The 144179-nt window shown below is 43.8% G+C and overlaps 1 protein-coding gene across 1 annotated transcript; it reads right to left on the reverse strand.

Annotated features, from left to right (window-relative positions):
* Nucleotides 1-29378: 29378 nt before the first annotated feature.
* On the reverse strand, nucleotides 29379-110811 carry LOC119030380 (ephrin-A5b-like). The gene is made up of 5 exons (XM_037117909.1): nucleotides 109894-110811; nucleotides 40234-40526; nucleotides 32079-32144; nucleotides 31863-31943; nucleotides 29379-30955 (listed from the first exon to the last, which is right to left on the reverse strand). Exons 1-5 carry the CDS (start codon nucleotides 110016-110018, stop codon nucleotides 30831-30833), a joined length of 690 nt encoding a protein of 229 aa, XP_036973804.1. The 5' UTR covers nucleotides 110019-110811; the 3' UTR covers nucleotides 29379-30830.
* Nucleotides 110812-144179: the final 33368 nt, after the last annotated feature.

The raw sequence follows: 144179 nt of genomic DNA on the forward strand, positions 1-144179 counted from the left end.
TGACTGGCTAACAGGGAGCAGAGCACAATAAAGACATTTAAACAGCATAATTTTCATTTCAGCTAAATGAAAGATCTCACATGCATTCTGCAATTTAATCATTTCTTTCATTCATTGTGCTGAAGAACAGTACACTACCTGCCATTTTGATGGTTGCGCACTATAAAAGATTCATATTAAATTTTTACGATGGAAGATGGAAACGGTGCACTGTAAAGAGATCCCTGAACAAATAATGCAGCTTGTTTGCAAAGCATTAAAAAGGCAAAACTGCCACAATGTGGCTCTGAGTCCAAGTCTTCATTACAGGATCTGAAATTATTCTCCAGCGTACTGCAGAAGTGGGTGGTGCTGCTCAGTATCAGGTTTCCCATCAGGCAGTAAACATTAATTGAAATTCTTTGTGCAGTGAATTTAAACACATCGTCATGTTCTCCTCTGCTGTGGTATTTAGATTGAGTTCTTGATCTTTATTTCGTAACATTAATATTTCATTCCTGCTGCCGGGGATTTGGTTTGAAATGAGGACATTATTGTACTGAATAATTACTGAATGAGATTGATTTTTAATAAATAATGTTTATGTGCAAAGAGATGACAAACGAGTGAGATTGAAACAAATATTGCAAATTATCTGTGACAGCCAAAAACATGGTTATCAGTGTATAATGTATGAGAGTTATTAGAGTGAAAGGTGAGTCTGGCACCAGCGCTTGTTTGTTTTGATTGAAGGAAACACAAATATTTTTTTTGTTTCCATTCCTCTGGAGATCATATGATAAATGAATAAAACTGTACAAACTGTCAAATTAGTCCTATAGTCCTGAGTACTACATTTAATCCATGAATAGTCAAAACAATATTATATAATATTATTATAATGAAAGATAGCACATTCATGGATATGAAGGTAACATAATTATAGTTAAAATAATAATAATGAATTATTTAATGTAACTTTTGTTTCCACTATAGGAATTTGTATTGTTTTAGAAATATAATACTAAAAATCAATACTATAACCTCTATATAATACCTTTAGTACTGAGTGATTATATGAAATATATTCCTCTAATCAAATTGACTGTGTAAATAAGATTTGGTCCTGATATTAAAAGGTATGCTGCTGCTCATTATGGAAATACTGTCCAGGAAACTGCTCCTATCATCTGAGGATTTCACGACTGAGTGGACTGACTTCATTTGTGATGGCGATGTTTCTGAAATAATTGAAAAAAAAAAAAAAGAACAATTAAATAAATAAATTCCTCTGAACTGCTTTTACAGTCAGTAAAAAGCCATGAGCTAAGCTCCGAAGCCCCTTTGTTGACTGGAGAAACCAACACAAATTACTTCATCAACTGCAATCTGAGGATGTCAGACTGAGTGGATTAACTTTGTATTTTATGGAAATGTGACAGAAAGTCCTCACAATGACTGGCAAACTGTGTGTGCCAATAATTGATGATAATTGTTGGTGGTGTATTCAGCAGCTCAGCTAGCATTAGCTTGTTGTCAAACAAAGCCTGTTTTGATCCAGGATCCTCGCCCGTATGTGTATGAGTTGTTGCGTATAAATTAACATGATAGACATGCCTTGGAGATAACAACAGCTACTTGCAGCTACATTTGAAAAAAAAGGTAAAATTGCAATAGTTACTTTGTTTGGCTATTTTTGTGTAACTCTGATCAGCACCCAGCAGTTAGCTTGCTAACACCATAAAAACAGTCACAAAGCTGTAATGTTGGTGGCCTGCTGGCCAGTGAGGCTGATGCAGATCATATTCTGGAACCACTTTACAAAAGGGTACACAAAAACAGGAGTAGTGAGGAGCAAGTAAGGAATGAATCAGGAACAACTTTATAGTTAACTAATCTATTAGGGGTGGGAATCTCTTAGCCTGTCATGATTCAATTCAATTCCGATTCAGAGGTCGACGATTCCATTCTACATCGATGCATCTCGATGCATTAATTTTTTTGTGTACATTTCCATGCATGATTTTATTATTATTAATAAATAAATAAATAAATAAATAAATAAATAAATAAATAAATAAAAACAATAATAATACAATCTGAGTTTGCTACAAAGAGTTTGCTAATCACTTTTGTGATGATCATTAAAAAAAAAAAAATCAGCAGATTAATTACCTTCTCTAATATTTTATTAAAGAAAAGGCTCGTCTTTGGCACAAATACATATGACTTTCTATGAACACAGAATCCTCCTGTTATGGACAATGAGCATATCCCTGAGAGAAAAACAGTATACTGTAGCCTGTATAAACATAACAAAAGCTTTCAATGCAATAATCAATGCAGCTTGCATGTCAACACATTATGGACCCATGCATCATCTCTCATGCTAAAAAATGGCTCCTTTTGGTCATTGATAATAAAAAAACAAAACAGATACATTTTTCTTCACTATGTGTCATTAAGGAAAAAACTGTGATGCAAGGACTATATAGTAGAAAATAGCTGGCCCCTTTCTTCATAAGTTGTTCTTAATTAACCATCAACCAGTCGCTGAGAAGCATTAGCTAGTGGCGACTCATTAATTCCAAATACTGAATCATTAGTTACTGTTACTGCCTTCATATTAAATAGATACATAATACTGAGCAGTTACTGACTAGTCTGTCATTACTTAATGATTAGGCACTAACTATTTCCTGGGAGTTCACAATTACTACTTTCAATTCAGATCGATGCCAACAAGATAAAAAAAAAAAAATCAAATTCAATATTTAACAACAAATATGAATGTTTTTGTTTTATTATAGTCACAGAACATATGCACTAATACTGTACCAGCTACCCTCTTTTTCCAGTGTTTGATTCTAGGTACTTGTTGAATGTATTTTGTATTATCAATCTGAAGAAATAAAGTTATAAAGGTTAGTTGGGTGATGAGTATGATATTTGCCTTTTATTGTAGTGGCAGAAAATTGAATAACTCACAATGTCACATTAAGTACCCTAAAAAAGTACAGTACTTCAGTAAATGCACTTTTATGTCTTTGTATGTCTTTGTTCCCAGCAGACTGTGACTTGGTTTTTTAGTTAGCATATTAGCCAAGCTGGTGAATTTAGATAATGAGACCAACAGCAGTCAAAACACCACTTTCACACTTGTTTCCCTTTCTGTTGCCATTTTATGATTCCGACTGACACATGACACCTGTAATATATCTCCAACTCTTTTTTAGTCACCGTCGTTGACACCTTCAGGCAGTGAGCAGGTACAGAAAAAGGCGATTTACTAGCCCACTAAAAAACCTCAAAGGTCACAGCAGGATGCAGGCGGAAAAAGGCTGAGCCGATGCTCTGCGATGACGAGGTGAGAGCTGTTCTCGTGAGGCAGCGTAACGAGCCGCGGCCGCAGCGGGCGAAGCTGCAATTTCCGCCCATTAAAACCGAAATCCCGGGCTCGCCCTGGCCACCGTTAAGAGGCAGCTGTGTCTGCGTGGGTCAGTGCTGACACGGAGCTGCACTCTGATAGCGTGTCTCCAGCTAATTGTGAGAACACTCATTATGTCTGATAAAGAAGAACATAAATCACAAGGCGAGGCTTGACCCGCGGCTGGCCCCGGACGTTTGGCGGGGGGAAACTCTCAGGGGCTGACTGACTGAGAACAGCTAAGATCTCATTACGTCTTTGTCTTGACAAAGAGCCAGCAGCATCTTTGATAGTGCCGGGGAGACCTGCTTTCATACACACTGCCTCTGTTCTGTAGGGCCGGATAAAAGTAACCTGAGACTGACACCAAAGCTGGCAGTGAGTGATGCTGGTGGCTGGGAGTCCTGCCTACATCACTGAAGATATCAATGATCTGTCTAAAGGGGCCTGTAATCCAGACCAACAACCAGGGGTGAAAAATTCAGCAGTGACTCATGTACAAACTACATTCACTCTGTTTTACATTAGCAGTAATGTCGTTGGAAGAAATATGATGGTGCGCTGATTCAGGACTTTTGGAAAGAAAAATGTTTAGTCATGATCTTTCATCTCTTTCAGCAGGATTGGCTCTCCTGCCACAGACGGTTAATAAAACGAATGTATAGGGTGCTTCCACTCCTAACCTATTGGGTTCTGTTCAATTACCTCTCGTGCTTTGGCCATTTGGTTCAGTGAGATTGGGCTGGTGTAAAGCTGTCCATCAATCCTTGGTGCACCAGACCGCTTGCTGTGGTTCTTTTGTGGTGTGAAAGCAAAGCGGACGAACCATCAGACTGGTGGATCTTTGAGTCGCGCATCAGTTCAAAAGCTAAACCTCTATATAAAAGCAATTATATCCAGCTTCTGATAATAGAAACTCAACAGTTACATATTAAAAGATGGCTATTAAAGCAGCTCATAACCATGGAAACATGTGTGCATGTCAACAAGCAGTGGCAGAAGGACTTTCAATCCTTTAGCAGGGTAAAGGTAAAAATGCCACAGAAATTCAGAAATATGCCATTATAAATAAAAGCCATGCATTAAAAATATTTACCAAAGTAAACATAGTCACAATATTAGCATAAAAAATGCACTTTAAATACCAAGTAGAGGAGACCGGGATTGGATGTTACAAAGAGATAGTTGTAACAGCATCACTTTCACGAATAAGGGATATCAGTTTCATGTATAACCACTCCCTCCCTGATCTTGCATGTGAATTTGCATGGTTGTGAGAAGAAGTGTGCAGGTAACAAAGTCATTTTTTGGACCAAGGCTATATTTTGATTAGTACTGATGCTGTTGAAGCTTGAATGAAGTAACTTGTATTAGTTTAAATAGCAGGTTCTTACGTAAACTCTGAGTCCTTTCATCTGTGCTAATTTCATACAACCATGCTGATACAGCTAGCTAAACAACATCTGACAGGGGTGGGGATGGTTGTAACACCTTATAAGAAAGTGTTGCACCCATCCCTAAATCAAAATTCACATATTTTCTCTATCATACTCCAGAACTACTGGACCACAGAGACAATGATAAAGTGTATACATTATATTGCAAATTGCAGAGGACGGTCTGCATCCTCACACTCCGCGCTGCGTTGTGCATATGAGTGTAAAGGCTGGATTGCAAAATAGACAAGCCAACACTGAAGGGCTGCTGAGAAAACAGTTTTCCGTGAAACATGACTGCAAGTGATTTTTGATAACTCCCTTCGACTGAGCACCACTTCCTCCAACGCAGATCAAGTCTTTTCCAACAATTCACCTTTCAACAACTGCACAGATCATTGACTTCTCTCTGTGTGCCTGGGAATACAGACTGAGGATAAAATGTGAAAATTGATGAATACACTATTTCACTCACTATAAACCGTGACCTTCAACATGCTCTTGTTTTTCTAAGTTCTGGTCTTGAACTGCGCCAGCTGGGTCTGAGTGAGACATCAGTGGGATCTCTTACAGCAGCCCATGTTGGACTCAGGAAATCCAAAGGGCTTTTCTTCGGTAATGCTGATTCTGGAGCTGATACAAGAAGTTAAGTCTCGGGGGCTGTTGTTTCAGACTGTAAATATGTCACTCCTACACTGCCCAGTTGCCAGAATTTTTTTTTTTTTTTTTTGTAGCAGGTATCATATTAACATTCAGATTACATGTAGACAAACTGCCTATCCTATCACGACAGAAAAGGTAGTGGTGGTGCTGGTGGTGGCATGCCATGTTCAGGTCCAGTTCAGCTGGGTATTTTTTGACACTGGTGGGACTTTTTGCAATCCTCTGAGTCAACAGAACCAGGTATTGTGAACAAAACCAAACCAATAGGCTTACGTGCGTAAACCTAACCAGACCTTACCAAATTCATCATGTGCTCACCCCCAACGTGTCAAATATAGCAGCTTGGTCATCGGCCTTAGGCAATGAAGCTCTACCTATATGGATGCACTTAAGATTAGATTAGTTGGGTTACTTACATTACATAATTAACGGAAGTTACAACTTACACATGCAACATATCTTAAAAGCAATTCAATGTTGACAGTTACACTCAAGTCACAAACCCTGAGTGCCCCCACCAACCCAGCCTCCCCCACAAGTCAGCATAGTCCAGCTCTTTATACCACTCCAATAAGGTGCGCCTCCAGAGATGACCAGTGTTGCCCCTGCATAGAATTGAAAATATAAAGAAACTTTATGGTTTAATATATCTGTATGATCTGAAATGTACAAACTATCCATGGTTTGCAGAAATGCACAATGCCTTCTGGAGATGTTCTGTGCTTCTGTTTTATTGATAGCACTTTTGTAAATGTTACATTAACCATGAGATACAGTCCAGGGAAAAACCTTGTATCGCAGCCTTTCAGCTTAGTTATACAAAGTGTTTTTGACATTTTATGAAAAGATTTCAGCCTTCATTGAACTTGTACAAGACTGATTTTCTTCTATCCTCACCTAAGCCTCATCTTTTTACCTTACCTTTTATCCTTCCCTTCTTTTTCCTGTATTGCATTCCCCTTTCTTTACTTCTGTCCTTCCATTTGTGCTTCCTTTTATCCATCATTTGTCCCTCCTTTTCTTCTCTCCATATTTAATTTCCCTCTTTTCTTCCTCCCACTTCCCTTCAATACTCTCTGATTTGCTTCGTCCTTCATTCCCTCCCTCCTTCTGTCCTTCCTTATTGGACCAGAATTGTAAAAAGGTAAAAGAAATCATTTTTTAAAAAGCTTGAAAATCGTGTATTTCCCTTTTTTGTTTCATTTATGTAGCAGGCTTGCTTGTGCTAGTTACTGTATGTGTGACTGTATCAATAATACCACTGAAATAAACTATTCAGCACGCTCTTACTCTTGGAATGCAGATTTTTTTTTTTTTGTGCAGGGATCAGACTACTTTTTTGTTGGATGTTTTTTCCATGTAAATCTGAGGTTGTTATGGTTGGAGAGGAAGAGGTCTCTGTTCAGCAGGGGGAAGTATTGGTTTGAGGATATGGTTGACCTTTGACCCTGGCTGGTGGGTTGACAGCACACGACGCGTTTCCAGCTTCCCTTCAAACACACCTCGGCTCTGTCCTCCAGAGGAGCACGCCTGTACATTACTGCAGCACTTTGACGTGTGTTGTTATTCTAACACGTGGCTAAATTTTCTCCCACACATTAGAAGCCAACATAAACATTCACTTTCTCTCTACTGTGTGCGTTTGGAATTGAGACCGGAGGTTTGACAGCACAGTTCGGAAACAGCAGACTGGAACATTTGGCCACTGCTGTGGACTGTCGATACTCATCTGAGAAAAAAACACTATTGTTTTGGATACTTAGAACACTTTCACTTGACATCAGAGACGTGGATGTGTCCATATCTTTAGAGAGTATGATTCAGAGTAAACATCTGAGCATTCCAACATTGTGAGAAAGAAAACGTACTAACATCTGTACACCACAAACACCTCCTAATTCAACGTTTGACTGCAGAACAGGGCAAAATGTGGCTGCTTCAGTAAAAAAAAAAAAAGCAAGATCATTTATATGGAGGCAGTCAGAGATGTGTGACCCTGTAAAATTTCAAGTAAATAATTTTTCTCCTTCAATTATCTTAAAAATGTTCATGACAACTTAATCTTCCCTCAAACGCGTGAGATAATTCAGTCCGTGGTCCAGCCATCTCATTTAATCACATTTTGACGAACACCCTGACAGCAGAGCAGAGAGCATTTCATTGAGACAGCGCTCTGACTCGCTCTTGACAGCCATTTAACATCTGATCTCTACATTTACTGACAGCTCCTGTCAGTCACTTAAACTAAGACAGCTAAGGTGAGCTAACATGTTTGCTTTGCGTAGAATTGTGCCATGTTCTCTTTTTTGGATATGACACTAGATGATGCAAAAGTTTAGAGGAGCAATCAAAGACTACACAGGAAAAGGGTTTTGTTTACAATGCTACTGTGGATCCAACCAGTAAAGTGTAAATCTGAAGGGACATCTGGCCTCATTTCAAGGTAAAACAACATATCTGATAACCCATTGGCTAACACTAAACAACTAACCTTGATATTCAACCACTTCCTAGTTAACATTACCATTTGATCACATCCAGTGTGTTTAGCTTCTAGGCTTAAATATGTCAAAGATGTGTGCTGATGTATAGAATTAATATAAACCTTTCGTTAGCCGTTCATGGAAGCTAAAGAGTTGGCCTGATGTGTATTTTATTTTAGTTGCCTATCAATCAGGAAGCAGATGGAGGAGATTCTGGAGGAATTGTGGGACTTGCAGCCTGGATATAAGCAGTACCACATTTGAGCTTCCCACCCTCGGAGTGAGGTTGGAGGAAAATGGCCGCCATGTGAATGTGGTCTAATGAGCAGACATGAATTCTCTACAGGAAGAGCCTCACTTTCTCGGTTTGTTCTGACACCAAGGCTGTCATGGAACTGCCTTTATGACCGCAATCTCACTGAGCGAGGATTAGTGAAGAAAGGGAAGCAAGAGCACATGCAAAACCGAAGCGGTGGTGCCAGAATGCATTTCCTACCACAAGAAGCACATGAGAGACGTGGGTGTTCTGGATCAGACGGTTGTTATATGGTCAGTTCCAGCATCGCTTGCAGAGAAGTTGGAGGAGGCTCATCTTCTTCTTCTTGGCTGTCAAATCCAACAATGCATTGCTCCAAGGTGTTCCGGAGGAAAAAACACTCACAGCCAAGTACAAGTGTGACTGCAGAGGGCGACTGGAGGACCTGGCGCGGGAACTCGTTGCCCCAGTGACAGCACGGAGTTCCTGAGGGGGGCAACACTGTAGCATTAGTGTGAGAAAAGTCTCTCCGACGCAAAGGGCCTGCAGGGAGTGTGTGCTGTCAATTAGTGGTAATGGTAAATCCTGCCGGTGTCACCGTCTGTGGCTGCAGACAGTGTTAAGACTCTGGACACCTCCAGTTACAGTAGGATGATGACATAAACTAACTGTGAACAAACGGTGGTGTAGTTATTGCAGTGACACAGTTCACATCAGTATGGTGGAGGGAGGGAGGATTAACCTCACCACATGTAGACACATCACTGTAAAATGCATGTATGTTTTATTGTATATTGATTTTTTTGTGTGTAAAATCAGTAATTTCAGGGTTTTATCAGACACAGAAGCTGTAAAAATAAAGTTTTTTCGTGAACATGGACATATCTTATTCTGAGGAGGCTTCAAATCAATGCCATGGGTGTTTGAATATTCATCTAAAAAACCTTCACAGCTAATGTAGTGGACTTCCCCTCAAAACATAAGTGGGGTGATATTCTATATTTTATATTTGCAAATCCAGTTAATAGACCAGAGTGAACAATCAATTGATCTGACTAATGTTGTCTGATATATCTCCTTCCTTCCACCTCAGTTATTGGGATTAGAAATGATTACAAACACATCACTGAGCCAGACCTTTGCACTGGGTGACATGTTCTTTCATCAGCATGGACACACACACACTGTAGTTACTTTTTAACTCAATCAGCCACACACACACTTCCTGCTGCTGGAAGTACTTTGTGCACCAGTTATATATCATTCCACGCTAAAGCAGAACACGACACATGCACTATCTCCTCCTGTTTGGGTAACATTTGCAGAAAGCAGCAGTGACCATGAGTTTAAGGATTACTGAGCATTTGTATATATATATATATATATATATATATATATATATATATATATATAGCTATATATTTCAGAGATAGTTTTTAAGATTTACATCTTGTGTTGTGCTTTGTATGCATGCAGCCCGACCATCTCCCCACAACCCGAGCAGTGTGCAGTAAAGTGCATGAACGTAGCACTTCATAAAGAACATTATCTAGACACCTGTGATCTTCCCCTCAAGATAACTGCAACTGGCATAGCGAATGTGTATATAAGCATTCTGGTTACAGTGCATGTTTTACTTTTTAAAAAAATAAATAAATACAAATTTCAAAACTTTACCAATTTTAGTTTTCATATGTGTGTTTTTCTATTTCTATAAGCACAGTGGCTAAAAATACTGACGTGAGTTGATGACAGACAGATGCCCACATTAAAACAGTATAAGCATAACAAAATGTTGTGAATATGATACAGTCAGAGACACATTAGAGATCAGACACACAGGGGAAGGAAAATGAGAACAAGGCCCTGCCAGAGGCCCTGGACTTCAAGTTCACAAAAAATACAAGTGCAGCTTCATTTTTCACGGGTGATAATCGGCCGTCTCTACCTGACCTGTTCAGCCCTTCGAGAGGTGCCTTTTTAGTGGTGCTGCATGACTAATGGACCCCAGTTACTCATCCATCAAACTATGAGAGCAGACGTCTGCGGGCCACCGTACGACTACGCACCGCCGATCCCCAGGCTGGTTAATGGCACCGCACTGTAAGCATGGGAGACCGAGCTATGTGTCACCTCAGCGTAAAGCTATGCTAATTAGCCAGGCAATAAAAACATTCAGGCTAATTAACAAAGAAAAGGCATATAAAGGGAAGGAATGTCAAACAGAAGAGGGGGGAGGAGGGGGGAGACTCAAACTGCGGCTCACAAAGGGAAGGAATGTGGGAGACCAAACACCAGCTGAGGGTGCGCTGAGCATGCTCCTGTGTGTCCACGGGGTTTTGTGGGCTTTGAATTGTGTGTGCATGAGTATGTGTTGTGTGTGTGTGTGTGTGTGTGTGTGTTAAAATGTTTGTGTATGAGGCAGAGGTCATAATGTCTGAGAATATCCAGCTTCCACATGTCTCTGGGGCCTGTTTTCTTAATTACAGCCTCGGCCATGTCAGGCAGACTGTTAATTTTCTTCTCAACATTGTTTTTTTGTTTTTTTTTCCCCTTTTTTTCAAAATGTTTTATTCATTAATCTGCGAGACACAATGTATAAAGGGAGAACATAATAAAAATTTGAAAACATAGAAACATAGTCATAAGATGTTCAGCAAATTCTCATAAAAGTAAATAAGAAGTCTGAAAAATAACCAAAACATAAACTGAGGTCACTGTAAAAATGCTGATTCAAAAAATTTAACAAAGATTTAACTGATGCAGATATGTTACAGCTATGTCACTGCTGAAGTGACATGTTGACCTAATGATAGTGCTAGAGGAAAAGCCAGGGGATCATTTGAGTTAGTAGGATTCATCATCTGGGAGCCATGAATGTCTGCACTAAATATTATTGCAATCCATTTGGAATTTACATGATTGGTGAACCTGCTGGAAGTGTTTAAAAAGTCAGGGGGTCTTTTCAGTCATTAAGGTTCATCCTGTGGGGAAGATCAAGGTCTGTATGGAAAAAAAATCATGGCAATTCCCTACATGCTGGGAAGACCCAGCTAGTCTTGCTGACTGGTTAACTTTTTCCAGTGAGGTAAAAAAAAAAAAAAATCAAAAAATCAACAATACAAAAGAAAAAAAAAAACAGACATCCCAAAATGGCCTCAATAAGATCAACAATATGTACAAAGCTAACTGGTAAAGCTCACTCATGCTCAATGTCAGATACACGGAGGAACAGTTGAGGTCCAACATGTTTAACATTTGTGCCAACGTGATGGAAGCATTGAAGTAAGTGGGCAGTGACAGTTATATTGTCTGAAAATGGATGTACCTTCATGTGTAAAGGGAGCATAAATGAGCATATACAGGTGAAGTCATTAACGATGAAGAAAACACCTTGAAGGCTGGAGACAAAGGTAACGTCAGGCTATTGTTGTGTAAAACAGATTAGTTACACTGAATTTGTAAGTATAGAATGCATCAAAATGTGCAAGAGACGTACTGCTAGCACTGCTAGACCCTCAACATAGCACTAACTCTCTTGGCCTATAATAATATTTGTGTTTCCTTTCATCAACTTAGATGACCCGATGAAGTACCGAAATGTTATTATACTTAAATGCAAGTGAAGTGGACAGTGTGCGGGAGTCGTTCCTGCTAACAAAGTGTTCAGGCTATAAGCACAATTTTACTTCCACAGGAGGTGCACAATGAGATAATTAAGAAAGGATAGCATTGACCTCCTCTGAGAAGATTTGGAGCTTCCAATGCTTCAACATACAAAGAAAATACATATAACAATATCTTTCATATCATGATCAAAAATCCACCTATTGTAAACTTGCTCCAATGCATCTCTTGTAAGTTTAATCCAAAGCACCAATGGTCAAAGATTTCTGCAGATTGTTGATTTCTGCAGATCACAACACAGTGCATCTCCACTTTTATGTTGCTCAACAAGAACTCTCGTCTCACGGATTATCACACCACAAACAGGCCTGGCTGATATGGTTGGCGGTGCTATGATTCTGTTCTAAAAGCTGCAGGACCTGAAACAGAGCAAAACCCAGCTGCAACAGGAAACAGGAAGAACCTCTGGATTCCTCTACATCTGTGTGCTCAACATGTAGGTATTTACGAGAGCAGAGTAAAGGACTGAAAACCACCGGCGTGTTCTGGCGGAACGTCTTTGTCGGAGCGTTACAGAGCATGAAACAAACAGGATCTTATAAAGGCCGCACCCACAGAGGTAAACAACTGATCACAGCTGTGTCTCATATATTTACAGTTTGGCTTAAACAGTCTAGTATTTCAAAACAAAAGAGAGACAACCTGGATTAAGTCAGAATACACACATGGATGTATTTTTAAACATATTTTCTGTTTGTAATTGCAACCTATCAGATTTATCTTAAGAACAGTTGACCAAAAGCATTATTATACAACTCTGAACATCGAGAGAACAATGACATCAAATCAGAGGAAGCTATCATAGCCTTTAGCTTTGCCGCACCACCCAATGATATATAACCCTAACTAGTCAGCAAGAGGAATGTTAACAGACAGTAATGAGACAGCAGTCAAAGCCACTGACGTTCCTCTTGCCTGTAAAAGCCCCATTAGCATCTCAGCTAGCAAAGCTCACCTGACAACTGACAGCTAGCCAGCTAGCTTGGCAATTATTGTGACTTATCAGTGCTGAAGTGTTAGCTCACCAGATACAGAAGGGAACTAACCTTGTGAGGATCACTTGGACGCGTGGTTAAGTATAATTTTGCCACTTTCTGTTGAGAGCAGGGAGAGTACAATAAAAAATAAAATAAATTAGAAAAATAGATAAACAGTATGATATATTGTACATTATATCTATATATATAGAGAGATTATTAGGCAAGGAAATTTTAAAATGACATGGGGAATAAAATACATTTCCCTTAAGGTTAAGAAACATTTGTGTCAGAGCGTGCCTTAAATTTAGTCTTTTATTCCCTCCCGACTCTTTTCATTCTTTTGGGTTTTTTTTAAAAATTTGCTGTACAAAGTTTTTACTTATTCACGTTCTGACTCAAATTAACAAAAAAAAAACATTTTTTCTTTTTAATAACTCTATATATTTGAATAGTGATTCCAGCAGAGGGAGCATTTCTACATATATAATTGTGTTTTCCTGGTCTAAAAGCAAGAATTTACATTTCCTAACCCTCAAACTTGGCACTAACTTCTTTATATTGGAGAAGGGATGTAACCTGATTGTTTGTCCTGGCGGGGTGCTGTTTGTGATGAGCTGCTGTGTGAACAGTTCAGACACACCTGTGATCAGTGCTTGTTAGCCTGCAGGTGTGGCTGTGAGGACCTGTGTGGTCTCTGCTCTGTGAGCCAGCCAGCCAGCCGGCGCATTAGTGGTTTAAGGACTTCCTTGAGCTCTCATAAACTCACACATGTGCCTGGTATAGATTTATATACTCTAAAATCCGGGGTTATGTTAAGCCTGATGTGGGAAATAATTTATTCCGAAACTGTGGCACGCTGAAAGTGACGTTTGAATGTGGTTCTTGATGTATTGTTGGGAGGGGACGTTTGGTTTAACTGGGAAAAAGGCAGCAAACAGAGCAGAGCCGCCCCCTCCTCTCATGTTGACTTTTTTCCCAGTGTTTCCTCCAGCCCAGGAGGAACTGCCGAGTCGTTTGAGTCCTGAAGCGCTCTTAGTGTTTTGTCTTTTTTTTATGATAGTGTAAATAAATGAACTCAAAATCCAAACAAACCCTAATGAGGCTCAAACAGTTAGAGAGAGAGAGAGCAAACAGGACTGTTGAGAACAGGGCCGTGGCTGCGGTGATGTAATTGCAGCTGCGCGATGAGCCGCCGGAGCATTTTCAACACGTACAGGTCGGCTGATGGGACTTTATTCTCTTCTGCTACGTATTTAAATGTCTCCTTAAGTGCAGTCTCTTAATTAGCAGCTCATTCATTCATACCGAACACACAGCTGCAGTGTCTCTTATTCTGTCAGAATTACACCAGCTTCTGCACAAACAATCTCCCTTACCAAGTTTGTGTATTCAGTGTCGCGAAGACAGGATCATGCAGATCAGCACATTAGAATAAAGAAAGGGACGCTTAATGCCGGCTAATTTTGGAAACATTGTCAAACTATGTTGTCGCAGTGGCAGTTGTTCTCTTAAGAACACAATTTCTGTGACTTGTACAGGAGACGGCAAAATGATTTTCACAGTGCACCAGCCTCAATTCTGTTAATTAGACTGACTGAGGTTTGGTGCATTTGAGACAACCAGAAGCACGTATGATCATCCTGACCTCAGATACCTACAGGTGATAGCTACAGCGGGGACTGTCCGTTATTAACAACGACCCATCATTCCCAATCCCCAACAGTCCAAAAATGACAAGTGTCCCTCCGATTGGCTGACAGTGTGTCGTGCTTGGGTGGGGTTAGATGGCTGGTGTGATAGTTAGAAAAAGCTGTCAGGGTCAGAGCCAATCAGAGGCAGAGCAGGGGGCAGGCCGTCGCGGAATGGAAAACAAATAATGCAGGGAACCAGAATCCTGTCGACAGCAACATTTTTCAAAATGCATTGCAGAAGGAATGTGTGTATGTTCCCACAGACGAGTGACCATGTGACCTGATGTTCATGAATGATAAGTCAACAGCTCCATCATGACTTTCTAAATAAAGCTGCTTGCATGTATAGACGCCATTCAGAACGCAGACAGAGACAGAATGCCACAGTCAAGATCATCACGGAAACAACGGATGACGAATGGCTTCACTGAAAATGTCCTCATCGACTGTGCACGTGACCAGCACAAAGACGTTAATAGTGTTTGTGCACATATCTGCCTGTTTAATCCAAATTCAGCCTGCATTTTCTCAAGATAGTTTTCAGAGGCTTTTTTTTTTTTGCCCACATTAATTGTTCACATTGCAACATTGCCTTTAACTTTAACCTGCAAATCTAAGCCCTTGACCAGTGGGAAGATTTCTTGGTGTTATTCTATAAAGATACCAAGCACAGTTTTGGGGGAAGAAATTTTTATCACAAGCTAAAAAAAAGAAACTAATTCAATTTTCATAACGGAATAAACAAAGTGATCTCGAAGAGCAACACTCATTATACTGTTTTATTCAGTTTATATGTGGCGGACCCTGCCACCTTTCTAGCTTCAAACAGTGTTCTGCGGATCTTATGTATGTTTATTCAGTTAAGTTAGGAAAAAAAAGTTTGTATTTGTGTTTTGAGTTTGTATTTTTGTCTCGTTAATATTGCAAGTATCAAAATTATGAGCCACAGACTCCAGAGTGAGGGAAGCTGCTGCAGACCAACATGCTGCTGTCACAGTATCAACTGCTCCACAAAACAGACATAGACAGTTATTAGAAAAGATGGTGCAAAAAAAAAAAAAAAGTCTCTAGAATAAACTGTGTGAACTTGTTGACCTGTTTACAACCAAGCTAACACGCCTGCTAACAGCAACAGACCCAGACAGCTACAGACAGCTGGTGGACAGGTTCTGCCCACCATCACGACATGCACGTTATCTCCAGTCAGTGCCCTCGACCAGAAGGCACCGGCTCAGATCTGGACTGGGTGTGTACACGCTGCCCTCTGCTCCCTCAGAGTGGGTTAAATGAAGAGGACCAGTTTTACTATCTTTAAATAAAGAGTCTTCCATTCTTCCTTCTTCTATCCCTTGCTGTGTGCCTCTTTCTCATGTGAACATGCCTTTAAACAGACTACAAGCAAACCATGAAATAAGAGCCAAATCAGGTGTCCTCATAGAGGAAACAACAGGTGAAAGACTCTATTTTGCATTGTTGGACCAGCATGTTTCCTGTGCATCCATTTGTCAGTTTTCTTTCGTAAATCTCGGCATGTATTCCTGGTGCCGTCGCACGGTTGTGTTCTCTACGCGTCCATTTTAACACCCCAGCACTGTGGTATCATGTGTTTGTACATGGAGAGCCTCAGAGTAGTTCCAAGTTCATGGTTTGTGACACTAATGTTTACATGATAACTTTTTTTTTTGTTTTGTCGTTGACCTTTTGATTGGTTGTCACGCAGCCAGAGTAAAAAAAAAAAAGCTCCTCGTTCTCTCCGTTTCAAAAGCACCGTCTCATTAGTTGGCTCCGATGGCAGCGCAGCACACCTAATAAGAAATATGGCGTGTTTGTCGAAGTTATCAGCGTATCAACAATTTGCAGCCAGCTGCTCCAGATTTGTTTCCCAGAACTCCTTGTGCGTGTTCCAGTTACTTTGTACCACTTTGTACTAATTCTACTCGGGCGGAGGTCATCTCCTTAGCGACCGGTTGTGTATGTGTATGCGCGTGTGCATGTTAAAGTGTGTGTTGTTGAGCTGCCCTGTCTGAGAGCCGACTCCTGGGATCTCGTGCTGTTGCATAGTCGGGAAGTGTGTAGTCTCCGTACTGTAATTGTCTGCGTGTGTGTACCTGAGCGCCAGGTGGCCACCTGAGGCCCCCCGGGCTGGGAGAAACACCTGCCTCTGACTGCCTGCAGCTCCGTGCTGTCCCATGTGTTTGGGCTTTATGTTGTTGTTGTGTAAGAGTTACTGTAACACACTGCTGAAGGCTCCACGGAGGCATCAGATGTACTCGAACCAGTCAACACTCCACCTACACAGCACACCTCATCGTCAACTCTACCACTCCATTACAACTTCAACCAGCAATTTAGATTATTGTTGTTGTGAATGTCACTGATGTTGAGAATCCACAAGGCTTTGTGGTGAAAAGCTGACCTGATGCCTTTTCAATTCATGTAAATTAAAGCAGGTCACTACATTTTTTAAGCGCCACTTGGAATCCAGGCCCTCGTTACACACTAGGATGAGCTCGGGGGACAAAACAATTGGACAAAATAAATACCGAATGTAAAGAAGTTACATTGTAATCCTCTTTCCTTGGTAGCCTGACCTCTCATAAACCTTATTACTGCCAAAACAATCATAACTATTTGTGTGGTTGTAATCTGTGAGGGATGTGAAGTTAGTAGTGTCAGATTTCAGTAATTGCCTATTTTGTTGTTTAGTTTTGTACCCACATGTAACCCTCAGCAACACAGCCTCGCAGTCACATTGTTACGTAATGTATAATCTACAGGATTAGTGGACTTGGCCACACATTTGGACTCGTTTCTGTGCTCTCGGTGCGGCTCTCTCTTCTGTGCCTGCACCAAATGTCTTTGATTGAAACGCTACATTTACGAGTCGCGCTGGAGTTGCAGGGTGGCGGTCACTGTGGACGGAGGGCGCGCAAAGTCGAGGAGCATCGCGCCAATACCCAGGGTTCACATCCACCCTGTGGTTGTGATGGATTCGGTGATGCAAGCTCTTTGGTTGATATTAAGAAGTTTGTAGTTTGTGAAACATCTGCAACATTTCGTCGATAGGATTCGCGTTAATTGGGGCTGCAATTCTGGATAATGTTAAAGTGGCTCAATGTTACAATTTGTAGCAATTCACGTGTATTAATCACCTTTTATTGTGTGAGGTGAAAAATGAGACCTTCAACGTCTGTCCAGGTGCCTATGCGAGCCTGTGGACGATGAATTTGTTTAATGCTGCTGGACTGTGGATTCCTGACTGTGCGCGTTTTTGACTGCCTCTTGGCTAAGTTTGTAATTTATTTGTAATATACCGAATCATACATTTAAATGTAGTTTAATGGACATGCTAACTTTATAAACACATTCCCTCAGAGGTGTTAACATTCGGCTGAGTAATGTGGCCTTCCATCTTTCTCAGCCATTTCTTTTTCACAAACTATCAAGACTCTCCATTGCCGACGAAACACAGGCGCCACGTGACTCCAGCGGCGTTATTCTGCTGGCCGACTGACCTTGTCAGAAGCTGGAACAAACCATCAGAGCTCTCTCACAGAGACAAACAAAGTCATCACTTTGGACCTGACGGCAATTCTAAAATGATTAATTCACAATTAGTTTTATTCAGCGCCTAGCAACAGGCTCTGTAGATGTACTACTCTGACTAAATGTGTTGTCCACAAGAGTGGACTGTTTATGTCTTATGTAAGGTCTGTCAACTATTTTTAGGGGGTAAAAAAAAAAGAATTGCCTTAAAATGCATGAAGTTATTTATCTGTTTCTATCTATTCATGCGGCGGTGTGGCTGACCAACCTCAAAACTTCAGAACCACTCTCCTCAACTTTTCTCGCCGGCCCCAGACGTGTCGGGTCGGCCCTGCTAAAGTCGATATCTCACAAATTACAGCGGGCCCTGCAGCGACGAGTCCTGCTCAGGCCAAACTGCACAGAACCCGCTCTGTGATTTTAATCTAAAAATAAATTATGCTAACGTGACATAATGTGTGATAATGAGATCGATGCCACACGGAATGACATTACTTTGTGGCTCTTTTGTGGAGGGACAACTCACGTTAATGCTTTTTCATGGGAGGCACGTCTTTTTCTTTGTTGTAAAGCACTTTTGAGTCTCAGCTCTTGTATGAAACGTGCAGGACAAACAAAGATTATTACTGGTGATGATCAATCCTGCTGCTCTGTGCTGAGCTGCACCGGTGCAAGAGGCCATTTTGCACATATTGATTCTTTTTTTTTCCAAGGTATGGCCTTTTCCTCCCGGTCCCGTACGTGTCTGAATAATAGATTTAGCCCTTTTCACCAGCCTTGAGTCAATCACAGTGCCGTGGCTCTGTGTTTTCTCTGGCTCGGCGCTCTCCTTTCACAGATCCCATTCAGCTCTGAGCCATCTACAGCGAGAGCGCAGAGCGATGAATATGTTCTGTTCCACTCAGTCTTTATTTTTAGGTTTGAGTAGACTTACAGATGGCCTACATAAAACTGAATAGGGCTTCATTTTAACAGCGGGGCAGAGAATTGGCCGGGGTGCCATTGTGTGGTCTCTATTATGGGAATACGGGGGAGTTTAGTAATACAGCCTGTCCCTCGCTTGTCCGTGCACACGGCCAACGAGATTTTTCCATGATGATTTCTGAAATGGGTTTGTCCTCGGGGGGTTTTGCGGCTGCGCTGCCATGCGGTCGAAGGTCGCCGCCTCTGAAGAGGTGTCGCGATTCTTTGGCCGCCGATATTACGTCTCGCTCTGCCCCCCCCCCCAGCCACAACCCCCGAACGATTCATCTACTGGGGCCCGCCGCCCAGTTCCATCTGCTCGAGCCGTCACGCTGAATTGACGAGGACAGGAGTGAAAGTTTGAAGAGGAAGCGTGGGGAATTAAAGTGGAGATATTACGGGGGCCCTCCCCTTGAGATCAAATTAACGCGAGCCACATGAGACGGTCTTACGACCAAGGCGACAGGAAAATTAATCAGGGAAATGAAGGATTATGAGTTAGAAGGTGTCAAACGGGTAACATACTAGTCTGTTCAGTGTGCTGGATATTCGGAGATTCCAGCTCAGTCTTGCATCTCAATTTAACCTCAGTAGCTGTCAATGTATCCCCTAAGCTCTGATTAATTTTAGAGTAAGTGCGTGCTGAAAATCCACTGCCATCAGCTATCCATGATTTTTTTTTTTTTTTTTTTAAAATACATAACAGACCACACAGATTTTTTTTTCTGCCTTTCATGATGATCACTGTGTCAGTTTAGGCAGTTGTAGTGCCATAGGTCTCGTGCCATGACCGGGCTGGAGAGCAGCGGCACACTGATGGCCCCCCCGACCAATCACAGGTTACCGTTTTCACAGCTTGAGTGGTGTATGATGGGTGATCGAGAAACTGCGTGGGTGCAGCGCACATGTGTGCAGAGGGCGACGACAGCACTTACAGAAGGGATTTAATACATTATGGTACAGTACAAGGCTCCTATAAGGATGAGTGAAATGGACGCAGGATCAGGAGCTGAAATCACTGCGTCGCTCTTCACACTGTCACGTTGACAGTTGTCAAACTATGCAGAAAGTCTCCCGACATCCTCGTCTCGGTGTCGGTGCTGTGTCCTTCGTCTTTCCCAGTGACACACTTCTCGCAATAAAACGATTGGTGCCCGCCGCTCACTGTCACTCTCAAGGCCCACCGTTGGCCTTAGTCTGTCTTTTGCATGAGAAAAAAAAACAAAAAAAAAACAAAAAATCCCTTTTTTGTAATTGAAGGTAGCACTTCATTTAACAGGTCTGTACATTTCACAGTAAGTAGGTGATAATTACCAAGCAACACTTTTGATTGTAATTTTGGGGTAATTTCAAAGCAATTAGCCCTCATGTTGCCTCTAGATTTATTGTAAATGAGCCCAGTATTATTTGATAACAGGTTAGCAACGTCCTGCTATTCTTAGCAAGCAGTTAATACATAACTGGTTATTTCTTTAGTGCACGTCCAGGAAACTTCCAGCTGTTTACTGCTTAACTTGAACTGATTGCTGGTTGCTGTTTTATGTTTTAAACAAGCCTCCATCTGCTTCAGTCGTTGAGGAGAATGCTGCAACACTGTTTTACGGTGCAGCTCCAGCGATGTTTTGTGGACTGCAAAACTGTAAGTGGCTTTCCGCTGACATGGTGATGGGTAGAAACTTTTAATATTCAATATTTGCATCATGGAATATTATTTATTTTAGTTTCATTTAATGGTTGCATTTGGCAGGATAATCATTTCATGGTTAAGCGAGGAGAGACTGTTGATGGCATTAAGTGTTTTGGAAGAGCACTCCCTGGTATTACATAACATGCTCCCACTCGAGCCAGGTCGTGCATTGCAGTGCCATCCAGTGCCCTTAGCTTGCTCCAAGCACAGCGGTCGAATATATGTGGATATTCAGACATCACCACCACACTGTCTGCTGGAAGTTTCCAACATTTTGGCATTGTGACCTCTTGAAATAAAGCAATGAAGTTATCTAGAATTTTGGAGGAAAAAAGCTGAGTCAGAGAGAGTAAAACACACAACGGCAATAATATTGTGCAGCACAGTTATTCCAAAACTGAAGCCATTAATCTGCTGCTCCACCGGCCTGGCTGCAGGAATTCTGTTCCATTTCAACCACAAGAGCATCACAACACTGATGCTTGGCTCCTAGTCAGTTCTGTTCCACTCCATCCCAAATGCTGCTGGACGGGGTCGAGGTCAGTCAAGTTGTCTGCAATCGAAAACATTTCCTTAACGGAGCTTTATGCAAAGGGACATTGTTGTGTTGAAACAGGAAAGGGTCAAACACAAACTGTTGAAACAAAGTTGGAAACACGCTATTGTTTGAAATATCACTATATGCTCTATGATTTCCCTTCATTGGAACCAAGGGACCCAGAAGAAACCTTAAAAAAAAAACAGATGAAAAACTGCATTGGACAACAGCCTCAGAAATTTGGACGTATAGTGTATCATCTGGGAGGACAAACCCAGTGCAGCTGCTGTCGGGCTCCGCTTTATCTCCCGCTCTGTCTCAGACCAAACAACGGCAACCACCAGACTCCACACTCCTGCGGCTGACGTTTTCTCAAGGTGGCAGGTTTCTCCAGCGCGGAGTTAATGAAGGTGACGTGGCTCGCACCTCCAAAATGACAGAAAACAGCTTCTAGGCCTTTTTCAAGAAAACGACAGTCACTCTCCTTTACTCTCTCAGGTGGTCTAATGCGGGATTACACAGATAAACATGCACAGCACTCCCATGATGTCACATCGCCGTCCAGAGAATATCATGTCTATAGATTTGAAGTTGTAAATATTGTCTTAGTCCAATAAAACCCCTCAAAATCAGCTACAGGGATGAGTTGTACAGGATACATCTCTCATGGTAATCAGCAGCTTTTCCAGTCTTAAGTTGATCTACCCAGCAGCAGAGCAGATACAGTGAGTCTGTCTGTGGCTAATCCTGCCACTGTGAACGGGTTCCTGGATTTATCCTCCCTAATCTGACAATCAGAGTTTAAACATACCAGAATCTCTCGGCCTTAAACAGGTAGAGAACATCGATTACATGTTTACTGCTCGACACTGTATTTATACAGCTGACAAGAGCTCGCGTGACCACAGATGAGGCCAGAAAATCAGCGAGTCGAGCAGAGGGGGCAGGAAAAGCATCTGACATGTACGTTTCCCTCAGAACCACAATGCAGATAACAGGACTGGTTATCAGTGGGAAGTCCAGTTTGAGACGTTCCCACAAAACAACATCTGTCATCATGAGACGCGGACAGGAGGCAGCCAGAGTAATGGAAACAGCTCACAGTGGAAGGACTTCAGCTGTGTGATTCTGTAGCAGACTGTGATTTGTGGTTTGATACGTCAGTTTCCACAACAGGAGGCACGAGGTAAACATTTACAGTGCATCAGTAAACTGCATCAGTCACAAACACTGAATTAGTCAAAACGTCAGAGGTAATGTCATGTTTTGTGTTATTTCTATGGTAACGTATTTGTGTTCTGCATTTTTATACTTATGATATGATACAATCATGTATATATGTATTATGTGTGTATTACTGTACATGTGCATTGCAAATAATCTGTTTGCATCTCTCTAATTTATTGTGTTTGGGTGAAAACATCTGTGTTCATTTTAGCTTGAATGCTACAGACATGCTAATTTGTTGCAGATTTTAACCAACTGAACACTCCCCACCCTCCACCTACAATGGCCATTAAAAAACAAAAGCTCAAAAAGCCCCTCCCTAGAGCCAGTGTTTAGTTTGTCCATTCTGGGATCCAGTAGAAACATGGCGCTACAACATGGTGGTAACAAGAGGAGAATTATTCTTGGTGTCTTAAAAAAATCCTAGTTATAAAATATACTTTTCAGTTTATGCCAGTAGATCCTCCAAATCTTACAGACTGGACCTTTAACTGTGATTGGAACTATTCCTCCAGAGCATTATTTATTAGTCCTTTTGAATAAAGTGATGATATAATTTCTATCCATCCCCCTGTGCATAGTGTACCTACAGCTGATACTTTTTGCTATATATCTCTTTTTGGAAAATTGATTTTACTATTGATTTATTATAAATTTTACTTATAACTTCAGTGTTAACACTTGCGCAATACGTTCATTCACATTCACATGTTGCAATCAAACATGTGGCAAATGTTTAATGTTTAAAGGTTCCATAATATGTTCATTTTCAGGTTCATATTTTTATTTTAGGTGTCTACTTGCTAAAACAAATGTTTACGCTCTTAAATGTTCAAAAAACTAATCATTTTCCCCATGCTGGCGATTGCTGCAGCACCTCTATTCACCTCTGTCTGACCACTCTGCATAAGTGCCTGTCTCTTTAAGACAGCTCTCATTGGTCAGCTCTCACAGGCCTGTGCAGGGACAGACCACTGTGTCTCCGCATCAGCTTTTTAGATAATTATGCAACCATGGTCATGCTGGGGGCGTGGCTTAGGGTGGCATCTTGCAGTACCGATGGCTTGTTTCTTAAAACGGGCTGTGTGCATTTGTCTTTGGATCTTTGCATCGTCTGATGCTTTGACAGTATTTATATAGCACCTACTCGTGCTCTGTAATCGAAAAAAAACATGGAAAACCTTCTTCTTACACCATGGGACCTCTAACATATGTTGTGTTTCTTGCAAAACGGATTTGCTGTTGCAAATTACTATTATAAATATAATTTCTGGCAGGCCAGGTTGATCAAACATATCACTGTCAGCCCTTAACTCTGCATTAGTCCTTTTTGAAATGACAGACTGTAAAGCGACCTCAGTGGTAGCTATGGCCCTCATCCTAAAACACTCCTCTTAAAACAACTTAACAAAATCTGTCTGGGTGGACTCTGGGTTCACGAAGAGACTGAAGTGGTCCGTTGTGCATGCAGCGCAGCCTGAACCGCTGAAGATTCTCCGTCTCCTCTCACCACGGTTACACTGACTGAACTGCACTTCAGTTAGCACCTGACCACAGGGCCGTCTGAGAATAGAAATGGCCACCTCAGGACTAAGACGGAGGATGTTCTTGGACTCGGATGTCACTGGGAGTTATGAAAGAGACAGCATCGCTGATCGTTCACAGTAAGAATGCACTCCACTTCTCACTGCAGGACAATGAAAATGTTCAACATCCGAGCTGAAAGATTAACAGAAGTGCCTTTACTCAAGTACTGTGATTGGAATACATGTCTTTGTTTTTTTTCTGTCAGTCTGTCTGTGTATCTCCTCCCAACACCCCGTCCCGACCCACTTCCATTCTACCTACATGTTGCTGTGGAGTGCCCGCTACATCAGGCGCTATCCTCAACTAAACAGCCTGGAAACGTGTTCGAAGACGAAACTGTTCAGCCCATGATGGAAATGTAATGTTCTCATCTGGAAGGCAATAACTGAAAAGCTACATTGCATATATAGTGTACCCTAGAAAATGGTAGGCGTGTTCATTTGAGTATGTTGTATATTTACAGGGACAGTTACAAAACAGCTCGTGAACATCAGAGTGAAATCAGAGAGGAGCATGCCTCTCTCTGAAAGATGCCAGTGTGAAACTATGGTTACGAGAAGATAACACTTCCTGTTTCTGCCAAGGAGAGGGGAGTTTGTCCCAGAGCTTGCCTTTGCTCAACACCTTAAAGTGATCCCTCTTCAGGTGTTTTGATGTGGGGCTGTATGAGGTATTTACCCCCTAGTCGGTGTATTACCTGCAGTGGATGACCATCAGCATTGTGACGGCCGCTGAAAGTCCGACGCAAACAAGCTGATCTACGGCCTCAGACACCATGCGGCGCGTTGAAAGGTTGAGGGAATGTCGTGCCAAAGGAAAGGCCTGTCTGACTGTAATGTAAAGCACTGAAACGTTCAAAATATAGTATACACTTTAAATGATTCATATTTTCGGCGGGGACTGTGTAAAACTTCTTTAAAGCTAAAAAAAAAAACATCTTGCAGTTCATCCTGTTTTGCACTACAGTGCTCGGCTTCCTGTCGGTGCCACGGCTGCTTCTCCACACAGAGAGCTGGTAATACGCTGGCCAGGTTTAAGTACCTCAAACAACCACCACATCAAAAGACCCAGCTATCACTTTGATAAAGGGTGCTTCATGTAGCTGCAAGTGTGACTACAAACAGAGTTCCGCTGTGTGAGGGAGTCGGTGTGTAGGGAGGGTCAGACCGCAGGATCCAGTGTTTTGGAGCTCGACCCCTTAGAGGTGAAACAAAACCTTCGGATCTGTCAGCCTCTGTAGCATCAGCTCCGACCATTATTTTATCACTCAGCCGCCCCTCTGTGCTCCATGATGGTGTAAGTACTACATCACCGGAGTACCTCCCGAGAGTGGAAAGGTTCTCCTGACCACGGGGGAGTTCAGACTGTCGAGTGCAGATTATCAGACGTCACGCAGCTCGGATTCAGACCCCTCAGCTGCACCTTCATTACTGTTGATGAAACAGGTTGCACCGACGGAACGGTGCGTTCTTGACCTTCCGCTGGAAACGTTCCCATTGCGGTCGTGACAGCACACACCGTGAGCGCCGTGATAGAACGTCCAAAAAAGTTTGTGCAGCCGGTTGATGAAAGGTGCAAAGTCACCGGAGAGACGGAGGGAGGGGAGGAAGAGAGAGAGAGAGAGAGAGAGAGAGAGAGACGGCGAGAGGGAGGAATGGAGGCAGACAGCAGGAGAGGCAGAGCCGGGCGAGGAGCGAAAGACCGTGTGAGACGGAGCTCTCTTGGCAGCGCTCCCTAAAGCGCTGCACATTCCCTGCAAGATTAATTGAAGCTGTTTCTGTTTTGTTTTTTTTTGTTTTTTTTTTTGTTTTTTTTTTTTTCTTTCTTTCAGTCGGTGAATTACCTCCAGATTATAGAGAAACAGCTGTTCACCCACTTCCCCCGGACTCAGCCCGCGCGATTATGCGCCGAGTGACAACCAAGACAAACACCCAGCTCCGCTCGAGCCGCTCCGACGAAGCCTCCGCGCCTCTCTGATGTTCTTCCCATTTCACCAACTGCCACTCACGCTGCACGGCGATTAATGAAACAAACCAGACACGACACAATTACAACGACAAAGAAATATTTATTAAATCTTTTTTTGTTGCTTGTTTTTTTTTTTTGTTAGTCATAGCTGCTCCGACACGTGTATTTACAAAGAAATGGCCTTTTTTTGTAGAAAATTCTAGTGAGGGGGTTGAGCAGGAAACAGACATTAGAGTAGTTTGGATGGGTACAGGAGAGGATGGGGGTCATATAGGCACAAGGTTACGGTTACTACAATGTCAAAAGAGATGTGCACTTCTGTGGCACATCCACGACAAGTTCGGGAAAAAAAGACAAGCACAGTTGCGGCGATAGTAGCAAAAAGCCTTCCCAATGCTAGATGCACGGACAAAAGCACACATCCTTTCATAAGATACAGAGGATGGAGAACAGACTGCTGCAAACCGGGGACACAGTGGTGTTAGCTTCAGGCTACATGGTACCAAAATCAGGTGAAGAAGAAGTCCTTAGAACATAATACCTGCCCTCCTCGCGGCACATTTTGCTTAATGAAACATGAAACATCAAAATCTCCAGGTGGAAAACAGACTTTCTCCCGCTGCCACAGACAAACGCGCTGAGCATATACACCGATTAAAAAAGCCAAAATCGCACATCCTGAAGCCTGCAACACGGTCATCACAGAGATCTAAAAACTGCGGTTTTTGGCTCGGAAACAGTTGGGAGGGTGGATGTTAGCAGGTGACCACAGACAGAGAGAAAGAACATCCTGCAACCTTAAAAAGACACTTTTTGATGCGTCAGTTCAAAGAACAACAGTGGTTTTAAAAAGAAAAAGAATAAAATAAATAAAAAAAGAGGAGAGAAGAAAAACAGATATTGTAACTCTCAGAGATCCATCTGTTCGTTCTTCAGGCCCTTTGATTCATGATTGTAACCTGACCGCACTGCATGTTTGCACACACACATTTTACAGATAGAGGGGGTGCAATGTTGATCCTGTACTTTTTTTTTTTCTTGTTTCATATAAAAGACATATAAAATGAAACAAAGCATTATTTTTTATATCAAACAGTGAACTTTTTTTTTTCTTGCTAAGAACATTAATGTGTCAGTTAAATTGCCCTTCAAAAGAGGTGTGGGATAAAAGAGAAAGTATCGAACACTGTATGTTACAACAGACTAATTGCTGGATACACAGTATCCACGAAACTAACTGATTGGTTTTTCTCATCATGACGTGGCTAGAGGCGCCGATGACAGTGACAGTGGCCTCTTACGATGGCTCAAGTCAAATGGCTGGAGGCTGGTAGCCGTGAGGAGGAACGGATTTAAGAAGTCATTTGTGCTGTCAAATGAGATATTACTTCCTGACACTAATCAGGCGGGAGGACGTACCTATACACTCCAACGTGTCCCGGAATGTCGTTTGCCACAAACGACATATGCGACGGTTCCCAAACAAACATGACAGAGTTAAGGTGGCATGGCGATAAACGCTGCATGACCCAACAAACGGCGACACGCGACATTAACTGCACAGCGCACGTCTGAAACTATCTGGTTAGGTTGAGGAGAGTGTCAGATCACGTCACAAAACCTCACACTCGGTTTAGTTTTGTTACGATATGTTATGTTACATTAAATTACGATTTGTTTTGAGCATCTGTCTCTTAAGTTTGACTTTACTCTATGGAGCGGGGATGTTAAGTTGCCCGAGTGGCCCTTGAATTGCGCAACCGTAGAAAAATGTTCCCCTCCGACTCATGACTGTTAGGGCCAAGAACAGGCGTTGTTATTAAAAAAGAAAATCATTCTTGAGATTACGCCTATATTGTCAATATATTTTACAACAGTTTCTCAGTTTTTCCAGTAAGATTTCAACTTTTGTGATTTGTCATAACTTTTTTGTAAACGTCTATCATTCTTCATTCTCCTTAAATCATTCCTATTAATAGACTTCGCTCTTCCTTTGTCTACTTTGCACTACTCCAGATGGTGGACTTTTACTGACGTAGGTTTCATGAAGCAGTTAGTAAATATGAAGTGTATCAGTGCTGCTGAGAGTGACGGGTGGAAATCAGGGTGAAATCGTCTGTATTATCATCTCTTAAACGACCAGAGATCGTCAACAGGCTATTCAATAATGTCCTCTAGCAGCAGACGGGGGTCTCCCCTCCCTCCTTCTTTCAGTCTCTCTGCCTCTTGTTTCATAATTTGTAAACCTAGTTTTGCTGTATCCTAAAAGTCATTAAGAAATGAAATGCACGATTAAAAAATTATTACAGGCATTTATATACATTCACAAGTGAATTCCACTCTCCAGAGACAAGAGACAGTAAAAATAGGCCGCCAAAGTTAGCTGAACAGGCGAGGGGGGGGGGGGGTGGGGGTTGTGGAAATGACGTGGCTCGTGGACGGAGAGGACAAAAATTGCAGTGCAAGCTAGCTGGCTGCGAAACATGGGAGTGCAGGGCAAAGCTTCAGAGACTGTAGACGTAAGGTTTAATCAGATTGCACTTTGGCAGAATTGGCAGATGGAGAAAGCGATCTAAAAGTGGGTTGCTTTCACTTAAAAAGCGGAGTCACTTGTGCTGATTAACAGTGATCATCATCATCACCAGGCATGGACATGCCACCCCTCCACAAACATCTCTTGTAAATGCACAATAGAGCAGTTTTTAGATTCTGTTTTCTATAAAAAACTTTAGTTCATCAGTATCGGTGGGGGGGGACAGAGCAGCCATCCACTCCTCAACGGTCAATAGTGGATTTGGATTGGCGCCGACCAGAACGAGCCTAATGGAGACGATATGTTTACCGCTCGTACTACTGATCTCAGCAGGAGCACCACTACGCTGAGCGTCCCAGCCCTCCCCTTCCCCTCGCAGGGTCCACCAGTGGTGGTTTCAATTTGCCCCCGAGAGAACAGGACACCTCGCTCTGTTTATTCCGTCTCCGCGGGTGGTCGATTTTTCATTCCAGAAATAACCAGCGCGAGGGTGCCCGCGGTGCATCTTCTGTACAGACGCCACTTTACACGACATCAAAGAGGGGCAACTGAATCACGCATAACCCCCCCCCGGCCCCCCCGGCCCCCCCAGCCCCAAACGCATCATCACCACCACCTGCTCCGTTACTCCGTCACTGTCTCACTGAAACATCTTTAGCCACAGAAAATATTGTGCTGCATTATTCCAGGAAGAGTAATCTTCCCCGATTTAAAAACAATCATCTTTTTTTTTTCTCTTTCTTTTCAAACCTCACTTTAGGCATGGACACATCCCTGAACTCTGTAGGAAATCTTGCGTCTATATACAACAGCTGTGTTATGACAGTGATTCACAAAAGCAATAGTGTAATAGTAAAACTACATTTGTGACATTTTTAATGACATATTCGAAACACAAAACATTCTACGACTTCTACACCCTGATAGCACATCAGACTTTTTTTTTTTCATCATGGACATCGTTAAAAACAATTTTAAAAAAAAAAAAGAAAAACATCATCAGCCATCAATCCAAGCAGACACATAAACGCAACATAACGTACTCAGTGTTTTTATATGATTGTATCAAATAAAGGGCGTGTAACCTGAACTAACTGAATGGGTAAGTGTGGTTGTTTTTTTCTTTTATTGCCTTTTCTACTGCACTTACAGACTAAACCGGAACAGGGAAAAAAAAAAAAAAGCACGAGGACTTCACAATAAATAGGAAAATACATTTCGCCTGGCAAAATACCATATCGACCTCTACGCTCCGCTCAAATATTTTACTGTACACCCGTGTTGGCTGCTACAATTGAATTACGTGATTTATTAAAAAAAAATAATAATAATACATTAATCGATCATTAAATCGCCCCCTATCCAATCTCTAAAAAGATGAGTGCTTCCTTAAAATTTTTTCGCCTTTTTGCGAGGGTCCTCCACGGTCCGAGACGATGCGTCCGACTCCATTTCAAACTGAGACGAAGGTTAAGTCCGCAAAGGCCCCGCCCCCTTTAGCCCACACCATTGGCAACAGTCTCTTAGCAACAACATCTTTCTTCTTTTTCCCTTCCTGTTGGCCTGAAAGTGATGCGTCGCCTCCGAACGTTCTTTGAAACCTCCTCCACTTTTCTGATGTGAGATATAATCATGTTACATGTCGGTGTGGGGGGGTGGGGGAGGGTTAGGTGATGTTTTTCCTGAACTTAAAAAATGTTAGAAGTCTGTAAACTTTTGAGGGATCCTGCTGTGCTTCTTTGCCATTCAAGCTAAAGAGTGAACTGATTGTGTTGTGTTGTGTGTGTGTGTGTGTGTGTGTGTGTGTGTGTGTGTGTTTAAAAAGCATGTATGTGTGCTTGTCTTTAACACAAAGGAAAACAAAAAAACGTAATATCTGCATACTGTGGACGGCAGAGAGTCGAACAGGTCTGTCACCTCAGGGCGCCTCCACCACCAGCACCCACAGAGAGTCAAGAATCACACTAGTTGGCAAGTCAAAAAAAAAACAATGAAGGCTTCAGTGTTGAAGTCCCGTCCTCTCTCTTTTCGTACGGAGAGATTGTCAGTGTTTTCTCTTTTTTTTTTTTGTTTTTTCCTTTTTTTTAAAAAGTGCTCCTTGAGGGGAGGGGTTGCAGGGTAGGGCGGCCTGTGGTCCAATCAGGACAGTCCATTCCCGTGGGATTCCTCACTCCGGGCGCTATAAAGACAAGATGGCGGCCAGGAGGATGAGGGCGGAGCTGAGCAGGACGACTGAAGTCTGGCACCGGCTGACGGAGTTCACGTCCCTCCGAGCTGGCTCTGGTGACTCGTGGCCGACGCCGTCTGGAGGGAAAGAGATAAAAGTTATCATTCGCATGCAAAGCAAAAATATAAGAAATGAAATGGAGCTTTTGTGTTGAAATGACGGAGGAATCTGACACCGTGAGCAGGACCGTTCACGCTCTCCTGCTGAACCATTATGCAAACGCCAGACAGATATTCAAACGTGATACACAGCAAATCTGGAAAGCTGCCCCCAGAACCCAGAATTTGTGGGGGCCCTGTATTAATCTTGGTTCAGCTGATTGTGTTCACTTGAATTCCTGCAGATTTGCTTCGGCACGTGCGGGACTACAACATCAACTGAAAGGAGAGGAGCCTTCAAAAGCAAGTTCCTGTTTCAAGATGGACACTGTGTTTATTCCTAATTCAGATTTTAATTTAAGGATTTTTTCTCCTCTCATTTTCAGTTTCATGACTTTAGTTTAGGTTACTACTGGAATAGGTTTACATGCTTTAATGCTTGATAAACACATCAGTTCTCTCATGCTGTCCAGTCCTGCAGCTCTGCACCCCCCCTCTATCTGCAACACTGTTTCAGCTCCTGTCTCTGGTGACATCAGCTCAATCACCTGATTTAGTTTTGTACTTAATTTCAATGTATCCACTGTCAATATATCCTCCAGACTTGGTTGTCTTTAGCCCATGATACAAACTTGAGACAGTTCATGACATTTCAACCTGGCAAAATGTCATAGAAAACCAATTATCTTCATCATGTGATTCTTTAACTCTCCTTAATACGTATTAAATGAAAGACAGGTCTCCAGGAAATGAAAAGGAGGGAATAACATCAGCAGACGTAGTGGTTAAAAGAAATATAAATTCTGCCTGTAATGCACACACACATACACACACACACACACACACACACACACACACACAAGACGTATTGTTTATTCTCACCAACCTCTGGGCTCTATTGAGTTGTGACTGTTGTCGTCAAAGTCGACCCCTTCCTGCGCGGTCCCAGGGTTTTTCACACAATTGTCTTGGGGAAACAAAGAGGAGAGAGGATATGTGAAGATTAGAGGACTTCAACGTCACTCGGCCACAGCCTGATCGCAGGCCGGTGCACAACAGAATGGAAAACCGGGCAGGGTAGACACAACAACCCGTGACTCACTCTGAGGCCTGACGAAGACTTTGAGTCGAAGGCAGCTTCTTCTTCCCTTGTCGTCGGTGATGGTGGCTGTGGAGACATCACGCAGAGTTCAGAACACTCCCAAATACCTTCCTGGATTTAATCTGGGGTCGCATGTTTATGGTTTTAAAAGGGCAGGCAACGTATTACACTCAAGGATGAGATCATGATGTGTCATCATCTTCAGAAACAAACAGTTTTGTTAAAAACAAATTGAATTAGAACATTTCATTTTCACTCAATTGCCCTTGTTTACAGAGTTTAGAGCACTGAATGTACACGCCTTTAAAGGGCCCATATTATTCTCATCCCTAGGTTCAAACTTTTATTGTGGGTGTCTGCTAGAAAAAAAGTGTTCACGCTTTGATTCTCTGTAGACATATAGTACATATAAATAAAACAATACAGCATTTAACATTTGAGAACTTTGGCAACTTCAGCTGAATGAAAAATAAATGGAAAAATTGTGTTTAAAAAGATGTTATATTTTGAAGGTATCGAAAGGAAGTGTTTCTTCAATACCTCAACTCAGATATTGGATCAGCACCATTTACACACAAATGTCAGCCAGCTACCAAGGCAAACGCAATGAAGTGTCCAGTCTTTAAAATCTCCTTAATATCTTTATTAATAAAAATAATAATGATACACTGTTGTATCCAACTAATAATCCAGAATCACAGGTTATGCAACATGTAAAATGTAAATGATATCATCAGTACTCGGACAGCTACCAATGGGATCGTGGCTCCACCTAACATATGTGGGGTGTCGGTGATTCAAATGACTGTCGCAGGCTACACATCGTATGTGTCACATTGTAAGACAACCGACACAGTGTATACTTCACTTGAGTACTTCAACTTAGACGGCACACTGCATGTTGGACGTCAACAGATTGCAGAGTGATGTATCTGTAGGTCAAGCCACAGAGCTCCTGACCCTGTGATCAAAAAGGCAAAAATATTGTGCGGTCTGACTCCCAACGTAAGTTTTGTAGTTCTAATCGTGTAATCCCACTCAGGATTCTCCATTCACATTCACTCCCGATGCTTCACCTGAGCCCTTGTCACTCCCCACAATCTACCTTCATTCATTAACGCCGGCTAAGCGGCGAAAAATGAACGCTCTCCCGCAAGGTCGACAGTTTCTTCATCGGAGGCACTCGACACGCGTCTCCCTGAAACACAGACTGAAGAGCTTCTGAACTTCCCCCCTCGCCCTGACGTGAAACGCTCCGTATTTTATGATATGAAGCAACTCAATGTCACCCTCATATTTCCAAGTCTAATTTGGCCGGGGGCCGTCATTTTTCTGCAGATGCGTGTCATGCCGTTGGGCTCACCTGCGAGACCTTATTTCCTCTGCTTCCTGATTGTGAGAGGCAATCATTAAAAACTTTTTTTGGTGCGGCTGCTGCGATTGTTTTGCAGCGCCACCAAAACTAATTAGTTTTCAAGTGGTGCAGGGGACCGAGTAGCTAATAGAGCTCTGAGGGTGTCTCCAGCTGTGACGAATGACTTCAACTTCTGTCTGCGCTGCTGTCAGGGATATTTTTCATGTTTTTGCGGCCGCGTTTTTATCGTACAATAGATTTTCTGTTTTTCCTTTCCAGTCTTTTCTTCATGGGCTTCAATACTCTGACCTCTGTCATTTCCTGCTGGCTGCCAAGTCTCTCTCAAACACACACACACACACACACACACAAACAACTGAGTGTGTTTGGATATTCGTGACCATGTGCCCAGTATGTATGCACGCATGTATGTGCTTTCACGACTATGTGCGTCTGTCCACGGACGTGTCCAAAGTTTGTCCAGACACTCTTCTATCCTTCCGCCCAGACGCTCCGTGTGCTGGATTCTGGCCCAGCAGTGGACTCCTGATAAAAGAGTGAACCGTGTCAGTGTTTCCACTGTCGCCCGTGACTCTGGCTCCTATTTCAAAAGGCTCTTTATCGGATATTGCGCGGCTGTGAGAGGAGATAAAAATCACCTTTAAAACTTCACCATGAGAGGAATATTGGAACTGAAGCAGCAGAGGGGGGAACTAAACGGAGAGAAACGGTGTCAATCACGCCGCTTCTGTCTGTGTCAGCGGGTATCGAGTAACTTACCTCACACCCCGACGGTGGCTGGAGCAGGACTCACTGTCTCAGTTTCTGCCTCGGAACTCGACCGGCCGAAGCCCCGTCTCTCTCTTTTCTTTCATGCCTCTCGTCCTCCCTCTGTCTCTGTTTCCCTGGCTGTCATTATCGCTCTTCACTTCCACTCCCATAAAAAAAAAAAAAGAAGTGTGCGCCCGCTCGCTCGCACGAACGTCTTGATGGACAGATATATTGGACAGAAGAGAGAACCCACCGTCTCGAGCTTGCATCGAGGACATTTTATTAATCTTGTGAAATCATAACCGTAGGACAGCACTTTACAATTACTCCAGAGATGGACCATTATCAGAGGGGGGAGAGCACGGCAAACTAGCCTCTTAGTGGGTTTTGGTGATGACGTGCGATTATGGACAAACGATGACGACCCCCCCATCGCACATTCAAACAACATGGGTCACTCAACTCAGGTCTGTAGAGGAGACCAGAGAGAGCGAAAGGGTTTTGATGTTTACTGCCGGTGAAAACCTTTCCCGAAAAAAACATTCCCGAATTTGCTGCTACAAAATAACAGCGGGCTTTTATTGTCAAGAATTCAGAGGAATTTAGGGAATGGAACGCGTTCGGGAGTGAATTAGAGGAGCTTTCTTAGCAGCTGTTCTTTGTGTGTTTACAGCCGCTTCTTTGACCACTACTGGCCCTACTGACCTAACCCTACCACAGACACACCTTCGAGGGTAGCCCTGTTCCAACGGAGATGCAAATCCCGGGCACGCCAGGCTCATCTGACAGTAGCAAGACATTCTCTGACGAGTTTTGTCTTTCAGCTGCTTAAACCGTCTGACACAATGATGCGTAAGCCAAAAACATTTCATCACACTGGCAGTTTCTCACGTGTCTGAATGTGGGACTTAAATTTGAACTTTAACAGTTGAATCATTTTAGCACATTTCTAATTGCGGTGGAAAAAAAGGATGTGCTACTAATACATGAAATGATACAGACACCTCTTGATCAGCGACTCACAGAAAAAAAAACAAAAAAAAAAACATATAATAATAATTCTAGCATTTTTTTTTATCTTTTGTTTTTATGATTTCTCTCACATAAACTGATCCGGAGTCAGTGAGCAATTTATAATAAACAGTGAGGTAACCATAGCAACAACACATATGCCTCACACTATGTTTTAATGTACTCGTACCTGAAACAGCCACAGTTTACATCGATATAGAACGTGTTAGATTGCCACAAATTTAATCAACAGTTCTCAGCTGCTTTGGCAAGCAATAGAATAATGTAATTGCTCCTAATAATATCTGCAACTCTGGTAGAAGATCAGTGCCACGTGTAAAGTCCTGCTATGCAGAATCATAAGTTGGACGATTGCAGAGTCCAGACAAGAAAGGCGAAAACAAAGCAGCCGTGCAGCTGAGACCATGCTGCAGAAGCAGAAATGAAGCAGGAGCCGCAGCTGTCTTTTAGATGGCAACAAGTCCTAATTAAAAGTATAAAACCACCAAAAGAATGTTAAAAAAAAAATTAAATAAAATGAGAGAAAACAAACAAAACTCAGCCTCCAGAGGAATGAAACAAAACACAGCCGCTCTTGTTTTCCGTCGGTAATCGACCGTGGTATAAGCAGGATTAGGCACCCTGAGGTGTCATCTATCAGCAGAGATTATCTGGTGTGTGTTCCGTACACTTTGATGTGTTTTTTTTTTTTGAAAGACTGACAGTGGGACATGTAATTTAAAGGTGCACTACCTAGTTTTTGGAAAGAAATTTTAAAGATTTTCACTGCGTACCGAAGAAACAAACTACCTTTAAAGGACAACACAGTTTCCTGCTGTTCATATTTGGCGGACCCTGCCACCTTTTTTGTGACTACGACTTATTCAAGATTCTGTGTCGGGTGACCTCTGCTCTCAGACATACTGTTGGTTTCTGAGGGTGACATCTTCCAAAATGTCCCGTTTGTGTGCAGAATCTTTTCTTCCTTGTTCTGTTCTTCACTCATTTCTCCCTTGTGTTTGTTATCTTCATCAGTCACACTCTTTTTCGCTCATCTCACTCCCCCCCCACCATCCCTTCACAGGTTCAACACACACACACACACACACACACAATTACCCAACTGTCTCTCTCCCTCTCTCGCATGTCTGCCACTGAGGTCAGAGTCTGGGTTTTCTATCCTCGAGCTACACAGCCGTGCTTCACCATGACTGTAACTCCAGCCCTGTCTGCAACCCTAGATCCGGCGCTACTCAGGTCATCCGCCCGCCGCCTCGCCATGACAACAGCGCCCGGTCACACGCTCAGGCACATGTTACATGTTCAGTCATGTGCTGTGGGACCCGTGATGGTAGCGATCCCGCTCTCGGGACCGCTTTCACGGATCACCAAACAGGCAGGAATGCAGCGTAAGGCCGAGCTTTGGTGTGGCTGCGAGGTGAATTACACGGATCCTGATTTAGCGGGATCAGATGTTTTTCTTGTGACGATCGGGTTTATCTTGGGGAAGAAAGCCTTTTGTCTTTGCTCCAGCCGCAGGAAGCTAAAGGGAAACCGTCGGGGCGCTGTGCTGGCAGGGTTCATGTCATTATCGATGTAGATCTGCGCTGGCTGTACGGAGCGGGACTCGGGCGTTTGAAGCGCGAGGGCTTTACGGGGAGACAGTCATCTCTCTCACACAGGGAGAGCCAGACTCTCAACTGTCTCCTCTGAAAATTGGATTTCTATCCCCTGAGATTAGGATCAGGCTTTCCCCGCTCCACTGAGGCTCTATTAGAAAAACATGCCGCCCTCTGAGGCCAGGAGAAGCTCACAGCGCAGACTTCGCTGTCATCTCGGTGACCTTTGACCTTCTAGGACCAGCCGCAATACTGATCCCACACCAGGGTGGCTTTCCTCCGGGTGTTTGTCTGGCTGCCAGACGGACATGCCCTCAGCCAACTGCAGGTGTCATCTATTTGACGTGGCCCCGCCCCCTCTCCCACCCCGCCTTGGGCGAATGACGATCACCACGGAGGAGGACAAAGGAGAGTCTGTCTTCACTGAGACAAGCAGACATGAACCCCCCCCGTCAACATGTCATTTACATGGCCTCTTAACAGATTCCCAAACCATATTATGTGCACAACACTGGTATTAACTATCAGCTATTGTTCAACTCTTGTCAGAGCGAGACACAGTCAACATGCAATCTGACACTGATACCGGCAGCTGATAAAACAGAGTTTACTGTAACCCGTGTTTCTGGATGTGGACGATGCTGCTGGGAATAAGACAAGGATCCATCTGGATCAAATGTGTTTTTCACATGCGACAACAATACTTCTGTTTTTTTTTTTTTTACTGATGTTAGTGAGTTTCACGGCACCAGGGAAGACCCAGTGAGAACATTTTTGAGTGAATGAATTATTATATTCAATTGAAATTAAGAAAATAAGTATAACTAATAAGCTGGAGCTGCTATAGGATCGAAGGGACATCAAAATTTAAGTACAAATGAAAAATCTTGTTCTTTGATGAAAAAAAAAGCCATAGACTGTCAACAACAACAACAAAAAAAAACATTTTCAATACAAAAAATTAAATCCCCAATCCCAGAATTCTGTTGGTGCACCGCGAACAGTGAGCTAAAAGTACAACCTTAGTCTGCACTGTGGGGAATCCTGATAAAATCTTCAGCAACTTAAAAAACTGCATTAATCAATATAACCACATCAACAGGGAAACAAGTTACGACAGACATCGCACACTTCCTGCCCAACACCAAATGACAGACAAAGCTAACGGCTGGCTAAAGTGAATATAGTGTAGTAGCATTTAGAATCTGGATATTTCCGTGTGGTATAGACGGAAAGTAAAACAAGGAGCTAATGTTAAAAAGAGAGGGTATATTGGACTTGCATTCACCAGGTAACCACTTGTTAGATGAAGTCAGAATCTGCATTATTTTTTTCACAACTGAGGCCCATGGGTATTGTAGTATTTAGAGCCAGTCATCACATGCAAAGCAGCATTTTAGCGAGACACAGGTCACTTGTTTTTAGACCATTTTCACGTATTCCATCAGTAGATTTTTTTTCTCGTAACAAGCAAAGAACACCTTGTTTTCATTATTTTAAACTTATTTTTCGAACAACATTTTTCTGCCGTCTATCATCTCTGTCAATGAACACAGCGGTTACCATTCAGGGGTATGTATCGGTGTATATAATTACACAAGCAGCTCTTCTTTCCAACTACACACCTCTATACAATGTGAGGACAAATGTGGTTATTATGAGAAATGTTCTGACTGTAAGTCCTAGGTATTTCTCCCGGAGGTGTGTCTGTCTTTTGTTATTTCATCCCGTGCTCGGATCCAGTCTTCTGTCTTTGGCGAACGAGGATCTGATGGATGAGTCATGGATCTGAGTCGGCAAGAGACAGTCCACATGGCCTGAAACTGCTCCAGGCCATGAGTACTGTCTCTGCCTCCCTCTCCGAATGATCAATCATCATCATCAAAGTCTCCAAAAAAACATCTTCACTCTGTTTCACGTCAGCCGGAGCCAACTGAGCAAATGAAGCAGAATTAGGTAATCTATGACTTTTTTTCTTATCAGCATCCAAGGAACTGCAATAGCATCAACAGATCTCTGGCGCGACCCTCAACTTTCCCCCAAACAATGCAGTCACGTCAATGCAATGGAGTCACGTAGACTAGCCGGTGGACAGAGGGATCCAACAGAAAACTGTGAGCCAATGTGTGAAAAGATCACAATACAACACGCTGCAACACAAATATACAGCATTGGATTTGGTTCAACCCGCATGTGGATTATGTTGATGATGGTGCGCGCCCAGATGCTCGCCCGTAGCACCGTCCAAGATCAGTGAGGCACAACAAAGTGTTGAAAGACACAAAATACATTTTTACCAGACTACCTCACTGTAAAAGAATTCCTCCTTGTGATCGTAAACCTTTCAAGTCTTTTTTTTTTGTTAAGTTTTCAAAGCCATGTCAGGACGGAATATATTTGGGAAATCGTGGTTCAAATGGTTCCGTCACTGAGCAGATAACACATCAGAAATCCTGAGATGCATTTTAACAGAACACAACATGCCCTGAGAGCCGAAGCGTACGTTTCTGTGAATTCAGAGTTTCGGACAGCTTTCTGGGACACCTGCTTTGGGTCTGGTTGCAAGGCTGAAAAGCTGCACCAACACTGACGTATAGAGATAAAACTTTCCCCACACTTCTCCTGCTTAGTCACAAGTCCCCCTGAATTTGATATCTTTATTATGTGCATGTCGCAATGCCAAGAGAGCACTCTCCCCACTGTCTTCTACCGCCTGCAAACCATGAAGTTCCTCTGACCGGTGTCGGTTAAATACCAAAAATCTACCGTGGAGCCCGCTGTATCTCATTTAGTCCCTCTCTTCTGGCCCTGCAGGGCACTGACTTCACTTATGAAAGCAGGACTTCCCAGCTGTTTGTTTTCCCCGTGTCTTCTCACGAGGAGGAGAGCGCTGAGCTCAGCCAGTCAGCAACAAAAGACGCTTCAGCCGACAGCTCAACAGTAGAGATGTTTTGCTCCCCCTGGCTCGTGCTTTGGCTCGGCCCTCATTCCAAGGACTTGCAAAACAAAACCGGAACACTGCTGCTGTCTTTTTTTTTTTTTTTTTTGCAAGACCTTCTGAGGTAACTTTCAGTTAGAGCCGGGTATCACTGGGAATCTTTCGACACTATTGCTGATACGACACCTGAGTTCGCTGATGCTGAAACATGACTTTTTAGGCACCTTTCTTTAAGACACACTTTTTTTTTTTAATCAGTTAACTAAAGAAGCCAAAGTTGCCCATGATAAAATGCTGTTTAAGCTGAACCAAAAAGTAAAAAATTAAAATGAAATACAAACAAAATATTCATCGACTTTCAGTGCTTGAAAGCTTTTGATACTCAGCATTAAGGGGATATTCTTTTCTATCAAAAGTACAGCAATTTCTGTAAATAATACAAGGAGGTTAGTGCATACTCACAGATGTAATAATACTCTCTGCCAGGGCGAAACTCGAAGCCCAAGGAGAAGGGAGTGAAGAGCTGGAACTTCTCCGAGAACTTCAGCGGTCCGTTCGGCGACAGGGGCCTGTTGCACTCCCAGCGCTTGAAGCCCTTGGCTGTGTGGTCGCAGGAGCTGTAGCCGTCGTAGTTCACCATGTACAGGATGTAGCGCTCGGCCCGCTCGTCGGACACCGGGCCGACGTAGTGCGGGCAGTAGACGTCAAGGTAGTCGTTGATGCACACGTCGATGTGGTAGTCGCCCCGGTAAAACCTGGAGGAGAGAGAAGAGAGAGAAATGTGAGTGTCTGGTATTGGAACAACCCTCATCTGGTCAAAACGTAAAAACAAAAAGACTCAAGTTGCAAGTCCTAAGTCAAGTTTTTAAGTTCTAAGTAAGTCGATGCTGAAGCCCTTATTTTCATAAATTCAAGGCAACCTGTGGAGTTTTGGACCACTAATAGTGAATGGAGCATTGTTTTTTTTTTTCATTTGGATCTCTGTTTTGTCTTGCACACACAAGCACATGGGTGCTGTGGTTTCACACTATCCTACTGATGGACAGGCGGCGATAACATGCCAAGAAAGTAGAGCAGAAGAAGAGGAATAGAAGAAGACCGCTGGCAAGGACAACGTCAACAACGTAGGTATGAAAATTACCCCCAAAATCTGCTTTGCAAATGTTTTGAGGGCAGAACGGCATTCGTATTTCTTAGACCTTCAATTCACCACGTGCAAATTCAGCTGCTAAGGGTCTCTATATCAAAACAAGACATGTTTGAGTGTTGTGCAGGGGGGAGACGCCACTCGGCTGCTGAGCTGCGAGGAGAGAATCAGGTACAGAGCCAGACCTCCTGGAGGAACAAACACCTGGTGTCACACCGGACTCTGAGTGATTGCTCTAGGTGAACCAGAGTCTGGTGAGTACTGGGATATGTGAGAGGTGGATCTGAATTCAAACACATGGACATGTGCGGTTGCTTGGCTAGTTTACACCAAATGTACAATGACAAAATCTGGCTGATCTCCACCTTTATATTTAGGCGAGTACCTTAAAAAGAAACAGTTGTGACTCTGTCAAATACAATACCTTAATAAAATCATGTTTCCATTTACACCAACAGGTGACTGCATGTGCTTACATGACTGTTTCAACTGTTTTTATAACCCACAGTGAGGGCCGGTTTGTGCATGTCAGCAATAATAACATGATTAACGTATTACTGGTGAGGTGATTGTTCTACATGTTTACATGCAGGGATAATTCCCACAAGATACCGGATCATGTGATCTTGACCTTTATTTACCCAACGATAATGTGCTGAGTGTGCATGTTCGCTCTGCACCGGCCTGCTTAATGTTTTCTACACGTGTAACACTGGGATCCCCTGAAGCAGCAGTGCTCTGCTCAAGGGTACACTGGCAGCAGCTGTTGAGATGGGAAGATAGTTACTCATTGATTTGTTTGGGGAGTCTCTCGCCATCATGGCTCCATGATCGTGCGCTCTCCAAAGAGCTATGAGTGGCCCAGCACCTGATGACAAGAGATGATTCTTCGAGTCTCTAAGTGAAGGAAAAGTTCCCACAGGTGTTTGGATACTGTGAAAGACACAACCAGGCTCCTCTGGTTTGTTCGCAGTGTCTCATCATGTCACTCTGGATCGTCTTGAAGGCCTCATGCGGGACTCATCCGAATCCCCCCTGCAGCACACCCGCCCCGGCAGAACCCTCTCCCGAGACACGCTAGTCAGTCCTAAGCCATATATCAATGTTAGTGCTCAGCAGCGATGACTTATGCTGGTGCTGAAATTAAAGTCCCCTAGCGTTACAGGGCTAATCCCCTGGTTAGCATGTGCCTTTAGCAGCTTTAAGAGGATCCCTCTGTAGAATGAGATTTTCATTAGCCCAATATGACAGCTTGATGTAGGAGCCCCTTGTGGAATCTCCGACTCTGGGAAAAATGAGGCCTGTTTCTCAAGCTTCGCCTTGGAACGGCCCCGAGACTTTGTGCCTGGTGTTTACTGTAAACCGAGCGGACAGGAGAAAGGGGGAAAAAGTGCAGCGGCGAGATATGCCAGGTATTCATTCCTGAGGAGAGTGATTGGAAACACATATTCCCATAGGCGCCGTATAAGGTTGCATTTCTGAGGCTTTTAGCGGAGACAGATTAGGCTTGGACAGCCGGCTGCTTGTGTCTCTGTAGCTGCTAATGGCCCGCGGTCCAGTATCACTGACATACTGCGGATGTCTTCAATACTCCACCTCTGTCCATTGACACAGTGAGGGCCATCAAGGGAAGACAGGCCAGAGATCGTGTTGAAGCATGCAGCGGCCCGATGATCCGATACGGGTGAACAAGCCTGGGGGGGCTTTGACGTGTCGCTGCGCACGGATCAGATATTACACCTACTCCTGCTCCGCGCCAAGGGCCGGGAGGTACCAGTCAGCTGATCTGAGGCCAGGTGAGACGGGAGGGAGGGGCTGAGGCGCAGCTGTTCCCGTTGACACGAACGCGTCGGTGCTTCGGGAGGCGTGAGTTAGCATAAAGGTGGGTGTGTGCTCGCCGCGGCCTGCTGGGGGTATCAGGTTGTCGTTACACAGATTGTAAATGTGCCGCAGGATTAGTGGCCGTCCTACTGGGTTCGTATGAGCGGATGTGTGTGTGTGTGTGTGTGTGTGTGTGTGTGTGTGTGTCTTATGGCATCAGCAGCCGTATTCTAATCTTTTTCTCTCTCTAATTATAGTCTGGTCAAACGTGAAACCAAAGCCCTTGTTTTCTCTCCAAGTCTTTTTTCTCCTTCAATCTTTTTTCTCCTTCCTCCAGCACCAGCTGAGCGCTTTGGCTCCAGGCAGGCACAGCATGGCCTCCCTCAGCCTCGGTTTCAGGGCTGCTCGCTGATATTATGACTAGCAGGGGTCAACCGGCTCCGCGGTATCATGTCCTCAGCCAGAGGCACTGTGGGAGAGACTGCTTTGTCCTGCCGTGTCTTTACAAAGCCTTAAATGTTAGCTGCAACCTTGCAAGTGTCGGGGCCTGTCAATCAAACCTGGCCCAGGAGGAACAGCTAGGATTAGGGTTAAGACAGTTTCTAACTATGGGCTTTGTTAGAGGTAGGTGTGGGGGGAAAAGTTTTGTGGTGGTGTTTGGGATACTGGTATTCAGATCCATCCTGAGCGTCTGGTTTACTCCTGGCATCAACAGGTACCTCATAATCCGTCTCCAGCGACCACTTCTGATTGGATTTCACTTCTGGACGCGGTACAAATCAATACGGTCATCGCCACTCGCCGCTGCAGTGCATTCTTTCACTGAACTGGTGCATGCTAAGAGCTGCTGCACCTGTTCACTTATGATGTTTGTGCAACTTTTTGCATATTTTTTCAATAAGCAATACACTTGTGATCTATCCACAGTGCCATATGACCCCAGTGAGCATTTTGTTGCCGAAAAGACGTTTTTAGAAACAGCTCAGAGCGGACACAGGTGAAACGACGGTCAAAACTGCCACACGAGCTTCTCCCTGACGACATCGACCCGCCGACGTTGATTAAACGCTCACAGTTAGACTGCGTTCCACCAGGACTTGCATTCCTGGCATTCGGCTGAGACATTTTGGAAGCGGTTTCTTCAGTCAGGCTCTGAAACGATGATCGAATATCATTTACACAAGAAAAACATCTCTACTGCAAATCCTGAAATAACCCTAATGTGTACGTCGTCTCACTGCAGGGGTAAGGAATCAAACTACCAACCTACTGATTAATGTGCAGGCACGCTGTGTTCTTAGCCACAGTCGCCCCCCTCTATTATTTGAGAGTGAAGCCCCACATTTGTTTCTTCAGCTCGAGCATCTGAGTCTGAGGTGTAATGCTGTAGAACTTGCTCATGTGCTTTGCAGCAGGAGTGCTGTTTATTTTGCAAAAAAAAAAAATATATATATACATATATACATCATATCATATGTAAAACTGCTGCTATTACAATAACATAGAAGCTCATTGTTGGCAGCTCACAGCCTGATAGTTCTAAATTTAAGACATTATATTTGAAAAACTCAATGTGTTGAATGGGTCTGCATGTAGAGACCATTTGGCCAAATACCTATCATTATCGCCTCTCTTTCAATCTGCTTAACAAATGGTCAAACTTGAACAGCACTCAGCAGAGCGCCTACCTCCACTGAGCTCCGACAGTTCCCTTTAATTAAAGTTATTAAAGCCTATCAAAGCTCACTAGCCCTGTATCGCTCTGAATATGAAACCGGCAACCGCTGCTAAACCATCGTTAAAGCTCACCAGATTTGCATCAGGCTGCACTCGCTCATAGATACCAGCCACCTAAATACGCCTGTTGTTCTCATCGAGATCCATGTGTTGTTCTCTGAGAAATTGGGAGGGAGAAAACACATCTTTACTGTAGATGTTCGGACATCTCTCCTACTGGCTGAAAGCTGCATTTGAACTGTATCTGTGTCGTGCTGTGAGGTTCGTCTGAGGCCGTACCAAACCTTCCTGCCATAAAACATCAAAACAGCTGACGAAACAATTAATGAGAAGCTCTAAATAAAATATTGTGCCGTGGGAGGGCAGCGGGGACCGGCCCGGAAAACAACAGGCAGCCAAACGTAGTTTGTGCAATCAGTGTCTCGTCTTTCCTTGGAAGCTCTCTTATTTTGTTTTTGCTATCTATTCCTGATCACATCGCTGCAGATGGGTCTAGAGAGCAGTAAAATGCGGCGAAACATGTGCAGCGGAGAGTCTGCGTACGTCTTAAGTCTGAAATATGGACTGTAGGTGTTTATTACAAAGGATGATTTAAAATGCAGTGTGAGAGTGCCAGCAGATGCTCCAGATGTTGTCCAGATGGAGGCCGCGAGGAGGCTTTTGAGTGGCAGAAATGAAATATTGATAAGACGCGGGGCCATAAACACACAGCCTGGCTCAAGATGTGGCCGGATGGATGACATTTAATCTCTCAATGTCTCCTGGTTTCGTCCTTTCTTCGAGGAGGCTGACTTTCTCCTGCTGATCTCCACTCTTGACGTCTCTACCCTGAGAATCCTTGAGCATCCGTCAAACGCCGCCCCCCCACCGCCACACACTCCAACCCTCCTCCGCCACGGGCCGAACTCGAGTGTGAGAAAAAAAAAAATCATTCACTTACCGAGCCTTAAACCTTCAGCAGCGTTCACAGTCTCCTCGCCTTTTTCATTACTGGCAAGACTTATTCATCTGTTTGTCTAAATGGCTTTGTTGTTACAGGCTATTTAGTGAGTCATTAAGCCTTTCACGGGGCCGATCGAGGCAATTTCAACAGTTGTGTCTTTCCTTTTGGCGCCTTTCTGAGCAGCGGGGCTCGGTGAAGGCTGATCGCGGGTTTTTGAAGGCTCTGAGAGCAGGAGGCAGAGAGAACGACCAGACCTTGGTGGAAAAAAAAAGGAAAGCAAAACCAAAAACAGCGCGGTTCAGTGGTGTCAGTTCTAAATGTGTCATAATGAGCCATTAACAAAATAAAAGCACCTAAATCCTCGGTTCATTTGTCTCGGGGATTAATGATCCCTGATTGGCTGAATTACTCACGGCCAGTTGGAGGGGGGCTTATCAATGAATCAGTAACCGGAGCTCTTAACAAAGCACACATCTTACGGGTAATCCCTCTTTTCACCGCGCTCCCCCTCGCCTGTTTGCTTTCTTTATCCCCTTCTGTTGTGTTATTGTCGCTCCGTGGCCTGGCACAGGTAAGGTATGGCAAGAGCCGGTGTAGACAGAAACAGACCGAGTGACAAGAAAAACACAGAGCTTATGGGGAGGAGAGAAGAGAGGGAGAAGGTAGAAGGAAAGAGGACGAGAGGAAAGTGACAGACAGGGGAGGCAGCGCTCATCAACAATGCTTATGACTTGGAATAAACGCTAACTCAAATATCAGCGTGAGAACTTTCGTCTCTGTTTGCTCACTATTTAATGGCAGATTATGTGACCGTTTCCAGGAAACTTCAAAGTGGATTTTCAGGGAACTGGAGAGCCGAACATCCCATAAAAGTGTTACTGTTTTATTTCCTAACTTCAAGGACCAAATGCTGTTTTCAAAGTCCTCTCCAAATTGCCCGGAAAAATTTAATTCTGGTGTAGGAACACTGGATGCTTTGTGGTTTTTTTTTCTTTCTTTTTTCTGTTTCATGTTGTTGGCAGGAAAAAACTCTTGCGAACTGTCTCTGTCAGTGCTGGTGCACACTTTGGTGAAGTTGGACTTGTGCGGACACTTTCCCTTTTTCTTTTTTTTTTTGAGTTTTGATAACATTAAATGAAAAAGTTTCCCCCAAAAGAAAATTCTGTAATAATCCACTCACACCCGCTCTGATGAAAAGTCGGGTACAGTTTCTTTTTCCGTACAACATTTCTGGAGCTTCGCGGCCAAACACAATTCTATGAAACAACTGAAGTAGACAGGGACTTGATATGAAATAGAATAGAATTATAGAATAGTGTTTTTTTTAAAACACACACAAAAAGAAAGAAAGCTTTGAAAGTGGTGTGCATGCTAACCCTTTTAGCTTAGTGACTACAGTGATTGAGCTTTAGAAATGCAGTAAATAAAGTCTTTTCAGTTTGATTTAGTATCTCGGTGCCCCTGGAGACTTTGATTGAAGCAGACCGGTTTAGAGTCATTTTCTGTTTTTTTCCTTTCCTGTTTCTTCTTTTGCACAGTTTTTTTTCTCTCTAAGAAAAATGCAGGTGAGTAAATAATGACTGAATTCTCATTTTTTGGTGACTTTTTCCTCTGAAGCAGTCAGCTTAAGTATTTTGAGTTGAAAAAAAAAAAAAAGTAAAACCAAACATCTATTAAAACTTTTTAGGTCAGTTTGAAACTGTACAACATCACATCAGAGAGGAGAGAGAAAGGAAAAACTAGACGGGGCTTCTAGGAAAGAGAGCAAGTTAAGAAGAGGGAAAGAAGTGAGAAGAGAACAGAGGAGAAAAGAGTGGAGAAAAAGAAAGTGATGAAGTGAGGAGCAAAGAAATGATCACAAGACAGTTGAAGAGAGGAGGAAGAGCGCGAGGAATGTAGAAGACAAGAGAGCCAAATAGCGAAGAAGGGACGAGGGAAACGAGGAAAAAAGACAGTAGACGGGAGAAGAGCTCAGAGGAAGGAGAGGTGGAAAAAAAAGGAAAAGAGGTGGCAGGAAAATGGTCGAGGAACAGAAAAGGATAAGAGATCGACAAAAGAGAAGAGGAGCATGTAACAAACAAGAATGGGGGGGAGAGAAGAATGAGGAAAGAGGAGAGAGGTAAGAAGAATGTAGACAAAACAGGAGGGTGGCAGAAAGCAGAAGGGAGGAGGAGGAGGAGAGGAGGAGGAGGAGGAGAGGAGGATAAAGCCCCCCTGTTGTTTCCTCATGAACACAGTTGGGTCAGACAAGGGGCAGCTTCCCAGGGTGATCCCACAAAGACAGAGAAGAGGAGATGCTTTCAGCCCACAGAAACACATGAAGCTCCTGTCTCCACACACACACACACACACACACACACACAGGGATAATGTCTGCACTGAAAGACACAAACCGCAGAGTGCAGACCTCATGTTGCTTCTATATCAAGTCCCTCAATTTCCTCCTCCACAAACCGATGTGTACTAACTGTCTCTCTAAACAACACCATGGAAACCTGCACTTCCTGATTACAGCCTGCAGGGGGAACTCTTTGTGGGGCCCAAAAAAAAAAAAAAGGGGGGGGGGGGGTGTAATCAGGTCATGTGACGTGATGTCACCAGATGGGGTCTGTCGGTCCTGCTGCCCTCAGGGTTGGGAGGTCTGATCGCCCTCCCTCCACCTGTCCCATCTTTCAGCTTTTCCTCGCTCCTCGCCGCCGGGAGGTTAAAGCCATTATTACTTAGTTGTCTAATTATATACACACACATCTGTCCGGAGACTCACAAACACACATAATGTACGTGAATGCATAATGTGTCTGCCCGGGGGGGGGGGCTCGGTCCGACTGGGGCGTCGACAGCACAGAGAAGGGGAAAAAATGGAGGCTGTAAAGTATAGACAGTTCTCTGTTTCTGTGTTTTTCCTGCTGGGAACAAAACCAGAGGAGGTGAATAATTGGCCTCAGATTGAAAACACATTGCCGCTTGTGGGAAGGCACCTCGGATAGTTAAAAAACTAAAACAGAGGCTGGAGAGAGTGGAAGCGGAGACGGAGCGGGGTGGGGGTGGGGGGGAATGAGAGCGGACGGTCTGTTTATGGATGGCGGTGGTCCTGACTGTGCCAATCACTAAGTCGTCCTTCAGTGCAGCTGCAGACACACTGTGTGCCAGGCTAAGTGAGTGCACACAGACAGGGAATGTCTTATGTAAAGCTTCATGTATATTCCAAACTCTGTCCCTCTGCAAATGAGGACCTGCTGCCTCTGTGAGGCGCGTGTCAGCGCACACTGTGGAGGAACAGACAGAACGCATGCTGGAAGCAAAACTTTCCTCAGGAAATAAGTTTAGGAGTATAACAATGTTTTTCTACATTGTTTTTGATTTAATTATTGTGTTTGATTTGTCTTAAAAAGTTGTTGCAATACAAGCACTTAAGTTGGGGCTTTAAATTTAAGGGTCTGTAATTTTCTAATTCTAAAGTTTCATTAAAAAAAACAAAAAAAATACATAATTGCACAGTAGTGTTTTAGAAAAGTGTTGTAAAAAGTACCCCAGAAGTCAGAGTGAAAGTAAAGATATTGTGTTGAAATGTTACTTTGATCAAACTGAAAGTCCCCCATACAGTTGCTACTTGAGTGAAAGTCTTAAAGTTTCTGGCGTGAAATGTACAAGTCAAAATAAACTACACACGTTGAACATTCACCCACATGGAGTAAGAAGAACCATGTGTGACTCCTCAGTGTGGTGTAATGGGAGTAAAGAGTAGCCGAAAACGGAAACACTCAGTACCTGGAAACAGAACTTAAGTGCAGTACTTGAGTAAACGTAGTATCAAACACTTATTTTTTTTTTCACTGTGCTAAAATGAAGGATGCAATGGCAGTGAATATAGGATGATTTGTTACTATTCAGTGAATTTCACTCATTAGTGTTGTAATTATGTATCGATATTATTATCGAAAAACCAACATTCTCCACAAATGTAAAACATGTGAACACCATGAAATTCTGCTTAATTCTAAACTCAACCAACTAATTTCAAGATTTACTTGTCAAGTATAATGATCTCGCTGCAGTGGCGGATCATTTCTCTAGTGTTGAGCTGTTTTCTCCTTGAAATTCAGTGTTTATTTCTCATAATTTGGCTTTTGCATTCTTGCAGTGCTTAGCCACTGACAACTAAATGTTGTCAGAGGCTAAGAACTACTAGGCATGATGAGTAAATTGATCCTTTAAGTTAAACTGAGTTCATTGTGTGAATCTTTATCTTAAATGACAACAAAACTCACAACAGTCTGAGAAGAAAGTGCAAAAACTCCCTCTTTACGACTATGTAACTCATTAGTTCTCCCTGGACTTACACTATCAGCTGACCACTGTGTGTACTTCCCCCAGAACACAGCAGACAATCAGAGCGTGATTTACTTGATTTGAGTGAACTGACCCTTTAAGGGGGGAATATTGCTGACTGCGCTGGACAAGAAGGGTCTGTATGAAGCAGGTTAATTACTGACAACGCTATTCTGGTGTCAGGAGGGGTCAAAGCAGCAACAGAAGCATGGGGTTAGTGTCAGTCAACACTCACACACACACACACACATTCACACACAAACACACAGCATGTCTCCGTCATTCAGTCAGTGTAAAACCCCATGGGGCCGACAGAGCGCCTCATAAACCCCCTCTGTGCCGAAGATGGTTGTTCAGGTTGCCATGACGCCGGTTTTTACAACAACACAATGTTCCGACCGCAGAACCGGTGCTTCCGACAAACACGCAGCGTTCATACCTGCAGGTGTATGCATGCAGACGCGCACATGTGTTGGCCCAGACACACACACGCACACACACACACATACACCTCTACCATCACCACCAGCCCTTAACACCACATAACTCCAGGAGGCCCAGAGCTGGTCCTGTTAAAATAACCCCACTGAAATATTTCCCATCAGCACCTGCTGGACACACTGAGGAACATGATGCTACAGATCACTGAAAACACACATACGTGTAGTTTTAATCAAACAGTAAGTGGATGTTTTGTTTTTTTTCTCAAATCTCGCTTCAGAGCACACGGTCGGTGTGTAACCTCCGGGAGCAGCTCAACATCCCAGGATGCCTCCCGTCAGGCGAGCTGCTCACCGTGCTCGGCTGGTATCGATCTGACACCTTAGACTCGGCGCTGAGGTCAGGGGTTAGTGACAGCCCATTATTCAGCCTCAGAGCCAGAGTGTTTGGCCAGAGTCTGAGCCCAGGTGACAGAGCGACCTCGCTGTCGTCCATCTTAGGAGCTGCTGAGGGATGGAAGGTGAAGTTTAAGGAGTCTCTTAAAAAAAAAAAAAAAAAACTCAATCCCCCATGAAGTGCTTCACGCTTCATTCACTCCTGTGTGTCCTTCCTGTAAACTGGACTCCTCTCTCTCTGTCTCTCTCTCTCTCTCTGTCTCTCTCTCTCTCTCTCTCTCTCTCTCTCTCTCTGTCCTGCTCAGAGAGAATCCATCGTTCTCTTCCTGCTTATTTACTAAAAGTATGATGCTAAGGTCTCTTTAAATTAGAGCCAAAGCAATTAAATGAAGTTCTTGTTAGCTTCTCTGATTCCGTCTGTTTTAAATACTATAGAACTGATATAAAAAATATTATGCAATAAATAAAAAATAATATCATATCATTTTCTGGTTTCTTTCCTAACTCTGCATTATTTTTAAACATCTTTTAAACAGAACGTGTTTTTTAATATTTATCATATTTTCCCCTTAACACTGATTGTGGTCAGTTGGCTCCTGCCGTCCTGCAAGCGCAACTGCTTGGCGTGACATTTAAAAGTTAAGACCCCGGGGCCGCAGCTAACGATTACTTTCATTGCTGATGAATCCGCTGATTAGTTTTGGTAACTCAATTAGCTGTTTGGTCTTTTAAATGTCAGAAAATGCTGAAAAATATTGATCAGCGTTTCCAAGATCCCAACATGACGCCCTCAAATGTCTTGTTTTGCCCACAACTCAAACATATTCAGTTTACTGCCATAGAGGAGGAAAGAGGAAAGAAAAAAAAAAAGATGAATCGATGATTAAAATAGTTGGAGATTAATCTAATACTTGGCTCCTGAGTGCATGAGCTGATGATGGACAAACTCAGAAAGTAGAATTTGAGTTTGAGTGACTTACTACAACAAGAAAAGTGGATTTAAAGTTGTTTTCAGTGACTCTGACTGCCTCCAAGTTATACGTTTGGTCTAAAAAAAGTTTATTTCATTGATTTGATGCTGCACATGTGTGATGCAAGCCAAAGGCCAAACACTCACATTAGATGAATCCATATATTGATGTAGATGCGGGCTACACTTATGTGTAAGCACACTTTAAACATTGATTGATTGATTTCCTCAACTCCTTTCAGGGGGGAAAAGGATAAAAGTAAAGGAGAAAGATAAGAAGAACACAAGGAGGGATACTTAACCCCACAGAGGCAAGACTAATGCACACACACACACACACACACACACACACACACACACACACACACACAGAAACCCAGATGCGCACTAAGCTAAGCAGTAGTGAGTTCTACAGGAAGGCCCCACCTGAAGCCGACTTCACTAAAACGGCCCTGATCCTCGCTCTGCAGGCCCCGAGACCCAGACCTCTGACCTCCCTCCCCAGGGGTGATCCGAGCCCCCTGCGCTGCCCTATCACTTTACTGCACCCCAGGGAGCCGTGCCCCCCCCGCCCCGGGCCCAACACACTCTGAACCCACAACCAAGAGGAGGGGCGCGGGGGGGGACGGCGGTGAGCAGAGGAACCCACAGCGTCTGGACTCAATCACCCGCCCATGACAAGCCTGCAAAGCTCTCACACACCACCGCCACTGCATGCACACATGCGCGCACACACACCAACACCAGCACTTATCCACCAGTGAGGTCTCACACACATCAAAGTGCGGCGGGGCCGACTTGGTTGAGTAATAGGCGTTCTGTGGGGAGATGGTGAAATGCTAAAAAACTCGGGCTCGGAAAAAATTTGTCTTGTTCATGGTTCTGAGAAGAGAGGGGGCGAGGAGAAACGGGTGAGAGAGGAGTGGAGTCAAGGCTTGAAAGGGAGATGGGGTGGTGGGGGGGGAAGAGAGGGCAGAGTGAAAGATCGACTAGTGGGAGAAATGTGAAAGAAGAAGCCAAAACAATGTGAGAAAATGTGAGAGAAGGGAGTGGGGGTGAGCACATCCTTGATTTAAAACTCCCATAGGTGCTGTATAAGAGCTAGGAGGTCTCCGCGTGTGTGTTTGCGCATGTGTGTGAGCGTGGGTCTGAGAAAGCCGAGTTTAATTGCATGGCCCGGTATCAAGGCTCTAAACATCAACAGCTCCCGACCCCACACAACCTCTCAAACAAACTCCTACAAACAGAGAAAGAAGTAAAACCTTTTGTGTCCGTCTGCTCAGACACGCGTCACTCACGTATTTCAACTCTCACGAGGTCACTGCGACATGCGTGCCACGGGTCACGCACTTAAAGTAGGCAGCTGAAGTCATCGGCAGACTACTTATGATATAAGAAGGTAATAATCAGAGAAGCTGACATCAAACTGTCCTTGAAGTTCGGCTTTTAGTTAAAAAACACGCCAACCTTTGCTGTGACATGTATTAAACAACTTGTCAAGTTCCCTCCGTCCCTTTCCCTCTGTAATTTGTCTGTGATTACAGTGATTGCCGTGACTCACGCGTCACGGTGGTCCTTCCTGCTGAAGAACACTTCTAACTTTTCAGGGAGATGTAGCGCGGGGCCTCTTGTCAGATTGCCGACTTAAGTGATGAGCGATCGGAGAGGACCACACCGTGTTCCTCTCCGTCCCGCCGCCGCTTAACGCTCCCGGCATCTCTTGATCTCTGAGAGGCAGTTGACCACGTGTGTGTGGGCGCGCCGCTGCAGGTACAGGAGAGAGGGTGACCCGCAGCGTGCCGGCGCAGTGATCCCATTGAAATGGCGCAGCACCTGACTGGTCGGTGAAAGCACATCGAACGGATGTTAGAGGTGAGTGTCAGGGATTTAAGGCGAGTGCAGAAATGGAATACAATGTTCTTAACTAGGTTTTCATTAAGGGATGAACACCTGAAACTAAGAATGGTTGTGTTTTTTAAATCTACAGAGGGAGCAGGTCCCTATTCTGCCATGTTGAATCGGCATGTTTCTACAGTCGCCCAGAACGGACAAACTAATCGACGGCTCTGGAGAGGGCTTTGGTGTTTTTGTGCTTTTTTATCATCCACCATACGGAAGGGTGAGGCGGTTGGTTGTTACGTGCAAGCTCACCACTAGTCCTGGGCATTAAAGACACGCAAGGGTGTCCAAAACATGAGAGTTCTTGTAATGGCAGCTCTAACATTGCATGCTGGGAAGTTTTTTTTTTTTTTTTTTTAATATGCTGCTTAACCTGATGGGCTCAGTGAACTCTCGGCGCTGTGCTCAGTCAGCTGATCATGTCAAGTCAAAACACTTCAAGTCAGGCGAATTTTAAAAGTTAAACAGTCTGAAAATGGACTACACGTTTGTATTTACATCAAGTCGGTGCTACATTTCTGCATGATGTTTTGCAGCATACAGGATGACAACAAGTGCAGCACTTGTGTAAAACTAATAATAATGCTATAAATCCAATAGACGAAGTGTGCAGCGGCCATTGTAAAGGCTCTTGGGGGGGGAGGCACAGCTCTGCCCCCTTTACATCCCACAGCAGGCCCAGAAAAAACAGCACATGTAACATCATGTAAGGACTAAACATAGACGCGCCCTCCGAGTGCCCCGCATGCCAGCGCAGAGCCGTACCACCTGGCCCACTCAATCTGCCCCCACCCCACCTCCTCTCAGGGCCCCATCACGCCCCCTCGCCTTCCCCCTTGACACAGAATGCCTGTCATAGTCTCGTCCATCAGCCTACAAACCAGAGACTACCTCGAATCTGCACACGCCACCTGAAGAGAGGCCCGGCTCGGATTCACACGCACTGCCTTTAGAAGTCTTGGGGTGGGGGTGGGGGGGCTCAGATTCACGAGCTCCACCTTAAGAGACTGTATTTCATATTCACACCCGGTGTAGCATTCCGGTGTCAGCGTCGGCGGAGGCCATGTTCCTCATTCACATATTCAGCGCAGAGCACGGCGTTCTGTCAGTGAGGTAATGGCCCGTCTTTTGGGACCTCCAGTGGGCAAATTTCAATGCATATAAAACGGTTTCCGACTGCTACAGAGCATAAATGGGCCTGAGAGATGCTCCAAAACTTTTAAGCACATGTGAATATATACAGTAAGTGCAAACACACACACACACACACACACACACACACACACACACACCATAGAGGCAGCAGGAGGCAAAGGTTTAGGAGGGGGGGGACTTATGACTGAAAGATTGCTAGTTTGAATGTTTGACTGACTGGGTCAATATGTGAAGGAAGAATTACAAACACACTCTTTCAGTAAAAAGTAGCGCCTTTAGCCAGTTAACTCCATTTATGGCACATGAATAAAATTAAATGTAGTCGTCAAATCTGAGCTATGCCGAATCCTTCATCTAATCTAGAAGGTTGGCTGCAACTAACGATTACTTTTACTGTTGAGTAATCTGTCAATAATTTTCTGTTTGGTTCAAATGTCATAAAATGGTGAAAAATGTCAATCAGCGTTTCCCAGGGCCGAAAATGACGTCCTGATTAATCTGATAGCTGACAAATAACTGAATAAATGTATCTGAAGGCCTGAAGAACTAAAACCCAAACCATCTGCTTGGCTATTTGGGTGAATTTACCCTTTAACGAACCAGAATATTTTACTAATCTGGAACCAGAGCCGAACTGAATCCACCTCTCAGAACTTAAGACCATGTGCCACTATTAAGACTGCAGAAGGAACTTTGTGAGCCTGTAGCAGGGCGTCGCCAACAGAAAAACCTCCCTGGATAAATAACAGTTAAGAAAAGATACACACATACAAATCCCTCCGCCCACATGTACATGCACTTTGCAGACACAGCTCTTATTATTCTGAGCAAAAGGCCACAGAGAGCAACAGAAATCTGGCCCGGGACAAAGCGGTCCGATCCGACAGGGCGGACCAGCCGAAGGAAATATCCCCAGCTGCCGTCCAACAGCTGATCAGCATTAAACTAAACCGAGCCCACTCACACACAGAAACACGCCTTCCAAATGTCTGAATAAACTCACATCCGCCTCACATCCAAGAAACAGCACGGAGCTCCTCTTCGGCAACACCTGACGCCTATCCAGTCTCAATCTGCTTCTCTCTGAACTTCACAACCGACCCCAGATCGGCTATCAGTGCTCTCCTCGCCGCGGTGAGCGTCACCTCGGCTGAATCCGGGCCAGCTGTGAAATCCCCAGATAGGAACCACATGTCAGCAGCTGCATGTCGGTTTGAGAAAGGATTTACTGCTTGGATGTGATGATGGAGAGGGCCATAAAGGAGAGATAGAGCCGCTGTTGATAGATCATCTCACCGCGGGCCGGTTTCCATCTCGCTGAGAGGCCTTCGCCTCCACACCTCGCCCGAGGAAAGGAGACATAAGACAGATGTGTATCTATTTTTTCTGGAGACGTCAAGTGTCGGAAACGTCCTTTTTATTTCCACTCACCGTCTGCCACAGTGTGTGTTTTTACATGTACAGTGTGAGCCTGGGTTAAATTAGGCATTTCGCGGCAACCGAATCCTCCCCTCTGCCCGTCATTATTGCAGCGTTTTAGGGAGCAGACTGCAGTGATTAGCCCCAGCCGCTGAACCGTGGGCCACCTCATTTAACACACCACTTGATGTAATTGTTATTGGAGTGGAGATACTAGCCTGCTGTTCAGACGGCGACATGCAGCAACACTTCTCTCTGTCTCCCTCTGACAGTTGCTGGCGACACCGTCGCCGCCTGTCCTTGTTTGTGAGTCGCAGGAGAAAAAAGAGAAATCAAGATTTGGCAGAGGCGACAGAGCTCAAACAGCGTATGAAATGTATGAATGGAGGCCAGAAATACAGTTAAAGAGACCATCTGTTGAGCCAAACACATGAAGACACAGAGATATCCAATTCGGGGGATTTGTGAAAATATGTTTGTTAAGGAAGTTTAGCTGAAAAGTTCAGCTTTTTTATTATTTAGACGTCTAGGTTGCATATGACTGTTTTTTCAACAGTATTTGAATGACTATCTTTGGTGAAGGTCTAACATGTAGTCCTAGCTAGATACAAGCTAGACCTGTCAATATAAACATTTAAAGGTATATAGTGTAATATTTCTGCATGCTAGAAGAATTGTTGAGCTGTGCACCCATCCTATACCAAATGTTTCCAACAACGTTCAAACCCAGAGAAATCTGTACTAGGTTTATGAAAACGATGTGTTTCATTTGCTCGCTTGTCGCTACAAGGTTCTAGAGGGAGTGAGAGTGAGGAGGGAGGTCAGTCAACGATGACGTGAATAAAAGTTTAGAACATTACCTCGCATGTGAACACTTCCGCCTGAGTCACAATGGATAAAATGTAAAAAAAAAAAAAAAAAGTTGTTTGTTTGACTTTGCTATAAACAGATACAGCCTGACGTTGTCATTGTCACTGACGTTGTTCCAAGAATCATAACTAGTCAGTTTGGACCGACATTTCCACATAGCATTAAGTGCACAGCTGGAGCAAGCCGTGGCTGACTGAATCGAGCACTGGACTCCCACCTGCGAGAGTGGGTCTGCACATCTTATACCATTCTCCAATCATTTTTCTACCATACTATATTATTATTTTCCATGTTTTTCAGTTTTCTGTAGCAGATATGTTTGATTGGAAAACATGGTTTGGGTTAAAATAGATTATTTTACAGCGTTAATCAGGAGCTTGAGAGGATCACTTCTCCCCTGTGCCTGTTTTTCCGCTCTTATTCCAGATTCCTTGCAGTCGGAAAGCTATGAAATTTCGAAAAGCGTTGCTGGTCAGCTCTAATGATGGTCCCGGAGCAACATCAATTATGACGGTCCAGGAACAGCACCGTCATGGGGATATCACATCATGCATGATTCTGCACACCTCTGCCTCACCGAGATACAGATCACCGCTCTAAAAATACCCATATTAATATGAGAATATTGATTTCATTACACTTGCAAATCACCAAATCAGTGCCTGGAATGGGAAGGGGGTGCTGGGGGGGGATTTTGAAGACAAATAGACAGAGGCATATATTTAAGGTTAAAAGAAGAAGGGAGAAAATTGAAAATGAAAGATTCAAAAGAGGAAAAAGAGGAAAGGAAAGAGCTCAAACAGAGATAGAATCATATTCAGAGGGAGTCCGTTGAGACGGCGGGGTGGAGGGCTGGATAAATATACTCCCCTTCACTGAATGACAGGCATTCTCATCTCTCATCTACCCCCTGGGGAGATAGAGGGAGCGGAGCAGGGCTGGTCCTGCCATCTTAACCCTTCCTCCCTGCTCATTTTACACCACCATCCCTCTCTTCATCTCTCCGCCTGCTCGTCTTCCACTCGTGCTCAGGGCTGCCATCTTAACCCTGCATCTCTAATCGCTTGGATACAACCCCTAACCCTCTGCCTCTTCCTCCCTCTCTCTGTCCTTCCACTGCCATTACAATCGCTCTCTCTCCCGCCCTGAATGGCATGTGACCGCCATTATCGCCTTGTGGAAAGAGCGGCGTCATCATGTGTGCCATCATTTTCATCCATAACCATTAGGAACGTTGTAAAAAGATACGACCACTCACACAGCGTCTTCAAATAATGGACTGTAGGCGCACGGTTGGACTGTAGCTGCTCGCCAACATCAGCAGACGCTGTCATTACTTTTTACGACTTTGAGTACTTTGGCCCTTAATGCACATTCTTCCTGTCCTTCAGCGTTTGAACCCTGCAGATTAGCAGTGGCAGAGACCATTTGGTTATCTAAACAGCCGCAGGTTCGATCTCTGTAGCAATTATCAGAGCTTTGTTTTGGAGCGGAGTACCGGCCAACGTTATTTGACCGGGGCGTGGCAGCAATTCAATAAACTCGTGATGGTGTTTTTGCAGAATCACATCATGGTTTAGTTCTGGTATCCACTTGCCCAATTGATATTAAAGGTCCAGTGTGGGGGATTTAGGAGGGTCTCTTGGCAGAAATGGAATACAGTATTCATAATAATGTTTCCATTAGTGAATAATCAGCTGTAACTAAGAATTGTTTTGTTTTTCTTACCTCACAATGAGCCTTTTATAACTACAGAGGGAGCAGCTCCTCTTCCACAGTGTCTGCCATGTTGCTGCTGTGGCCCAGAGCGGACAAACTAAACACAGGCTCTCGAGAGGGCCGAATACATTTTCCGCATTCTTACCAACCACCATTGGGGAGAGTGAAGCGAGGGGTATTTAGCTGGTTGCAATCGGTATACAGTATACAGCCATGCTAGTGCCACTGTGAGTCTGTATACTTGGACACAACATTGCCTCCTGTTTGAGCTAAATGCTAACATCAGCGAGCTGACATGCTCACAATGCTATGTTAGCACACTAATATTGATATGTATAATGTTTACAGCGTTCAGCATCTTAATTACCACATAGCAGTAAGCTAATCATGACATTATGCTGTGGCAGTGTCTTGACAATAACAGTGACGGGAGGGGGGCGGACACAAAACGTCTGAAAGACAGCAACAGCCCTGAAAAGTCACTTGTGCAGCCTAATGTATAAATGCAGTCACATCCCGGAGCCACTGACTGGGAGTGAGACACTGTTAAGTGTTTCTGCTGATTGGTTGACCTTCAGATCTACGACCACTGAAAGAAAACGTCTGTGTGCATGAAAGAGACAGTTTAGGTAAGAGGGCCAGAGTTTAAAATCACTCTGAACCAGCATCAGTCAGCACACACACACACACACACACACACACACACACACACACACACACACACACACACACAGCCGAACACTCAGCGCACACACTGCACTCAGCACTCACATTAACACACGCACGCCGAGCACTTCACATGCTCAACACTTCTCAGATAGTGTTTACCCTGCGAACAACAGCCAATTACATGGACAGGGAGGCTTTGAGCGGCTGCACTAGAGGTGTTTTAATCACACGGGCACAAACATTTGGACATTTTTCGTGTTATTCTACACAGTACTGTTTGGGTGAGATTAGGTGCAAATCAAAGCGAGCCACATAACTCAGCATGGATGTAAATACACATTTCTTAGCCGAGGCTCGCATGCAGTTTACTGTTAATCATCCCGAACTCTGTTAGGGTTGTCGTTCATCACATCCACTGCTTTGCCTTATCTTTCCTCTTTTTGCAAGGGCGTCTGGTAAAAAAAGTCAAACAAGTGTGGAAGAATGGCCAGGTTAGCCATACCCACCATCCACTCTACTGAAGACTGCAACATTAACAAGTGTTCCTCTACTTTAGGAGACTTCATTTTAGCATAATCTGATTGATTTTTGATTGATCTACTTCAGTGTACTTGACTACAGTTAGGATTACATCCTTTGCTCTGTTGTTATCAGGTCTCCTGTAGACGTAGTCAGCCTGCATCAATTCTCATTATAGGTAGAACAAAAAAAGGTGCTGGCTTGTTTGTATTTCATTAAACCAATCCCAATATTCTTGGGCGGCACAAAACTAGGAATGCAGCGATGGTGGTCCGGCTAAATAGTTTAACCTAGAATTTATTTTTCACATGGGGCATTGCCTCCTCGCTTTGAAATGGCTAAATCTTTGGAAAATATTAAATTACAACTGCTAGCTTCTTTACTGTGATGAACCTAGTTAGGGTTAGGGTGAGCTGCCATTCCCAGAGTGTAGGTGGCTAGCATGGAGGCTGCTGTTGTTTGCGGTAGAGACAGAGATACTGAAAACGGTGACTCACATAATGCGGGAAAAAAAGAAAAAAGAAAAGTGAAACAGTCAGCCCAATGGCAGGGTCAAACCAACAGTCAACATCCGGTGGGTCTGACAAGGTCTCCTTTATGACAGCAAATCAAATAAATAATGACTTAAAAGTTAATTGATTGACACGTACCACATGAACACTGCCTCAGTGTTTTTACAAGCGGTACCACATTACACTGTGTTTTCTGGAATAAGCAACAGCAACATACCAGTTTCTCCTCAGTAAATTCTAAGGATCTTCAGGACCACTGGAGCCATTCACAGATGAATCCCTTAAAAATCTAGTTTTCCTGTAATGACTATTGACTGATAGCTCATTCCACATAAAAAGACCATAAAAAAAGACTAATTGTGTGAAGCTTTCTTGGTCAAGTGAAGATCCTAATGACCAATTAGTTGAGTAATCGACCGAGAGACAGCAGACCTGGAGTTCACTTTAAATGAACCTCTTTATATTTATGCTTACATCGATATAAACTACTGTTTTTCCTGGGCCGGGTGTCACAGAGGAATGAAAACTCGCTGCGTTCACACGCTACTGCTGCCGTTGCTGGTGGTCAGTCACGTGGCGGATCACTTATGTGCCGAGAGTTGAGATGTCACGTCGCACATTCGCCCTGTCCGATCGCAGAGCCAGGTCATCGCAGTCGAGAAGAGGTCCCAGTTTAACACCTACGGGTCACGGGGTGCACCTTTTCCTCTGTCATTAGGCGCTAGCTGAGCCTAACCCAGAGAGTAACCCGAGCCCTACCCTGCAGGCGGCTAATCCACCTCAACAAAGCCTTTCTGCCGCTATGACAGCCTGAGCGATCATCAGTCAGGTAAAGCAAACTGCTCCATCCTGACCATTATACACACAGGTGGCTTCATCGGCCACTCTGTGTGTTTGAGTGGGTGGGTATTTGTGTGTGTGTGTGTGTGTGTGTGTGTGTGTGTGGGTGTGTGTGTGTTTTCCTGGGGTGGTATGAGGTCGCAGGAAACACATTTGATAAACAGCGTGTCCCCCGCCTGACTGTGTGGATGTGTGTATATACGAGTGTGTGACATGTCTGGACCTGTTAGCTTTCATAAGATGTGAGATGGTCGGAAGCTGAAGCCGAGGCTGCAGCCATCCCAGGCAGACACGCCGATTAGGTCGCCTTTTTCTCACGGCAGGTAAAGACTCAAATCCCCATAATCCCTCGAATGATTAAGCTCAGGTCAGGAGTGACAGCACACACACACACACACACACACACACACAGGCTCAGAACTCCAGAAAAAAAATAGAACGCAGGTCTTTTAATGAAGCTTGACAGTTCATTCATATAATAAGTAATAGAGATGGAAATGTCATTTAAATTAGCCTTTAATGACTACATTGTTTCTGATTGGTTGGAAGGTGTTCATATAATCATAGTGTCATTGTTATTCAAAGCCACGCCGCAAGGAAGCCTTCTATCTTACACTTCATTTGCTTCTCTCTTCATTATTTGCTTTTGAAAACGTCTGATTTCAGAGTCTTTTTTGGAATGTGCTAAGGTGACACTACGGTTGTAAAATCTATCCATATCAAATAATAATCAAGATACTCAAGAGGAGGAATAGGCAACAGGGGAGCTGTTGCTGCACTAAAAGGAAGCGAGAGGCTTCATGTGAGCAGGCTGGTTGAGAAATCGCTAAGAGACGCGGGTTAGCCAGAGGCAAACAAAATGAGAAAACAACATGTAGTGCCTTCAATGAGCTAGTCAGATGAATTCTTCCATTCTTAACCCGTGCAGGGAATGAGGAAGACACACACACACACACACACACACACACACACACACACTCAATAGGAGAGTGTCTGCAGCATTCCTGCGTGCCCTCTGGCTCTTGTCCCTCCGCACTTGTCACCGGGCGGTGCAGCGGGGCCCTGCGGTGCTGCCAGCCAGCCTGAAGAGCCTCTCACGGGCGTGTTAGCATGCGGATTGTGTCGGGTGACAAGAGCCGGAGCTGCGCCACCGACGTCTGACGGTGGAGGTGGTAAGTAACTGAGCACAGTTACTCAAGTCCTATATCATATTTGATATTAGATTTTTTTTTATGCAGACTTAAATTAGCCTTTTAATTGTAGTGACTAAAACATTTTCTGTGGGAGGTTTTTCAGTTAAAAATGGATGTGAAATAAAACGTTGCAAGAGATTTTTTTTTTTTTCCTTCAAATAGAAGATTTTAAGATCATAAAAGCTTTCAAATCATAAAAAAAGGAAAATATGCAGAAAACAAGATAGATTTGTGTATCATTTGGTGCTACCACTAGGGGGCCCCACTGTCGGAAAATGCCTGTGTCTTTAATGAATAATGTTGTGCAGAAAGGTTCACCCTCAACAGCAAAATAAAAAAGCAGGTTGTTCGCTCCAAACACATGGCCGTGTGGGTTGCTGACCTCTAGCAGTCGTTGTAATTATGTCAGGGGAAGAGGAGGAAGTCAGGTGACTTTCAACCAAGTGTCCATGTCCCATGTGAAACCAGAAGTTAGCCTTGCCCCACAAACTTACATTATGTACATAAGATGACTTCACTGCAGCACGTAACATGTTGGAACAAAACAAACACAGGCCTTTCACCAAGAAGAGACCCATATGGAACCGAAACATATCCAACAATCAAATGTAACATGACGATGCAACAAACACACTTATTTTGACCCTAACCGTGATATTTTCCTAACCCTAACCAAGTAATTTTTGTGCCTAAACCTAACCAAACTGCAACCGTGCTGCAACGTCAACCATGTTTCTGTCTAAGTACACCTGTTGCTAGTACACTCCAGCAGTCATGTCATTTTATAAGTCAATATAAGTTTGCTTTACAATGACATCATAGACAATTTGGAAATTCAGAGTTTGATCAAGGTGTTCGAGCAAACGTGCCATTATTAAAAATGTAACTGTTCATGTTTAATAAAAGTTCAACATGACTGATATCCAGGTAGACAAAGCCAAAGCCAGACAGACGGACGCTCAGCGGTCAGTGCCGGAGGCTGTGGCGATGGCGATGTGTGCGCCGGGGGGTCTTAATTGGTCGGAACGGCATTGCTCTTTTCAGCGCAGCAGCAGATGTGAAGCAGGTTTCAGACAGACAGCGCATGAGGGGAATGTAAATGACCTTTCTGACCTTTTCACCTATCAGACAGAGGGATCTCGGTCTCCTCTGGCTCAGTTTTGAAAAAAGATAATCATAAAACGCTTTCCCAAACTATGGTACATCAAACAAGACTGCAGTGAATCTCAGGCGAAGCACCGATTCCAAACATTAGTTTTTGCTGCACACTGTTGTTTTCTGCAGTATAGAAGTCACGTCGCATGTTTGGGAGAGTCAACTTCCTCTTGAAGCCAAAATCCTGGCACCTGCACACGAGTGTCTGCCTCCGTGTCCAAGTGCCGTTCGCGCTCCTTACGCGGTTTCCCCCCCGGCTGGTTCGAGGTGCGAGCGCAGGAAGGAGCGCTGAGGGTTTGGGAGCTTCCAGGAGGAGGCAGAGACCCCTCTGAAGGGTCACAAAGCAGCTGTGCTCACTTGGCTTCATCACTCAAGAGGAGAACAGAGGGAGGGAGGAGAGACATTATGGGATATAATAGACAAAGGAGCAGAGATAATTGACTTTTGGTGGTTTGTGGGCACAAACACTTGTCAACTCTAATGTTTATACAGTCTGTAATAAGCACAAAATCCACTCTGTTGCAGAATATTGAATATTTACACGTGGCAGTGTATGTATAGTCTACTCTACAAGGTACGCTATGTCTTGTCATGTCTTTGTATATCGTACGCACACTTCTGTTTATATTTTACCATATGCTCCAGTATAAACTGTTGTCAGAGGGACCCTGTGGCAGCGTCATTAAGACAGATTCTTGCCTATTTAATGTTTTCTGGTGATTAATTGACGCTTTATGTAACACGGATCAGAAAAGATGGAAGATGCCGACCGAAACGGAAAAAAGAAAAAAAAAAACTGTACATCTTAATAACTGCTAATGAAACTCTGACACTGTCTTTAATTCTGAATTTCTTCCCGGCACCGTCTCATCCAGTATTTGTCTTCATAAAGAGGAATTTCCTGTGTTTGGCATAAATATTCACCTCTATGCTTCCCCTCTTTGAGGCGATGATCTGACACCGGAGATGAGAGCTCGTACTCGTACACACACACACACACGCACACACACCTCCAGGCTGTTCTGCTTCTCATTAACACTGCAATGAAGTTCACAGATGTATGCATACAAAGGCACACACACACTCGCACACGCACACACACACACACACACACATTCTGAGACATTTGCACACTCACACACACACAGACACACACACACACACACACACACACACACACACTCCGAAAGCTCGCACGTCACAAATGAGGCTTCTTTCAGCAGAATCAGTCAGCGTGCACATCACCCAATATTTGACACCATTCTCCGCTTCTGACACACACATCACAGCAGGCTGCGTTCAATCACTCACTAACCTACTCTCACAAACACTCTGCCAGCCCTGCCTCTGGGCCCCTCGTCATGACTGAAGCACTCACTGTGTCGCCGTAAATGGATGAGAGCGCCGGGGTGGCCCCGCGGTCAGCGGGACCGGCCCACAAATGACATGTCGCAGATTTGGTGCCAATTTGGACGGCCGATGTGCGCATCTGTGGCCGCATTAAGTGGATGGTGTTGACAGTGAGCGCTGCACAATAGGATGATATTACAGTCGATGAGTTTCTAAATGGCCCCGAGTGGATTTCTCAGCACACAGCGTCGGTGTTTGTCCCAAGGTTGCTCTGACACTGAGGATGAACACAAACTGTGCGTCGGATCCCGAGACTGGGGTTGTTTTTAAATGCTGCTGGAGCGTGAAGCTGCTTTTCTTCACCGTTTCATTGACTTCTCGACGCAGCAACATCGCGGCATTTGATTAAACTGTTTTGAATTGCCCACCAGTAACGGTACTGTCATTATTGATTAATGTGTGGTTAACTTTCACACATTACATGTTGTCTATAAAATGTTCAAATACTGCCCATCTCGTGACTGAGGCGACAACTTCAAATGTCTTGTTTTTATCGACCTCCAGTCCAAAACCCAGAGCTCAGGAAAAGCTAGTAATTGGAACATGCACTTACCACAGTTTCTTATGCTTAGTTTGACAACCTCTTGACACATATTAAGACATTTAGCAACACTGTGCTCTGATTGTCTTGTATATATATATAAAGGTGCCGTATGTGAGATAGTTGATTGACTTTATCGGTTGTTCTGTTCATGCCAATTTGTGTTGACTTTTACCATCTAAACTACCTTTTGTTCTGTTTGTTCTGTATAATCATTCTCTAGAACCCATTATGGGCATTTTTAGGTCACTCCAGAGGGCAGGAGACTTGCTGAATGGTCTTTAATTTAAGCCATGAAGCTCACACTTCCGTTTCCAGTCAGCTGAAAATCGCCAGAATGCCAGGCACAAGGTTTTTTTTTTTTTATTGGCGTGACAGCTGCGAAAAAAAAAACATCCTACTGTACCCCTAAGAGTAAGAAAGCGGCCGGTTTAAGGGCAGAAGGGGAGGGAGGATGAGCGAGGGATGATGGGTGGCTGAGAGTACGAATCACCCCGGCCCTTCACTGGGGCTCTAATCCTCCCGGGCTCAGGAGAAGGTGTCGGCCTGGAGAGCCGGCCTGTCAGCACCCAGGGACTCCATCCTCTCCCCTTTTATCCTTCCCCTCCCTACATCCCACTTTCTGCGTCCCTCCATCCCTGACCTCACTGCATTCCCACATTCCTCAGATAAAATGGCAGGTAGAGAGGAAGAGGAGGAAGGGAGAAAGCCGAAGTCACAGCTGCGGCACGTTGGGCAAAGCCCACCACTGGAGCGCTGATAAGCGTATCTCCCTCCCTCATGTGTGCCAGACAAAACCCATTTGTTTCTCATCTGTTCCCCTGATTTAGGCCTGACAGCTCGGGGTGAGCTGTGGAGGACCTGCGACAGGGTGATGGAGGAGAAGATGGGGGGGTAAAAAAAAAGAACATGGCTTTCGTTTTCCATACCTTGCTGTCCGGTATGTGTGTCTTTTAGTCCACCCGTCACACACATCAGCACACACTGCTGACAGGACTTTGATGGTGGTCAGTGTAAGTCCCATGCAGTGGATTTCATGTCAGAAAAAACATTCTGCTGGTGGACAACACATTTATTCTGTAAGTCGGACGTTCATCCTGTGCGACAGTATAATCTTTAGTCCAGGTTCACTTATTAGCTCTGTCGGAGCTTCCTAACCGCAATAAATGAGTGTTGTCGCTGAAAGGTGACGTCACATGACAACTGCAGAGGTAGGCGTTCACATTAAACGTCAACATTAGACTGCTTGTGGGTATATTGTCCTGGATTTCTTCAACCCATCACAGAGGTAATCAACAAGATTTCTGTAAGTCTAAAAGTTTGGAAAACTGAATGTTCAGATGAAACTTTTTCACCGAACAGGAGCCCTCCACTGTCTGTACAGTCCACACACACACACACACACACACATACATAAGACATGTGGTGCAGGCGTGACCGAGGCAGCTGTCGTGGAGAGCAGGACGTTACTACTAATAATTTACAGAACTGGCTGCGGAGAGGGACTAATGAGGAGGAAAGAAGTGTGTGGTCCTGCACAGCTCGACTGGCAGAGCATGGCACCGCCTCCGCCAGGGTGGTAGCGGTGACAGGGGGGGGCTGGCGCTCTGTTCCCAGAGGAGCCACCGATGCAAGGAAAATACCAACAAAAAAAACGTATGCACGCATGGTACGGTGAGGCACACGGGATGAAAAGCGCTCGCTAAAAGGTGCAGGGGAACAAAAGAGGAGAGGAGACGGGAGAGAGAAGCCGCCCGCTGTTTGTAAATGGACTCCTTCTCTCCGTGCTCTCCCCTTCATCCTGTTTTGTGTGGATGTAGGTCTCTCATCCCTCATAATCCCTTCCCCAAACAGCGATGAGTAAGTCCTGACACACGGCCACATCGCCTGCTGCTGGGGATTTACTACCTAAATAAACACTCCACATACACACACCGAAACACACACACGCACACAAAAAGTAAATTGAAGCAATAAATTCACAGTGTCATCTGTTACGGGAACGGTATTGTTGCAAATGTTCCAATCCTAATCCTGATGCAACACCTGAGAATCTGTATGGATCGGAAGTCGATACTTTTTGTGATTCCTCACTTCCTGGAATTTCAACTTTGTCTTACCGGACCATTTATCTCTCCTAACTCTAAGCGCTATATTTGAGGTGACATGTTAAGTTTTTCATGAAAGGATCCAACTTGGTGCACAGCTACAATTTGGGGCCATGAACATGTGCCATTGTTAAAAAACACCTCGTGGTCCCCCAGGAAGAGTGTCAGGCTAATAACAAAACATCACACTTGCATTGTGAGAGAAGCATCCGTAAAACAGCTCATGCTTTATTTTTAGCACCACAAGCCCGTTGGTCTGTCATAATTTGAGTCAACCAGTCCAATAACATTTAGAAAGTCTGGAAAAGCCGTAAGATTAAATCATTTTATCTCTATTCAAATCATACAGGCACTGTAGTGTGCACGCTTCATGAGCCCACAGCACAGGTATTTCTGGGAAGTCAAACTTTTTTTGGCTTAAAACACCCCTGAGTTGCATTCACCATCTCAAACACTGTGTCAGGGTTTTAATTGTCAGATCTAAGCCCACAACCACCATCTTACTTTCCAAACTAAGATAGATATATAGCGTCGACAATTTGGTGATGGCGGAAAGTAAAATGGCCACCATGGCTGCTATGTTATGTTTTGCAACAGCACCATTTCTGAAAATGTCCGGGGCACCAAGCTGTTCAAGTATGATGAAGTGAGCATTCTTTCAACAAATCACCTATTAGCAAAGAGTGACAAAACGTTAACGTTGGCAATAGTCGCCGGCAACACTTTTTCTCAGTTAGAATGACAGATATCGCCGGGAGCAGTTCACTCATAGCGGTGATACAGCTGATCACACATCACATGAACTTTGCAGTTAAACTTTCAAGCATATCATATCGATATTCTAAGATGGCTCGTAAAGGTGCAATATGCAACAAATGTCCAGCTGCTAAATTGTTCCTGAAAACAAATAGGGGGCAGCGTATCTACAGAATAACTGCTAACGGATGCTAACTGCAGCTGTGATAGCATTTCACGTGTTCATCCACACCTCTATCTTCTCATTTCCAGCTCGTATTGACAGGATGTGAACATTTCATTATGACTCAGAACTACACGTGTTCCTGCCTTCTCAACCGACAAAACCCGATAACAGATAATGAAGTTAAAGTTATTAATACTTCCTTCCAAACGCTCAACGCTAAACCTAATTTGATTTGATAAGAGGATTTGGATTCAATAAGTGGAATTTGATACTGGATTTGATAAATGCAAACCCCGATAAACCCAAATCCTACAAACAAGATTAAGGATCTGATTCGACGCCAGCTTTTTGCACTCGCGCTTTTCCAGCACCAGAAACCGTGCTGAGGCTCAATACTATCCGTTCCTCCTGCACATGAAATAGGTGTTGGCAGAAAACCTGCATTCACTCCAGCATCCCTCAGCATTTAGCAGTCTGCACCTGAGATGTCACACTGCCCGAAAGAATTTAATTAGCATCGGTCTCAGTGGATTTTTAGTGGCACATCCAGCTCGATGCTTGTCCAGGGGCCAGCATTAATTCTGGGCCGAGACCCGGTCTAAAACAAAGTTAAAATCTCATCTAAGACAATATAAAGTTTTATGTTCCTCCTAATGTGATACACAGAGCCGGAGAGACGAAGGTCTCCCAGGAGGTTTAGGTTTCCCCTCGCAGTTTTACTTCCTCCTTCCTCTCTCGTCCTCTCTCCTCACCCTCTTCTCTCTAATGACCGTGCTGCTTGCTGGCTCATGGCCCGCGCTGATCTATAACCACCCATCTGGCCTGTATGTGTGGGTTTTCAGATGAGCCTATGATGAATCTAAAGGTGCACATGAGGAATGTATGAGTGTGTGTGTGTGTGTGTGTGTTTTCCTGGCACACCTGCTACATAGAACCGGCGCACGGCCTGTTAGCTCCTCTCAACACCGCGCATTGTGCCGCCAGCCAGCGTGGCGTTGCTAATCCGCAGTGTTCAGGGTTAGCTGGAGGCTACCACGCTGCTCTCTTTACACTGGTGTGAATGGGAGAGGAATGTGGCACAGATGTTCTCTGTGTAGACCTGGCTGTCGGACTGCATGCGCACTCGGCTCGGACACGGACCGTCAGCGTACCGACATGTGTCGCCATATTAAAGGGTAATGAATTTTTTACACGGTATTGTCGTTACACGGTCCATTTGTGGGGCGTATCCATTTCCTGGATAGTTGCATATCAAGATTGACTGTAAAACTCTGAAGTTGTGGGTTCCAGTACTCATACACAGGGCAGGGGGTATCTTTAAAAATAAATGTTGCTACCAGTACTGATGCCTTGACTTCTATACCGGTTCCTGAAGTCTATTTTGATTTTCCAATTTCATGAAATCCGCTGTAACAAAAGATTACATTTCACATGAGCGTGGTGACTCATGTCCAGCTCATGTATCTGGGAAGAGCTGCCATGTCTTTTTCCAGCTTGAAGTACAGTAAAATATAAACTATGACAACAAAAACAAATGGTATCGTGAGCATTCATCCACATAATAACCCGTGACATAACAGCACACGACACCCGGGCCTGTTGCTCTCTATGTGAGCCCACTCACCCTCCTGTCATCCTGCCCTGACATGTGACAATGTCACTCCCCGCAGAAGTTGGCGATCTAGAAGAACAACTGGTTAATCACACTGGGTACACGCTGCCGTACCGTGACTGCTTCTGTCTGCGTGACGCATCTGGTGTGTGCCACGGGCGGCGAGTGACGTGACGCAAGGTGACAAGGCTGCCGCGTGCTGCCCCGTGGCTGCTGGCATGTCGTGACAGCCTTATGGGAGCTGTAGTTGTTGGATGCTAACAAAATTGTTTTGTTTTTTTTCTCTCGTTTAAAATGACAAGTGTGTCATTTTTATCTTGCAGTACACATGTAAAATGTTTTTTTTTTTTTTTTTGAGAATATGAACAGAAAACCAAAGGAACATTTTTGAGCTGGAAGATTCAGAAAACAAAGGCACCAGGAGAAAAATACATCTGTAATATAGATGCTAGTTATAGAGCTAAGCTAGGAAAGATGGTTGGACTTTTGAATGCTTTTAATGGTGTAGTATTAATTCTTGTTTGCATTTCCCCTGTACATATGCATTATTTTTATTCATTAATTATTTATTTACTATTTAAATATAGACATAGCTCCGTCTCCGCTCAAAAGCTCGGTCACATCCAGAGCGCTTTACATCCAGGCTTAAATAAATGTCTCCATGATGTATCTGTGCAATCTTTCAATGGTTGCCAAATACGTTGCTTGGAATACAGCTTGAGGTTCCTCTTGATTTCTACTGTTTACTACTGTCTTTTCAGTTGCTGGTCAACCAGGAAGTTGTGAAATAATAATGATTTGCCAGTTTATAGAACAAGCAATGTGGAAAAACGACATTTGAGCCTCCCACACTTAGCATTAGAGGAAACTGCCACCGTGTACATATGGTCTATTAACTATTAACCACCAGACTAAAATAGACACTAAATCAGGGAATGCTTGAGGGTGGGGCTAGCTTGTGATTAACAAGTTGCTATCACAGTTGAAGTGGAGATTCTTCTCAGTCAGATCCAATCCGTATCAACTCAACCCTCTTGTCCCAATATGGTCACTTATGGCTCCCAGAAAACAAGATGGCAATGGCCCCGTTGCCAACCTTGAGGCTTCAAAACCAAACAGAAGCGGTGGGTAACACTGTCAGGATAGGTTTACTTCACCTCTTAACATCTGAATGGACGCTGGCTGTTGCAGGAGTCAAACCACATGATGTGACACTGAATCCGCAGCTTGCATAAGCGGCAGACCTGCAGCTCCCACGGCTTTCCAAGAAGGAACACACAAACAACTTCAGCAGGAAGACAATGAGGCAATAACTCTTCTGCCCTGAAAGCATGGTTATTATGACAGCCGGCCCATTAGCTAAATGGGGAAAGAGCATGTGCAGCATGTAGCTCCGGCTATATAAATCTGCATCCCTCACCCTGACCTCTAACCGTCGCTCCCTGGAGGAGTCAACCTCGGATAATTCCTGACACCCCATGATGGCCTTCCCTGGGTCAGGTCGTGGTAAATCTCAGCCTCATCAAGACCGAGTGACACCCGGGAACATCCCTTTTCTCCACGGCAACGCAATGTCAGTGCCCGTGAGGCATGTCAAGGACTTTGTCACGACCAAAAAGTGCTTAGCTGGGCAGCTGGTGGTCAGGAAGCGACCAGAGTCACGTGTCCTCGCTTTTAGTTTTCCACTCGGGATATTTATGTGTCTCCCGGTAGGCCTTCAGCGAAGAGACAGAAAGGGATTAACTGTGGCTAATAGCCATGTTTGCTAACGAGTCACACGTGCGCAGGGGTTACAGAACGACTTCCCCTCCGTGCTTCAAAACAGATGAGGGTTGTGACCGCACAGTCGCACAGTTAAAAAGCAGGACGTAAATTAAGGCCTTCTCCTTCTCCTCGGGTGGAAAAGTGTTGGGCGAAAATAACGGTCTTAAATCAAATGCTCCAGCAGGCTTCCAGCTCTGGGAAGCCAGACCTCAAAAGATCCCCAAGTAATGGCGAAAAGATTCATACCAAAGACATGTGCTGGAAGGACACGGGCAACACATCAAGGGCGAGCGATGACAAGAGCCGATCAGATGTAGATTTGAAAAAGGTTTAAGAGAGGGAAAGCTTGCACTGACAGCGTGTGCTCCCACTCTGACTTCTGTACATACGATGTGTTTAGTATCATTAGGCAGAAATCACAGACCCTTTTTTTGCGAAGTGAGCACGGAGCTGCAATTATTCCATGAAATCATTTAACTCAACAGTGATTTGATTTCAAATCAGCTTTTAAAATCAACTTTTACCAAGGCACTGAAAGGGCCTGTTTATTGACTAGTCTTTGGTTCCGTGTGTCAGGGATGAAAGAGAAGAAAGGCGAGGCCGTGAATGTAACGATGCACCGGGATGAGCCAACACTTTTTACACTGGTATAGCGACGCTCGTCATCTAAATGATTGACTCCCACGTTCTGCTCGTGAGCTGATTTCAGTTCATCAGTGAAAAAACTTTGCACGAGGTGTGACGCGAGAGAACAAGAGAACGAAAGAAAGAAAGAAAGACAGGTGGATCAAACACGTCACCGTTTCTGAGAAGCATGACGAAACTAACACGGGCGTCAATAAAACCCCACTGAGTGAAACTCGACGAAAAGCACGACTGTGCCTGAGATACACACCGATAAACACACCGAGGACATCCATCCGCCATCCACTGTGATACAACAAATGGGGCTTGCTGAATGCTTTAAGTACTTTATCGACGGTGAGTCACATCCAAGGCGGACGATTCCTTTGTGTCGCGACAGCACTCGGCTTTCGGTGCTCAAAACGGCAAAAGAAATATTCAACGGCGACGTCTCTTCACAGAAATAACGACCCGAAAACGCATCCACTCGTGGACGGGGAAAAAAAAAAAAAGTTCCTACACGAAACTGCTAACAACAAGGTCTGTGCATTATCGCGAGTAACCGGGTCGTGATTTTCAGCAACAGATATTGCCCGATCCTCACATCCTCAACTCACTGCACTTCCTGTGCAGGTCACAGCACCACGGGACTCTAACAACACACAGGTCAATGGTGGGACAATCACATTGGCATCCAGCAATTCATCGATATCAGCTGTCTGTCCAGGTCACCACACACTGACAGGAACCCCGCGCTTTCAAAGAGAGCCACTGACGGATGTATTGAACAGTTTCGGAGCATTTCCTCTGATCTGCTTCGTTCGGGTGTGTGTGTGTGTGTGTGTGTGTGTGTGTGTGTTTGTATTGACGATCTCAAGACCAGGAGGGGAGGGCGGGATGCAGGAGGAGGCAGAGACGCCGTGATAAGGTCAGGCCCCCTTACATCTCTGTGCGCTGATAAAGCAGGACACACACTCACTAACACACACACACTCCCGGCCATGCCAAGGCATCAAAGGCTGATAACACACCTCTGCGTTATCACCTTGTGGCTTTGTCTCCAGCAACAACACCATACTGCTTTTGGGACTTTTTTTTTTTGTTTAACTACCGGAGCAGGGCAGCGGGGGGGCCTTCAACAGGGCGGATCTATCTCAAAGTGTTTACAGGAGATCAGACGCGTGCTTTATTCAGATGAAAGGTTTTACTCAAAAACAAGATTTCCATCAACTGTAAAATCTCAATCACACAGATTACAGATATCACAAGCAGAAAATGAAGATGATGGCGCTTTTCAAAGAACTCAAACTCTTCTCTGCAATTGAACTCCTACACACCGACGTTGTCTGACAACGTAACGACACAATGCAGAGCTGTGAGATGCACTCTTCCTGTCTGGAGCCTCTTTGTGTTGGAAGTAATGATTTTCCTCTCCTGTGCTGGGCATTCTGTTTGCAAGTGAACTTAAAACACTAAGTCATTTACAACTGCAGCCGATGAAAGAGAGCAAAGTCAGACTATTTGGCTCCACGGTGGAAACCCGGCAACTGCTACACCAACAAGGTAAACTGAAAATCCTTGGGCATTTTGACAAAAGCCCAATCCAGACAATAGTCTTATCCCTCATCCAGTACAAAGCCCATTCAGTCAGCTCTTTCATCTGCGCAAACAGGGCGGGGGGGGGGGAACAGAAAACATTTGATCAAGTCAAAGTTAATCTTCCAACAGTTTGAACTCACCGAGCTTTGTTACGATGGGAGCCGTCGGAGGATTTTGGCGCACAGTCCCACGAAAAGAAAAGGCCTTTTCTGTGTTGTCACCTGGTGTCCCCGGGTGTTGTTAATGTATTTTTGTGCAGTTTTCGTATCAAAGCCTCATGGCTTTTTCTCCTTTTTAAGCTGGTTCCACTCTCGCCAGCAAACACATCATGTGCCTCGAGGTTAATGTGACAATTCCATTTATTAAGATTGCATAAAACCTATAATCGCTGGGAAACCTCGAAAGTTTACTTTTTATTTCAAATTAAAGAGGCAGTACGTGATTCTGGAGATGTTTGACTGTTGAGTCTCATTCCCAAGTCCACATTCCAGAACTAATAGTTGTTTAGTGTTGTTCAAAATCTCTTATATTTAACCTTTAAAGGTGCAATATGTCAGAAAGGAATTATAAAACATTCAAAGATTTTCTTAAATTATCAACAGAATATTTAAACATAAGAATTTGTATGTAAGAGAGGTCTAAGTGTAAATTTGTGCTAACCAGCTAGCCGTGGCACGTCCTTTCTAGGAAAGCAGCTCAGAGCGTCCAGTACGGACTGCTAGCTCAACGGCTAACTCAGCTAACCAGCTACAGTTAGCAGCACTTAGCAGTTACTCTGCTGAAATGCTGCCTCCTATTTGATTGGGGATTGGATTGGAGAGGTGGTCAAGTTTTATATGTTGCACCCTTAAGTCTGCTATCTCCAATCACAAAACCATATTTACAAGGAGATGGGTTATTCTTGTGGTGGTCACATATAGTACAAACATGTATGTATGTATGTATGTATGTATGTATAGAGCCCACAAATTCAAATCACACTATATGATATGAGGGGCCCCTCAGTTAACTTGTCAACACATCTCTGTACCAACAGAATACAAATCCCTCTTAAAACCCTTTTTGATGAAAGCTAAACAGATTTTTAATCCCAAATCCCCAGTTTATACTTGTGAAAATAACTTTCCTCTAACTTTTGAGCAGTTTGCTTATCACCACTGACTTGGAAAAAAGATAATCCTTAACCCCACTTGCATAGAAAAAGAAGAAAAATTCAATTTTCAAAAAGTCTTCTGGGTAATACAACCGTTATCTGAGCAACTCCAGCACTAAAAGTCAAGAGAGACCTTCGGGTACCTTTGGGAAACTCTACCCTGATAAAAATGGCCATGGACCACTTGATAAGGACATCAACTTTAAGTTATTAAAGGGCATAAAGTAAACAACCGGGCTGAACTCGACTCCCCTGGCCCCTGGCTGGCACACTGGGCAGCAATGCCACCCGATCCTGGAGCCGCGGGGCCTCGCCGCCGTAAATCAAGAGGCATCCGAGACGCTGAGCTCGCGGGTGAGACGAAGACGAGACCGCAACCAGACAGACAGGAACGCTGATGTGTGTCTCTGATAACACTCATACTAGGGATACACACACACACACGCGCACAGATCCTCTGAATTTCCCTCAGCGTTCCCACCCGGCTCACAAAAGAGTCCCACAAACAGTCGAACAAGAGGAGATCACAGGACGACTGACATAGTTGTGTACACACTAATTAGGCACACTTGCACGACCACAATGGGCTTTTTCATTGCTGGCATTGCACAAATCTCTCACACACACACGCGCGCGCACACACACACACACACACACACAGGATGGGTATCAGGGTCGGGATCTCTGCCATGTTTGCTATGATACCCTCTTTGATCAGGGGTGAGAAGTTCTCTGCCCCCGCTAATAAAAAAAAAGAAACGAGACAGCCGGGTTTTTGAGAAGGTGGCAGCGTTTGTTGGAGTGTCTGACAGTCCCAGTGTGAATGGAGGATGCTGTGTTTTGTTCCGGCTCTATATGAACAGGCGTTTTGTTTGCCAGATGACATTTAGACAATGGCAGCAGGACGGGTGGGAGGAGGGAGGGACGGAGGAGGAGGAGTGTGGGAGGGGCGGGGGGGGGGGAGTGCGTTGTCGGCAGCGATCATATGAGCGACGTCTGAGGCTTTTGTGGAGCGCTGAAGAAGAGGAGGTCAGCGGGTCGAGACCGAGTGACCTCTGCTGACACTGAGGCACAAAATAACACAAGGAGCGAGGGGCCGATAATGTTGGTTTTCCACCTCCTGCCTCTTGATTTAGCATCATCATTGTTCTGCCGTCAATCAGCCGCATCTCTACCTGTCACTGCCGCGCTGACGCCTCGAGGACTCACTGCTGGTGTTTCCTTCAATGTAATACATTTGACTGTTTCTCTGCTGTGAAGAGCTGCATGACTCAAATATGACTGACAGTTTGATTTAAGCTGGAAACTTTTCCACTTTGTTTACAATTATACACACAAATTATTATTTGTCGTTTGCCCTAACTTCCAAATCCCACATTTTGAGGACCCAACACTGTCATGACAACAAACTTCCACAACCTGAACATTTTTTAGACCTGATTTTGCAAACTGGGATACTTTGATAATAAATGAAATAAAAGATAATAATTTAGCTGTTTTGCAAGTTGTTGTAATTTTTCTATGATCTATTTCAAAAGGAACCGCCCAATATTTTGGCAAGTATGCTTTTTCCCCTGTCTTTAAGAGAGTGCAACATGTTCCATGTCTGATCGCTACACATGAAGGTAGAAGTCATGTCATTATGTCAAACCAGTGGAGACTCCTTGGAAGTCCGCTAGGCATTGGATTAAGAATAAGAAAATTATTCGATTCACTATCAGAATTTGATCCAATTGGTCTGATATCATTTGGAAAGTTTAGAGCCTCATGGTTATATCACTTTATCTCTATTCGAGTTAGCGTCGGGCTAAACAGGAAGTTAGCCAACGGTCCGTGGGGATACCTGTCGTGCACATGCTCTATGGGCTAATGAAGCTATGCGGTAATTTTATACCCGGGAAGCCAGAACTTTCTTGGCTTTATGCACCGCTGAGAAACTTTCATTTGACTGAACGGGGCCCCATCTGTGATGCCGTATCCAGATTCTCCTTAATACACCCAAAGCTTAGCCAAGAAACAGTCCTGCACATAAGTCAGGGTAAAAAAAAAAAAACGCTTTGTTTTTGGTACTGATCATGCAAACAAGATATGAGCTCAGAGGAGAGCTTTAGAGGTGCTGGTAGGCAGATTTACTGATGACCAAAGCCTGGCTTCCTCTCCATGAGCTAAGCTAACAGCTGCTGGCTGAAGCTTCGTGTTTACAATACAGACATAAAAGTGGCGTCAATCTTCTCATCTCGCTCTCTGCAACATAGAAGATTAGCACATTTGCCGAAAAAGTTGAACTGGTCCTTTAATCTTTTTTTTCCGTCTATTCTTTACACGTGGCCATCAAAGGGTCTTCCTAATTCCCGAAAAAGTAAAAAATAAAATAACAATTCTTCCCAAAAGTCGAACTGCAGATTTACAGCTAATTCCAGCACTAACTTTTTTTGGGGGAGCTCACAGGAGTTTAGTCTCCGGCGGTGAGCGTTGAGTGACTTCCTGCTGGCTGTTTGTCCTCTTATCTCTGAACCAGAGGCTGATCACTGTGATAAACACACACAGGGTCATCACACACACACACACACACACACACACGCTCATGAGCAAACATTCAGGTGACTCCAATCAAGCTAGTTTGTTGTGTCGCAGTTATTCGCCACAGGTGAATCAGATATCGGGAGCACACTTCAGTCAGATCATCCAACACAGACACACACACACACACACACACACACACACACACACACACACACACACCCACAGGCTGAGAGGTGCTGGTGAGGTGGCGGCAGACGAAAGATTAGGGCTTGATTCGCTGCACATGGTGGGATCTCAGACGCTCGCGGCTGACAGTCAGATCTGACTCAGCTTCTCAGTCAAAATGTTGACACAGGGACAGAGATGAAGATAAGATGGATTCAGTCTGCTCGAACTGTGTCCTGTCCTTCCCCACGCACCTCTTCACTCCCTCATGCAGTGTGAACCTATGAACACCTTCCAGGACAGACTGTCTGTAAAATTGGCATCATTATCTTCATATCGTGTCTCACCCCTTTCTATCATGTCTGCAATCAGAATATCCTCCCCTTTTGAGCGAGGCGAACATGATGGGACAATGGATGTCTTATGAACTCATTCAATCCTTGCGTAACCTGGCCCTGTATTACCCTCTCCGTCTTTTTAAATGGGCGATTATTCAGGGAGAAAAGGGTAGGGTTAACCTGATTGCTTATTTTCTTTGTGATGTTTGATGGGGTCATTCTTTTCTCTTACAATAAGGCAAGTACTAAAAAAATCACTTCTTGTTATTTTGAACAAAAAGAGCTCAACATTTGATGGTTCCCTGTCCAAAACTGTGAGAATTTGCTTCATTTTCTTGTCCTACCTTGTCATAAATTGAACATCTTTGAGTCTCAGGCTGTGCCAGCTAAAACAGGACATTTGTTGGCATCATGGTGCACTCTATAGGTTGATAATGTGCATTTTTTTTTTTTTTTTTTTTACCATTTTAAGAGACTTTGTGGACAAAATAATCTATAAAAGAATTACTATAATAGCCTATAATGACAATAATCATTAGTTTTAGCCCTACTTCAATGATTTTACTATTGACACTCAGCCCAGTCACCAGAATAAAATGTCTCTACAAACAATGCATACCGTCAAATTTGTCAATATCATTCGTACCACACTGAGATTTTTTGAAAATGTGTCGTATCATGTTCAGGTTTCATTTCTGGAGGCTCTGGGGAAGGCAATGGAGTCGCAGCAAGGCAAAACAGCTGCCAAGCCAGTGACCACACTTTGAGACGTTCGTAGCTATGAAACCTCTGGATATTTTTAAGAAGACCTTGGGCTGTGTTTGTGGTGACTAAAAGTGGATATTGTTGACAAGTAGTCAGGACCTCTCCATCTGGGCTCGTGGTGCGAAGACCAAGTAACCCCCAAAACAAGATGTTTTCCTAACCCCGACCAAGTGTTTCTTGTTGCCTAAACCTAACCAGACCATGAACGCACACAACAAGAACTTGAAAATGTAACATGTAAAAGTCGGAACATAAAGAAATGCAACATTTACTCCAGAGACTCGGTCGCAACATCAACCTTTCATCCCGCCACACTGTCCTAAATGTTACCGTCTCTGTCTGGAGCATTCTGTCCAGCACATGTGCCCATGTGGGACTGCTTTCCACTTCGCACAGACTGTTCCCTTCATTCTTTCGTTCTCCCTGATGGAGAAAAGTTAAAGTCTAAGTCCGTCAAAGGGTACGGAGAGGCTATCGCAGCGCCCAACGCTTGGCATCACCCCCCCCCCTATTTAAACACCTCATCAAGCCGGCCTTACACCTCCCCCCAGAAATAGACACTTTCTATAGATAGTAAATAAAATAAACAGTCGTGACTCCGTCTGCCTCCACTGCCGCCCGGCCTCCGAGGAGATTTCTGCGCTATCAGCTGCTCCGGGGCGGCAGTTAAAGGGAATCACATGTTTGGCCTGACTTGAGAAAAGTCTGTCAGACGAGGGAAAACGAATGACAGTGAGGAATAAGTGAGAGAGAAGGGGAGTGACTGGTTGCACTGGTTGCCTTCCAGCCCGCCTTCAGCTCCCAGCTCCGTGAGCTCTGACCAGCGACGTGAGGTAAAGAGAAACAGATCTTTATGGGAGGTTTTACAGCGTGTAAAATATCGGGTGTTGATAAGGCGCCGTGCGGTTGCGAGCCTGAGAAAAAAGAGCAGGAGAGAAAAGAAGCTGGGGTGTTTTTTTTTTTTTTTTGGGACTTAGCTTCCCCCATCAATTTCACTCGAGCTTCTAAAAGGTCCATTAAGGCGAGTTGAGCAGAACAGCGACAGAGGGCAACCTGACATCCATCACCTCTGCTGCTTCAGAGCCCTCCAAAGCACACCCCAAAGAGGGCTAATGAAAGAAAAAAAGTTGAAGTGTGTGTGTGTGTGTGTGTGTGTGTGTGTGTGTTGCCGCGCACAAGCAAAGCGCCCTCTTTTGTGTACAATCCTATCAATGTCACAAAGGTTACGCTCCCTCAAGATAACCCGCCGAGATCGCCGTGGGCTCCGGCTGATTTTTTTTCACTCCCCTCTTTTTGTGATTAGGTGTCAGCAGAATTTCCTTGGTGCGCAGACGACGGCTTTCATGTCGGGCGTTTCTCATGGTCTCATGGCCTGTCGAGCGGCCCATTCAAACACCCGTGCGAAGCGGCCGCGAAGCACAAGTACACAATGTCTGTTTGGGGTCTGGTCGCACAAGCACCCAATCCATATTTATCCGGGCACAATGAGACTCAGACTTTTCATTATTCCTTCTGCGAGTTAAAAGCGAAAAACCTAAAGTGCAAAAAAAGTGTTTTTCACATCTGTTTCATAAAACCTTGAGAGCCTGCAATAATTTTAGCTGCAGCAGATTGGAGAGCTCATGATAAAATCATCCTAAAAACGCAATCCTACTGACTCTGTGCTCAACATCCTCGGATTGAAAACATATCTGCATATCTCCGGGAGCGGAATGCAGCAGAAAAAAACTTTTGAGTAGGCACAGATGTGGCAGAACTGGCAGCGCGCTGTTTGGCACCGACACAGAGTCTGGAAATGAGATTTGTTCCTCAGCCACCACTTGGGTGGACTGTGGTTTGGTTGGTATGTACTTTCCTTTTTACATAAACTTGTCATTTAGCGCAGTAAACATCCTGGAAAGACCAGTGGCACAGCAGAGCCGGAGAGACCGGGCCTCCGTGTCCTTCACGAATCCGGCTGCACTCACTGGTCTTGTTTATTGTTCACCAGTGTATTTCAGTGGGTTGTGATGTGAAGATACTGAATAACAGATGGCTCGCAAATTTGAATGCGTGTTCACAGGCATTATCAATTTTTTTTTGCGTTTAAAAAAAGAAGTAATTAAAAGAGTCTGTACAGATTGTTGAAATAATGAATTAAATGCAAGAGTTGTTGAATTTTTTCTTGAAATTTCAATTGAAAAAAATGTTTGGATGAGATTCTATTTGGGAAAATCCTTGATCAAATGTGTTAAGAGTGCTATATCTATAATAGTAATAGCCAATAGTACACATCAAAAAATGTGTTCCTTTGAGTGCAAGCTCTAATCAAAAGCATTCTTTTCCAAAAGCTTAATTTCATACCAATTATAAAATGTCAAGTTACAGTTTCCCAGTGAGATGGACTGACAGGCCAGCTAATATCCTTGGTGGAAGCAGAAAACTTGGAAACTATTGGGAGAAATCTTCCAGGTCAACCTTCTGGTACTCGCACAATGCATTAAACCTCCTGTAATGTGAAATATAGTTCCCAAACACCAGTTTCATGTCAACTGTCAATTTAAATAAAGCATGCAGCCTGCCTTACTCACCTATACGTCTTTGATCAACCCACATTAACTCCCAATACGTTTATGCCACTGCAATCAAAGGAGTAAAACTAACTTCACCCTTCATTTCATATAATCAAGCATTTCTTGGCCGACACCTTCATCAGTCTAGACGTGTACAGATGTGCTCCGACCGAAATAGCTTCCTTTGCTACCTCGTCCATTTCAGTACTATTGTGCCACAAAAATAGCAGCATCATTGTCTGAAAAAAGCCTTGCAGAGAGGCAAAGTCCCGCCTTCCTGTGCACCATCACGGGACCTTATTTCAGAAAACACATGCAAGGTTGTTGACGCCAAGAGACAAATGTTTTTTTTTTTTTGTTTTTTGTTTTGTTTTTTTTTTAATCTTATTAACTGTGCCACAAATTACACAGACATTTTTATTTTTTTTTTTTTACTTTAAAAGATCATTTTTTTCTACTTGATAAAGCCACAGTGTGTCTAACAACTTTTGGAGATGAGGACGGTGAAAACACGTGATTAAAAAAACAGCCAAGCGGCTGCGTAAGCTACTGATCGTTAAACACAAACCAAAGGAGTTGAACGTGGGTCTTTTTTGGGTATTGTTCATACTTTCGCTGCTGAGGTGACGGCCATGTTGCCATTGGTAACATGTATTGAGCGAGATAATGTAGTTCAAGAGCGGTTTAACGTAAAACAAACAAACAAACAAAAAACTGGTACTGTACTACCTTTAGGACAAACTGCGACTTTCAAATTTATATTTCACATGTCATAAAAGGCACAAAAAAAAGTCTCTTAAATGTTTTTGGTCTTGATATTTGAATATTTACTGGCAGCCTTTTTTCTATTCACATTTTGTCATTATGTTGTCTTATCTCTCGACTTGATTTGCGAGCTTGGTTCTGTGGTTAGAACCAGAGAAGCTTTCTTGAATCGTGAATCAGAAATGACCGTTTCCGTAACTTTCCAGTCCTCGGAGGAGTCTGAGCAGCAGTCACATGTGTTGCTGTTTGATGCACCTCCAAACAGTACTCCCCGTTCTCTTCTGACACCAGCTCGGGCCATTATGGTTTTTTAATGCAGTGCCATTGTGGGCCTGAACACAGCCTCTCCCATAGTATCCTTTGCATTCTGGATGAGGCCTCAAATGTAAATGTGAATGTGATTTACCATGGGAACTTCATGGCATTCTCCTTGTTTTGGAGGACTGTGAAAGGAACCGGACTTGAGCCAGCTGAAAAGAACAGTGAGGCCTAACAGCCAAGAAGCGGCTGCAGTGAAGCTAAATCGAGAACGCCATATAAATCTTGGCTTTTTGGAGCCCAACATCAACACGCAACCCCACACACACACACACACACATGTGCGGACAAACACATGCACAGCAGCTCTGCAGCGACAACTGTTTACAGCTGATATGTTAATGGTTGGACCGAGGCTGGGTCGGTGCCAGGGTGCTCCACACCGGCCTCTGCAGAGCTGCGACTCTAATGAAGACGAGTTCACAAAACTCATTTACACGTGGGGGGACGGAGGAGAAGGGTGTCCTGTAACTGGACACTGGCCTGCCAGATAGTCAGTGTGTGTGTGTGTGTGTGTGTGTGTGTGTGTGTGTGTGTGTGTGTGTGTGTGTGCGAGCATGTGTGAAATGTGTGTGTGCGAGCATGTGAGAACGAGAGAGAAGAGGGAGCTGGTGGTGATAGACGGCGAGAGACAATGAGAGAGAGAGAGTGAGAGAGTGGCACAAGTGTGAAAGCCAAGCAGCCGTCCCAGCGCTAATACACACCTTGAGCAAGACATGTCAGAGGGACGCGGGAGAGGAAGGCCTGCGGGTGAGGAGTGTGAAGAGCGGCGCAGGAGAGAGGCAGACAGACTGAAGCAGCAGCAGAGGAAGAGAGCAGCTCATCTCACAGAGGGTGTCGAGGAGGTGAGGGAGAGCCAGCCGCTGGTGTGAGGAGCCGGAGGGGGGGAGAGGAAAAAAAAGGGGATTTCCTGGATTGTGATGTCACAGGGTGGAGGCCTCCACTACAAAGCTGACCCCTGACTGCCCAGGCCTCGCCTGATCCTTATCACGCCAGCGGTGCTACCGCAGTCTGATCCAGACAGTCTCCCTTACAGTTCGAGCTGCAGCTCAGCTGCTCGCTGGCATCATTATCCCCCGGATGTGGGGAATACCTTTTCCAACCGAGCGTGTTATTGAGGTAACCCAGTTTTTGACTGTCATAAATCAAAGCCGGGGTAGAGAAAAAGAAAAAGAAAAAAAAAACAAATAAGAGCATGTGAGTAATTTCATACAGACTGCGTACGAGCAGCCGTACGCTGAAAAACCACATTAGAAGGGAAAACAAACCAGATGGCCAAAATAACGTTTGCAGCACACACCGTGTCGATCGATGTGAGCTAATTGATTCCCACAGCGCTCACTGTCAAACAGAAGAAGCAGATGCAGGTTAGAGATGTGCTGGGTTTATTTTTTTTTCTTTCCTGACAAGGATTGCAATATTTGAACTTTATATAGCAGACACTAGATTTTATTTTATTTTTTTATGCTGTATCCTACTAAACCTCTATGGATTTTACGTTGTGGATGTGCTTGAAAGTTACACCATTCGCCTGCCATTTATGGATACAGAGAGGCAAAATCCCTCCCCACCATATATCAGAACAAATCCACATGGAGGCAAACGGAGAGAGACGAGTGATTTTCCGGTCTCACGTGAATCGTGCAATGAATCACACGTACGGTGTCGATTTAGAAAATCATTTTTCAACTTAAAAAAAGTTGTAGTTTGTTATAAAACTAACAAAGTGCAAGACCGCACATCAATAGTAAGACAGCACAGCTAACATTCACACGAGTGACCTTGTAGAGCTGCTCCTGTATGTTAGAAGCTCACAAACTGAATAAGTCTCCTTTCTGCAGTTGTGGCTATGGCCCAGACGCTTTATCCGTGCCGAGGCGGCGGCCATGTTGGTGTTGGTGCCGTATATATCTCGGTCAAACGATGCAGTCCACTAAGTTAAATTATATTTTATTAGATTAGTGCCAAACTGAGACTTTCTCGACTTGCGGAAATATATTTTAAATTGAGAGACATTATATTGTACTTCGTGGCACAATTCAAACTGGATCACAATTTCATTTGTCCTTCTCAACTGAATGCTGCACACTTTTTTTTTTTTTTTCCAAAATAAGGGCACAGGGGGGCACGGATGGTGAGAGCGGATTCTAGGAAGTAGCAGCGTCCCATGCCCACCTCAAATTGATGTGGTATTGGATCAGCATATAGACTTATGCACTCTCCGATACAGCAGATTCTAGAATTCTAGACAGTATTGGAGGCGTTTCCATTTCTGGTATCAGTGTCGGAACAACCCCAGTCGTGGTACAGTGTCCGAGGTGTGCCAATCTCAGAAGTGATAAAACCGCTGCTTACTATCGCAGACATGGAGAAACGGGCCAGCATCTCATCGTGATCTGTACTCGTGCAGCAGAAGGCATGGGCTCAGACAGAAAACAGCTGCGGCGGACATTTTAACGCGTGCCATATGTCGCCATATGTGTGTTACCTTCAATTATAAAGGAGCTACATGCCTCATGTAGTTTTGCTCTCAATCTGGGTTAACTAGATTTAACTAATGATTGTTTCCATCGCAGATTAATCTGTTGTTTGGTCTTTAAAATGTCAGAAAATGGTTAAAAATGCGGTCAGCGTTTTCCAAAAGCCCAACGATGACCGCCTCAGATGTCTTGTTTTGTTCACAACCCAAACATATTCAGTTTACTGTCAGAGATGAAGGACAGAAACCAGAAACTGTTCACATTTAAGAAGCTGGAATCAGAGGATTGTGACTTTGCTTGAGAACGCAACTGATTAACTGAAAAACAGCTGACGATTGAATGTAACAGTCTGAAAACTAACTGATAAATTGTTGTGGCTCTCTTAGCGAGCAGCTGCACACCTCTGACAGCATATCAAGATGGCTGATTTCAGCTACTTTTCCATTTATTCACCATAATGGAGTCACGGAATAGTGTGTGAACGCTCCGGGTCATAATAACGGGATGCCATTTTCCCATTTTCTCGCTCCACCAGCATGGCGAGATTGCAGCATTAACAAGACAGAAAAGTGGAAACTAACATGCGAAACTTTTAAGAGAGTAAAACTCAGAACAGATTCAGGTACTTTTGGGGCTCATTAAGTAGTTTAATGATCTTATACACCCATCGTTAACATATTTGTGTGTTTAGTTCACCGGATCGGCAGCGGCGTGTGTCAGAGACTTCAAGGCCGGGGCAGCGACCAAACACAAAGATGCAGGACTCTCGCTGCCACTTGTTTATTTATTTCCTTCTCTGGGTTTCCCCTCCGTGCTCCGGCTCCGACTGCGCACGCTAACTGCAGGCCAAGGCCAAACACCCGCAGGGAGCGACCCTGTCCTCGACACCGCCGCCCAACACATCATACGCTTTCTCTCCCCGCCTCCCACTTAAACCCTCACCGCACACGCAAATATGTTTCCAGCTGCCCAGAGACACCAAATACTCCGAGACCAGATAAACATGCCGAGCTGGTGAGGAAATGCGAAATAAATGCTGAGATGTGGGACGAAAAAAAAAAAAATCGTACAAAGCTGAAGCCAGGCAGGCTGAAGCAGCGCTGGCGACGCACCAACACACACACACACACACACACACACACACACACACTCAGGTCTGCAGCAGAGCGAGGTGTCAGAGCCCGTTAGAGGCCTTTGGCTGGACGCAGCTCCAGAACAAGCTGGACAAAAGCGTTGCCTGTCTCCCCTCATTAAGTGATTTAAGATCCCGTGTTCCCCCGACTCCTTTCATCGCCGTCCAAAGTGAACACACTCAAAAAGCCCAACAAGACTGCCAGGACCTGCTGACATGAATGGGGTGAAGAGGGGCAGGAAAGCCAAGTTCATGGCGGAGGACCAGGGTCTAAAGCTGAGCTACGCTAGCCATGCCTATTAGGGCTCGGCGCAGATGGAGCGGGGGGCCTGAATAAACTGGGGTACGGCGGAGGCTTGGCCCCCGGGTGGGAAGCAGCAGCCACTTAATCCATTAACAGTTCTTCCTCCACAGAAGAAGCAACGTTTTCCCATGAAGGTTCAGTATAGCAGAAATGTGCCGTTTCCACATTCCTGGCTAACAAGGCAGCGCTATCTGGGGAGGGTGGGGGGGGAGAGGACGGAGGAGGTGGATGGAACATCAGGGCCGCATCCAAAATCAACCTCATAAGAGCGCCGGTTCGGTCGAGCCGTGTCATAATTATGAGTGATTAAAGCGCACGATCGTATATCACACAGTTACCAGGATTTGCAGTGAAAACTCCATTATGTGGTCGGGGCTGGGTCTGGATTTGTCAGCAGAGCTGGAATGCACCGAAGGTTTTTAGCAGCTGCTGCAAAAATCTCAATCTCCGAAAAGACACGATGGTATATTAGCATTAAGTGTGAAAGTTAGAAATTCTAGTTCTGGGAATAAATTAGTAAAAGACAGACCAAAGGCTGTCTGGTTCACTGAGTCCAGTCACAGAATATAATATTGGCATTCTACACTTCTGCAAACCATGGAAATGTTAAATTTGTATGTTTCATAAGCATTATCGACATTTCTACAATATATAAACATGATATGACATTCGGATTACATGATTACAGACCTCCATGGCAGGAAGAGGAGGACGCTGCCAAGCGAGAGATCACTGTCCAAGTTTGAACTGTTGTAACGTTTGTGAGCGTGACACCACTGGATTTTCTTCAGAAGACGCTTGGACATTTTCCAGCCGTGTGAGTGGCGACGAAAACAGATATTTCTGATGCAACGCTGGGACAATTTTCAGCCAAAAAACGGGCAATTTTTTAAGGCGACATTAAGATCATTTTCAGCCATGTCTGTAACACCAAACGCAAGTGTTTCAAGCCAAAAACACAATTTCTTCCTAACCTTAACCAAGTGGTTGTTGTGTCTAAAGCTGATCACGCAATACAGCATTGTCACAGCATAGAAACTGAACTTGTCATTTATTTCATAGGTATGACGTCAACATGTATACAACCTGAGTCCTATCATGGGCTGTCTCTCATGTCCAGAGAAGGAAGGGGGGGTGGTGGTGTTGTGACAGTTAGGCTGCAGAGTGAGAGACCACTGTTCAACACGCTGCTTTAACATTTGGATGAAAAACACTGGACATTTTTAGAGAGAAGTCTTGACACTTTGCAGACACAGGACCAGGTAAGCCAAGACATGATCTTTTCTGAAGCCTGACCAAGTGTTGCGGTGCCTTGAACCAAACCAGAGCATAAGGGTGGTGTGGTCTGAAAATTGAACGTAAATAAAAATATAATTTGAATGGGTTGCAAGGTAGTACATTGCCAACATATATTCTGGTGATTGGGTTGGTTTGTCCATTGTTGACCTAAAAACCTTGACCTTAAAAATCATGCTTCAAGACCGAATGAGACTGTTTCGAGACATATTTTAGACTACTAAAGGGTTTTGCAGCTACTACAACAGAAGTCACCCTCTTATTAACAATTTACAATTATTATTAACAATTTTGTGTTTTAAGCTCTAAACTGTTTCGTTAAAAACTGCAAAATCATAACCCATGAAAGCAAACTGCTGCACTCGCTCAAGGGAAACGTTGCTTGTTTATAACAAATCCATCTGATTTGTACCTGAAACTAGTCGAACTGCATGTTGTTTAACTCGTCTTATCAAAGTAAATATCTCCAAGTCCTAATAACAGACAGAGGTCGCCTGATGAGATAGGGAGTTCTGCATCTGTGTGTACATGCAGGGGGGGGGGGGGAATTTAAAGCAGAACTACACACTCACGCATATAAACATACCACACACAGCTTCGATTAACACCTGAAAGGCGACGGGCTCTTCTGGGTCACCGTGTCATCTGTTAGCGTTCAGTTTGATGCTGGGAGAACGCCTCCTCGGATGCGTGATCTGCACTTAAGAAACCACTTTCTTCTGCGGCTTTGACGAGCTCGGGGCTCGTGTTTGAAGCTGGTCAACTCTTTGAGGGATGTGACGGGCAGCAGGGGGAGACCTCAGCTGGGCTGACATCAAGAAACCTTTAATTCAGCCTCGCCTGATTCTGCACAGCGCGGCAGCGGAGACACTGTGGCCTGGAAGAAAATCTTTAATGTGTCCGTTAAAAAAGAAGGCGCCTAATTGGAGAGTGAGTGTGGTCTGAGCGGACAGTGCAACGGAGAATGCAGAAAATGCACTATTTGGATATGAAAAAAAAAAAAAAAAGATCCTGCGAGTAGCCAAGATCCAATTAGTGTGGTATACGATGTGGGATCCAAACATTTGTTTACAAGGGGCCGTTTTTTTGTTTTTTTTTTCCTTTTCCCCTTCGCCTCTCTCTCACAAGGACGGGGAACCCTGGTAGGATTCCACGGCGGCTCCACAACAGAGTGGGTGTGGCTACACCGCACAAACCTCGGGCCTTTTGACATTACACTGCGCAACCATGAGGTCAGAGGAAGGCTCTTTCTTCCGAGGCACAAAGGGGTGATTTTTCACTCGCCCCGTGAGAACAGCGGCGAATAATGAACTCTCGGGCCCCTGGTATCACGTTCGGTTTCACACGCGTCAACTCCATTCTGGAGCGGAACAAAGGGGCAGTAGGAGAAACATTTGTGGGGAGGGAACAGTGTGCCCAGGGTGCCACGCAGGGTGAGTCTGATGCATTTTAAGGCATTTTAATGGCAGTGATACTCGGGAGCAAATTAGCAGATTGTTTTCTTTCAGGCATACAGAGAAACATGCATGATAAGGTGACCTGGCGGACATGCATGGAGGTGTTGTTGAGCCTGCAACGTGTGGCGGCAGTACAGCATGAGCAAATCAAAGTCGGGCATGCTAGAATGTTTCCAACATGTCGTTCAAAGCAAGTATCTGGACCCTAACTGTGACTTGACCCCGAGCCAGATGTTGGGGGCTTTACAATCGCTGGATAGAAGAAGAATCTGTCCGAAACAGTCTTAGACAGTAAACAAGTGTAGCCTCAAACCGATTCATCTTGGAACCAAGTAGAAAAGAAACGATTTATTGCAAACCAAAGACAGGAAACACATGGCTGGAAAGTAATGCTCGCCATTTGTTTTTGTTTTGTTTTGTTTTTTATAAAAAACACGTTTAATTGATTTCTTTGACTGATTTCACCTCGGATCTTGACATTGTGACCACACCCACCTGAGTGCTGTGTCTTCTGCTCCCATAAGTCACTTTTAACATTAAAAAACGTCCTCTTGGAGCGAGTACGGCTCCAAAATGCGTTTCATGTCGTAGGAATCTGATGTTCAGTTGTACTTTTTTTTTTTTTTTCTCACCGTCGTTGTGGATTGTCAGGATTCCTCTTGAAAAACAAAGACAGACGATAATGAGCCCTGCCTCGAAGAAAGAAAACACACAAAAGAAATGTGGGCAACCAGACTGCAGCGATTAGGGCAGCTATAGCATTTTATATTTCACCCCTAACTGAGCGACACTGGCGACACGTTCATGCGTCTGCTTCATGTGCACCGCTGCCGCGTGCATGGAGGAAAACAGCTCCGTCAAGGTCACCGCAGCAGGCAGCTCTGGCTCATGTGGCCTTTAAACAATGTTGCAATATTTTTAGTCTATGCATGTGACAGCATGTGATATATTATATATGTCAAGATATTGTGAAATCCTCTCAAGAGCTGCAACTTGCGATTGCTTTCATTAGCGAGTGATCGTCCATGTCTAGCAAAAACTTCCCAGAGCCCAGAGTGACGTCTTCAAGTCCACAAACCCAGAGGAGTGTTCGTTTACTGTCGCACATGACAAAGAAAAAGCAGCAAACCCTTCCATGGAACCCACCAGTGTTTGCAACTCTTCATTGATTATCCAAATAGAGTCGGAAATTAATGAACTTTTAGTCAAACAAACAGACAAACTTGAGCTCAACAGCATTTTTGACCACATACTCTAACATCGGGATAACTTTTGGTACTTTCACAAAACACTACTAACACAGGGGCATTTTTGATAAATAAATAAATGAAAGAGTTGGGGCAAGTATTAGAATAAGTCCTGTAAATTCAGTTTATTGTAATGCAGCCTTTGAAAACAATGAGCAGACTCTTGGCTGTATCACGATGTAACGACATCCAAAATCTAATAAAGCAGTATAGAATCTCACGTGACGATAACAATATAATATCAGTACATCAGGACAGATGTTCTGCCTCACAAACAGCTCATTCCTGTGACATCATCAGCCTAACTCATGCCACTGACCAATCAGCTATCGCACCTGGTATTTGTTAGCTGCTGTATCGCCTCTCCCTGCTCTTAATGAGGGCTTTTTAAAGCAAAACGGAGAGATTGAAACAGTAAGTTCTCTTAACTTTTCTGTCTCCGTGAAACAGTAATTAAAGACTTCAGCCTCTCTGTAGAGTAATTTCCCTCCCAGTGTCGGTCCTGTTTGGTCTTTTCCTGCTGCAAATCTTTGAACCCGCACACCTCGCACATTTGTTGTGGACAGAGGAGTGCACGGATGCCTCTCTCACCCAGATCGTGTCTTAATGAGAAGAAATGGAAATACCCTCCCGGATGCACATTTAATGAGCGGGGCAGGAAACGACTGCGCTCGGGAGACAACTGGGGCTAAAAACCTGCGACTTCCCAGTTATGTGACACTGTAAGAGCACCAGCGGCCGGCAGCCCCGCTCTGTCATCTGCTCCGCTCAACTATAAAGCATTTGGGAAAGGCCAGACGGATTAGGCTGCAGTTACTCTGACATGAAAAGCTGCACTTAATTCCAGAGCTCTCATGGCTGATTAATCACAAATTATGATCAAACAGCTGACTTACAGGATAAACATATGACACCCCGCTCACAAGCCTGCATCTGTGTGCGTCCGCCCTGTGTGTGCAGGCATGCGTGGCCTGCGTGTGTGTAAAAGCATCTGTGTGTCTGTGTGTGTGTGTGTGTGTGTGTGTGTGTGTGTGTGTGTGTGTGCGATCACGCTGTCTCCCCAAAGTCTGCAGACTCATTTTCCACAGCAGATTAAACGTGTGTCTGCACCCACAGAGCGCACTGCCAAATTAAAGTCCCCAGTACGCCGACGCTCATCTGTGCAGCATGTGAAACCTTTTTAATGCGAAGGGAACACAACCAAAACTATTCCCTTCAAAGAGGGATCTGAAAAAAAAAACTGGTCAGAAACAGACCAAAAGCGGCCGTGTTGTCTGGAGGCCGAGCGAACGCTCGCGTCCCCACGAGGCCGGGACAGAAAGCGTCGACCTCGGCGGTTGCGTGCTGCAGACATGGGAGGAAGTGACTTCACCTCAAAACTGGCGGAGAGCGAAGGAGTCAGCTGACTGGTCGGGGGCGAAGGTGGATGTTTTTCAGGGCGCAGAACAAAGAGTTGAACGTCTGAGAAGCTTTAATCGCCCTCCTCATATCTGATATCAGAGCAGCAGGAGTCAGCATCTGGATGAAAAACATCTGGACGCCGGGATCAGCAGCTCAGGGCGCCGCGGCCACAAAGGGGGCCCTGATTGTAGGGGAAAGTGGTCCCGGATTCTCTATTACCTGTCCCTCATTGATTACCTATTTTAAGCAAATTATATGAAAGATAAACTGTTTAATTCTGCAACATCTGTCAGACATGTTGTAATTTCTGGGCGATACGGCCCATTTTAAGGGCGTTCTCCTATATGTCGCGTTTATCCGGTCCTGTAAAAATGATTTTATGAAAACATGACATATTTGTAACAGCCTAAGAATACGACATATTTTAAACGCAAAAAAATGTTGGCCCTTCCAATATAAATGTTGCATTCTACGCCAAATTTTGTGGCGTTTTGGTCAAATTTTGTATCACAAATAATTTAAACAGGGGATCTGTTTGCATGAAAACATATTTTTTGGCCCAGGCAAAAGAAAGTGTTTGCGGGCCCCGACCTGGGAAATTCTGTAATAATAATAACACAAATTTGGCAGCTGCTTCACCAAATCTGGTATTCTGACACCATAAAAAATTGGGATTATCATAAATTTGCTATCCTCTGTCACCGGTGTATGAATGTGTGTGTGTGTGTGTGTGTGTGTGTGAGTGGGTGAATGCTGACTTGTGCTGTTAAGCTCTTTGAGTGGTCGCTAAGACCAGAGAGGCGCTATGTGAATGTAGTCCGCTTACAAAAAAAACACATTTCAGGCACACTAGATCAAATTGACAAAAAAAAAAAATGTAAGCCCAATTACAAATGTGAGGATACAATCTGTGGTAAAGCATTGCAGCAGTTACCACAAATGGTTCATTTTAAGGACACTGCACAAAATGTAGGTGATTTGCATGAACTACAGTATCATTTTGTGGCCTTTTTGTAATTATAACAAATTTCGGGCAGCTGAACCAAATGTTACGTCGGATTCTGACCCTGTGAAACATTTAGCAGTTATCTGAAATAGCACCTTTTCCTGACTCTAAACCAAATTTGAGGAATTTGAGTGCACTGTCCCATCATCTGTGATAATGCCAAGACTGTGTTGTAGGCCCTATAGCAAATGTGTTACAGGTTACACTTTCATTGGTTTCCTAAAAAATGTTGTGGCTGTTTGGTGCTTTGGAAGCATTCCACATATAAAACTTTAGGAGCATTTATGTCAAATTTGGGGGATTTGTGAGAGCCTGGACATACAGTATGTCGGGTGGGGACCACATAAAAACTGCATATGATATTAAAAATGACACAGCTCGGGGATCAGAATATTAGCTAGATGAAGTAAGAGTTTGGGATTTTGTGATGCTGTAAGAAATTTGAGGATGATCACGAATACTTAAATTTCGGGGGTGGGATCAGGGAGACTCTGCTTAAACAAAACCAGTGAATGTAAAGTTAACAAGCTAGGTTTTGTATGGAGCTGTATGTGAGTAGCTTCTGAGGCTAAAAGGCCTGAGCTTCCTTGAAAGGAAAGATAGAGAGACATGATACACACTGGAAGGGATAATGAGCAAGCACGAAGCATGAAAGAGAAAGCAAACTCAGCTCCCTGTAACCTTCTAACATTTATACAGTGGCCGCCTCTGCAACAGTGCGTGTGTGTGTGTGTGTGTGTCCTTGCCACAAAGAATAGATACGATACAGATAGTGATTTATTCAGATAGTTGTTGGCATTTCACTTTACATCCCCCAGAAAGCAGCAGGCTGCTGCAGCGTGACTTCAGCATGCTGCATTAAGAGCTTTGCTCCCTTCAGGCAACAGGAATTCTGGGTTATTTCTACCCTGGTGTATCTGGCACAGTTTTGGTTATCTGTGCTCAACGGGCCAATGAAGGCACGGCTGCTCCGCGGCTCATTGGCTGCCGCGGGGCAATGGGTTAATCCTGATTGGTGACTTTCTACGAGGACACACCCCTGATTTTGGGTTTTTTTTCTCTGGGTGGGGTGATGGGGGAAATTAGCATATTTATCCATTTTCACTGTAGTGTGAAGGATTTGTAACCTAATTTTAAAATTTCGGGCTCCAAAGGACGTGATATCACCAAATGTAAAAAAAATTGACCTCTCAGCTGGTGCTTCGCCCTCCAGAGTCGCTCCTCAAGCTCTTAATTCAACAGGAATAATGATTAAAACCAGTTTAATCGCCTCAACACAAACTTTAAACCCGCGCCGAGTCTTCGCTGGGTTTTAAAAACAATCAGAAAATAATGTGACTTCTGATTGGAAAAGTCAAACAGCATGTCAAACAGCAGTGCTGCGCCATAGCACCACATCTCCCACTACACTGCTGGGTTGCTGGGCAAAATTTAGAACAGGCCTGCCTCCATACAGGAGTGGCTTGGTGGATGGTAAATGTGTGTGACGTCTTAGCCGGCGTGTTTCTCTAACCCCCCTGTGTATCGCGTGTCTAGACCTCGCCAGCGCTACTTCTGGAAGGGACCATGTGACCCACAGGAGCAGTCACAGGACTTCAACATCCACACTTTCAGGCCCATTTCTTTTTTTTTTCCTTCTTCTTCTTCTTCTCCGATCAATTCTTCCCTTTTATTCCGGCCTATAATCAGACAGGTTCAAATAACTGAAACTGAGGCAAAGTGACAGAAGTGGGACCCAGCGCCAGCGACACATGGCTGCATCTAAGCGAGGTTGAGCCCCGCTAAGACCAGCTCGCCTTTGAAAAGATTCTTTTTATTTTTTTGGCACAACAGCGGTCACAAGGCTTAATATCAGATTAATTCTAAAGAGCTATGGTGTCGATGGCAAAAATCTCTCATTGAAAAAGTGAAAATTTATAAATAAAATTACAACAGATATAAAATCTGTTCATTTGAAGTGATTTTTTTTTTGTAATATTATTTCTCACTGTGGAAATGCTGCTTGGACACGACATGCTAGGTCCTGTTCACTGTGGGTCGAGCTACGTTCAACTGTAACGTCGTGTTACACACTGGAAATACCAAATATTCTCACAAATGCAATATATGCACATACTGAGCAAACATAAATACAAATAATATAGGCATATTCATACTGGATACTACATATGAATACATTTGTGATAAACAAAATAAGAATATTTTTGCATGTGGTGTATATTTTACTTCTAAAGAAAAGCAGGACCTAAAAGACCTAAAATTACAATGTTAAAAAAAAAATGTAATTTGAATTTGAAATTAAATTTAAATTTGGTATAAAACAAATAATTTTTGTATTTAAGAAAATGGTTAAAAACCAATTTGAATCAAAATAACACGATTAAAGAACTCACTATAAGCCATAATATATAAATAATAATAGATTATCTGCATAGATGCAAACAAAAATGATCTGGTTATATCGCTAAAACTTTTGTGGAGTTCACTGAACATCGATGATTCAAATGATTCAAAGGTGCACTATGTAGTTTTGGGGAAGAAATTTTAATTACAAGATAAAGATCTTCACTGACTGATTTTTTTTTTTTTTTTTTGCCTAAACTAAATAAACATGCGCTTTGTTTTTGTGACTGAATAAACTGACTAAACAAGCTGACCTTAAAGGACAGCACAATTTATACTGTTTTACTTGCTTTATATGTGGCGGACCCTGCCACCTTTCTAGCTTCAAACTGTGTTCTGGGACCATATGTCCCTCTGAGAACAGCTTGTTTATTCACCTTTGAAAAATAATAATTGTATAAATAAAAGTACAAATAATAACTGTATAATAGTTCACATTTTTGTGTTTTTTCTTAATGAGTAATGAATACAAATCCAATTCCGAGGTTGAATTTCTTCTCGTAAAACTACGTAGGGCCCCTTTAAATAGAAACAGAAATAAATTGTTTTTGCATTTGAATGTGTTTTTCCTGTGATGCTGAGATTGTAACACCATAAAATCAGCCTACAGAACAGAGATATTCCTTCTAATGTCCCAAACTGCAGTTAAAAAGCAAACATAAACGTCCAATAACGGAAAAAAAAGGAAAAAAAAATAATTAGTGAACTTTTAGTGACCAGGCTTCTGCTACTTACAAAAGTCCACTAAAACTTAATAGTCACCTCCATCCAGAGACAGAAATATGAGCACGGAGCCATTAAAAGTTCTGATGGAAACCTAAGCAGCCGGCACACTCAGGAAACAAATAAAACATCTTTATGAGCGTGATTTTATGATCTTAATAGGCACAGTCCCGGTCCACTGGCCTCTAAGTGCTCCGCTGGACAGGTCCGTGCCTCAGAGCCGGCTTCAGGCTGCAGCTACTGTCTGCACCGCCACACACAAAACTCTGCACAACTTACTGTCTTCATTACCCCGGACGCCGGATAATTAAAAGAACACTTTCACTGCCCGTGAAATTACAATAAATTCCCATTAGCTGGCTCCAACCTTCATTTTGCATTTTTAAGACACAGCATATAAAACTGATACACAACAAACACTGTAGGTTGGAGTCATATGGTCGGTGCAATAACACACTGAATGAATTATTTCAGCACGTGTTCGAATGTGTGGTTGTTACAGTGCAACAACAAACTAAAACATTTTCCAATTTGTTTGAATTCCAAACTTTATTTTCTAAAAAGCATGTGAAAATAATCTGCTAATGGGCGAAAATTACTTCACTTTCCAGGACAAATGAACATGTTTAAAGCATTTTCTAGATTAAAAAGTAATTTTCTTAACTTAAATTTAATCAGCATGAGATTAAATGACTTCTTAAAGTGGCTCTTTGTTATTTATTTGCTTTTCTTTTTTTTTTTTTTTTAAATCACTCTTTGTTGTAAATTTGAACAAATTGTTACCACTGAAAAGCGATCAAATAAAAAGAAATCAAATGAGATTTATCTGGTAAATAATAAAATACAAATAATGCCTATTTACATTACGTACTACCTAATTCTCTATTTCTTTTTCTTATTAGATTTTTGTGTTTCATTTTCTTATATTCTTTTAATTTTCCGGCAAAATTCTTCACACGCGTGTATTTTTTGCAGGGATCGAACATTTTTTGTGTAATTTTTTTGTTTCCCCGTCAACATTAAAGGTGCACTGTGTACTTTGTAGAGGAAATTTTAATAAGAAGATAAAAAAATAATGGCTGGATAGCCTGAATAAGCAAACTGACCCTAAAGGACTACACTGTTTCATTCTGTTTAACTCTGTTTATATGTGGCGGACCCTGCCGCCTTTCTAGCTTCAAACAGTGTTCTGGTGACCTTATTCTCCTTCAAGGACGGCTTGTTTATTCAGTGAAGGAATATATGTGTGTGAGCATGTGTTATCTTACCTATCAGATATTGTAAATTATGCTTTTTAGTTTCAACTTTGTTTCCAACTCTACCCAGAGCACCTTTACTTTCAGCCATTTTCTTTAACGACTTGGACGTGAAATCAGACTGAAACTCTGGGCGAGGTCGGAGGGTGACACCCGCCTCCTCTCCTGTTTTTTATTTGTCCCCTCAGAGTTCACGAGTCTCTTTGAAGCAGGACGGGGCAGGTTATCTGTGACCTCGTCCCTTTTGTTCAGCGGACAATGCGGGCTTGCTGGGCCATTAGTTCGTCTTTGTAGGTGCTCGTCTAGGTGTGATATCCGCCTTGTCACTGCTGATACCGCAAAGTCGACTTCAGAGTCCACCACGGGGACAAAAGAATGCTTTCTGAGGGGGAAAAAAAAACTACCCCGAGGTGCTTCGCAACATTCCTCTGCAGCCACAGAGGAAGCCCCGGCAAAATGCAATTATCTCAATTATACATCAGAACCAACTCGAAGCGTTATTATCACAAATGAGAAGGAGCAGAAGCCGACAAGAGCTCTGATAACCAAAGAGTCTCCGATTCATGAGAGCGTAGTACTCCGCTCAAGTGGAGGCATCTGATTGGCGGGGAAGGGGAGAGCAGGGATTGGCTGAGGCGGTGACATATTCTGTGTCGACTCAGCGCTGGGACCTGTTACGCCAGATGCCCTCCTCTCGTCCCCTGCAATGTTTGCAGCCCCACGCACGCGATCCCTCGCTCCGCTTGGCTGCACCCTCTCATCGCATTACTTCTGCTATTCTAACTCCTCCATCAATTATGCACTAGAATAACTCAGGGCCCTGATGGAGCCAAGACATAAAAGGGGATCATCAGCGCGAGCGCTCGCAGCGTCTGCCCGCGTGTTCCCACCGTGCTGCTGCCGCAGCCAGTGATACGGGAGCCAACGTGCCCGCTCTATAGGGCGGCACACACCAACGGGTCTGTGCATAAACAAACAGCATCATTGTATCATCATCGCGTTAGTGGGTCAATCAGGCTGCAAGATGGACAACAACAGCTCAACAAAGGCCAAAAACCTTCGTCCCAAATCACCAAATCTTACTTTTTTTTTCTCATCCTAGTTAAATTTGTCACATTGCTTACAAGAAAAACAACATGTCATATCTAAAACGTCAGCTAAGACAGAACTGGGTGGCTTCAATCAAAGCTAGGAAAGACAAACACAGCTCAGCAGGTGTCTCATTAACTTCTGAACTTGAATATGTGAAGTTTGATGGCTCACATCGACTCTTCTCGACTGGTTTTAGGAAGGCACTGTGCCCCGCAGAGGCCTGATTTACAGGATACGTTCAGGGAATCTTGTCATCAAGTCACTTTGCCAGATTGTTTTTTTCTTTGATGCATGATAACTGAATACTCTGAATGTTTGTTGAAGTGGACTTTTTTTTTTTTTTTTTTTGCAGTGTACTTGTACAGAGAATGCCAAATGTTCCAATAAGAGTGCCCGCAAAGTTTCATCATCTCTGCAGCGAAATCACATGATTTCCCGCTATGAACGAGTCCTGAAACCACAATTGAATTCATACTAGTAAAAAGTATCAGTGCAAAAAGCACATTTCAACTTCATTCCGGTAAAATTCAATAAAAATGTCACGCATTTTTTAAAAGAATGCATCGCCTTTTTTTAAACGTGAAGAGAGTAAAGTGTTTCACTGCACTGGAATCAGGAAAAATGTCAGAAAATCCTTCAAGTGTGCACTGAGAATGAACTCAAATTTCACATTTTTGAAAAATCAGTCCTGAAAAATTCCATAACAAACAAAAATGATGTGTGGAATGTTTCCCAGACATAAGTGACTTCACGAGAAGGAGTTTTTTTTTTTCTTTTTTTTTTTTTGCAGCTGTTGGAGTGTCGGATCAGAAAAAGATCAGGAAAAAAAAAAAATGCTCCAGTGACATCCCGGGATTGGTAACCTACTTTTTGTTCCTTAAATCAAAATGGAGTCGACTTTGGAAAATGGCTGCCTGAGCTCCGCGCTCCGCCACACACCACAGAGAAAAGGGCGAAGCGGAGGAGAAGTCAGCCACGTCCATGGAAAGTGCACAGGCCCTGGCGGTCTGAGATTTCAATTAATGACCCCGCGACTCAACTTGCGCGATGATAAAATACCAACAACAATTTAATCGCAGCCATTCATCAGCAGAACGAGCGCGGGCCAGGAAAGAATTTGTGAAAAGGAGAAAGAGCAGCCGACGCGATGTCGACCCCTCTATTAAAGTCATGGCGGTCCTGACCTGGATTTCTCCGGGTTGCGTGTGAAGGTTTGTCCGGGCTCTATCGTGAGATCACAAACGGCTTTTTTAATATTTCATGGCTCCCATAGCACCAAGTGTGCTGGAATCCAGCAGGAGGAAACACTTCGAGTCTCGACGGACCGAGGAGCCACACGAAAGGTCCCGCAAAGTCACACCAAGTTCATGAAACAACAACTGCTCTTCACACGCAGATACATAACATTTGTCCTTTTTCCGCCGCGGGAGTCAGAAAAAGAAAAAGAAAAAAAAAACAAAAAAAAACGGGCAAACAACCGAAAACTTCTCCTCTGTTGTGGGACCAAAAGCACCGCCGTGACACAAACCCTCATACCCAAATGATTACATGAGACATCTGAACCGGAGAAACAAAAGCAATTAGGCGGCAGCGGTGTCTCCCACAAGAAGCATACTTCTCCTCGTCGGAGATGTTTTGGTTTGTCTCTGGGGCCGAGTGAAAAACTGGCCGTCCTACGCGCCCGCTCCAGGAGCTTCAGTTCCCCGTGAATCACACACGATTCACAAACCTTGACTGGAAAAGTAATCCTCTCACACATCAGCTTTGTCTAATTTCTTCCAAGATACACAAAAAGCTAAGAGTCAGCAGCCATTTAGGATCAGGAAATATTGCCCTGATGAGGAGGCGCGCATACTTTCTGTCTTCGGGCCTCGCTCCAAAGCCGCGCTGACCCACATATAGTTCCAGAAACGTTTAGTCGGAGGTTTGGCCCCCTCGCTGTCAAAATGATCACATTTGCTTTTTATCAAGCACACATCGCAAGCCAATTTAGGTTTCAGCCGTGATCGTGTGTGATTTCCATCTGCCCGCGTGCCAATTTCCTCGTTAGCCCCGTTCGTCCGAAAACCAGAAGAGACGGCGGGGCCCTCCCTGTCAGGATCACAGCGCCGTGTCATAAAACTGCTGACACCACAGCTAACGAGTCAAAACCACACACGGTTCTCAGTCCTACGTTAAACTTCATAAACACTTCGAGAGAGTCAGCTGCTCGGAAACCATCTGAACCTGTAAGAGACAGCGCTGCTCTCCCTCGGTCCTGTTCAATCGTTTTTATTTGCTCTACTTTGAAGAATGGACACTAAATGCACCTCCAACTCCTGCACTGCAGAAATCTCACTATCATTACAGACCTTTTGTCTATAATGACCCCAGAAAGTCTCCATGTACTTCATTTCATCTTGTTTCCAATACAAATCGGCTCATTTCAAGAGCTCTCCGGCGGAGGACGCGATGAGGATGAGGCCAGAGAAATAAATAAGGGAAAAATGTCTCACGACTGGGAAAAGTGCTTGAAACGAGGCCGCTTGTTTTGGAAAGAGGTTGAAATATTCTCAGACCGCTGTCGAGAAAAAAACAAAAAAACAACAAAAAAAGAAAGACAATGAAGACTTTTATGGTTCAATAAAAGTTGATGCAGATTTTTACAGTGCACACATTTAAAGCATTTGAAGCAGCCTCAGAGTTCCTGCACTGCTTCACTGGACTCTGGTTTGCACAGCCGGTCTCGACAGACTTCATAAACCTCGTGTTTCCTGACTTCTCGGTGTTGAGGAGACCAGGAACCGCCGGCCCGGACACACACCCTGCCATCTCTGATACTGTGTGATGCGCTACACACAGCAGCAGTCTCGCTGCTCTGTTAGCAGCTTAGTGGCTCTTTAGGTTCTTTTTTGGAAGCAGTTTTGAGAAGCTTTACTGCAGTCATTAGGAGCTAAGGCTGATTAATGTGAATGGTCAGGCAGGGCCTGGCTTTCTGAGGGAAGAACAGAGAGGGGTGAAGGGTCCCACAGGAAGTGTTTTGTGTCTCCACACAAAGGGAGGTCTGACCTCTTAAGCCCCTGAGAGCCTCTTTGCTAATACCCTCACCGGTGCCTACAAAGACACAGGGGATGCCATTTCACCACTCACATTTAAACAGCACACACAAGAAAAAGCCCCAGCGAGATTAAAACGGCAGAAAAGTGAACCTCTGTGCAGCCGAGTGAGACCGCGAGATTAGGCCTGAAGAGTCCCCCCGCTAATCCATTGACTGTCGCGCATATCAAACACAGGAGGGGCCGGCTCGCACGGCATCTGATCCCGACACCACGGCCTCATCGTGCCACTGCCGTCTACCGTGCAGTCATTAAAGAATACATGTGTTTTCTTAGACAAGTAACACAAATCTAACGGTAGAGAAATATTATTTCAGTGTGTTTCCAGCACTGGTCCACCCACATGTTTGGTGTATAATCGTACTGCATCTGCTGTCAAGATACCGAGAATCAAATCTGGGAAATTCTTCAAGTTGACTTATATTGGAATTCAATTGCTTCACCTGTAGAATTGGTACATTTATGTCTCCTGATGCTGTGATGTGGCATATTCTCTCCAAGATACTGACACTAGCAGTGAATGTATCTTCAAACAAGTTGATTTGTAATGAAAACAGGTTGAGATAGTTAAGTTAAGCTTAATTCTCTAGATTTAAATGTTGAACCTCCCTTATTCTGTTTGTCCTCTTTCAAGATAACAACAGTACTTGAAACAGGTTAAAACAGTCATGAATACGTAGCTTTTCTTTAGGTAGTCTCACTGAAAAAAATAATTCTGTGCTTGTCCTCTCTTCTTTTATGCTACTGACGTCCATTCTAGAAAAGGATAATTCTGAAACAAGTCAACAGAAACAGGCCAAAATGATCCGACTGAAGAGTCTTGAAACAGGATCAATGAATGTTTCAAACAGGTTGACGTTATTGTGCCGCATGAGCAAATACTTTCACTAGTGAGCGCTATTTTCCAGATTTAAGGGTGATTTTTCGCGATCCTAATTCAGAAATGTGACTTTTTCTGTCTTCTTTCAAGATCCCAACACTCAGTACGAACTATTTTTTTTCAAAACAGGTTGATTTTTGATGAAGAAAGGTTTGAGATTCCATGCTGCGTGGTCGGGCTGTTTCTCAAATTTTCTTGATTCAAGTGGGATTTTTTTGTGGTTCTATGGCAGCAGTTGACCTCATTCTGTCTTCTGTCAGGACAACAATGATTTCAGAAGGATTCTCGGGACAGTGTTCGTTATTTTCCCGAACAAAAAGGAATTCTAGGGCTACGATTTACCTAAATCTGACTTATTTCAACATCCCAACATCCACTTCTGGAGTCTGAGATGATACCACGCTGTGCAAGAAGATATTTCTGATTTAAACATATTTGAATGTTCTAAATCGACAGGGCAGTCTGTTCCATAGGGTTCTTGAAGCACTTTGATTTGTATTCCAGCGCAGGCTGCTGTGTGTTACTGTGCTGCACGGGCAGATTTTCTCAGCAGCAGAATTTTCTAGCGTGAAGCATGAGATTTTTCTTGATTCTACTGCAGCAGTTTGTTTTTTTATTCTCAAGTGTCTTCTTTCACGACACTGACGATCAGCTCTGGAAAATTCTCGTTATAAGTCGACCTCTATCGGAATCTAACTGAAATAATCTCACTTCACGTCGGCAGATTTCTTCACCTATTATATCAGGAATCATTTCTACATTCGAGTGCGGCTTTTCTTGAATATGCCGGAGCAGTTTAGATGATTCTGCCTTCTTCCAAGACACTGACACTGGGTTTTTGAAAGGTTCTTGAAACGAGGTGCGATGTAACGAAACACGGGTTTGAGGTTAAGTTACATTTTTTAGACTCAGAGGTGATTTTTCTTGCTCTGGGTTCAGTAATTTACCTTATTCCCAAGACGCAGGCACCGCATTCTAGAAAAACTCTTGAAATGAGCCGACATCTATTGAAATCTGAAGTAACTGTGGTGTGCTGCAGGGGATGATTTTCTCCTTTTTTAGGGAAAAAAATTATTATATATATATATAATTATTATATATATATATATATATATATATATATATATATATATATATATATATATATATATAATATATATATATATATATATATATATATATATATATATATATATATATATATATATATATATATATATATATATATATATTCAAAAAAAATTGTTAAGGAAAGATTTTCCTCAACTTGCATTGCAGACAGTGATTAGTGTATTCGCTGAGCCACAGCTTGTGAGAAGTTCTGCCATAAACCAATAAAGCCTCCACACTTATTAGCAACCCCTCGTCACTAGTTCCTGTCAATCAGGCCCTGGCAGCCTGAGGGCCTCGCCTTATTAGACACAGCGTAGAGGGAGGGCCGGGGCAGCTTCTCTCTGCAGGCAGGGTCACAGAGAGCATGAGGAATGATGGGCGCCTCCGCGGGACAACTGTTCCCCCTCCGCACAGAGCTCGGCATATGAAACTCACAGCTTAATTGACCTGAAGGTTCAGTCTTATTAAGTCCATTCCGTGAGATGCAACCGATTCGAGTGCGCCGAGTGGCCGCGGACCTGACACGACGTGAGAAAAGAGTGAATACGGAGAGAGAGACTTCCTATCTGGGATGTGACGCTCTCTCATTTCATGCGCCGAGAGCCTGACGTGCTGCGAGGAGGCTTAATGCTCCTGAGCTTTGTAATAAAATGGAAGGTAAACCTCAGATAAGGAGCCTCTTATCCTCACTTTATTGATAGCTTCTGAACCCTCCCGACAGGAAATCACATTCAGTCAGCTCTCTTTGATGCCTTTTGAGATTGACACTTCCTCGGGGTGGAAACACGGGTTCTGACCCCACCCCAGGACTCCGCGGCCTGGACACTGTTCCCCCGCCGCAGCCTCTGGCCTCTAATGCGGAAGTTTCTCTCACCCCCGAAACTGTGCTGTCCCTCCAGCTATAACTCCCCCACCCCCACCCCCCGCCCCACCTCAGATCACTTATGCACACTCTCCACAGCCACCTCTCCCGTCTCCTCCTTCCCCTCGGCCCATCTCTCTGCACAGCTAAAAAGCCGGCTATGGGCCGCTGAGTACGAGCGGAACAATGGCGGCCTTTCAGGCGCTCTGTGCCGGCGCTGGGAGAGGGCTGCGGTCCTGAGACCCAGTCAATATTTGGACGTGGTTGCCTTTTTGTGTCCGTTTTTAATCCAAGCGGAACCGAGCGGCAGGGAGCCGGGAGAAGGCTGAGAGGGGAACGCGAGGGTAAACACTGGGAACAATGCAAACAGGGCAACTCACAATGCCACTGGGAAACTATCACAACATCGGCTCGCCACCGAGTGAAAAATGGAGCATTGTTTCTTTAAGTGGAGATTAAAAGGAGAGCGGTGTAAGAAAAGCAAATAGCGGCGGTCATTCCGCTATGAGAAAGTGCGCAAAGTGTCAAGTCGAGGAGCGAACTCCCGCTTCTGATGTATCGCCTCGACCAAAAATAACGGTGTGTCCGTGAGCTGAGAGGGAAAAAGAGCATTTCGATCATCAGAGAGTGTTCTAAGTCGATAACCACACCTCCACCCAACACTGAGGCCATTCTTTGATTGTCTTAAAGAGAAATATGTTGCATCTGTTGGGGAAAGGCTTTGGATGGACATTATCAGGGATTAAAGGAAGCCCCCCTGGGGTGACAGTGCTCTCCCCGAACACTGGAATCCCTCTCTCCCCAGCTGTCAGGTCGTTAGTCCCACCCAATGAGGTTCTTTGATGACGAGGGGTATCAGTTTCCATGGCGTCCGAGACACAAACAGCTTGAGAGATTAGGGACGGAACTCGGCCCTGATTCTCCGTTGATCCCACCTATCAGCAACAAATAAACACCTTGGGCCACGGCAACGCCTGCGTGCGGACCATATGGACCCGGGTGGGTTTTAATGAAGCAGCTAAATAGCTGGTGAGCAGGGAATTCGCTAATAGCTCCTTGTCAGAGCAGCAGTAAATACCCCACTCATACACTTTATTCCATCATTGGTTACCGACACAGACGGCGAAGCTGACAGGGAACATCTGTGACTCATTTTTCTTACACGAGCTTTTCCACGGCGGCTTTTTATTTTCTGGCTTTCGAGTTTCTCGTCTTCGCTGGGATGTTTGTGCCCCGGTGCCACTTTCTCATGAAACATAAGCTGTGCACGATTTATAAGCTGCAACTCATGACTTTAATCATGTTTTATCAGATGTAATTGCTGACTTTAACAATGGAAAATGCACGTGTTAATAACACTTACTGATCATGTTTTCGGTTTCTCTTTAATCTGTCTAATCTAATCAGGCATACTTTAGACTGAGTTTATTAAATGTAACTAATGTTTTATAAATAATAATCAAATCAGACTGCACATTACTGAGGACTGGAGGTGTTCGGACTTAAATCCATTTATTAACTACTTTCTGACTTTCTTATTAGGGTTCCATTATAAAGGGTTTAAGAGTTGTAACTAATGCTTAACATCAGTTAATACCTAATAAATGTTTTACAGCCTATTACTCAGGACAATGTAATACTTAAATACAGTTAACTAGTTTTCAATATTTACTTTCATTACAAATGGTTTCTATGCTTTATTAATTATTATCACATTATTGTTAATGCTAAACAGATCTGTAATAAGCTATTGCTAAGGACCAAGTCTGTACTAAAATCCATCTATTAGCTACTTTTTTAACACTTTCTAACAAGGGTTCCTTGACAAAGGGGTTTATAGGTTGTAACTAATGTTTTATTAATGATTATTACTCAGTTATTAATACTTAAAAGATCTACAAGAAGCTCCCACTTAGGATTGATCCCCTACTAAAACACATTTATTAACTACCATTTCAATCTTATGTTCTAATCAGACTTCCTCCTTTATAAAGGGTTTATCAATTATAACTGATGTTGAATCTTGGTTAATGAATCAGCTATGAATGCTACATCAGACATTAGCATCTAGCTAACTCTGCCGCAACCTTTCCCCTACAAAGCATTTGTGAATTATTTATTAATCACTTGTTACAACTTGTTAACCTGATTATCCTGCTAATAGTGCCCTGTCACTGTGACGGGGAGACAGCATTCACACATCAGTCTTCATTACTCATTCATCACGACATCTGAAACTACGCCCTATCTGCTGCGTTTCTATATTTCCAACATGCAGGAAAAAAATCTGCTTAAATCATCGATAAGGGTTCATCTACTGCAATACTGCATCAGTGCTGCGCTCGTAAATGTCACGAATATGTTAATAAACGGGTTTGGTCTGCCGGTTCTGCAGCCCTGTCGCAGACGGCAGGCGGTGCACTTGTCCATTGAGGAGGTCCACTCCATCACAACTTGGCCACAAAAGAGTTGTTTTGACAACTGGCTTTGCAAAACATTAAGCAATAATTTATTAACGCCAATAAATCCGAGTGGAACCAAGTACTTAAAGCTTATAAAGCTGGAGACAATGCTATCAATACCTGTCGACATGAAAAGGGAACTGTGGTCCCGCCGCTACACAGGGCTTTTCATTCCCTGCCTGTCTGAATCCACCCCGGGTCGACAACTAAAAGGAGTCGCAACAGTATTTTTTGTGAAATGCTTTCATTTTTTCATGTTATACCCAAATTAGGAGCATTCCCAGACTTTCCAAACCTCGCTGTGTGCAGGGTTTGTGCACACATCCTCCCCTGACTAATGGACTGACTCTGAGCAGAGAGAACAATGCAAAACAATTCGCTGCAGCCTCGACACCCACCTAAGTACGTCTGACTGATGAAGGCAAAAATGGTACGATGATCTGAAGCCTTTTTGAGGGACATTCAAAAAAAAAAAGAAAAACAACTAAGAGTCGTAAGATCAGTTGCGTCTCTGCCGTTTCTCTGGAACGAGGCTCCCTGATACTGGAGTTGCATTTAATTTCATTAAGTAGCTTATACGTGCACGGCTACTCGCTGTCACTGTAGGAGCTTTGCAAACTCCAGGCGAGGCTGAACCGTCCTCGGGGTCGTAAATCCCTCCTCCCTCCTCCGCTCGTAGTCCTGCTCTTCTGAGCCTAATCAGCAACAAGCATCAGCACCGGGGAAGATGTTTCCCCTGAGATGAAAGCGCGGCAAACACCGACGTGCGTTTATCTAAATTACAGGCAGCCTCCTCTCGGCCCTATTGAAACAATAGGAAAACATGAAAATGTCATCGCATTTCCATTTTTCACGACTCACTTCCCATTTCAATTCCACTGCTCCTGTAGGGGATTTCATGAATGGCTGAGTATGGACTGCTGCTCCGGATGCCATTTTTCCCCACTTTGGTCAAATATGCAGCGGAGGAGGCAGAGGAGGGGGGTAAGAAAGCTCATCTGGAAGTTGGGACTGTACCGCAGCAGGTTCCCAGAGCTCCAATACTGAGCATGGTTACATTAAACAGCAGGGATCCGGGGCCCGCGAGCTTGTGTGGAATACTGTAGGGTTCTGCTGAGGGTCAGGGGGCCCCCAGGCTTTAAGCACAGCCCTCTCTTACATTATACAGCCCGGGTCAGGTTTAGATTAAAGTCATGAATGAGAAAAGGAGACAGTCATTTAGAGTTACTCATTTATTTAGCCCCCATTCTGCAGAGACAAAGCCCAGGCGGGGTGCCGTGCCGGGGCCGTCACCGGGCCCCATGGCCGGCGGTACTGCCCCGGTTTTGACCCTGACAACGGTCTCCTCTGTGCTGCTTAACCCGCAACTCGCCTGGTTACTACCAAGTGTGTGACCTCAGCATGTGTGGATCTCTCACAAGACGGAGCATCACGCTGTGCCTTGGCCGCAGCTGAAATACCCCTGTGTACCCCCGTATTGTCCGCCCCAGCGTGGGCCGGGAGGGGGGAGCAGAGAGGGTGGAAGGCGCGGGGAGGGGGGGCACTTGGACGGGGGAGCATGGCAACCAAGAAACCAGACTTGGGAACTGTTTGAAGGCCAAGAGAAGCAAACACACACACACACACACACACACACACACACAAACACACACACACACACACACACACATACACTCACACAAACAACCTGCAGCCTGAGTGGGACAGAAAGCTGTTATCAGATATCTGTCTGTTAGCGGAGCAGAAACTCCATCGGCCCTTTGATGCCACCATCACATTTGCATTCGTTTCAGCTCAGCTCCTCTGAAGCCTCAGCAAACCAGTTTCTTGTTCCCGAGCAAATGTTGATATAATATTTTCTTTGACTCACGGCGAAACCGTTCGGCAGTCAGTACCAGACAGAGGTGAAAGTACTCCTGTCCTACTAAAACAAAGTGACACACAGTCATTATATCAGTGCCAGGAGTGAGGCACACTGAGTCACTGAGGGAGGTGCCCTGACACACAGGAGGGTGTTGAGGAAGAGAAATGTCACTTTGTAGCTCCAGCTAGAATATTCTGAGCTCATGTGGAAGAAAAAAAAGACCTTTTGGTCAAACTTGCATTAATTAAAACCCAGGAAGCAACTTTTAAGTTTTTCAGCTGCACCCAGCACGACTCCATCAGCACTTTCTGAGCAAAGCAGCGCGTGACTTTGATACTCGGATGAATAATAAATCACATAAACTCCTAACACGACGAAGAAATCTCGTGGTCTCAAAGGACGAGTCTCCGTTCGGCACACAAAACAAATCTGTCAATTCCAATCGATAGCAGCAGACTTCACTACACACTCAGCGTTACCTCAGCGAAGCCGAGCACGTTTCCCTTCCGGCAGCGCTCGTTTTACTCCCCGTGTGTGTTGCACTTTTTCGAGCCGAGCATTAGTGCGTAATAGCGCGTAATGGTGCGTAATAGCGGACAGCCCGTGTGAATATATGCCTTGTTGTCCCTCTGCCAGGGATGATGGATGCTGCTCGGTGCGCACGGTTTGCTACAGAGATGATTCAGATGTGGAGGATTATCAAACTGTAATCACAACAACGATCCATCAGCCAAGACGGCAAATAATGGTTGTAGTCAGGACTGAACCTAGAAAACGCTCCAGGTATCAAAGCGTGTGTGTGCCGGAGAGGAGTTCATCATGTAGGTAATTGAAATAAAATGTCATTTCATGATAATCGTTGTTACAAGTGATGTCAGAACAGGTTCGTTTTTAAATTGAAAGATATTTTAAATGAGGTTTTGTGAAACAACGAAAAAAAGTGATTTGCTTTGCATGTTTCGCGCCTGTGATGCCTCAGACTGGGGTCACAGTGTAAAGACTGAACATCCAGTCACTGAACTACAGTAAGCCGGTCAGAGTGCAGCTTCAACCGGGCAGCGTCAGGGTGTAGCCCGCCGCCTGCTGCGGGCGGAGGAAGCCCTGCGTGCCGGTGCGTCCCTGCGAGAGAGCCGGAGCGTGGAAGGCGGGTTACTCACCTCGGGTTGGTCCGGTTCCAGTAGACTGCATAGCGGTCGGACACCACCTTGGACGCCGGGTCCTGGCCGTACACACACATCCCAATGATGAGGATGAGGAAGAGGATCATTTCCACCTGCGGCATGCTGTTTGCTCTGGAACTCCGATGAAGCCAAACTGATTACAGTCCTCCCTCCGGCTCAGGTTCAGAGGTTCTGGTGGATGTGGCTGCAGTTGAAGGAGACGGGATGAGAGCCCACTTTGGGCTTTTTTTTTTTTTTAATTCCCGCACAGATGTCGCTCGCTCCTCTGTGTCTCCGATACAATCAAAGCGCAAATGTCCGTCTCCTCTTGTCTTGTTCGGTCCGCGAGTTGACAGTCAGATCAATGACTTTGCACCAAACGCTCACTCGTCACCCGCTTGACTTAGAGACGGTTCTGTTCAAAGTAGATGAAAATCCACTGAATATCTGCTGGAGACACGAGCAGTCTTCCTCCGGCTCAACTCCGCGAACAGTTTCCCCAACTCGCGTTGAATTTCCCAGAGAGGAGCCAACAACGCTGCTGCGTGCGCAGTGGAATAAAGACCGAAAAACAACAGAGAGTTGATGTTCCAAGATGCGAAGATATAAAGGGCAGGAACACAGTCCCCGTGCCGTCAGTGCTCTCCAGCTCAGGGGTCTCTCCTCGGGATCGCATAAAGAAAAAAAAAAAGAGAGAGAGACTCAAACCAGCAGCTTCAGCTCCGGCTGATCCCCGCAGCTGCCCTGCGCAGAAACAACAACAGCACACGCAGTAAATCTAACCTCTCCGCCGCGCGTAAACGCACACAATCTCCGGGTTAAATGTCCCCTGACGAGCGGCACGAGAAGCGCTCTTATCGATGTGGAGGAACCAAACCAAGTCAGCAGCGCTGTGGCTCCTGCGGCCATGCTCTCCCGGACCAGCCCCCCTCCTCCAACCCTCCACCCCCCCTTCCTTCAAATCCCTCTCTCTCTCTCTCCCTCCCTCCCTTCCTCCCTCCTACTGTGCCAGCCGAGGCACGCTGCAAAAAATGGTCGTCCGTGCAGTTGAGCAGCGGGGACTGTTGAATCTGCTGCGGGTGCGCCGCTGCTGCTGTCGCGTTTAATTAAGAACTGCGCGAATGATCAGCTCTGCCCTCCCTCCAGTTGTTTGTTTTGTTTTGTTTTGTTTTGTTTTTTGACGCGTCACGTCTTCACAGGCTCTCCAGAGCAGACCAGTCCAGTCCGAAATAAACGATACTACAAATCTTTTCAGTGTGTGCACAAACCACACGGAGGAGCTGTCACCATCAAGTTCATCCGGGGGGGGGGGGCCTCAGGCAGCAGCCCGTCTTCGTGGACATTTCTTGCAGTGTACAGTTTCACGCCTGCTCTCGGTCTCATTGGCTCGGATTTTGAATGACGGGCGTCTCGCTTACAAAAACAACGTCCCTCCTCCTTGGGGGATATCTGCGCTTCCCAGGGCCGGCAGACGGATCCCAGATCAGTTCATAAAAATAAAAAAATAAAAAAAAACCTGCTGCACAAACAAGCTCCCTCTCACCGGAGGGCTCAGCTTCACCTCTTTTAAAAAGTTGCGCTCATACAAACGTGGCGCAACAAAATTCACTTACACCTTATTAATAAACAGTAAATTATTAGTTAATTACGCATTAGTTATCCCAAGGTTAACAACTATTGAATGCTTTAGTTGTTTATTGTAAAGTAGAAAGTGATGTTTTTAATGCTTTGTAAAGGGTTGATAAAGACTGTGTAGTTCCTCTATATCAAATTCAATTAAAAGTAACTACTGATTAAAAAAAAAACTTTACAATTGTTTAAAAAATGTATTTTATTGTTTTTTAACATTCAAAAAACTGTTAATTAAAGTTGAATTAACTGTAATTTAATTGTACAGTCAGTAACTGATGCTTTGACTCCTTTGGTGGATGTGCTGGTATTAACCGTCTCTGTCAGTAAAGACTCATGTTTTTGTCCCGATACGTGAGAGGCTGCAGCTGGTTCCATGACAGTCCTTTAACTGGCTAAATTGTCCTGAAACCAGTGAAAGCACCACGAGCATCGGAGCTGGCAGACTTCTCACTTGCTTTTCTGGGAAAACAACATCACCACTCTGCACTAAATGGCCTGAGATGAGACATTTTACTGTCAGCACAAAAGCCGGGCTGCTTTCATTTCCTCTAGTTTACGACTTTATGTTTTCGTGCACTTCTCTTGGCCACACATTCTCACAGATGTCCCCCCCTCAGGTTTCAGGGCTGTAGATCTTGCTACTGCTGTGCAGAGGTCTGGGCTCATGACTCACTACGCCACGTAGTGGTGGTCATGGGAAAACCCTCATGAACCCATCTGAGGATCCACAGGGTCTCTTTAAGAGGAATTCAATACAGCCCTCATTAAAGAAGAGGACATTTGAGCTGCTCCTCTGCTCGCATGGAATTATTACAAGTATGTAGACTACATAAACATCACCAGGTGGAGTTTAAAGATTGTCCATTAGTGGGTCGGTGCAGAGGCAGACAGACTGCAGCCTGGTAGTTGAGCTTAATCCTCCTCATGACAGCGGTACCACTGAGGGAGCTCGTCTGAGGGCCGTCGGGCTCAACAGGAGGACTGTAAACTTCACGGAGACACTGAACAGCCTCGAACTGTGGCTTCTGTTTCGCAAACAACCTGATTTATTCCACCTGAGCAGCCCCCCCCCCCCCCCCCTTGAACTGCCTCAGAGTAGCTCTCCATCTGTTTAGCCCTCGACGCCAAAGTGTGTACACGTATTTCAAGACTATTGCGTTCCTCGGGGTGCAGAAATGAAACGGTTTCTTCAGCTAAACGGGTGGGTAGAAACACTCTCTCAAGCGATGAGATATTTTATCTGATGAAGACAGCAGCTCTGAGGTGATCGCCTGCAAAAAATGAAGTGAAATAGCGAGGGCACGGGTTAGATATCACATCAGATGCTTTATAACGATCATATCATGAGCTGTAATGCCTGTGACGGAGAGACACGGTGGAGAACGGCCCACGCCGCTGCCCCGCAGCAAAATGACTTCAGTAAGTTTAAATCCAACAAGGACCTTTCATTGATAAAATGTGCATTTTGCTTTGTTCAGACTGTGTCCGTCTGCAGGTTGGTGCTGGGCTTCAGACAAGATTCAGAGAGCTTAATAGGTTCACGAAAGGTGTTCTGGTGAGAAGCCATAAAGGTAAAAGATGCCATTATAATAAAATGCTGAGGGGTGGCTCTCAGAGGAGACGTATAAAAGCCCGCCTTGAACAAAGTGAACCAGGATTAAAGTGTTTCATAAAGTCAGAGCTGATGAGGTCAGATAAAGCCGTGTCTGGTTTATTCATTTATTGATTTTGAAACACGGAGCTTACAGATTACGCATCGATCACATCTGTGGCGCTCGCAGCCACAGAGTACACAAATGTCGCCGAGTGAAATGATGTGCTGCTGCAACTCTCTGAGCTACATGCACAAAAGACTAATTCATAAATAATGATCAAGTCACAGCTATTTGCGGCGGAGGGACGGTGAGTTCAGGAGCCTCGTTACCTGAAGCGGGAAGCCGCTGTGTAGTCGGGCGCTGCGGCAGCGGATGAAAACGCAAAAATGCAGCAGCTGACAAGTCAAAATATCATGTAATGCAAAAGTATGACTGTGGCCCTCTTTGTATTTTAAGTAAACCAATTTCAGGGTGTATGTTTCTTCACCCAAATGTGATAATTCATACATTATCTACTCAACCCACTTTGCAGCATTCTCCTAACCAACTGAATTACACAGGGGCTTAAAACACTAAAAAACAAAACAAAAAGTTGTGTTAAAATGAATTCAAAAAGCAGCGTGTTTGTGCGGAACTTTGGAGAAAACACTGTTTCAGTCTGACAGATCGATTGTAACCTGAGCTGAAGCCAAACCCAAAAACTAACCTGACCTGGACCAGGTTGGTCTGGAGGGGTTCATTTCCTGAGGTTACTTAAGTCAGACTCACTCAAACCTCCTTCTGTTTATTAAAAACAACATTTCCTGGAATTAAACCTGAGTCACTGAATTAAGTCTGGGCTCACCTTCTTCATGAGGCCCCTGTAACTGCCCCTCAACCACCCGCCCACACCTAAAAACACATAAACTCAGGGTGACGTGCACCTGCTGGAGCATGAATCCTGAGGGCGGCGGCGAGCGAGCTGAACCCGCCTCGTGATCATCTTCCTGTGGGCTTTGTTTACAGTAAATCCACCTCACACTGTGTTTGTTTGGGTGTCGTGGTGAGCTCATTGTGTGTGTGTGTGTGTGCGCGTGCTGTGTGTGTGTGTGTGTGTGTGTGTGCGTGTCCTTTGAATGCATGTATGTGTACACATGAACCTGCAGGTCTAAGTGTTTTGCGTGTGTGTGCCCATGAGCTTGAGCGCAGCTTTAGCGCATGTTGGTGGGTGTGGGGTGTGTGTGTGTGTATATGCGTGTATGTGTGTGCGTGTGCTTGCGCGTGCATGCACATCAGACTGATCATCCACCTCAGCCAGACTAATCCATGAGCTATAATCACCTCATCTCCCCAGCTAAAGTGCCTGTCCTACTTCATTTACGCCTGATATACGTCTGTGTTCCCCAAGACAATGGAGTCATTATAAATTAGGGTCAGTGGGGCTGCCAGCACAACACACAGCGGTGCATCCTAATGTTTCTCATGGCCTTATGAGTGCACTGTCACATGCGTGGCGCTCTATATGAAGCATGTCGACACAGGGATGCTAAATCGCAGACATGTGACGCCAGCAGCAGAGCGAGGGCAGCGACTGGAGCTGCACATTGTTCAGATTTTATATATAGATATATATATATATTTTTGCTTGCTGTTGTTTATGAATGCAATCTGCAATAAAGCAGCGCCATCAAAGTGCCACTGAGTGTTTATGTTGTGACACAGGCATTACAGCCGCTCAGTCCTCTTCCATTAGCAGCTCGTAAACACGCTGTAATCACGTTCGGCCCTGCGAAGAAGAAAAAAGAAAAAAAATCCATTTCAATATTCCTGTCTGCTACCCCAGAGGTGAATAAAATACTTTCTTTTTTCTTTTAAATATCCGCTGTAAACACTTGGGTTGATTATATTTTGTTGATTCATTCGTTAGTTTAGATTTAGCAGAAGAGCTTTTAGTGCTGCATGATATTTATAACCCTGCTTGGTGTTAATATGGTCTGTAGAGAGCCTGTTTAAACATATTAAAGTATTTTAAAAATGACTTGATTTGAATAGACTGGCTGATGATTAATCTAAATAAATATGCTTTACAGTTTGTTTGTTGGGGGGGTGGGCTGTGACCTGAATGGAATGGGCCTTAAAATATTTCCTCAACAACATTCCTGTCTTTTTTTTTTGGGGGGGGGGGGGGGGGGGGGGGGGGTTGCTCAGCCCCTTCCTTGGACTGGAAAACGTACCGGGCCATTGTGCAGCTGTTCACTTAATTCGCTTGTCAAATCTGAATTTCGTTATTTAGAATAACATTAACGTGTTTCTCAGAATTTTAAATTGTAAGGTAATGTGAAATTCTTCTTGATTTTGGCCCCATCAAACTGAAAACTGGTACTAATTGGGACTCTTCTGGCTCAGAACGACTCACTGCTCTGCGGTTCATTCAAACAGGCCGAGTGTTGGAGGGTTAAGTTGATCTGCTGAGTAGAGTCCGTAGGCTGTGTTATCGCAGAGCAAGGTGACATTGTCTTTGTGCGCAAACAGGTGAAGTGCATGTGTAACCATAGTGACTGTACTCAGCAAAAACATGTAGCTTCAAAACCCTAAGTAGACCTAAAAAGTACAAAATGCACAAGTCAGAGTAAATCAAAGCTGAGTAATGCTAATACACAATTTAAACAATGATTTGAGAGAAGATATAGGATGTGTTTACCTTTTTAGTGTTACCGGCATCTTTTCCCAGCCTCAACAAATAAAAGTTTTGGCAGTCTGTGTCCTCTATCACGGCATGGAACACCCAGGCGCTGGTGTCACGGTCAAAGACCGATAATTGCTGTCTGGATTACCTTCACAGGCGAGGTCTTACCCACTTACCTTTTTAAGGGTTGCACACAGCTACTGAGCGAAGCAATGTGTTCATCCATTATCACTTTCTTCCCCGCTGAATATCTGCAATCATTTCGTTCATATTAGTTAAATTGACACACTTCAGTATGCAGCCTCTGCATCTGCCCCACTGACTACATATATCATCGACAGTGCCGGTGATGTCACAGTTAGTACATATGAAAAAACCTTTTTTTTCAATTCTATACAAAGAGACAGTCATACTTTTGATAATATTGTCATTTAACATAAAGAGAAGGAAAGAGAAGCTATTCCTCCCTGGTTAGGGGTTAGCTTTAGGGGAATTTAATACAATATCAGAGTTTTTGGTTCATATCAGCAAACTTTTCAATAGTTTCTCTACAAATGAAATGTCCGGGGGATCGGCCTGGCCTGCTATTTAAATTTGTTCCGTTTACGGCTAATGAAAGTTTGCTGCCTTGTACTGGCGGACGGTCGCTTGACATTCTACGAGCTCCTCTCTGCTTGTTTTCAAAAGCCAACAGTCAGCCATTGTTATCAGAGCATATTGTGGGTCCGATACGGATCGCTCTTGACGGTCATGTACTTCTGTCTCTTCCACTCTTTACTGGCCATTTGATTTCCTTTTACTTTCACCTCTCTTCTCCTTCCCTCGTTTTCAGCCTGCTTGTCATGCTATCGCCATCGCCTCGCGGAAAAGTAAATGTTTATCTCTCCCCCAGGGGAGAGGTCTATTCCTTCGTCTCTCTCCCGCTTCAGCGCTCTGTCCAAAACTCCGGCATGAACCTTCCCAGCTGGCCCTCGCATGCAGCCCAGCGCAGGACGTGGCTGCTGAGGTTGGGAAGAAGAATAGGGTCCAATAAAAGATTTGGCCGTGGTGAAAAATACACAGATTAATGTGAAATAGGAGTTGGGAGAGGAGGGGTGTGAGGAAAGATGCATGATGACAGGCTGACTTGGGGCCAGAAAGACGTGGGAGGTCTGAGTTATTCCTGTCCAATCTGCACTTGTAGGTCTGTGTGTGTGTGTGTGTGTGTGTGTGTGTGTGTGTGTGTGTGTGTGTGTGTGTGTGTGGCACCTGGTTGAACCCCCTTTGTATACATGACCTTCTGCAAACACAAATACACAAACTCACACTTGGGCCTTGCGCACAAAGGCTTGAGAGTGTGTGCAAGCTCACACAAAGGCACACACACACACACACACACACACACACACACACACACCTCATGTGAGGTTTTTTTTAAATGGAGAAAAAAAACCTCTCTCCGTCCATGTTTTCACAGTGATGTTTCCCTGCATGTAGGTAAGTAATGTCTGTGACCCGTGGAGCCTGCCCTGCTTAAAGTCATTCAAACTGAGGGCTGCTGACACTGGAATGCCGGCTATGTTGTTGGTGGTGGGTAGCTGCTCGCCAGATTTGTGCATTTATGCCAAAGGCGTGCACAGAGGGTGGTGGTGGGGTGGACTGCCCTGTTTCTTTTGCAGCTTTAATTTAGCCCAGCATGTGTCTTACACGTAAATTGTCCGTTTCAAGCTTTATTTTTACCCTCTGACACAACAGAAGTGTACTTGGGTGTCCCAAATGCCATTCTGGTCCACTAAAGTGCATCTTTGCTTGATCAAACTGCCCCCAAGTACCCCTCTATTAGGCCCAAATGTCCTTCCTGTTGAATAAAGTCTCCCTGTGGAATCAATCACAGTGTCTCTGTAAGGGTCCAGACACACCAAACTGTCATCATAGAACTAGTGCATAGTCTGTACTCGACAATCTAAAAGGGAAACCAGAAGACTCAGGACAGCAGATAAAGTGTATGAACAATTATGATATAACAGCATTTTTTCACACCACTATTAATCATAGAAAATAAAAAAGTAACATGCTGGATTGGACAGTCAGCAGCCCACGAGGGTTAGCTACTGCTAAAGATCAGCAACGAGGACGCTCACCAGCAGCCTGATGGGCGACCATTGGCGCAGAACGTCAGAGCCTTTGTGCCCATCTGTCCCAGGTAGCCCTGTGGTGGAGTAGTGTGCTGCATGTTGACCCAAGTCTCATGCTGGTTGAATGGGCGAGCCCCTTCAGTTGACCAAAATCCTCATGTTATTGACAACCCATAAGTACCCTTGTTGTCAGCTCAAATACACCTCCGATCAACCATTATGCCCCAAAGTGTTTTCCCCTGGATTGAATTTAGCACCCCAGATCTACACAGGCGTCAACCAAAATGTTCCAGTGCCCCTCTGGCATCCCTATAAGTCAGCCGGAGCGACTCGTGGTTTAACCATCATTTCATCCAAATGATCCCCCCTCTAAAACCCAAGTCCTCTGTCATAAGCCCACGTTTATAAGTGCCCTAAGGTCAGTATCTTCCATCAGCACATTTTTATGCACACTTTGAAGTATCGCATTAGAAAAGATTCTGAAAAATTGTCCTCATTTCAAGTTTTTGTGCTTAATTCAGTTGGTATTGGCCATTCTTATAAGAGCTAATGGAGATGAAAACATGATGGACAAATATTAGCAAAAATGTAACTGCCGTGACTGATCAGCCGTTTGCTCCTGCCCTGCTTAAGAGACAAGACGTAGCGGCAGATTAAAACAGTCTCCTCACAGATATGATGTAACGTCCCTTGCATTTCGGCCCGCACACGAAAAACAAACTGAGATTTTATATTTCCATTGTGTTTTCTTCATTGTATCTCATCGTTTGAAGTTCCCCTGCTGCTCTTTTTAATTACCTGATCTTGTTATGCCTGGTTCTTCTGCAAGGGTATAATTGTTTGGATTGGCACTACCAACTGTTTATCTGGATGAACCCTAACCCTACGTCTTGATAATCGTATAGTGGCAGTGCATGGAAACAGCTATTTATTACCATTTTCTTCTTTTAAATTACAAGTATCTGACAACATCACAGAAACCGTTACTACAGAGAAAGACCTTTCAGATTCTTTTTGTTACCCGAAACACATGTTTCGCTTGCAGGGAAGTCTCTTGCTCTGAAATCTTGTAAGAGTTGAGTTGTCGCACAAAGACAATGGTAGAGAGTTTCCATAGTTCATTCATAATAGAATTTATTTCCATAATCACGACTTTTTAATTGATTTTGACAATCCAGATAAGGCAAGAACTGTAACACCTCGCAAGATTTTGATTCTTTGAGCGAGATTCATGATTCTGGTCTTTTGACAAAAACGTCTATCTCCACAGGAATGGTTTCCGTAATGTTGTCAGAAACTGAGAATAACAACCTTTGTCTGTCAGACGCAGAGTTTACTTTGAACTTTTACATTAGGGGTAACTCCAAAGGATTATGCTGCCGCCATTGCAGCTTTGTCGCAGCTGTCAGCTCAGGTGATCTAAATGACAGATTCATTGGCGGCAAGTATGAATCATTTACACATGATAACATGTCAATATAGAGCCCAGCTTTAAAAAATACCGTGATTTCCATTTAAAATGTGTGATATATTGGGATGGAAGGCTGGGTAATATCCCCATAATCAGTGATTATCTGTCCTGTGTAAATATCAAATGGTCTTTTTTTCCCCCCAGCGACTTGATTATGTTTGTTTCTTAGTCACAGAATCTGTGCACAGCACTGATTCATCCAGTTCATGTGGAGGCGACCACTGCAGACCCAGGATCAGATCTCTGCAACCTAAATTGAGAGCTAGGAACTGTCGCAGCTGTGGGCGACCGCCCCAAAAGACTAAATGAGAGGGTGTCATCCAAATCGAAGCCAGACCTGCCTCGGGGAGTCATACTCTGTGGAGCTGAACGTCCAGCGCTCATCTGCTCATTGATCGGCCCTTATTGCCCTTTCAATCAATCCACTGACTCCCATTCTCATAACACAATTTTGTCAGACTGAGATTAGCTTATTTCTAAAACTCTAGGGGTTGAGATTAGATTTGGCGAGAGGACTAAAGACAGAATGGAAAATTGCCGGAAAAATTTGCATAATATTGAGTCACATTATGTAGCCGGTGCTGAGGTCCTAGCCCTCTCATGGGAAAACAGAAACTCTGTACAGTATCTGGGACCTGTAAACAAAAGCAGAAATTTGGTTCGCAAAAACATGACCCGTCGAAGTGGCTCTTTGAGTTAATCTCTATCAAAGAAACTAATTATACACACAGCATTTCCACCTTTCAGATCTACAAATGAAATTAGCGTATCCAGCTTTCGTTCATTAGCCTTTGATCTGAGGCATTTCGAGCTGAAGTGAGCACTAGATCATAACAGGAAGTCGACGAGCTGTGAATCCGACTGGTGAAGCTAAATCACTTCGAGCACATAGAATTGATCGGAAGCACATGATCGAAAGGACTCATCAGATCATGTGTTCGAGGGGGCGGGGGCAAAACGCGTCGGCGGATTGAATCCTCGACCTGGTGGGGTCACGCAGGGGAGGGGAGACAGGGGCAGGAGGGAATACATTGTCTGGCTCTGCTTCCGACAGATATCTGATCCCCCTCTGGGAGGATCTGTGTGAAAATGAAACAGAGTCTTTTCAATAAAGCTGGTGGCCTTTAATACGGGCTTTGAAAATAAATGACTGGTGCTGCGGCCAGCCCGAGGAAGAGACCCGGAATCAAAATGGAAGCACATGATCATTTGAAGAGTGATTTCACGGTAGAGCGAGCAAACAAACTCAGTGGCACAAATAAACTAATGATGTACGGAGTGTTGATTCACCGTGAGTATGTGATCCTTCTCACATAAGGGACTTATATTTTCTTTTTATACATTAGCATGAGCGTTGTTGAAGAGAGCCTGAGAACCAGAGATGTGACTGTTTCACTGTGACTGCTGTACATATCACATGTGCATAACTTGAATGATAGAGCATAACAACATAACCAGGGAAGCAGCTGAGTGCTTAACTGTCAGTTTATTATAAAATATCAGAAATCCACATGCAGACGCAGTTGCCAGTATCTCCTTCACAGTTTACTCCATTTTTTCACCATTGTTTTTTTTCAGCTTTTTTGCTAAAACAAGTTATATCTATGACAGAAATACTTTCCTCACCGTTGGAATGCAACCTGACCAACCAGACTCCCCCAAGGAGGAGTGGAAGAACGTCAGGGTTAGAGCCATGCCAATCCAACTTGGATTCTCTGCATGCACCTTTGGTCTGTTGCTTGGGTCCCATGATTTGGAGTAGACCTCTTAGTTCCAGTTAGGGAACTCTTTACATTGCAGCATACAATTATAGTTTAGGCAACGGTGAGCCTTCAGCTTTGACTGGGGAAGACGCACAGTTTTAAACACTGCAGTGCCCTGGAGCTCAAAGCTCCACAGAGGCTGTGGTTCCCCCAGTCTGGTCTTGGAGAACCTGACTGGCCTGCACAGCAGCTGGTAGTCTCATAAACACACACTGCATGTTGCCTCAAGAGACAGTACACCTTTTATTTAAAAAAAAAGCTCATGTAGTTCAAATGTAATACATACGGCTGTAAATCATTTATAAGTACATCATTGTATGCTCAATTGCTCGGTTTCTAAATATATCACAACACTATTTCTGAAAGCAAATGCAAGTAAATGAACAATAGAAATGCTTGCAGCCTGTATTTTCCCCATAGGACTTTATTAAATTACAACATTTAGACCTGACAAAGACCCTTCTGTGGATTGAAACATAATTCAATCAAACCTAAGGAGTGCCAAATATGAGTTGTCAGCCCTGTGCTTCCTCTTTTATGTATCTGTGGCTTTCAAAGTCTGGCTCAGGACCAGGAAATTCCTGCACAACATCCTGTGAGCAACCAGAATCATCATGATACTGTCAAACAGCCAAAGAGAACCAGCTGCTGGGCGTAGCACCGGTGGCGTTTCACTGATTGGTGCTGTACCAGTATGTGGGTGATATGGCTGATGGGACTCCAAAGATCACTTGAAGCGGTCATCATACAAACACAGCCTCATAGTGTTGATCAGTGCACATTCAGAAATATGAAAAAGCTGCATGAAACACTGGAACATGTAACACTAAAATCTGTGACTTCCAGCTCAGTATCTCCTGGACTAAACTTACACATTCAGTTTCAATTGTGTCCTCATACCAGTGGAAGTGATCCTATTTGAGGGACAAAACTTTTGATGAAGCGGCATATTTAGAGGTCCACTCGCCGAGCCAAATCTAACATATCGCTGCTCTATGTTGGACACGCATGCCTAACTTGTAGATGTTATTGCACTGCAGCTACTTCACAACTCTCTGCTCCTCCTAATTAGCAGACAGCCTGTGGAGAAGTGTGGAGCTGGGGTGACTCTGCATTGGCTGTGGCTGGTAATGATGGATCACAGGCGCCTGTGCCAGCCCAGCAGAGCGGCGCAGCCAGGACTCAGTGGAGAGAGCGCTGCAGAATATCTGCATGCTAGCAGCGGACTCCAGTCCGTCGACGTGGAATCTGTGATCATCTTAAGACTTCTTAAAGCGAGTCTAATACAAACATTTTACACAAAAACAATAGAAAAATATACTGTAGATTAAAAAAAAAAAAGATTTTGTTCCAAATACAAAAAATCTTATCTCTAAAACTGCCTTAAAGCTTGATATGAATAATGGTGTTGTGATTTGACAAACTGTTAGCTTTTTGAGACAGGTACCATGACTATAGCTCATGAATTAGCCTACCTGGCCTGCTACCACTAGCTAGCCGGGATCATGCTAGTGCTAGTAACAGTGGCTCTCCAAAGTTAGCTGGCTTCCTTGCTATAGTGACCGGCATACTAACTACCTGTGATTTAGCTAGCATGCTAACTAACAGTTAGCAAGCTAGGGTCTTGCAGATGGTCCACTGGTTCCAAAAGGCAGCAGAGGCTTACCCAAACATCTATATGTAAGGTTATATATTTTCTTGGCAACATATTTCAAAGGTCACACAATATTAGGTTTTTTAATCTATGTATATGGCATATTTCCCATTAGCATTTTTAAGGTTTAACTGTTTCACCTGTCGGACAACTACACTTGGTAATAGCAAAAAACTGGCGAATCCTGACTAACATAAACCGTGCTTTCAAATTGAGCTGGAGGCTTGAAGGGTTAAATATCATATGTCAGAGTTAGAGACCAGTGCTAACTGACACATCTGACATTACAGCGATGACATTAGTGCTCAGTCAAGTCAAAGGGAAACATTAACTTGGCCAACATGCCTGAAACACTGACCTGTGTATCTGAGTATGTTTTCAAGTGCATTATAAAGAAGTCGACCCAGTGTCATTTCTTCTATAGTCTATCCAAAGACTAAGATATCATATGGATCCCGCCGTGGACGCAATGACACAACCTACCGTTTGTTGTGTGCTGTTGTCACACTTGATTGGCAAGCCAATGCAAAACCAAAACCAACTGTAAAATGATTAAGGAGGACTGTACAACTCAGTCTTTCTTCTTACAGAAAAGCTCAATACGTTATCCATGAAAATACATCAATGCTACAAAACACATGCTGCCAGCAAGACTTCGAATTATAATATTTAGTGTGGTTTCTGCACAACTAGGTATATTCTTGTATGTATATTAGCTCCTATAGATTTGGTAATTTTCTTTCATCCAAAGTAGCTTTACATTTTACAATAAGCAAGGGCTAAGTGCCCAAATTGGTACCCTATGACCAATAGCACTTACTCTCAATTACCTCCAACAGTAGCTGAAATCCAAGTATAATTAGACTTTTCTTCACTTCTCTTGAAGTGTTTTATCATATGTCATTGCCTGCTAATGCAACTGCCAAGAAGAATAAAGTGCTCTAAAAAAAAAAAAATAATGGCAAAAGTAGACGCAGAGACTTTACCCGTCAATTAACAACCACCAACCAAAAGAGCCTTGGGAAAAAAACATATTTATTCTAAAGTTTTTATCCCTACAAAGACAAAAGCAGACAATTGCAGCTGCCTGTACACCTGTGAAGGACCATTCGAGGCAGATGGATGTGACTGCCATCATCAGGCTCCACAACAAAAATGAAACCCATTTATTTAAGTGAGGCAGAGGAAAGATATAAGGAGGAAGGAAATTACCAAGCAATTTGCTAAGCTCCCAAAGGAAACATCTTTTGTCTCTCCAGTCAACTCTGCTAGAAAAAAAAAACAAAACACAACATGAAACAACTGACTGCGAAAAGATGTGATAGAAGGAGGTGTGATTGTGAAAGGAAAAAAAAAGTGTCATCGGCACATCCTTTCAGTTTCACTTCGTGCGTGCTCTGTGTGCTCATGTGGTTTCGATTTGGCCCTTTTTCCACTCTCATATCTGTTTAATTAGCTCAGCCCTGTTACCTCCCTGAGCTCACCTCCCTGTTTTCGAGGGTTTTTCCCAAATTATTATACTCATCCATGTTTCTCCACCTGGCTCAACCTGCCTCTTATGCCTGTCTTAGTCCAGTCTTTTGTCCTGTCTTTGTTAAGTCATCTGTTGAGTTTCCTGTTCCTGCTGTTGATTTTTTATTTTGTCTGTCTTTTCGTTTCCCCGATGTTTTCTGTTTTTGCCTGTTGCTTGTGTTGCCGTGACTGAGAATGGGTCCGCCTTCTCTGCTTCAACGTAACAAAAGGAGAGAGAGGGGCGCCAATAGGAGCTAAGAAGGCCACATAACTATTGCGTTGCCCTAAAGCCTCACCATAAGAATAGCTAAAAACCATGGCTTGTTCCTTATTTAATTCAGGCTGCTGAAAACGCCCCATGCACGTCATTAAAGGGGACGTCCACCAGGGACACCAGGACAGAGACTCACAGAGCTCTGAGAGGGCTGTGACGCCCGCCAATGTTATAATGTCTGCAAACGTAATAAACCACAAACGTACTAAAAATCTAGTGGGGCGGAGAGTCGCAGCTGGATTTTGCACCCACGGTCAGTAGCATTAGTAGGTGTATGGGCAAACAAACAAACAACAACCACAATGACTATTATTCATTGTGTTATTACATTTGTGGGAAGTTATTACGATAAAGATTTTCATGTCCCCATGAATGTAATAAATCCCTGCAAACGTAATAGCTATTACATTTGTGGGAAATCGCGTTATGTTTGTAGTAGGCAGTGGCTATTACGTTTGTGGAAAATGAATCACATTTGTGGGTTTATTACATGAAATGCTGCAGATGTCTTTTACATTTGTGGTTTATTACTTTTGCGGCTTGCCAACAGGAAGAGACAGGTCACAATCACCAGGTCACCTCAGCTGACCATCCAAGGGATCCGGTCCAGCCCGTTAAGTTGGATTAATGCAAAGTTGAAAGACGAACTTACATATGGAGGCAGTGGTTGATCAGCTCACAGGCTCTGTGAGGGACAAAATACTGTTTTTATCAAGGTACTCTGGTGGATTTGTCATCAGTGAACCACATATTTACAGAAAAATTTACCTCATTCTGGAAAATTGCTTGTCAGCGTGTAATATTTGCTTTCTGTCTGCACGTACTCATGGCATAAACATCAGTTAGAAAAAACTAAATACACTGACGTGACAAAACGCCTCCAGTGTCTAAAGGCCTTTATATGTCAAATTTGACAGCCAGATGCCAGTTAGCTATAGCTGAGAAAAAAAATACTGAAAACAAGCAGGGGGAGAAGCTAACCTGAATCAGAGTTGCCAGAAAACAACCCCTCCCCTCCTGCAGCAGGTGCCAGGTTGTGGCTCTTTTATTTATATCCCTCCTCTTGTTTTTCAAGAGGTTCGAGAGCACTTTACCGAACAAAATAAAGACTTTATTGTTATGTATTGCTCAAGAAAGGTCATACATATCAGGGGAGTGGAGGCTCCTGGCAGCAAATCACAGTTTTTTTTTTCAGCTTTTGCTCAAGGACACTTCAACAGTGAGTGACACATTGATTGCTCTAAAGATGAAATGTGTGATTTCCACGTCACAGGATGCCCTCGGTGGCTATCAGATCACCCTGCTGTCACAAACGGACACCTTGGTCTCATTCATTGTCTTCATTTCCCTGCACAGAGAGCTCATCCCTCACCCGTCTCCTTGAAGACAGATTTGGCCTCTAAAGGTGATGTGTTTGTTTAGTTAATCTCCTTTGCGATTCTGAAAGCCCTCCGCTGGTGAATTGTCAGCAGGGATTATTGGGTAAATCTGCTAGGGGCTGCCAGGAGTGGAAGCAGGGGTCACTTTTTTTTTTTTTTTTTTTTAAGGCCGTCACCAACGCGAGGTAAACTGATTCACAAGATCGTACGTGAATCTGTTTTGCCGGGCTTCGTGAGCTGCACTTCTGTCCATGTCAAAGAGTTTAGGACCAGTCAACAGAGGTGTCTGCTCCTTCAGAAACAGCAATGGCAGCTCCTCAAGAGGTTAGCACAGATGCTACTTTAGCATCAGTTATATAAGAACCGGAGAGCCTATTTCATTGAAAGAAGAGCAGTGAGCAGCACTAAATGCTTTTCATGAATGAGCAAACCATCTGGCTCGTCAATTCACGAGAAAAGATCTCTTGACTAAAACATTTGCAAGTCAGCCGAGATGAGTACAGCCAAGACTACTAGAAACTTTCAACACTTCGCAGTCAAGAGAGCAAGTCACTGATCTGAGAGTAACAACTCCTCCCATTGCTGCAGAAACTGACACTCTGACATTGACATTTACCTGACAGCAGGAGTACACAAAGTCAGTGAATTCCTCCCAGTCCCTGGTTTCTGTCACACAATGGATACGGCAGAAAGTGATTCATAGAGAGGTTGAATGGGAGCTGGCACTGATAGCTCAAGGTAATCAGCGTTTCACAGCGCCGGGGCACCTGGTTATTGTCGCCATGTCACGGAAAAACAATAGATTCTCATAGCGGACCGAAGTTAGCCGGGTTACAGAGAACGGAGCGCAGTCTATCTTCACTGAGCGTTGGTTGTGAGAAAATATCAGAGCAGCAGCATTTTTTACATTTTTGTCTTGATTTTATGGAGGGACGAGGTCGAATCCAAATTCAAAGGTGATGATGATGATCACACCGACGGAATAAGTCTCTGTTTTCACCTTTGAGGAAAAACATAATCAAATAAGTCGTCTTTCCTGTTCTCTCCTGCTCCTGTTGTTGAACTAAATATACACGTGTATTCAGTGTCTTTGTCCAAAAAAGACCTTCTCAGTCCATTCATAACGTGAGAGGACTTACGCACCAGTGTCTCCATTAGACACATTTTTACAGAAGAAAAGAAAGACATTGCTGAATGACTCATCGTCTTACATGCAGTTTGAAAGAGTGCAACCGTTTGACATCGACGCATGTTCAGGCCTGACTGATCAGAGGTCTGTCATTGTAACTGAACAGCAAGAAAAATACATAATGAAATAATCATACGAATAAATAACGTGAATCATATAGACGAACCAACATGGATTCTTTTTTTTTCCATAATTCAATATTTCAGCATTCATTTTATAATATCTCATACACAAGCTGCCATTTAGACTCCATGGAGCTTTTATTTCATCTCAAATATTAAGTCCTCATGTCACTTTTGATGCTGTCCCTACACTTAGGCCCAGCTCCGGTCGAAGATTTCCAATGCAATGTCATTTTTGGAACGTTGCTAGGAAAAGTTGCAGCAGTATTAACTGACCTATAGCAGCTCAATACATGTCGGCTGACGGTGTTGCCTGTGACCCGGCTTGGCACGTCACCAGTGGCTGGTTTTAGAACCTAATGGATGTGATCAACGCCGCCTGGTCACTGACAGCTTGGCTGATGGCCCTCTGCTCCACTCACATTCACGGCCGCTTTCCACCACGCTCTCACTCAACCACACCTCTCCACCGCTGATTCTCTCCCACACGCTCGTTTTGTGACGCACGCACCTTTTGTTATCACCACGTCCGGCGACTGTACCGAGCAACTCATTATCACTGAGCTCATACTTTAATGTGGAACAAATCATATCCAGCTATAAAAAAAAAAGATAGCCTGAAAAGCCGACAGTCAAAATGGAAGTATAGTATATAGTATTGGGATGATTCACCTCATGAGTAGTTTCATTGGTGTGAAGTGGCAGGTGACATGCACCATTGTGAATCTTTGGTCTGGGTTTCACGTACGAAAATCAAATGATGTCCTTTATGTTGGCATGGATGTTTAGCCTTGCATCCTTTCCAGGGTATCAGAGTCTACAGTTACAGACAAACATGGCGCTGGTGGAGGAGGTTGTGCTGATGTACCCGTTAGTAAAGAGTCAACAGCGGAGGCAGCGAAGTAGACGCCGGTGGTCTCTGAGGCCATCAACTAGATCTGTCATCTGGGCAGAATTGTATTCACTTTTCAAGTGAGAGAATGTGATGATGATGGTCATATACAGTCCTTTACGTTGTCCACCATTGTACCAACTTCTGCATCTGCAAGCTTTCAGAAAACAAATACGTAACAAATGAATGCGGGGACACCAGGACAGGGACTCACCATATCTTTATTAAATTAGCTTTGAGGCTGCAACAGATATTTTTTTACAGAATCAAATGTTATTCAAATGTCTTCACCGAGCTGGGATTGTTCATCCAACTGCCTTAAACCCAGAGATATTCCATTTACCACTGTACAACGCCAAGACAAAAGCAGCAAATCATCTAATTTCAGAACTGCACAGCATGTTTTGACATATTTGCTTAAGAAATGGTTGATAATTTTCTGGCGATCAATCAACTAATTTACACTGTTTTAATATTGGCAGTGCTGCTGAGTGTTCTGACAGCGACAGACATTTTCGCTTATTTTAAATGAATCGCATAATAAAAACTTCACCTTCTTAGACTGTCCACACCAGAAAATGACAGCATGGTTTGTTCAAAAACTTTTCTTTTTAAAAACCCCACGTTGTCATAACAAAAGGCACAAGGACAGAAAGCACGACTGTGCCGTGAAATCTGATAATGAGGCCCGAAGGCTGTGTCTGACTTTGACACCTGAGACTTCTGTTCAGATCCAATCTCCTACCAACAGTCAGTGTTGGTTTCTTTTAACAATTAACTTTTTCTTACCGTGCCGGCAGTTTTACATGCCTAAACTTATCAAAACCTCAACCATAATAGTGGCTGAACAGGAAATTGTTCTGTGAATTGTGTTTGTACAGCCACATGGGTCCTTTTGGAAGGCAGAGTCTGAGGATTGGAGCAACTTTTATGGAGGTAAAGTTCTGACATAGTGAGATATGAAATGGTTTTGAATGGGCTTTTATTGGCTTGTGGAGTTTAGTCAGTACTTGTAAGACCATGATAACATTCAATTCAAGAAAAAAAAAATGCAAAAACACCCAGCATTTCATCCGTCAGAATAATTATGTGATTCTCTGGAAACATTAAGTCCACTTCTAAACAATAGTTTGTCCTTGAGAGTCTATTACTGCGGTGAAACAATAAACCCTGCTGTGCTTGCAGAGCCATTAGCTTTGTATTGCTTCTGCCTCATATTGCCACTTTATGAATATGGTTTGTATTTCATCTGCCAATTTGGTCAATGAATAAAATTACAATATATTGTTTCTCTGGCTGCTGACAAACTGTGATGGAACTCGACTATTGTCTCCATCGGGCTGTGTGTGGGTACATGACCATATAATTCATCCCCTAACGTTATGGCTCCATCATGGTGCGTGTATGAATGTGGATGTGGTCATGAATACATACGTTGATTGTTTTCTTATGATAATATGAGCGTTTTGCTGTCTCGTGGCTCTTCTGGATGATTTTCACGTCTCTGTTATTATTAGACTGTATATCATTACAGCTGATGGTAACATCGATACTTGAGATTGTTTCATTGCTCGCCCCCATCCACAAGCAGGTCAACGTGCTCTGTCACCTCATGGGCATTTAGTTCTGTGATAAACAAAGCGTCAGTTTAAAGTCGCCAAAACACCATGTGTAGTGGATGACTGGAGTGGTGGTGGTAGTTAAAGTCAAAATTTAAATAGCACAGCGGTAATAGCTGACAGTGGCAAGGCACTGGCCGAGGTGTCAGAAGCCAGTTTGGAGATCGGTGTCTTGACACTTTGACGGAGGAGCTGGAAATCGAACAGCCAGCCCCCCACAATTAACAGACTCACTACGCCGTTGTCATCCACAGTAATGGAATTTGCCATTGTAGGAGCAGCCAAAGTTGTAACCACAGGAGAAGCACCTATTGTAGCACTACAGTAACACTGACAGCTGCGGCAGCAAGAGTAAGGCCATGTCGACACAGGCTGCTTAGTGAAAGCACTGCAACAAAACGTTGGCTGCAAAACATTCAGAGGGTGGGTCCTATCTTATAACAGCCTGTCAGAGGCAAACGTCAGTGCTTGACAGCTGGTGCGCTGCTGAGTAGAGAAACTCTTTTTGTCGAGACTGCGACAGACAGTGAATAATAACCCTCATGTCTGAAGTATTTTGCCTCTCTTTATATCTGTGTTCATATGCTAAAAGTGCAATAACAGAGATTTTTTGATCTGTTCACTTCGGGGAAGCAAGCACAAGTAATGACCACGATATGGATTTATCATGACCTACCAGCTGACCCAGGTGTAACAGGGCAACATTAGCATTCATTCAGAGGTCTCCAACAACTCCTGAGGACATCTGCCTCTTTAATGATTAATACACTTAAGTAATACTTACTAATTTTAACCAACTAGTTGCTAACTGTTTCATGCTAAGCAGGTACTGTACAGTGGCTTTTTAGAGCATTTTGCAGAAAACAGTGCAACAAGAGTGTAACAGGAGTGGTGAGAGGGAACCAAAACAGTGCATATGTGGGCTCGATAGCTAAACAACAACCTTAAAGCTCCAGAAAGCCAAGCTCAGCTGCAGTTATGGCTGATAATGCAACACTATGAGCATCCCCTTTCACATTATCATTTCTCAAGTTGTTATTTTACAAACAATTTCTTTTTAATGAAACCAATGTCAAAGCCAGCTGGCACAACTGCAAGGCCTAATGTCAAAGGTCCCATAATGAGCTAATTTTCAGGTTCACACTTTTATTTCAGTGCCTATTAGAAAATGTTGCAATGTTTTAATCATCTAAAAACATATTTTTTCTTAGACTGGCCATTTCTGCAGCACCTTTATTCACCCTCTGTCTGAAGGCTCTGTTTTAGTTCCTGTGTCTTTCAGACCCCACTCCTGGAAAGCCCAGTGAGCTCTGATTGGCCAGCTCTCACAGACCTGAGCATGCACTTTCAACCGTGTTTCCACATCAGGAAATCCAGTGTTTTGCCAACCATGGCCGTGCTGTGGCCGTGGCCTAGGTCGTCGACTGTATAGTTGTGGCATCCCAATCTTACATAAGGCCTAGCAGCTTGTTTGAAGACATAGTTTCCGAAAACAGGATGTGTGCATTTCCTTTGTGGAGTGAGCGTTTTGATGCTATCACTATATTTATGTTGCACTTAGATCTGCTTATAATAAATAAAAAGTCAGGCAAATGTCAGTTTATACAGTGTGGGACCTTTATTTATAAATGGTGTGAGTAGTAAGGGTAGAGTGGGTTAACTCACTCAATGTTTCTAATATAGATGTACAATAAAAGACTGCAACATAATTTCATTTTTTAAACCCTTTGTGTTTTATATATAAAAAAGACAATATATTGACATTGTGCCTTGTAGCTGTTGTGGTGAGAGCTGCACAAGTGTTGTAAGTCTCTTACGTGCCACTTATGTGAATTCCAGCATGTTTTCACAACCTGTCATTAGCATGTCATACAATTAGCTGCAGCTTAAATTCATCAAAGAGTGCAGAAAATAAGAAGTCACTGGTTCACAGATGAATCAACCAATCTGTTCTTGCCTGAGAGGCTTTTTCTATTGCCCTCCTCTCTCCAGCCATCTTCCTGTGTAAGAGCGACAGATGAGAGGGGAGCGGATGAAAGATGATGATGATTAAAATAATACGCCTCTTATCATAGAGGCAGAAAGCCTCTCCGTGCCCACTGAAGAGGCCGTTTCAGGCGGTCGATATTGCCTCTGTGTTAAAAATGAAAAGTATTGATCTCTTTTACCTCAAGCCGCTCAGCTGATTGAGCCTGAGAAAATCTGTATCAGCTGCCAACCCTCACAAGCAGGCCTTAGAATGATAAACCAGGCGAAACGCCTCAGAGTTCATCTGAGGGAGCCACATTTCCTGTCAATATGATTTCAGGGAGGAGAGCTGAGTCGTCTGTCCAGCCCTGTAAGTCACACTGATAACAGCTTTATCTCTGCCGCTGTCCTCCATCACACCTGGACATCACCTAGCTTTCAGATGGACCAGCATGTGTTTGGGAGTCCAGACGTGACCCCTTGTTTACACTTACACGTCCAACCGGAGCTCTTGAGGTATCTAAATTGAAGCAAAGGCCGCTCAGTCCCACAGTAATCAGTCTGGGAAACAGCCGTGGGCTATCAGAGTCGGCACAGGCACAGTTTGTCATGCAGCTAAAGGTAACGTGGTGACAGACTGAGGTCTGTGTTGTCCAGCACTAGAGTCTCTTTCATAAACGCCTGCACACTGAGCTCACAGCTGGATGATTAGATTAGTGTGACCTGTAATTGAATGACAGGCTCCGGTGATACACACAAACAAACACACTGCGGCGGGTGATTTCTGCCCAGCGCCCCGCATCTCAACATCACATGCACATACCAGGGAACTAGATATGTTGGATAAATTTCGAGCATGAACGCCAACATGGATGTTTTTGAGTGAACGCTTCCTCTCCCCGCATCCAGTTAGTGTTGCAGGAATGTGGAATAATGAGAAAAGTGGAGAATGGGACGGGGAGGCGGAGATCACCTGCTTCATGCTGATGAGGGACATTGATCTCAGAGCGCTGGTTTCAATCTGTTAGCGGCTGACAGGCTGGGAGCAGACCAGGATGTCTACAAACAGCTTTTCTTTCCTTGCTCTTGATTTGGAGCCCAGTTAGCCTCCATCAACGAATAAATAACACAAATATTGTGTAACAGCAATATCTATATAACGCAATATAATAGAAAACAAGCATCGATACAGATATTTTGTGTATTACTTATTTCGTGATATCACTTTATAATGTTACAGTAGATTATCCAAACATGACAACTTTTTTTAATTAGTGTTGCTGTAATGTAGCATCCCGCCACCTGTGGCAGCACTGAGTGTACTTGCTGCCGACTCCACGTGGTGTGAAAAGAAGAAATCCTGCTCAATCTTTGAGGCCACCCTCAACACATGTTCTTGTCTTTACTTGTGCTCCCCCCTGTACTCCCAACTGTAAAACACCATCTGGTCACAGCCCAAAGTTCAATATGTTTTTTGTCTTCCAACTCATCAAACAGGGCAGCTTGGTGAGTTGACTTAAGTTTCAAACCATGACGCTCTGCTTACCACGCTAGCATATGTTTTGCGTCTGAATGGCTCCGCAGTCAAGTTAGCGATAATAAGTGTGCAACAGACTTCAAAGGATATGGTTTGTTCACAATTACTTCACAATGTTGAGAAATGATCACAGTTTGGTTAGGTTTATGCACCACAACTACTCAGTTAGGTTAAGGATACAAAACTGCTTGGTTGGGGTCAGACTCTGTTTTGGTAAAAATTAGGTGAATGCTACCAATAATTGTTGTGTCAGGCTATGGGCGAAAAAGTATCTGGTGAGGCTGTACGTGACGCGCTGGGAGTGTGTACGGGCTGTCTCAATTCCAAGGATTTATGCAGTGAAGATGCAAAGGCCAGAAAGTGTTCTTGCTAATCCCAGTTCCAGTCTTATGTTATATGATTGAGGCAGCCAGTAATTATCACCAGAGCCAATAATGCCAAAAAGCTTCTTGCAAGATAAATTCACATTTTCAGTCCTCAGTTCTCTACAACAAAGAATTCCAAGTTTAACGGCAGAAAACAACGTTCTTTCTCTTTCTCCATTATTTTTCAAGATATATGCATTAAATCATAACAGCCCAGCATCATGGCCCATTTGGGGGCTCTTTATGCGAAACAGGTGAACAGACTTTTTTCAGTTTTACATCTGCAGTCTTAATATATATCCTGTTAAACTGAAAAATGTGAGTGATGCAAAAGTTTGTGCCCCAGATAGTGATTGGCTTGGTAAATATCCCACTCCGCTGCATGTTATCACTCCTTCTGTTTTTAAGTAGGTGTTTTCAACAGGCACCTAAATGATGATGGATTGAGCATTAATGGATATTATCTCAATGCGTAAGAGAAAGAGAAGGAGGAGGAAGAGAAGCGCGAGATAAAGTAGAGCGGTTGTGACTGCTGAGAGAGGATGAGCAATGAAAGGAGAAGGAGCAGCGAGAGGTGAGGGAGGGTAAGAAGAGGATGAGGGGGAGGGAGTAGGAGGTAATGGGTATAGAAAATGGACAAGAAGGAGGAGGAGAAGATTAAACGGTGTAAAAGGAGAAGGAGCAGAAGATTAAAAAAAAAAGACAGCAGTTTTGTGTAATTCGAGACCGAAAGTGGAGCAGAAATAAAAAGCAGGAGGACAAAGATATGTAAGAGTGAGAGGAGAGCGAGGAACAAGAGAATGGAGAGCAGGGGATAAATGGCAAAAGGAAAGTACTCAGGTAGGAGGAGGAGAAGGAGGGAAGAAAAGAAAGATGAAGAGGAGACGAGTGACAATGAGTGGGAGGAGTATCAGATTGGCACTGAGGCTCCAGGCTACACTGGCAGCACCGGCTGCAGGTCACAGAGGCCACAGCTGAATCCACACATGCTCCTCAGTTAGGAGGATCTACCAGTGACCTCCTCCCAAAAAAGAGGAGGTGATTTATCACGGAGGCCATAAATCAGCATGTCTGACCTCCCCTGCACACAGCTCACGCCCTGATCTGTTTACCCTGCCGCCCTGGCTATCCATTATGTGACAACTGTCAGACGCAACAGCAGCAGATACACGGATGATACACGGATGGACTGCTTTATGTTCAGCGCAACCTGGGAAAAACCTGGAGAGTTCAACTCCAAACATGCGTTCAAACACAAAAGTGCATGATTTCATGTTAAATACACGTTTATCTGCAGGGTCGAAGGGCTGGTTGGTTGTGGGGGGCAGTGCAGTAGCTGTGGACACAATTCTGTTTCATTATAATTCATTTCTGAATGGTTTTGCTCAATATGTTCTGGAGGAAATATACGTACCGGCCCACATCCAAGTGCTAAAAGCGCAAGACTTTAAGTCTCTCTGCTCTGTGTGTGTGTATGTAGCTCTCTTCCACCCCCGGTCAACTGCACTTTATGCCGGACCAAGAGCAGGCTGGGGGTACGTACCCAGTGAGAGGAATCGATTTTTCATAACTCTATACATTGTTTTGTTGTTGGTGTTTTGTTTGTTTTTTGTTGTTGTTGTTTTTTTCAGGGAAATTCAGCATATTAGTCAAATAAGACTATTCATCTATTTTTTTTTACATTCCAATTGTATCCATACTCGTCCTGTGATTGGTTGGGCCCGAGATCTAAGATTAGAGGGATGCAAGTACATTTTCCCAAAAAAACAAATGTCCCTGAGAGTAAAGTAAGATCAATCAAAAGAAAGAAAAACTGAAGAGAAAAAGATTAAACTATAAAGTGTATAATGAAGTTACATGCCTTCCCACTGGATTACTTTTCAACATTTGCCTTTCTGAAAAGTAATATAAGTGCATGTGACTGCTGTGTGCACATGCAAACTGTATTATTTAAAAAATCAGCCCTACAAGTGACAGAAACAGAGATTACAAAAGACCACTGGAGGATCTCTCCATCCCTGCTGTTCTCTCACTGTCGGTTCAGATGAGTTTACCTCACACACTTTAGCTAATCAACCCTAATTATCTGAAAACTAGACAATGTAAACACTGACTTATCTCTTGGCAGAAGTGGGGGCAGGTTTGCATTCAGGGTTTTCTGTCCCTGCTGTCATCAGTAAACACCCCTTACCCTTTAGATAACAGAATAATAAAGATGTTGGTAATCACATTTCACCCCTCACTGGTTTCCCTCGAGGATTATGGGGGGATTAGGATATTCATTTGAGTCACGGATCATTTTACTATATTTATTTTGAAATGCTGCCACTGCAGATTGAATTCAAAGTCATGTGACACATACACAGAACCCATATTGCAATTTTTGTTTGATTGTGATGGCAGTGCAACACTTTGGTCCAGGCTGAAATATCTTAACGATTATTGGATGGATTGGATGCATGCATTTATGTTCCACACAGGATGTATTGTGATAACTCATCTGGTGCTACCATCAGGTTAAAATTGAATTGTTTCCAGCCTGCCCTATTTCTTACCCGAATAGAACCTTGTACAAATAATAGGCTCCACTTCCATCAGGTTCACTCACTTGACTGGACAGTGTTTTCCACGGTAACGGGACGCTTATCCTCGTTCATAGAGCGATGGGCACAGCAAATCAATAATTCATGAAGATCTAGGTTCCTCAAGGTTAGGCTATTATTATTGTGTAGCCCACTTAGCACTTAGCTAATGCTTTAAAACCTTGAAAGTGCTGCCAGTGCATCAGTAATTATGACACTTTGTTACTTGCGCTAATTCTGCAGAGCACCGGATATATCATCCGTAATAATTTGCCCATCGACCTTCCCAGGAAACTTGTGGATACTTTTGTTAATGAGCAAATACAAATACTCTTCAGCGCTTAGTGCTACTCTGCTCATGCTAAACTAAGAGCTGCGAGCAAACAGTACGTTAATCTCGACATTTGTACGTGACAAGGTCATTTTTAAAACGGACCAGATGTCAACAAGTAACTACAGTTCCTTATAAAGGGGCTCTGTGCTACTCCTGTTGTGGATGAAGGAAGTTGCTATCTTATGTTAGCAGGCTCCACCTCTAAACTAATGTTAGCTACTGTTGCTCTCTGTTAGCGGAGTGAAGAGTGGCACTGACGCAAGGCAGTAAAACACAGCTGACATGACCCGAGCCCTTCACAAAGAAGTCCACAGTCCTGCAGGACTAAACAATTTACACGAATCCTCCACAGGCTTATAGGCAACAGACAGAAGTTTGAGGGTCAAATTGTTCATGTCACATTACGCTCTGTTCACATATGGCCATCAAGTCATTCATTGATCTAAATTGCTTCAAACTGTTGTGTAGAACCCCAACAAGAAGACCTATGATTTACAGTTTCTCAGCCAGGAAACAAGTTCAACTGTCCCTTGATCAAAACGTGCCATCATACATTTTTGTTTGTATCATGTGTTCACAGAAACCATGACTGTTTATTATGGCTGGACGGTTTGCATGTCAGTTACTCTTGGTGAAGTTCATAAAGTGACGTGTCCCCACTGCAAACACAGTTATCAGAGTTTTTTTCCAACCCACTTCACAGGACATCATTAACATCTAAACATTTTTGATTTTACCTGTAGTTTGGGTACACATAAATGTGTAATTCAGAAGCACTCTGATGTTTTAAAAACCGGAAGATTTTAGTGTTGTAAGTCATCATCATATAACTTTAAATTATTAATGAATGTGGCAGTGTGTTTAACTGTTACTAACTTAGTCTAAACCTGGAGTGTTTTTATTTTACCCCACTAAAAATACTAAATTCTTTTTTGAAGCGGTAGAACATAGAGGAGTTACAGATGTTTGTCAATTTTCTTAACGTTTTAATGTATTTATTATCACTGTTAAAGTAGCATGATCAGAATTAGATTTTGTTTTGTACTACGTATATCTGATGTGCTCAAACCTCACCTGACACTAGAGCCCCCCCCGCTTGACCATCTGCAGCAATTATCTCGTGACTGTTTGCTTTGCCTGAGGGCGGGGTGTTGTTGTCGCCTTTTTTCGGCTCACTGCAGTTGTTTACATGTCAACACCGAGCTGTGCCCGTCGAGAGTTTTCATATTCCGGGGATCTTGCTCAGATTGTGTCTTGTCTCACCCGGCACTTCTGGTCAGTCGAAGACACAATTACTCATTTTATAGGATTATGTATACCTGTCTGTTTTGAACACATAGGAAGTAGTGTATTATGTCAGTGTCAGGGAAAGATCAGATGCACGCAGATGCCACGAGGAAGACAACATGACACATTCACGCCTCACAACTCCACTCCCGATGTGTGTTGTGACATAACAGGGTGGGATTTTTAATCTACATTGTGTCTACATTGTGTCACACAGTCGGAGCATTGTTCTCACTTTTCTCCCCGCGATCTGCCTCTTTGCTACGCGAGCTGTCAGAGGCCCCTCGGCTTCAGGAGAGATGACATCATTGGTGTCCCCAGGGACCTCATTGTAAGACACTGACCCCCATGTGACCTGCAGCGCCTCCTGCTGCCTGAATGTCAGCAGCTCATGACAGTGCGAGGTCACAGGATAATGGCCTAATCAGATAATCACGAAGAGATACCTGGAATTCAGTTAGCTCATATCAGCACACACAGTGGCCACATTCAGATGGAGAAAATTCAATCATAACCACACACGAGGTCGGGAACAGTGCATACACTCCCACACACACAAATAAACATGATCACTTAAATGAAATGCACACGCCGCACATACACATATGAATAGAGTGCACCAGCTGTATGATGCAGCTTTATGATTACATACTTTACAAAAACTTATGGTCACAACTCTGATCAAGCTCAATAAAAAGATAACAAGATAACAAGATAACCCCGGAAATAAAAAATAAAAAACCTTAAATGCTGCTTCCTGTTTAAAAGCGATGGCAATGCTCGATACATGATTTCACTCTTTGTACAGGGTGGCATCACCGAATAAACAATGTTTTTCTTTGGAAAAAATGAAAATGGTTTATCACAAGGGAGATGCAAATGTCATGGCATTATTCTTGTGAAATACTGTTCAATATGTTGAGAAAAAAAGCTGACATTTTTGCCTGAGGATGACTCTAATTTCAAACACACTAGAAGGAATTTTTATCTTGTTATGAAACAGTCTGACAATGAGACAGTCAGCGAGAAGACTTGCTATTCCTGTATGATTATTATGCTTATTTTGCCTACCACTCAAAATCTGATTTATCCAAGCTGGATAAGTCATAAAATTAGAAATGGAGTCTTAAGGAGTCTTGTAGGCTGAGGAAAGCTCCTGATATGTAGTCTGGTGGTATGGCACTGAAACAATGTTTATTTTGTATCTCCATTGTCATAGTACAGTCATTAATTTAACATTGCCTCAAATACGTAAAGTACATTACCTCATCACCATAAAACCTGAAAACAAGTGTTTAAAATATAAGAAACATTAAAGTATCAAAAAATGTACTATGTTCTTTTAAAACAAATGCACACACTAGCCAGATTGAGATCATTATTGCAGGGTGGGGACAGCCAGAACTGACAAAAACGTAAAGGTCCTTGTAGCAGATTGAAGCTTATTTTTTGTAAAGGCAAGTGTGCTCACATGGCTCATCCTCTGGGGATCATGCCCTGTAGATTTAGAAAGGTCCATATGTTTTTAGCGTTTTACTTTCACCATTTTATCCCTTAATTGGAGAGCTGAGAACAAATGAGGGGAGAAGTCCCAGGCCAGAACTTAAAGGGATATTCCGGCGTAAATTTAATCCATGGTCTAACATACCGTGACGCCGAGTAAGACCCCCCCCTCGAGAGATCAAGTTTGCAGACCGTTACCTTGTGTAGTTTTAGCAACCTCAGAAAAAAACGATAACAATACACTGCAGTCTATGCCTCCACCAAGAAACCGCCATCAAAAATGATGACTGCCATGATGGTGGTGGTACACGAAGGGGACGCATCACCAAAATTATATGGAAATCTGTGGAAACCAACACCAAATATTCTGGAAACCTGAGCAGCAGTTTTTGAGATTCCTTGTCTCAGGCCAACAAGTTGGGCAAAAAGAAATTTGACCCCGATGATATCACTACAAGAAGGGTCACAGTGTCATCATTCCCATAATGAATGCTGGGGAGTAAGAATATTCTCACCACACATCATGGATATCTGACCAGTAGCTGTTCAAAATTCCTGCTCAGGAATAAAAATCCATTATACTTGATCTTTAGTTTGACAAAGATATACTTGATCGTTTTGTCTCAACATTGTGATTTCACTGCTCACGCTCCTCACTCCTGTTCATAATGAGCTAAATCTGCTACCGGTCCCACAGTGCCGGCTACATTCCTAGAATGCAACGTCTTGTGTAATGTAATGTCACCTTATCCCGCATCACAAGAGCCTGTGGTGCTAACTTCTCCCCGAGCACATGAGGAGTCCCACATTCCACAGGCTTTCCTCAGACATCCAGACAGGGGTCCTCATTAGCAATGACCTCCCTGTTAATAGCTCTTAATTTCACATGAGTGTGGTGACCCTTAGCACGCTAGGGTCAGGGGTCACGTCTTGGCTCTCGTTAGCTCCGTGAGAGGACACTGGCTATAATTTATACTTCGGTGATTGAACCTGAAGCTGTGGCTCGTCCCCATTTCAAAAGAGTCTTTTCTCCCTGAAAGTTTACTCAACCCTAACACTCAGGTCTGTTTAGAGCCAAAGACCTTTCAAAGAGAGGGACGCGACCCCACGCCTAAGCCGGGCGCCTTAGAGAGGTGGGCGCACTGCTTTCTTTTTTTCACTAATTCATGTATTCCTTCTATTAACCCTTTAACACCAACCCCCTCTGAGAAACCATACATTGGCCACACCGGCTGTTGACACTAGGGACGGCATGGGTGATCCATTCACCGACTTGGTCAGGACTGCAACAGCTTGGGAACTAATTGGACGGAGCATCACCTGCAAGTGGACTTTTTTATTCAGACTGGAATTTCTTGGTGTGTTGGATGGTTTTCCATGACATCTGGTGCAGTCGTTCATGTTCCCCATCGGTGTGAGATGTAATAATTTTGGTGTTCCAATTACTCTTCTTCCAGTGCTGCCAACAGGATAAAAGGTGTGCCCAATACTTTGGTTTACAATCCGTGAAAGTCCTGTATAGTGGTAGCGTCTTACAAGGTGAACAGTGGGGAAGGATAATGTGACAAAACATACAATTAAAAGCACTTAACCCTGCAATAGCAATTATTTTGCCCCTTGAACAAGAGAAATAAGCTGTGAACAAAACACTGACATATTATCACTAGAGCAGCAACAACTACTCACATTAATTAGTCAATCAAAAGAAAATCAATTACCAATTATTCTAATTAAATCTAATTGCTTAAATTAAATAAACAAATAATCTAAATGTCAAACATTTGCTGGTTCCAGCTTCTTAAATGTAAGGATCTGTTGCTCTTTCCTTGTCATATATGACGGTAAATGAAGATTCTTTGGGTTTTGGACTGTTTGTTGGGCAAACGATGCAGGTGGAAGACATCACACTGGGCTCTTAGAAGATATGATGAACTTTTTATTCACAAATTTGACACTTTATAGGCTGAACGATTAGTTGATTAAAAGTAAATGATTTCAAACAAATATAAAACAGTTGATTCTTTAGTCTCATTCCAAAATTTTCAAATACATTTTGAACCTATAATCATGAGAATAATCTACAGATTGAGCATTAATACAATCATTAGTTATACTGTATGTATCGCAGACAGCTGCCCACACATCATGCAGATTGTCCAGGGTTCAACATTCTGTTCCTGCTCCATTTAGCTCTATTTTTGCTCTCCACCGACTGCTGAGAGAAAAATCTGGCTCTTTCACTACTTCTGTAAATGCTCAGCATAATTCACCAACCAGACGCTAACTTTGTCTGTCTTTGGTTTGGCTTTTATAAGAAAATGCAGATTACAGCAATTAGAGCTTCAGGAGGTGTTGGATTGTCGGTGTAGCCTTGTTTGTTTTCAAGATTATAAGATTACAATTATCCCAAAAAAAAAACAAAAAAAAAACATAGTGTGATACAGGCCTTTCATTTCAGCATAGGATATCTTAATATTGTTTTGTTATATTTCCCTATCAACTTTCTTCTGCCAATTGTTAGGTCAGACTCATCAAGCAGCGCTGCCAAAGTCAGCCCGCCCACATTTGATTTGGCCCTGGTATTGATTATATCCCCCAGCGAGACTCTGCAACAATGGGAGAACAGCCGCAAGGTGGATACACAAGCAAATTACCACTGCACCGCTGGTGCAAAACTCACAGTACGTCACTACAGTCCATGATTTATGTTGTGAATTAATACGCTGTAACTGCAGATTTTTCAAGAGTTTGATAGTCCTCCGACTGGCTGAGACTTGATTTTTGCAGTTTCTCTTTTGCAACAGAAATATTATGTTTGGCACAGAGAAATCATAAATACACCAGCTGGGCAGACAAACTGTAAAGTGTAACCCAGCATAAATGACTTACTCATAAATAACCGTGGGGTAAACATTTTCACACCTCGCCTAATGAGTTGGCTGTGGCACAATTAGCAGGATCTGAGGTCCTGCTTTTGTGTCGTACAAAGCCCTGAGGGAATTTTCATTGGATGACACAGGTATTTGGGAAACTAGTCGGGTTTTTCCCCCATGATGTCATCACCAGGCTCATGGGTGTAACAGCAGAATCTGCAAAGGTGGAGATCAGGCCGAGCAGAGCTTTTCACGTCCAGCTAGTACAAAGAATGTAAATTCAAATATTGAGTTACTGAAAACAAGCAAGCGGCAGGGCACAGGGTCTGTAAAATAAACCTTTCCATGGAATTTATGAATGTTTCTGCTGTGATTTGACCAAATAAATGGCAGATAAAGTTCAACAGGGAGAGAGAAGGATATCAAGGCTGCTTTAGACTTCTGCTTCATCACATTTCAGTAGGAAGTACTGTACTTTTTAACTTTTATTTTATAGCTAAAGGTTGGTTGGTACTTTGCAATTAAGATTTTAAATGCAAACCGTATGATCAGCTTGTAAAACCTCAGTTCATTTCAGTCTTTATTGTCCCACTTGGGAAATTTGCCCTGCAGCACATTAAAACAGACTCATCCATTAGTAAAACACAGTAAAAGCTATCTGTTATAATGACGCAGTGGCAGTAAAAAAACAAAACAAATGAAAACAGGTAAAACCAATAAATAGAGTAAATAAAGAAAACAATAAGACAGGGACTGTCTTGCTTGTAACTACAGAGGGTGCAAATTAATTGCCGGAGAGCAAATTAAGTGATTTTATTGCAAATACTAAAAGGGATGATTATATCTTCAGTAACTCCTGGGGAGTCAATGGAAGTAGCTCAACTATTCATTTAAAGGGTGGTAGGTGTCAGTGGCAATTACGTTTGCCTTTTGCCAACCTTCTCTATCAAAAATGTCAGAGTGTGGGCTGCTGCTCGCTTATAATCCTATTAGCCATGGACAGTAAACATAATGACTGAGGTGGGGAGGGGGGCTGAATCTTATATTAATTAATTTTTGACCCTCCCCGGCCTTATTTCTACTTTGGCAAGACCCTCAACTTAACACTGACAGAAAATGTTACACCCTCTTCCAAGAGAATGTGATCACACTCTCAGATCTCAGATTTGCTCAAATCTGTTGACTAAAATTGAATCTTTTTTTTAATCTAGGTAATGTGGATACCCTGAACTGATCACTGTGACATCACCAAGTGGTTTGTTGACTACAGTTTACAGTGTGGTTAACGTATTAGGAGGAGAGGAGGATAGGACCAGAGAGTTACTGGTTAACAACCTGATCGGACCAGTCTGTGTACAGATTGTTGATGGAGAGACACCAGTTCACCTCCTGAGCACTGCTGAGGTGTCCTTAAGCATCGCACCGAAACCCCTGACTGCTTCTGGTGCCTCGCTTTGACATCTCGCAATTAATGAATGTGTATAGGTTTCCCAAGTGAAAAAGTGTGTTTCTCTGTAAAGGGATTGATAAAGTACATCTTCTTTGTCAACACGAGGCAGCCCCGCCCTACAGTATACACTGCCCTGTATTTATTTAACTCCTAAATGGACCATTATTTACAAAAAGATCATTGTGCTGTGTTGAAGAAAACTTCAAACAAGCAGTTCAGACCATAAACACAACTGAGTCAACTGGGGCAAATAATCAATGAGAAGTCCTTTTCTCATAAGCTTATATACAGTTAGACACCAATGTACAGGATAGTGAAAAAAATGACAAGCTCTTTACTCAATAACCAAAAAAAGTATGTGTTTCAAAATGTACGTGAGATGCTTATTTCCATATATTCCTGGTTATTCTGTAACAGAATATGTTGGGAAAAAAAAAAAAAGAAAAAGAAAAACTGCCATATTTAAAGCTAAAGAGTCTTGCATTTTACACATTCTCTGTTAA

Source organism: Acanthopagrus latus, chromosome 12, assembly GCF_904848185.1.
Source record: "Acanthopagrus latus isolate v.2019 chromosome 12, fAcaLat1.1, whole genome shotgun sequence".
NCBI lineage: Eukaryota > Metazoa > Chordata > Actinopteri > Spariformes > Sparidae > Acanthopagrus > Acanthopagrus latus.

What these genes read in the sequence shown, in the direction of transcription:
- LOC119030380 (XM_037117909.1), bottom strand. Translation starts at nt 110,018, where the DNA reads ATGCCGCAGGTGGAAATGATCCTCTTCCTCATCCTCATCATTGGGATG. An exon ending in CAGAGAGTATTATTACATCT is followed by an intron (nt 32,145 to 40,233) that starts GTGAGTATGCAC and finishes ATGTCTCCACAG; the next exon opens with CCACCATCACCGACGACAAG. An exon ending in AGTCTTCGTCAGGCCTCAGA is followed by an intron (nt 31,944 to 32,078) that starts GTGAGTCACGGG and finishes TGTTTCCCCAAG; the next exon opens with ACAATTGTGTGAAAAACCCT.